A 144,179-nucleotide genomic window follows, 5' to 3' on the forward strand; every position below is an offset into this window, starting at 1 on the left:
GTCATGTTGGATACGGGATCTTGCAGGATAGAGAAGAAAGAACTTAATATGCTGTTTGAATAGTTCAGTGCACAAGGGTGCCATTGCCTGTCTTTTCTCCACAAGCTTTCCTGAAAAGTCCTGGAAAAGCAAGATGATATTCTCTGCATATTTCAGCAACCATTGTGCCCGATAGGTAGACTATATACTTTTGTTATCTGAAAAAGTCAAGACTCTGCCTATCACCGGTCTAAATTTGTGCTCCCCTTCCTTTTGCTGGTCCATCTTGAGGGGCCCGTTCGATGATGATGGGTGAATTCATGGGCATGAGGCCTAGTGCTTCTGGGAGCCAGATTGTTAACACATGTCACAGATTGGAGTCTTTACAGTTTCATGTAACCCGATCACCCTCAAATTATTTCTGCGACTTCGATTTTCTTGATCCTCTATGCAGTCCAGGAGTTCTTTATTCGCTGTTTCCAGAGTGCGGATGGGTTCCTTGAAATTGTCTGCTCTGTCCTTTTGTTGTGCTATCCTACTCTTTGCTCTTTCAATATGATTTGCTTGCAGCTCAAAGCCCTCTGACTTCCTCAATGGCGATATGAATTCTTGTAAGTTTGTCTTCCATGACCGCTGTAAGATTCTTAGTACGTTTCTGTACTGCTGCTTCATGCAGATTGAACAGAGGCCCGCGACCTCGTTGGCCATTTTGCATTCAGGGTGCTTACCCTTGTCCTTGATGTTTTAGATCTGTCTCTGAGCCATGTGGCATACTTTGGCACTTTGTACTGAAATAAAGAGAAGCAAGTAGGGTACAGTGTCGATTTAGTGAAACAGGCCTACAAATCAGTGGTTTGGGAGTCAGGAATTTATAAATAAGTTATGAGGAACCCCGGAGCTGGTAAATGAGGCATCCGTTCAGCTAAGCGGCATCATGTGACCTTCCATTAATGAGTTTTCATTTTGATATAGATGTTGAATACTTTTAGCATTATTTAATTTTAAAGTGCATTTATTGTGTATGTAGCTCTTATATGAAGGAGTTCCTATTTTAAAATTATTTGCATGTGTTTTGTTTTTTTTACAATAAAATCTGAATGTTTTTATGTTTGTCCTTCTAGTAATCTTATTAATCTTGCTCCTGACACAGCTGGTATCTCAGGCAAACATGGCCATGTGAGGCACAGCTATTTGAATTCCTGGGAGCTTATAGCTAACAAATAAATACTAGGTTTTTTTCTCACAAGGTCTGCCTCTTTGTTTTATCTTCCATGATGAATTTGGTGGACAGCTTGCCTTGTTGTTTTCCAAAGTTTACTTGGGAAAATAGCAGCCATCAAACATCCTTGTGGAGATTTAATTCAAGTTTATTGAAAGATAATAACTTTAGCCATGATTGAAAAAGTCATACATGATTACTATTATTTTATTGAAGAATGTTCAACTACAACGGCTACTAAATGGAACGCATTGAAAGCAACATTAAGAGGAGTAATTATTAATTATAGTGCAGGTCAAAGCAAAAACAGAAAATTAGAAATGGCAAATTTAGAAAATTAAATTACTTATCTGAAACCATTACATTCCCATAGGGCTGATTATTCCTTACTAAAGAAATTACAGAATATAAAATATAAATACAATTTGTTGTGTAGTCAAGGAGCTAGCAATGCTCTTTCATCAAACTGTAAATCTAGCAAACTCAAACAAAACAAAAAGAGGCAGCTGAGATTATTAATATGCGCTACCACTTTAGCATATACTAATGTTGTTAGTACACACTTGTTAGCCAAAAGAATTACTAGAAGTCTTCAAAATCGGAAAATAGATCCTTTATTTGTATAACTTAAACACCAATCTTCCATCAATGACCCAACAAGGGCCGTGTTTCGGCGCACAGTGCCTGTGTCAGGGGTCAGTTAGGTTACTTTTATACAATTGAAGAAAAAAAAGCTGAGAAGTTTAATGCACAACAACGAAACTCTGTCCCCGCACAGTATAAGCTGAACGTTCTTTCTTGCTCCACACAATTGGAGCAAAATGGTCTTTCACACTCTAGATGTAGATCTACTTATTAAGGGGCCCTTTTACAAAGCCATAGTAGAGATACAGTGGTGTTGTCATGTGCCAATCTGGCACTACTGCTGGCCTTCCACAGGAGCTGGTGGTAGTGCCACATCCAGTGCAACAAGATTTTATTTTTTACCACCAGGGACTTACCCGATGGTAATTGGACAGCACCGCGTTACTGCCTGATTAGTGTGGGGACCCTTACCGCCTTCTAAATAGGTGGCGGTACAGGCTTCCCCCGGAAATTGCCACACAGCAAGTGTACACTTACCGCACAACCATTTTCTTTTTTTTTGCCTTTTACCTGCTGCAGTAAAAGGGGCCTCGGCGCATGGCAAATCCATTCGTCGATGCTACCGCAGGGCTCCTTTTACCACAGCATGGTAAAAGGGGCTCTATTACATAAAATAGAACCAGTGACAAAATAATGTACATTAATGGCATTAGCTTGTGCTAACATGGTAGTACCCATTAGTAATTCTAGCAGAGTCAGTTATAGCATAACATACAGTTAGGAGATGATACTCAGGAAATATTAACAAGATTTATACACATTGTAAAAATGCAATGCAATGTGTTTTGAAACATGTTACAGGCAAAATATTATCACATATAGAAAAATGAGCTTTATGCTGATTTTGAAATTGAGTTTGGTATTAAAACCTTGATGGCTCCTTTTACTAAAACTTTGAATTAGCTCTTGCTTGTACTAACAGCTCAATAGCAGATTAATACTTGGGGGTAATTCTCTAACTGGGCACCTCCAATTAGGTGTCCAGATGGTACATGATAGAAGCCTACTCTATAAAGGATAGTAGGTACTTAACATGTAGGCACTTGCATTTACGCCAGTCTTAATAAAAAATTCAGTTAATTTATTATTATTTTTATGCATGTGATTTTTAATTTGTTTCTAATTATTGTATATGGCTATATTGACAGCTCTACCCCTGATGCAGCCCTTAAGGCAAAATGTGGCCACATCTTGTATTTGGATATAATACATTGCACACTTCTACACCTGCTGGTATGCTTTGTGTTGTTTGTGCTGAGGTTATAAGGAGTCATCTGTTGCAAAATATTTAGCCTTCCTCCTACAGGTGGGTCATCTGGAATGGATGCAAGGACTGAAGCTATATCCTCATGGAGGCAGACAAAACCCATTCCAAGTTTTGGTTATGACATAATTTTGGTCTTTTGGGCCCTCTGCTGTCTGGATGAAAGAAAGAACCTTTTCTAGGTGGAGGCTGGAAAATACCTAGGTCTATGCTCTGATAGCTTCTGAAAAGAAGGTTGGATTGTAAGTGGGCCTGAAGAGGGTCTTAATGGTGTTGCTATGCTGCTCGATGAGATTATAAGCCTCCTGTACCTTATCTCTGAAGAGATTCTCTCAATGGCAAGATACATTAGTGAGTTTTTCCTGCACATCCTCTCTTAGGTCTGATGCCCTCTGCCAGGTGAGTCAGTGAGTATCAATCTATGGCAGAAGATCTCAATGCCATGGTGATAATGTGATGTCACACAGACTATATATTTTTCACATTTCCCTTTTGCTACCAATGAGTGTTCCTTGCTTTTTTTCTTTAGTGAGAGTGTTCACAAAGTTCACAACATGCCACAAAATGTTCCACAAGTACAAGCCCATGAAGAACTGATAGAATACTATGTGGTAGAAGAACATAGTATTATAAAACAGTCTTTTCCCAAAAGACACCAATGTCTGAGCCTCCTTCCCAGGGGACACCCAGGAGTGAGTCATGTAACTCTTTTTTTTGAGAGCAGATTTGACCATCATAGAATGGTGAGAAACCTGTTGCTTCTCAAATTCTGGAGCATTAGGAAATATAGAGTCAACTTTCTTAATAGGAAGTACAGAGCTGGGGGTCACATACATTCTCATCTGTACATCTTTTAGGATTCTATGAGTGGGGACTGTCACAATTGCCTTAGGAGGATTGAGGAATATCCAGTTCTGCTTCCATGGGCTCATCCTCTTTCTATAACTGAAATGGGTTGGCTTGAGCCATCTCCCACACAAAATCATTGAAAGAGAGTTCCTCTGGTGAGGATTTGTGTCTTTTATGTGATAGGAATGGATCTAAAGGGCTAACAATGGACTTATCCTCTGAGAAGCTCCATGGCACCTTATCAGAATCCCAGGAACACTCTGACTCAGTTTCATAGAAAACAGTCAGTGAAGTCTGAGTTTCTGGCTGTTTCGCAGGGTCAGGCCTTCTACAGTGTCTTACTTCCCTGAAGCACTGGAAATGGACACCAGTGCAGCTGATCTCACCTCTAAGCCCCTTATGAGCCTTGGTATTAAGGTGTCCCTTTCAGGCAGAGCATAGATCTCAAGAATTGACTGGATAGCATCTGAGTAAAGCTGCATCATATCAAGTGAAGAAGCAGCACTCTATCCTCAAATTTCTGCATTAGCTACTCCTCAAAGTGTTGCCATTGTCAAAGTGTGTGGGCATCAGAGTAGGAGTGGCCAACCTAAGGATGAGGTTGAATCCTTCCTCTTCTTTGGATAGGAACTGGATGATAACTAATGGCAATGGGCCCTATCAATGCTCAGTATTGATGTTGACCAAGCGACTTTTCATGTTGATGCATCCCCGATGTCTGATGCAACTCCTGGACCTGTGAAGGGTGGATGTCCTGCTCATAATGTTCAACCTCCCTCCCATCTATTTCACAGCCATTTTCAAACAGGAACAATGTCCAGATTTTCTGTTACAAAATGGCTATGAGATAGAAAATTTTGTGCTGAGAACATCCAAAATGAATAGCTATTTTCCAAAATGAAACATACAACTTATGAATGGCAAAACACCAGGGATAGGGATATCTGTCTGACATCATTTTGGGGAAAAATGGCCACAAAGGCATTCAGGCAGAGCAGAAGGGTGGACTTTAAACTAAGGGACACCTGTTCAAATCCCATAAGTACATAAGTATTTCCATACTGGGAAAGACCAAAGGTCCTATCAAGCCCAGCATCCTGTTTCCAACAGTGGCCAATCCAGGCCACAAATACCTGGCAAGATCCCAAAAATGTACAAAATATTTTATACTGCTGATCCCAGAAATAGTGGATTTTCCCCAAGTCCATTTAATAATGGTCTATGAACTTTTCCTTTAGGAAGCCGTCCAAACCTTATTTAAACATCACTAAGCAAACCGCCTTTACCACATTCTCTGGCAACGAATTCTAGAGTTCAATTAAATGTCGAGTGCAGAAACATTTTCTCTGATTCGTTTTAAATTTACTACATTGTAGCTTCATCACATGCCCCCTAGTCCTAGAATTTTTTGAAAGAGTAAACAGACACTTCACATCTACCCATTCAACTCCACTCATTATTTTATAGACCTGTATCATATCTCCCCTCAGCCGCCTTTTCTCCAAGCTGAAGAGCCCTAGCCGCTTTAGCCTTTCCTCATAGGGAAGTCGTCCCATCTCCTTTATTGCTTTCATTGCCCTTCTCTGCACCTTTTCTAATTCCACTATATCTTTTTTGAGGTGCGGTGACCAGAATTGAACACAATATTCGAGGTGCGGTTGCACCATGGAGTGATACAAAGGCATTATAACATCCTCATTTTTGTTTTCCATTCCTTTCCTAATAATACCTAGCATTGCATTTGCTTTATTAGCCGCAGCAGCACACTGAGCAGAAGGTTTCAACGTATCATCAACAACGACACCTAGATCCCTTTCTTGGTCCGTGACTCCTAACGTGGAACCTTGCATGATGTAGCTATAATTCGGGTTCCTCTTTCCCTCATGCATCACTTTGCACTTGCTCACATTAAACGTCATCTGCCATTTAGACACCCAGTCTCCCAGTCTCTTAAGGTCCTCTTGTAAAATTTCACAATCTTCCCGCGATTTAATGACTTTGAATAACTTTGTGTCATCAGCAAATTTAATTACCTCACTAGTTACTCCCATCTCTAGGTCATTTATAAATATGTTAAAAAGCAGCAATCCGAGCACAGACCCCTGGGGAACCCCACTAACTACCCTTCTCCATTGAGAAAACTGACCATTTAATCCTACTCTCTGTTTTCTATCTTTTAACCAGTTTTTAATCCACAATAGAACACTACCTCCTATCCCATGACTCTCCAATTTCCTCTGGAGTCTTTCATGAAGTACTTTGTCAAACGCCTTCTGAAAATCCAGATACACAATATCAACCGGCTCACCTTTATCCACATGTTTGTTCACCCCTTTAAAGAAATGTAGTAGATTGGTGAGGCAAGATTTCCCTTCACTAAATCCATGTTGACTTTGTCTCATTAATCCATGCTTTTGAATATGCTCTGTAATTTTGTTCTTAATAATAGTCTCTACCATTTTGCCCGGCACCAACTTCAGACTCACCGGTCTATAATTTCCTGGGTCTCCTCTGGAGCCTTTTTTAAAAATCGGCGTTACATTGGCCACCCTTCAATCTTCTGGTACCACAATTGATTTTAAGAATAAATTACATATTACTAACAATAGCTCCGCAAGCTCATTTTTCAGTTCTATCAGTACTCTGGGATGAATACCATCCGGTCCAGGAGATTTGCTACTCTTCAGTTTATAGAACTGTCCCATTACATCCTCCAGGTTTACAGAAAATTCATTAATTCTCTGACTTGTCAGCTTCGAATACCATTTCTGGCACCGGTATCCCACCCAAATCTTCCTTGGTGAAGACCGAAGCAAAGAATTCATTTATTCTCTCCACTACGGCTTTGTCTTCCCTGATCGCCCCTTTCACTCCTCGGTCATCTAGCGGTCAAACCAATTCTTTTGTGGCCTTCCTGCTTTTAATTTACCAAAAAAAAGTTTTACTATGTGTTTTTGCCTCCAATGCAATCTTCTTTTCGAAGTCCCTCTTAACCTTCCTTATCAGCGCTTTGCATTTGACTTGACATTCCTTATGCTGTTTCTTATTATTTTCAGTCGGTTCCTTCTTCCATTTTCTTAAGGATATTTTTTTAGCTCTAATAGCTTCCTTCACCTCACGTTTTAACCATGCCGGCAGTCATTTGGTCTTCCATCCTCCTTTTTTAATACACAGAATATATTTGGCCTGGGCTTCCAAGATGGTGTTGTTGCACAGCATCCACGCCTGGTGTAAATCTTTGACCCTCGCAGCTACTCCTCTACGTTTTTTTTTCACTGTTCTTCTCATTTTATCATAGTCTCCTTTTTTAAAGTTAACCGCTACTTTAGATTGTAAGCTCTTTGAGCAGGGATTGTTTTTCTATGTTAAATTGTACAGCGCTACGTAACCCTTGCAGTGCTTTAGAAATGTTAAGTAGTAATAGTAATGTATTTGATTTCCTATGTATACTTACTTCAAAGCTAATATCAAATCTGATCATATTATGATCACTGTTATCAAGCAGCCCCAGCACCATTACCTCCCGCATTAGATCATGCGCTCCACTAAGGACTAGGTCTAGAATTTTTCCTTCTCTCGTCGGCTCCTGTACCAGCTGCTCCATAAAGCTGTCCTTGATTTCATCAAGGAATTTTACCTCCCTAGCGTGCCCCAATGTTACATTTACCCAGTCAATATCGTGGTAATTGAAATCACCCATTATTATTGTGTTGCCCAGTTTGTTTGCGTCCCTAATTTCCTTTAACATTTCTGCATCCATCTGTTCATCCTGGCCAGGCGGAAGGTAGTACACTCCTATCACTATCCTTTTCCCTTTTACACATGGAATTTCAATCCACAGTGATTCCAAGAAGAGTTTTGTTTCCTGCAAAATGTTTAATCTATTTCATTTAGGCTCTTGTTGATATGCAAGGCTACCCCCTCCACCAATTCGATCCACCCTATCACTACTATATAATTTGTACCCCGGTATGACAGTGTCCCACTGGTTATCCTCCTTCTACCAGATCTCAGAGATGCCTTATTATATCAAATTTTTAATTTAGTGTAATATATTCTAACTCTCCCATCTTATTTCTTAGGCTCCTGGCATTCATATATAGACATTTCAAACTATGTTTGTTATTCCTATTTACATCATTCTTAGTACTTGACAGTATTAATTTGCAATCTTTTGTCTGATTTTTATTTTTATTTAAGGACACCTGATCTACTATGGTCTCTTTTGCAACCTCACTATCAGGATACCATATCTTCCCTGTTTTGGTGACATCTTTGAAAGATACCTTATCCCGAACCATGCGCTTTTGATCGACTATTGGCCTTCCCCCCGTTTCTAGTTTTAAAGCTGCTCTATCTCCTTTTTAAATGCCAATGCCAGCAGCCTGGTCCCACTCTGGTTAAGGTGGAGCCCATCCTTTCGGAATAGGCTCCCCATTCCCCAGAACAAATCTAAAACCCTCCTCCCTGCACCATCGTCTCATCCATGCATTGAGACTTCGGAGCTCTGCCTGTCTCTTGGGCCCTGCGCATGGAACGGGTAGCATTTCAGAAAATGCTACCCTAGAGGATCTGGATTTGAGCTTTCTACCTAAGAGCCTAAATTTGTCTTCCAGAACCTCTCTCCCACATTTTCCTATGTCATTGGTACCCACATGTACCAAGACAGCCGATTCTTCCCCAGCACTATCTAAAATCCTATCTAGGTGACGAGTGAGGTCCTCCACCTTCGCTTCAGGCAGGCAAGTCACCTGGCGATCCTCACGTCCACCAGCCACCCAGCTATCTATATGCCTAATGATCGAATCACCAACTACGACAGCTGTCCTAACCTTTCCCTCCCGGGCAGCACTTGGAGACATATCCTCAGTGCGAGAGGATAGTACAGCCCCTGGTGGGCAGGTCCTGGCTACAGGAGTACTTCCTACTTCACCAGGGTGATGCTCTCCTTATAGGAGACCTCCCTCCTCCAAAGTAGCACAGGGGCTACCAGACTGAAGGTGAGACTTCTCTACAACATCCCTGTAGGTCTCCTCTATGTACCTCTCTGTCTCCCTCAGCTCCACCAAGTCTGCTACTCTAGCCTCAAGAGAAATGACAAGTTCTCTGAGAGCTAGAAGCTCTTTGCATCGGGCACACACATATGACTTCTCACCAACTGGAAGATAATCATACATATGACACTCAATGCAAAAGATGCTTTAACTGTTTTGTTTTGTAATTGTGAGCCCTCCAGTAACAGAGAAATACTTACTGTACCTGAATGTACACCACTTCAATAACCTTCAGGCTTATATCTTTAGGTGCAGTAGGTATATTTCTGTTTCTGGAGGGCTCATAATTTAATTTTTAAAAAAGAGTTAACGTGAGATTTGAACTAGGGTCCCTTGATTTAAAGTCCACTGAACTAACCACTAGCCAATTCCTCAGATTTCTTTTTCCACATTGATCATTATGCTTGTAATACCTGAGGCTGTCATGGAGCCTGTCATTCATTTCCTATTTCACTTTCAGGGGAGAGTGAGGGGGATAGAAACCACTGGGGAATTATAGAGGAGTCATTCCTTAATCCCTGCAGTGGTTGGCTGTTAATTAAAGCAACTTTCCTGGACCTGATTGAAACAGGACTAACTTAGGATATCCTAAACGTAAGACTTGAACATTTCTTCCTGTTCAAATATAGCTGTTGGATGTACTACATAGTCCCACCCAAAACACGCCTCCTACTTGCCCCCAACATGCTCCCTTGCTCTTTGGATGAAATACAGTGTTGGACATTTTTTTTTTGCCTTTCCAAAATTGCTATATGGACATTTTTGGCAGATTGACATTTTTGGGCATTTTGAGACGTCTATGTGCTTTGAAAATGACCACCTTAGAGACCAATGTTTCCAATGCCAATGTCGATGGACCAGTTGTATTAATGAAAAGCTTTTCTTTCTTCTTTTCTCTGCCAAAAATTCCTCTCTTTGATATTTCTAAACAGAAAATGCAATGAGAGAGATCATGGTCAGGACTCAGGCATTGCTGGCACCAATTGTGAGTATCCAGGATGGATATTGTCCTGGTGCATTCAAAACACCTATTGAAAGTCATTGATTAGGCATGGAAGAGACTATTTCAGAACAAAGTCCGATCAGTTTTGTGGAAAAGTATAGACTGAAGAGGACCCTCTTGACAAGAGCAAGTGGGAAAAGGCACTCACATGCAGTGAGCCTACCCAAAGGCTTATAGAAAGGTTTCTGGGGTACTGCTTCCTGTACCAAGATCTGTTGGTGATGTCACTCATAGATGAGGATTTTACAGTCCTGCTTGCCCTTGAAAAAAGAGAAAAATATTGTGTGTTATTTCCTTAGTACATCTTAATAACTAACCTATGCCCAAATGATCAGTTTTCCCAATGGAGAACGGTAAATTGAAGACCTTAGTTCCCAAACCTGTTAAGTATATATTTTTTTCAAAAATGAGTTTATTCCAGATAGTCATAAGCCCCCAGATTCTATATATGGCACCCAAAGTTGCGTGTTCAAATTTGGGCATGCACCCAAGTATCGTGCGCAACTTAATTGATCAATGCCCTTATCTAGCAATAATTGGGCACTAACAACCAACTATTGTAGTTAATTGGCATCAGTTAGAAGTTATACACACAACTGGTTGTGCGCTATTCTATAAGGCTTGATGCCTAACTCTCATAACACATATCTGAAAAGAAGGCATGACCAGGGGCACGTCAAGGGAGTTTCAAAAAGTTGCATGCAGAATTATAGAATTCGCCTGAAGCGTGCTTAAGTTGGGCACCAGCATTTACACCTGCTTTTTCAGAAGGCATAAGTATGGCACCCAGAAGTTAGGCACTGGTTCTGCACCGAATGCTATTCTATAAAGAGTACTCCCTTTATAGAATAGTGCTCAATATTTTCAGGGCACAACTTTGGGCAACATTTATTGAATTTTCTCCAAGATGTATGAAGTTTGCATTAAATGTCATTTATTTAAACGGTATATGATATTCTGTGAAAACAATTCTTATGTTGACTAGAATTATTGAAAAAAACCCTTGCATTTATCAAAAAAACAGCTTTTGCGCTAAGCTCTTCAATTGTGAACAATACAAGGAAGCTACGTTGGAAACAATTTTTTAAATAATATATCAATAGAAATCAAACAAAATAAAACATGGAAAAGAAAATAAGATGATACCTTTTTTATTGGACATAACTTAATACATTTCTTGATTAGCTTTCGAAGGTTGCCCTTCTTCCTCAGATCGGAAATAAGCAAATGTGCTAGCTGACATATCAATGATATGCTTTGATGTCCCCATGCATACTTCCTACCCACCCCCCTCCTCCCACCCTGTCAGACTGTCATAGTAATGCTTGAATGTTTTCACTTATATACAGGGGTGTGCTGGTAAATATTTAACAACAGGCTCTTTCTCCGGACGTAGCCAGCTCTGCAGTTGGAAGGGCCGGGGGGGGGGGGGGGGGGAGTAACACTTGACTCTCTCTCCTCCCTCAATGTCTTGCTCTGAGCAGCATACTGGAACTTCTCTCACATGCTCGAGAAGTCCCAGCCTGCTGCCCAGAGCTGGAAACAAGGAGCGGGGAGCAGCAGTAGTCTATTTACTAGGCTGGCAGGGCTCAGCATCCCCACCAGCAAAGTAAAAGAGAATTCAGCAGGGGGCCCAAGCGCACATTTTGGGAGTCAGTTGTTAAAGTAGCCATGGAGGGCCTTACTTTAACAACCGGCTCCCAAAATTCTTAAAAACTTAACAACCGGCTCTTGCGAGCCTGCTCCAGCACACTACTGCTTATATACACTGTCAGCTAGCACATTTGCTTATTTCCGATCTGAGGAAGAAGGGCAACCTTCGAAAGCTAATCAAGAAATGTATTAAGTTATGTCCAATAAAAAAGGTATCATCTTATTTTCTTTTCCATGTTTTATTTTGTTTGATTTCTATTGATAACCTTAAGAGTGGACTAACACGGCTACCACACTCCTCTACTTAAATAATATACACACTTGTACATGTTTCACATTGTTCTCTGTAAAACCACAATTCAATATGTATTAAAGTCAGTGATGTGCTGGAGCCGGCTCGCACCAGCTCACCAGAGAGGAGAGGAACAACATAAAATTCAAGAAACAGCATGATGAAAAACAAGACGTTGATGACTTTGGTGCTGAAAATTGGGTTGTTTCAGTTCTTCCTACCATCTTGAATGAGTTTGCATCTCGTGACATTTTCAATGCTGACGAAAACGGTCTCTACTGGTGAGTGATTCCTGATGGAACACTTGCATTCAAACAAGCCGAAACTACAGGAAGTAAAACGTCGAAGGACCGACTGACGATCCTTCTTTGCTGCAATATGGATGGGAGTGAGAAATTGGAACCACTTGTCATTGGAAAGAGCAAACAGCCCCGTTGCTTCAAGAATGTTAAGCGACTTCCTGTGTCATATGAGGCTAACTGGGGGGGGGGGGGGGTGATGTGCCTCAGAGAGGTGTGACGTCCCGGGGGGGGGGGGGGCACAGCGGTGAACCGCCCCATGTGGCATCCAAGCTAGGTACACCACTGTCAATGTCATATGCTGGGGGATTTAACTCTTCTCTCCCTGGGCCTCCTTAACCTCAGTCTGGCCCTGTCTTTTAATTTCCCAGTATTGCTCTGCCCCTCCTAGCGCACTCCCTCCAGGGGCAGGACCAGTGCTCTTAAGGTAGCCCATGCTATCGGAAGGACTTTTCTTAAGGGTGAGAGGCAGTGTTCTATAACCCCCATCACACCATAAACACAAAAACTGAAGTAGTTTCCCACCTTTTGCAAACACTGTTAACAATTCCCTATACAAACACCATTATTAAAGAGACAGTGCCTACTTTATCAGTGCAAATAATAACAACATAAGGTGTGCCATACTGGGCCAGATCAAAGGTCCATCAAGACCAGTCTCCTGTCTTCTACAGTGAGCAGGTTATGCGTATCCAGTAGGATCCCATAGAATATAACCATTCCTCATTACTCAGTCCCAGAGGTAAGTTGTGACTTTTTAAAATCTACATGGCTAATAAAATTAATAGACTTTTCTAACCCCTTTATGTATTTATTTAGAAGACTTAGATGCCACCTTCCCAACTCATAAAGGACATTCAAAGTGATTTACATCAGTTAAAATCCAATTATGAAATGATACATTTGTTCAATTCTCTCTGATTCATGATGACCCATAAAATATGGTTCTTTCTGCTTTTTCTTGTTCAGTGAGAACACAGACATTATAATTGGATGCTACTAGTGGGGTCACTAATGTCTTATTTTGCCTCCCACTTATAGCCCTGAGTGAAATATTTCTCACCTTCCTTTTTAATTTTGCATCTAGCACAAAGATTAGCAATTGAATAACCTCTTAATAACAAGATAATGGTGAATCTTCTTGGTGACCTTCTTGTGCAGTTCCTTCTAATAAGAGGATGTTCCACTCTACTTCCTAGAAATAAGCAGTGACATCTCTGAATGTGATGGATGCTGGCTCAGAAACAATGCAGAAACCCTTCTGTTTTCCTTCTGAATTGTGAAGTTGCAGGGAGCGATGCAAGCTGGAAACTTCACTTTCCCTGGGCAGATACTGAAAAAGATAAATAAAGCAGAAGGTCTGTGCTTATTTCTAAATGAAAAGGCAGATTTTAAACCCTGTCTTGATCATATTCTCTGACAACAAATTCTATAACGTAGCTAGTCATTGAATGAAAAAAAACCCAGTTTCTCTGATTTATTTTAAATGTGCTACTTACTAGTTTTATGTGCCCTAGTCTTAATATTCTTTGAAAAGATATAGCACTGTTCCTTATTTTCATGTTGCACCCCACTCACGATTTTTGTAGAACTTTATCATATCTCTTCTCAAGCTGTGTAAGGCTTATGGATAGTTATCCTCTTAGGAGGCATTTCTATAACTGGGCATTTCCTGTTAGGTGCCCCTGTGGTGCACAGTGAACCCCTATTCTATAATGGCTTCTGTGTGCCAAGGTGCCATAGAGAATACTAGCATAAGCCACCATAGGTGTGCCTAGCATTTACATACCAACAGTTAAATCAGCTATAGAGTTGGCATAACTTCTGGCCCATAAATGTGATATGGGAGGGGCATAATCGAACATCGCCGGCCAAATAGATCGCCGGCAATCTATGTTGGCGGCAGTGCTACAGCTGGCCGGAACCGTATTATCAAAAAAGATGGCTGGCCATCTTTTTTTCCGATAATACGGTTTAGCCCGGCCAAATGCCGTGGAGTTCGCCGGGTTTGAGATGGCCGGGTTTGTTTTTCAGCAATAATGGAAAGTTATGTCGGCCATCTCAAACCCCGGCCAAATTCAAGGCATTTGGCCATGGGAGGAGCCAGCATTTTAGTGCACTGGCCCCCCTGACATGCCAGGACACCAACCAGCCACCCTAGGGGTCACTGCGGTGGACTTCAGAAAAGCTCCCACGTGCATAGCTCCCTTACTTTGGGAGCTGAGCCCCCCAACACCCCCCCAACCCACTACCCATAAATGTACTGCACCCACTAAAATTGCTCCAGGGACCTGCATACAGCCTCTAGGACTTATTGCTGCTGTATAACTTTGGCACACCAGTTCACACCTGAAGACTAATCTCTCTGAAAAAGTCCTTTCTTGAAATAACCACATTTACTCACAGTTAACTGCAGATCAGAGGTTGTGCCCCACTGGCAAAGAGTCCCCTGGTACTAAGATTAGCAGTAGGTCAGAGCTGGCACAATGGTGTATAATGCCCTCTTTCAGCACCATTCAAGGTAAGAACTACGTTCTCTAACGTGGGTAACACAGGAAAGGGAACTAAAACTGGCTTACAAAAATGGCCACTACCGCATGGACTACAACAGGAAACAAAACAGGGCACACTCTGACCCAGTTAGCAGGGGGGAAAAGCACCATGGGAGTAGAGCCCAGTACCCTACACCCACCACAATACATTGCTAATGTGACTCTCTGCAGGGCACCTAACAGAAAAGGTGTCACACACACCACAGAGCCACATCGCAACCAGGGAAAGGCTGTAGGAGGATACAACACATTCTGCTGTCATGGAGGTGGGTACGACATTTGAGGCTGGCATACAGGCTGGAAAAAAGGTTTTTAGTTTTATTTTTTTAGTTTGGAAGGGGATTGGTGACCACTGGGGGAGTATGGGGAGGTCATCCCCCATTCCCTCCAGTGGTCATCTGGTCAGTTGGGGCACCTTTTTGAGGCTTGGTCATGAAAATAAAAAGACCAAGTATAGCCGGCGAAATACTGCTTAACGCTGCTTTTTTTTTTTTCATTATTGGCGAAAGCCGGCCATCTGGTAGCCACGCCCATGCCCGCCCATGTCCCGCCTTCGCTAATCTACCGACACGCCCCCTTGAACTTTCGCCGGCGAAGCAACGGGAAAGCGGCGATGCTGTCAAAAATGCCGCTTTTGATTATACCGATTTCACCACTTTTAAGAAATCACCGGCCATCTCCCGATTTGTGTCGGAAGATGGCCGGTGATCACTTTCGATTATAAGCTGGATGGGCTCACATACTAGAGGATGGCATGGGGACGGGGACCCTCAGTAACCGCAGGGATGGGGACAGAGCTTGCGGGGACGGGGTGGGGACAGATCCTATGGGGACACAGCCCACGGGGACGGGGCAGGGATGGGGACATAGCCCACAAGGACGGAGACAAACTTTGTCCCTATGTCATTTTTATACTTTGAAGCCTATTAATGAACTAGACTGTTATTTATGTTTCAGTGATGCAGACAACGATATTTTGATTTTTTGGAAAAACAAGCAAACATGCTGGCCACAACTAGCAAAATTTGCATAGGGGATGCTGTACATTCTGGTACCAGCACATCTTCTAAGAAGACATCTTCTATTGAAGGAAGGATTGTGGAAGACAGGAGAGCTAGACAGTGCTTCATATGGCATATTTCTCCTCTCTAGGGCATACAGAATGGGTTGTATTTTGTAACCCTGGATATTTTAACAGCGTAGATTAGCATTCCTTGGGGTAGTAGAAATCAGCTATTATTGGGGTTAGAAGAGTAGAGGGTGGTGGTGAGAAGGGTTATAGCTGCTTACTGTTATTGTTTTCTATTGGTAATTTATACACAATAGTTGCACAGCATATTGTTCCTTTTTATACTTTAATAAAAAGTTTTAAATATAAAATCATAATTTTTGAGGCTTTTGCAGATGAGGAAAGAGCCCATGGGGAAGGAGCAGGGACGGGATGGGGACAGTGACAGAACTTGCGTGGATGGGGCAGGGACGGAGACAGGGCCTGCGGGGCGGGGATAGAGACAGAACCTGCGGGGATGGGCGGGGATGGAGACAGAATCCACGGGGACGGGACGGGACGGGGACAAACTTTATCCCCATGTCATTCTCTATCACATATGAGTAGGTTATAGTAGATGACGGCAGAAAAAGACCTGCATGGTCCATCTAGTCTGCCCAAGATAAACTCATATCTTGAATTTGTACCTGTCTTTTTCAGGGCACAGACTGTATAAGTCTGCCCAGCAGTATTTCCCGCCTCCCAACCACCAGTCCCGTCTCCCATCACCGGCTCTGGTACAGACCGTATAAGTCTGCCCTCCCCTATCCTAGCTTCCCAACCACCAACCCCTCTTCCCCCCACCTGCTCCGCCACCCAATTTCAGCTAAGCTTCTGAGGATCCATTCCTGCTGCACAGGATTCCTTTATGCATATCCCATGCATGTTTGAATTCCGTTACCGTTTTCATCTCCACCACCTCCCGCGGGAGGTTATGCATATAACTAGGATCTCTGCCCGTGCTCCACCCTCATGTACTCCCACTTGTAGTCTCTAACTCATACCCTTATAGCAGGGGTTCTCAACCCAGTCCTTGTGACACACTAAACCGGTCTGGTTTTCAAGATATCCACAATGAATATGCATGTTCTAAACTAACTGACTATTATTGTACTTAGAGGCTCATTTTTGAAATAGAAAAACATCCAGAAAGTGTCATAAATCAGCATTTGGACAAATTTCTTCTCAAAACATCCAAATTGGTATTTTTGAAACCTATTTTGCAGACGTTATCTATGAAATTCATCTGCACTGCATCCAAATCACAAGGGGGAGTGTCAGGGTGGGCGTATGGCATTCCTAACACTTGGACGTTTTACAGCCTTAATAGAACAAAATGAAAATGTCTGGGGCTGAAACTTCAATGTTTTGGTCTAGACCTGTTTTTAGAATGAATAAAGGCATGAAAAGGTGCCCTAAATAACAAGATAACCACTGGAGGGAATTAGGGATGACCCCTCCTTACTTCCCCAGTGGTCACTGACCCCCTCTCCCACCCCCAAAGATGTAATTAAAAATATTACCAGCCTCTATGACAGCTTTAGATGTTATAGCCAGGTCTATTAGAACAGCAAGCAAGTCCCTGGAGTAGTGTAGTGGTCAGTGAAGTGCACTATAGAGAGGAGGACCCAGGCCCATATCCCACTCTACTTGTTACACTTGTGGTGGAAAGTGTGAGCCTTCATACACTCTCCAAAACCCTACTGTATCCACATATAGGTGACCCCTTCACCCATAAGGGCTATTGTTGTAGTGCACAGCTGGGTACAATAGGTTTTTGGTGGATGTTAGAGGGCTCAGCATGCGTTATAAGGGGATAATGATGAGATGTGTACCTGGGAGCTTTTATATGAAGTCCACTGCAGTGTCCCCTAGGGTGCCCCATTGTTCTCCTCGGATGTCTGTGTGACCAGTCTACTAAGAATACTGGTTCCTCCTATATCACAATGGATTGATTTTCTACGTTTTTCACTTGAACTTTTTTTTTTCAGAAATGACCCAAAAAGATAAACGCATAGAGCACGTAAATTTCTTGCATGTGGCCATTTTCAAACAAAAAGATAGAAATTCTGCTGTTTTGAAAATGGCCATATTTCCTATTCTGATTTGCGAGATGTAGTGCAAATCATCCAAAGTCCAACTTAGATAACATATTGAAAATGCCCCTCTAAGTATAATAATAGTCAATTGGTTTAGAGCATCATTGAAGATTTGACTAATGTAATTATTGGACCAGCCCAGAGTAATATATTCAATGAATATGCAGGAGATACATCTGTAAACAGTAATTCAAAAATAAAGTTGAGCTTGGTATAAACCGCATATGGAGTGAAATACAAAGACCTTAGTTGTGCCACTTGATGGAATGAAATTATACCATCAAGACTTGTGCACTGATATTGTCATCAATATTTTATATACCTTATTTTATGTATATCACTAATTTATAAATCTATTTATTCAGAAATTCTTGAAATAATTTTTTTTGTTTTCTGTCGGCTCAGGAGTATATTATCCAACATGGCTCATGTTTCGCAACTGCTTCCTCAAGGACAAACCCTTCATATCTTGTAAAGTGTTCATATCTTGTAAATATTTTTGCACTGCCTCCATTATATGCAAACCTATCTCATGCATATTCAATGTGGATATGTTGAAAACCTGACTGGCTGGGTGTGTCCAAAAGACTGGTTTGAGAACCCCTTCCTTATAGAATAGCACTCACATACATAAGTACAGTGCAATCCACTTAAGTGCAAGGGTCTGGGACCAAAGAAATACATGCAGTTAACCAGAGCGTGCACTTAACCGTTGTGACCCAAAGAAACTTGACATCTGATAAACATATGTACAGTACTGTTTATTATACGTACAGTATACAGTCTCCGTTAACAAACGTTATACAGTCTTCGTTAACTGACGTTAGGCTTACTTGAAGTAATCAGTCATAGTCCTCTGTATACTCTTGTGTCTGTGAGTTCCATAGACTAAATCTGCCAGACGGTAAAAACTGTCATAGCACTGACATCCAGTGGCCTCCAGATAGGCCCGCACGGTGTTGAGACTCTCCAGTGCTCTTGCAAAAGTGACAGGAGGTTGTTGAATTTCATCAGCATGTGCCTCGCTACTCATTTCATCATCTGTTTCATGATCAGCCATTGCCTGTGTGTAGGCGCATATCTCGACATCAGTGCTGTCATCAGCTGTTTGTAGATCGTAATCAACAGCTACATAGTGATGAAACTCCTCTTCAGTAACACAGGCTGGGATGTCAATAGCCTGTTCATCTGACACGTTTGCAACAGCTGTCCCTCTCCACATCCCTAACAAACCTTGCCCACTTGTAGCAGTTCACAATGGTTGCCTTTGTAACATGATTCCAGGCTTCTTTCTGCATATGTAGGGAATCCAAAAGTGATAGATTAGGAGCCAGTTCAACAGCATGTTTATCCTTGCCAGTTTGGTCATCCATAATGCTCATCAGACGACGTAGCACAAGAGCCTGATAATGTTGTTTGAAATTGGCTATTATGCCCTGATCCATAGGTTGGATCAGAGAGGTAATGTTTGGTGGCAGAAAGACCACCTTGACGTTAGATAGCCTGACATCATCACTGTGTGCAGCACAATTATCACAAAGCAACAAAATCTGACGCTTTTGTGCCCGCATTCTAGTGTCTAACTTCTTTAGCCACTGCTTCCAAATTTCCCCAGTCACCCCCCAAAACACATCACCCCCACCACCCTTCCTTCTAGCATGGGGGTGCATAAAGCAGTCATTTGGCTGTTGGCTCTGCCGGTCCCCAGCCCCGAAACAAGAAGCAACATCAGAGGACGCAGGGGCAGTGGTGTAGCTAGGTGGGGCGGTCGCTCCCCCAAATGGATCTCTCAATAAAAGTGCAGAGTCCGTGAGTGCCTGCTGCTGCTCTGCACCGGGAATGGGAAGGGAATAGATTGCTGAGGCTCAGCTGCTGCTGCTAAGCCGAGTTACCCGTGCGCTCTCATCAGCGCTCTCGACTCATCTCTCAACGACATTCCTGTGTGTCCTGACGCGACTCCACTGCAGCGCAGCACTGTGGGGCAGGCAAAGCCAGAGCCAGACCTGCCGCAGGGGTCCTCCTCTCCTGTCTCCTCAGGCACAGTGCTGCGGTCAGTGCAGTGTTAGGCATCATTGCAGCTGCTCCAGCCCACGCTGCAAGTCCACCCATGCCCAGCTGTTCGGCACTCAGACGACGTGGAGCCTCTCGGCCTCGGCTTCAACTGAGCTCTTCTCTGGGGTAAGGTAAGGCCAAGGGACCACGCACGCTGTGCTGGCAGTCTGCAGGCTGACTGATTGTGTGGGATGGAAATTGGAAGGGTTTCTCGGGCACTAGCTGTTACAGCTAAAAATAAAATATAATTCTCAGGGCCGGGGGGGGGGGGGGGGGGGGGGGGGGTTGGGTTGGATTACGTTACATTACAGAAGGCGATTGATGGACAGGAGGGGGGTTGGGTTACAGAAGGCAATCGATGGACAGGAGGGTACACACAGCCTTTTTTGTTTTTTTTAGCCCATAAAAGAAAGAGGAGGGATGGTGATAGTCAAAACAGGAGGGGTCCTCAAGGGAAGCAAGAGGGAGATTTCAGAGGGAGGGGAAGCAAGGGAGACCCAGAGAGGAGGGGGGCCAGGGAAGCAAGGGGTTATGTCCAAGGAGATTGAAGAAAACAGGAGATGGGGTGTTCCTATCTAGTCCATTCTAGGGGCTTTAGTTCACTCAAAACAACAGCAAATGCTAAAGCAATAGCAAAAGATTATTTAAAGCTGTTCCAGTTGGATAGGCAGTGCCTTAAAAGGTGGAGGACAAATTATTTTGTTTTCTTTTTTACATATTTGATAGCTTTTTAATTTATTTGAAAGCTTCCCATATCTAGATATAAATACCATGAAATAAAAATTGAATATCACTAAAATAGCTTAAAAATTATTATAGCTGGGAGAAACCGCAGTTATAATCTCTGTATTTTGTGCTCATTTTTCTACACTGTTCTATACTATACAAATGGCAACATTTCAGTGAGAATATCCTGTTTCTTGATCTTAACTGTTGCTGTAATCTGCCTTTGGGAAGCCTGGTGTTATAAAGATGGAATATGCTGAAATTAAATGGAAGTAAAATTAAACTCTTCTTTCATTGGGACACATGGAACCACATCTGCATCTGATGTCTGTTTTGGTGACCCTTTACTAGGTGAAAACATCTCTGCACAAATACAAGGGGTGAGGGGGAGCCCCTACAGCCAGAATATTTTGTAGAGTACAGGAGAAAATGCATTTCTGTTTCTCGTGTACTGATATTGCACTGCTTATAGAGCCTAGCTTTCTTGGATAGAGGGGAGGGGAGTCACCATTTCAGTTTTTATGAATGTTTTTTGTGGTCTCCCTATTTTGTACCAGGTGTGTTTCTGCATGTGCCTAGACCAATCGTTCTTAACCAAGGAAGTGTATTGTGGACCAGCAGCATGCTATGGCCCGCCTACCCTTCTGGCGCCTATTTTACAAAAGTCTGCTCCCCCTGACGTCAAAACCTAGCTACGCCTTTGCGCAGGGGACCGGCAGAGTTGACAACCACATGTCTGCTCCGTGTACCCCTTTGCTGCCTGCACCAGGAGCAGACCGCCTCCACCACTCCGCCTTTGGTACTCTACTGGACGCGGAAGTTACAGTACTCGTGACCTGTCTGATGTAAGACATTTGATTTGCCAAATTGAACCTTATAAGTTTTGCTTTGAGGTCTGGTTTGGGCCAGACCTGAACCTCAGTGGAGAGCCGATAACTTATCAGCTGTGACTGGGGCGTGGCAACCCCATTAGTCACAGACTGTGTTTGGCCTAGCGCCAGAGGCTGCTAAGACTATTTTGGTTTCACCACTTTGTCTGACTGTGTTATTGTACCGGTCCATTCCCTAACCCTCACGCGGGGTCTCACAATGTTATGTAATTAAAGTTTTCTCCAGCTACTTTTTCTTATTTTTAAAAAGCAGGGCTTTTTTTTTGGCATATCTGAAAATCACTCTGGAAAGACATAATGGGAGCTACGTGACAGTGGCAGCAGTGAATCTATTCAAATGTTGGGAGCTGCCAGAAGCAGAATATGCTAATAGAATTTGTGAACAGGCCCAGGAGCAGAGAGGAAGCCATTAATGGAGTATGCATGAGAGTTCCCATCATGTCTTCTCCACATTACTTTTTCTTGAACTGTGCTGAATATTTTTTTATCTGATGAATGTCTTCTAAATATTTGCTTCACGGAAGCTGCTATTTCAAAAAAATCAGAATAATTCATGCTATTCAAACTCATAATGTCAAAATGATTTGGTTGAATTACACTCACATTTCCTAAAAGATCTTTTGTATTTTACATATAGTACAAATATTATAAATTAATTTCAAAAATTCTAAATGCATCCTGAATGATGTTTTGTTCATTTCATTTTTGCAGATCAGGAAAGGACTCAATATATTTTTGGTTGAAGAAAAAATGTAGTGTACTCATGTGAAAAGCATTCCAGATATATTTTATTAAAAATGTGGTATATTTTTGAATTCATTGTGCTTTAAACCAATATTAAGACACTGCAAATGCAAAGGATGTGTGGTGATTGTTGGGTACAAGCCCAGCATATCCTTGGCAATTATAGCACTTACTTAACACACTGTAATAAAAAGGGCCCTAATTCAATTTCAGTGGGCTGATATTCAGACCACAGGAGTTTAATCGGTTAACTCCTGCGGTTGGCGCTCAGCACGGATATTCAATGCCGGGCCATTTCTGGTGACCGACATTGAATATCCAGTTTATTTTTGGCCTGTTTAAAGATAACCAGCTAAGTCAATATTCATACTTAGGGCCATGTTTACTAAGCAGCTTTATAGGCATGTTAACATTTTTAACATGCGTTAACCATGTACGTTCCTATAATATCCCTATAGGCGCCTACATGGTTAGCGCGCACGCTATGTGTATGCATGCTAGAAACACTAACACACCTTAGTAAACAGGGCCCTTAGTCGGTTATCTTTAAACCAGCCAAAGATATCCCATGTTTTCTTGCGGCTAAATATGGCCACTAAGCTGCCTTTAAAAATCACAGGATAGCTGGTTATATTGGGTGATAAAACCGGCTATCTGCTAGTCACTAACTGGGGATATTCAACAGTGGATAGCTGGTTATCCCCCACTGAATATCAGTGGATAGCCATTTACATACAATTTAAGAACATAAGAACATAAACATTGCCATACTGGGACAGACTGAAGGTCCATCAAGCCCAGCATCCTGTTTCAAACAGTGGCCACTCCAGATTACAAGTACCTGGCAAGATCCCAAAATAGTACAATATGTTTTATGCTGCTTATTTTAGAAATACACAACGTTTGAAAGGCAAAGCAATTTACTACAACAGTGATAAATTTATTATTGAAGGCATCTCATACTGTCACATAGACATTTTTATGTCATACTTCCTTCAAGCTTATATGGTTGTGACTTTATATATCAACCTAATGAGAGGAGTTTGACTATTATATATAGCGATAGTATGGAGGTGTCCCTTCAAATTGGTGAAAAAACAAATTAATTCACCCCTTGAAACACTTAAGTTTTTAACAAAAGGAACCTCAAATCTCCTAGCAAGGAACCATACAAAAGTATTCACAATCACTTGCATACATAGGAGTAGGATAATATCATAGGTTCTATTTGAGAGGGGAAAGAGAAAAAAACCCCAACGCAAAAACTCATGCTACATGAGAAAACCGTATGGGATAAAAAACTCACTACCTCTCTCAAACTATATGGTAATTATAAATTCAAACGGACACCACAAACCAAACTACCCCTAAAAAAACTGACCTAAGTCAGTAAAGGACTATCTAGATGAGCCCCCTAATGGGAAGGGCACCTGAAGTTCAATTGTCATACAACTTTAAATAGATTAAGTAGATTTTAAACAGTGTTGAGGAAAACCCTCTACAATATACTTAACTTAATCCAGATAAATCACCCTCAGGAAAACTCTCGATCGAAAAAGTACCCCCCACGTTGGGACTCCGGAGTCCTGTGAAAATGCTATAGTGGCGAAAAAAACCGCCAACCCTTCAACAAGAGCGCCTTGTTTCGCCAACTACGTGGCTGCTTCAGGAAGGGCGCTAAATAACCATCTTATAAGACCAGATTCACACTGAAAATTAAGCTGTCAGTCGCATGGATCACAGAGATGGCGCAGAAACCGGAACTCTGAGTGAAATAAAGCTTTTATTTTAAAAAATGCATCAGAACGTCATGACGTCATAGCATAAAAACGTCACGACGTTATAGCGTTTCCAATCATGATACTTCAACAGCAAAGGAAACCACACCTCCCCAATGATGTCTCATTAATAGTAAGCATTCCATTCGATATTTCTATTCAGCCCTTGAGGAGCAACTGTTTTAAGTATATAGATCCAATGCTGTTCCCTACGCCATAGAATTGTTTTTAAATCCCCCCCTCTCCTACCCATATATACTTGATCAATAATCATACATTGTAACTGATTAAACTGATGTTGAGCTTGTTCACAATGACGGGTCATAGGTGCTTCTATCTTAGAATTAGTAATACAGTGTCTATGTTCAATGATCATAGACCACCTCCAGCCAACCAGTAGTCCACACTATCTGCTAGTAGTGAAACATCGGTATCTATATACCCGTGTGCTTACTGTGATATATTAAAAAAAAAAAATTTTATGTGCACTACTGTTCAAAAATTAAAGCACTGTTGAAATAAATTTGATTATGATGTAAAAAAATCAACTTATCTTAATGTCTCTGGAGGTTCGAAGCCATATTATAATCTTCTTGGGCCTTATACATTTCCAGAGTTCAGCTTATCAGACATTAATTAAGTCTCCGGTATTGTTGTCAGCCCAAAATATATCACAGTAAGCACACGGGTATATAGATACCGATGTTTCACTACTAGCAGATAGTGTGGACTACTGGTTGGCTGGAGGTGGTCTATGATTATATAAAGTCACAACCATATAAGCTTGAAAGAAGTATGACATAAAAATGTCTATGTGACAGTATGAGACGCCTTCAATAATAAATTTATCACTGTTGTAGTAAATTGCTTTGCCTGTCAAACGTTGTGTATTTTTACAAAGATATATAAGGTAGAGCGTAGCCATTTCCTGCTCATTGTTTGTATCTTAGAAATAGGCAGTGGATTTTCCCCAAGTCCATCTTAATATTGGCTTATGGACTTTTCTTTTAGGAAGTTAACTAAATCTTTTTTAAACCCCACTAAGCTAACTGCTTTTACCACATTCTCTGGCAACAAATTCCAGAGTTTAAATACATGCTGAGTGAAGAAATATTCTCTATGATTTGTTTTTTTGTTGTTGTTGTTTTTTTTTTTTTTACTAAACTCTCACCTGAGAGAGAGTTTATTTTAGTCCACGAGTTTTTATTGAATTTGAAATAACAAACATTGTAATTCTGAATAGAACAACAAGTATTAGCACACAATGAAATGTACAAAAGTACAAACACAATAAAGAAAAGGAAAATGCCATCTAGGATACAATGTGCCTGAATAAAGACTGCAATATTGACTAGAACATTCTGACATTAACAATATTAAGAAATATGAGATTTTAAATAAGAATCTACTGGAGATCAAATGTTAGTTACTAAACATGCTTTCCCAAGTTTATCTGCTAAAGATAGTTCAAATTTATAAATTTGTAAGATTGAGTGCCACCAAAAATGAGGGTTCAGATTAGAATTATCTTTCTAGTTCAGATTAGAATGATCTTTGAGTGCAGCAATTATAAAGATATTGAGTTAGATATTGATCTAATTGATCTTGTAGAAGCAAGGAGCCAAATATAACAATGGAAGGTGTAATTGTTTCCTGTAAAGGAAGAATATTTATTATAAAGAACCACACTTGGCACCAAAAGTCATGAGTTAGTCCACAATCGAAGATCATGTGAATGAAGGTACCAGGGTGTAAGTTACAGGACCAACATTTGTTATTAGTTATAAGCCCTGCAGTAGCCATTTTTTGTGGGGTCCAAATCGCTCTATGACGAAGAAAATATAATGATTATATATATCCAGCTGATGGTATAACCCTATTATTCTTAGACCAAAGATTTCTTATGAGTTAAGCAATATTTAATCTGCAGCCACTTAAAATATTGATTAGCAGGAAGAGAGAATTTAGAACATATTTCTTCAAAAGAGATGATAGATTTTCCAATGAATATGTGAGCTATTGTCCAAATTCCACATTTAGACCACACTTCCCAAAATATGGACTGTTTGTTAATTTTGATTAACGGGTTACCCCAAAGAATAGAATGTAGGGATGTATTATTGGGAACATCCATGTGATTATCCAACTCATGGAGACAAGAGAATGATGAAAGGATTATATTATTGAATTTAAGGTGAGCTGGAATAAACATTGGTAGAAAATTGGGATTGAGAAATGTACCCCATAAAGATTGTTCTATTAATAACCATACTGGTGTATAATTTAAAGGTTCTGTTATCCAATAAGAGGCCTGTTGTAATATAAATGCTTTATGATATATAAGGAAATCAGGGAATAGAACACCAGCATTTCCTTAGTATTTGAAAGAGGTTTCAAAGCTATTTTGGGAGGTTTGGAAGCCCATAAAAACTCAGACAAAATTTTATCTATTTGAGAGTAGTAGGAATTAGGTAACAGAATAGTAACATACTAAGGATGAAGTTAATTTAGGGCATTGAAATCATTTTAATTGTATCTAATTGACCCCACCATGAAAGATGGAGAGGACTCCATGAATTAGACATGGTATTAAGCATCTCCAGAATGTTTTTTTTAAATTTAATTCCAGAGTATCTTCCAAAGTTGAGCATAGGTGAATACCTAATGATTGAATACATTTAGATGACCATCCAGCTCATTTTCAAAGAGATCCCCGGCCATCTTCTGACACAAATCGGGAGATGGCCGGCAATCTCCTGAACCTGGCCAAATCAGTATAATCGAAAGCCGATTTTGCTGGCGCCAACTGCTTTCCGTCGTGGAGCCAGCAAAACTTCAAAGGGGCGTGTCGGTAGGGTAGTGAAGGCAGGACGGGGGCGGGATAGGGCGGGACAGGGGCGTGCTCACGAGATGGCCATTTTCGCCCGATAATGGAAAAACAAAAGCCAGGCTTGACAAGCATTTCGCTGGCTTTACTTGGTCCCTTTTTTTTCATGACCATGCTTCACAAATGAGCCCCAACTGACCAAATGACCACCGGAGGGAATCAGGGATCACCTCTCCTTACTCCCCCAGTGGTCACCAACCCCCTCCCACCCAAAAAACAAAACCTTTTTTGCCAGCCTCTATGCCAGCCTCAAATGTCATACCCATCTACCTGACAGCAGTATGCAAGTCCCTGGAGCAGTTTTTTGTAGGTGCAGTGCACTTCAGACAGGTGGACCCAGGCCCATCCCCCCCTACCTGTTACACATGTGGTGGTAAATGGGAGCCCTCCAACCCCCCCAAAAACCCACTGTACCCACATATAGGTGCTTCTTCACCCATAAGGGTATGGTAATGGTGTAGAGTTGTGGGGAGTGGGTTTTGGGGGGGGGGGGGGTTTGGGGGGCTTAGCACACAAGGTAAGGGAGCTATGTAAATGGGAGCTATTGTTATTATTTTTTTTAATTTTTAGATGTGCCCCCCAGGGTGCCCGATAGGTGTCCTGGCATGTGAGGGGGCCAGTGCACTACAAATGCTGGCTCCTCCCATGACCAAATGCCTTGCATTTCACCGGGTTTGAGATGGCCGGGTCTGGTTTCTATTATGGCTGAAAAATGAAGCTGGCCATCTCCTGTACACCCGGTGATCGATTTAGCCGGCCCCAACCGTATTTCGAAAATATGGTTGGCTCCGCCCCCTTGTGGCGCTGGCCATGAAGATGGCCGGCCATCTATCTGGCTGGTGCCATTCAATTAGGCTCCTCAATATCAGACAATGTGGTGAGACCATATCAGGAGTTGCATGTATATTAAGAGGGAGTACTTCTGTCTTTTGTTTGTTGATTTTATAGCCAGAGAGTTTGGAGTAATCAGATATAATTGAAAAAAGTGCATTAAAGGAACAGTCAGGATTGGAGAGAAACACCATCACATCATCTGCATATGCAGCGATTTTAAGGTCTAGTTCTCCAGTACTAATGCCAGTAATATTTGTATTGCCCCTGATCGCTATGAGGAGAGGCTCAAGAGCTAAATTGAAAAGAAGAGGACAGAGTGGGCAACCTTGCCTACTGCCTCTTTCAAGTTTAATGGTGTTCAGTAAAGTATTATTAATTAATATGCGGGCCAATGGATTAGTATATAGTAATTTTACTTGAGATATAAAGAGGTTTGGAGCTCCAAACTATTCAACTACTCTAAATAGGAACGGTCATTCTACCCCATCAAAGGCCTTTTCTGTGTCAATAGATAGAGCAATAATAGGAGAAGGACATGTTTTGGCAAGGAGAGAAATTTGGTGAAAGAGTCTTGAATTATCTGTGGTGAGGCGGTGTGGCATGAAGCCAACTTGATTAGGGTGAATAACATTTCCAATTATTTGTGTAAGTCTATTAGATAATGTTTTTGCATAAATTTTATAATCGGCATTGAGCAAAGATATTGGTCTATAATTTGAGATTAGAGTAGAATCTTTGTCTGGCTTGGGGATGACTGTGATTGTGGCTTCTGCAAACCGGTTGTTAATGGAAGAGTTTGTTTCAAGTAGATGAAAGTAGGAGAGTAGATGGGGTAAGATATCTTTAAGAAAAAGTATATAAAACTCACTAGAAATGCCATCTGGTCCTGTTTTTTTTTTTAATTGAGAAACTGCCTTTTGGAGTTCTTTGGATGTAATAGGAGAGATCATATGTTTGATATCTTGAGCGTTCTATTTCTTCCCCCTGGACAAGGACTGCAAAAAAGAGTCTAAGTCTGTTGAGTCACTTGAGAGTTCAGATTTATATAGTTTAGAATAAAAAGAATGGAATGCTTCTAGAATATCTTTTGGAGAGGATAATATGTTACTATTATGTTTAGTAACTGGAATTTTGAGTTTTGAGTCTTTTGCATTTCAGGTAATTGGCAAGAGACATTCCCTTTTAATTCATTTCAGAATACATAGAGCGTTTTTGAATAAAGATTGCATCTCCAGCTCTTTGGCTCCAAATTTTATTATATTCATATTTATGATTAATAAGAGAATTAAAGACCTCTGGTTTCTGTTCTAATTGGTATTTGTGCTCTAAGTCTTTGATAGGAGATTCTAGTTCATTTAAACGTTTATTGTTTTCTTTATTTTGATGTGCTGATATAGAAATAAACTCTCCACATAAGGAGGCTTTATATGCTTCCCATGTAACTACTGCATTAGTTATATTGGCCTCTACAGAAAGGAGTTGAGTGTTAAGTCTCCACTGAGGAGATCTTATAGGATTAATTGAATTCAGTTGGAGAGAGAATGATGTTGCCGCATGGTCTGAGAGGGAAATTGGTTCAATATGAACTTTGTATACACTCTGGAGAAGATTGTTAGAGATGAGAAAATAGTCAATACATGAATAGCTTGGTGTGGGTTGGAGAAAAAAGTATAATCCCTAGTAGTAGGAGAGAGTTGTCTCCATGGGTCAGTGAGATGATAAGAGTCTATTAATGACTGTAAAGTGGTTCGGGCTTTAGGTACCTGGTAGTGAGCCCTAAATTGTCTATCTAACCAAGAGTTTAAAGGCATGTTAAAGTTGCCTGCAATTATGAGAGGTAGTGGATCATATTGTGCAATTTTATCTGCTATTGTAGAGAAAAAAAGAGGATTGTCTTGGTTAGGAGCATAAACATTTAGCAAAAGAAAGTCTTGATGTAATAAGGAAACCTTTGCTAAAATCCATCTTCCTTCAGTATCAAAAGATTCATGTTTAATTTGAAAATTTAGGTCTTTGTGGAAAAGTATTGCCACACCATTTTTTTCCTTGTGAGGAAGAGCTAGTTGTTAGGTTAATCCAATTAGTATTTTTAGCAAAACATTCTACTTCAGGAAGATGGGTTTCTTGTAAGAAAATCACATGGGCTTTCATTCTTTTTAAGGCAAGAATAGTCTTCTTTCTTTTTATGGGGTGTTGAAGACCATGTATATTCCAAGAAACAAATTTACATGAGAAAGGTTGCGCCATTGTTGGAGAGAAAAAGAAAAAGGGGAAGATTATTTATGTGGTACATGTTGAAAGTATGGCACATAATTTTAAACATTAGTGAGGAAATGCAATTATAGTGTTCGGGAAGACATGAGATGGTCAGTATGCAGTCATTTATACTTAAAAGGTGAAACATCCTGACAGCAAATAAACAAGTAGCATGAAAAAACATAACAGCAAATAGAGCTAAAAAGGCTCAAGCTATATAAGAATACAGAAGAGAGTAGAGGTGCTTATGAGAGAGGGGAATGGCATGGAGAGAAAGGAAAAAATGAAATTTCCCAAAAAAATAAGATATAGAGAAACTTGGTAAATAACAGCAGTAATTATACATCAACAGTAACATAATTATTTGTGAGATAACTAGTAAATGCTTATCTATTATTGGAAGATGTCCATTCCTGTGTTAGATTAGGAAATGATATAACTCCTCGAGAGAAGCATTTGCGGTGAAATCCTGTCAAAAATAAAGAGTCCAAGTCTATCAGCCATTCATTCCAGTAGAAGTTTTCTGGTCTAGAAATTCTTGCAATGCAGCAGGTGAGTCGAATGTTTTAGTTGAATTGTGAAGTGTGACAGTCATCTTCGCCGTGTATTGTAACCCGTGTCTCGCACCAAGATCTTTTAAGCGAGGTCCAAGCTGTAGAAATTGCTTCAGTTTAACAGCTGTCGATTTAGCTAGATCTAGAACAAGCAAAAATTTCCGTCCTTCATAGAGTAGTGGAGGAAGAGATCTGGCCGTTGACAAAATTGACAAAGCTTGTGGGAATCTCAGTATCTTCGCTACAATAGGCCTAGGAAATTTACTATTAGGCTTGGGCCTTCCTGGTGATCTATATGCTTGTTCAAATATTCAAGCGGAAAATCCAATTTTAAGTTGAGGGCTGCTGGAATCCATGTTGTAAGGAAAGTAATAATGTCCTTCCCTTCTGCTCCCTCGATAAGGCCCAGGATTCTAATATTATTACGGCGACTTCGATTTGCGAGGTCTTCCAAGTGTTGTTCCAGGTAAGCAAGTTTGTCTGTGGTTATGTTAGACAAGTGTTGCAGACTTTTAGTGTTTTCATCCAGTTTTTCTTCAGCTTGCGATATTCTGTCTTGAAAATCAGTTACCGCAGTTGATAAAGTAGCAAGATCTGCTTTCAAAGTACAAATGATGTCATAATGTTTCATGGCAAGATCTCTGAGAGCTCGAAGTTCTTCCATTATGATTTCTGATGGAGTGACCTGTGTAGTTTTGAGCGGCACCATTTTTTCTGGTGTGGGTGGATCACATTTAGAGGGGATGGAGGGAAAGTCTAGTTTTTGAGATTTGGAATGGGACATCTTCCAAATGTGATTTCTGAAGAACTTGAAATGAGAAGAGTCCAAAATCTGCTGTTATATCGATCTTCTTGTATGAATGGGAAGGAGCTCCACGCTCATGCGTCCATCTCTGTTGCTTGCCTCTAGTGCCTCCTCTATGATTTGATTTAAATTTATTACTTTAGCTTCATTGTGTGCCCCCTAGTCCTAGTATTGTTGGAAAGAGTAAACAAGCGATTCATGTCTACCCATTCCATTCCATCCCACTCCACTCCACTTATTATTATATAGACCTGTATCATATCTCCCCTCAGCCATCTTTTCTCCAAGCTGAAGAGCCCTAGCCTCTTCAGCCTTTCCTCACAGGGAAGTTGCCCTTCTCTGTACCTTTTTCTAATGCCTCTATATATTTTTGAGATGTGGTGACCAGAACTGCACACAGTATTCAAGGTGCAGTCGCATTATAATGTCTTCATTTTTGTTTTCAATTCCTTTCCTAATAATACCTAACATTCTATTTGCTTTCATAGCCGGCGCCGCACACTAAGCAGAAAGTTTCAACATATCATCGACGATGACGCCTAGATCCCTTTCCTGTTCGGTGACTCCTAATGTTGAACCTTGCATGACGTAGCTATAATTCAGGTTCCTCTTTCCCACATGCATCATTTTGCACTTGCTCACATTAAATGTCATCTGCAATTTGGATGCCCAGTTTCCCAGTCTCATAAGGTCCTCTTGTAATTTTTCAAATCCTCTTGTGATTTAACAACTTTGAATAACTTTGTGTCATCAACAAATTTAATTACCTTACTAGTTACTCCCATCTCCAAATCATTTATAAATATGTTAAAAAGCAGCGGTCCCAGCACAGACCTCAGGGACCATTTAATCCTACTCTCTGTTTTCTCTCTTTTAACCAGTTTTTAATCCACAATAAAGCATTACCTCCTATCCCATGACTCTCCAATTTCCTCTGTAGTCTTTCATGAGGTACTTTATCAAATGCCTTTTGAAAATCCAGATACACAACATCACCCAGTTCACCTTTATCCACATGTTAGTTCACCCCTTCAAAGAAATGTAGTAGATAGGTGAGGCAAGATTTCCCTTCACTAAATCCATTTTGGCTTTGTCTTATTAATCCATGCTTATGAATGTGCTCTGTAATTTTATTCTTTATAATAGTCTCTACTATTTTTCCTGGCACCAATGTCAGGTTCACCGGTCTATAATTTCCCGGATCATCTCTGGAACCTTTTTAAAAAATCGGCTTTACATTGGCCACCCTCCAATCTTCTGGTACTATGCTTGATTTTAAAGATAAATTACATATTACTAACAATAGTTAATTTAACTGGTCAGCAGCCAATCTGACTGGATAAGTAGCGCTGAATATCAGGGTGGGGGGAGGTGTGACTGATGTTTTTCATGGAAATCTGATATTAGTACTTTGCTCTATCTTTTCTGAGTATCTTTCAAACCAACTTTGTTCTCCTTTCAGATTGATAACATGCCCATTCCAATATTCTCAAAAGAATATCAAAAGGAGGAAATTTAAAATGATGCTGGCCACTCTGCAGTATGGATGTTAAGCTTCTGTTGTTTGAAACCTTTCTATTTCTGTCTTTGTTTGGTCTGTCTGCTGTCTCTGCAGGTATTTTCTCATAAACCATTACATCTACAACAACACAATTGTGAATAATAGGTGCATGAATCTAAAACCTTAGGGGCCCTTTTACCAGCAGCGTACCAAGGACGGGGCGGTGGGGGTGGTCCGCTCCGGGTGCATGCTGCTGGAGGGGTTCAGAGAGCAGCCGCGCAACTGTCGGCTCCACTGATTACCTGCTTCCTCTCCCCTTGAACAGAGGGAGCAGGGAGCCAGTGGAGCCAAAAGCCGCGCGGCTGCTCCCAGCAGCTAAGAATGCAACTGGGGGGGGGGGGGGTTGATGCGCCCGGGGGGGGGGGGGTGTCATTGCGCCGGTGGGGGGGGGGGGGGGGGTGCGCATCGGCGATCCGCCCCGGGTGGCAGCCGACCTAGGATCATCACTGCGTTTTACAAAATTCCAGAGCTAGAAAATATTTTTTCATTTTCTAGCACCAGCAGAGTGCCTGGCGGTAATCAGGCAGTGCTACCTAGTTACTGCCCAGCTACTGCCAGAGCCCCTTGCTCCCCCAGGAAATGGCCAAGCAGCATGACTATTTCCTTATTTAAAAAATAAAAAAGCCTTTTACCGTCCGCCTTGCCAGGATGAACGGGTAGACGCAGAAATGATAAAAGAAATCAGAAACGCAAACAAAATGGGCAATGCGATAATAATGGTGACTTCAATTATCCAAATATAGACTGGGTAAATGTAACATCGGGAAACGCTAGAGAGGTACAATTCCTTGATGAAATCAAGGACAGCTTTATGGAGCAGCTGGTGCAGGAGCCGACCAGAGAAGACTTGGTCCTTAGTGGAGCCATGATCTGGTGAGGGATGTTATGGCACTGGGGCCACTTGATAACAGTGATCATAATATGATCAGTTTTGATATCAACCTTGAAGTAACTATACACAGGAAGTCAAATACATTAGCGTTTAACTTTAAAAAAGGAGACTATGATAAAATGAGAAGAACGGTGCAAAAAAAACTGAGAGGGTAAAAACTGTAAAACAGGCATGGACGCTGTTGAAAAATACCATCCTGGAGGCCCAGGCCAAGCATATTCCACAAATTAGAAAAGAAAGACGGAACTCTAAAAGACAGCCGGCCTGGTTGAAAAGTGAGGTGAAGGAAGCTATTAGAGCTAAAAGAAATGCCTTCAGAAAATGGAAGAAGGAACCATCTGAAAATAACAAGAAGCAGCATAAGGAGTGCCAAAGCAAATGTAAAGTGCAGATAAAGAAGGCCAAGAGGGATTACGAAAAAAAGATAGCATTAGAGGCAAAAAAGCATAGTAAAAATTTCTTTCGGTATATTAAAAGCAGGAAGCCGGCAAAAGAATCGGTTGGGCCGCTGGATGACCAAGGGGTAAAAGGGGCGATCAAGGAAGACAAAGACGTAGCGGAGAGATTGAATGAATTCTTTGCTTCGGTCTTCACCGAGGAAGATTTGGGTGGGATACCGGTGTCGGAAATTATATTTCAAGCGGACGAGTCGGAGAAACTTACTGACTTCACGGTAAACCTGGAGGACATAATGGGCCAGTTCAGCAAACTGAAGAGTAGCAAATCTCCTGGCCCGGATGGTATTCATCCTAGAGTACTGATAAAACTGAAAAATGAGCTTGCGGAGCTACTGCTAGTGATATGCAATTTATCCTTAAAATCGAGCGTGGTACCGGAAGATTGGAGGGTGGCCAATGTAACGCCCATTTTTAAAAAAGGTTCCAGGGGAGATCCGGGAAATTATAGACCGGTGAGTCTAACGTCGGTGCCGGGGAAAATGGTAGAGGCTATTATTAAAAACAAAATTACAGAGCACATCCGAGGACATGGATTACTGAGACCGAGTCAGCACGGCTTTTGTGTGGGGAAGTCTTGCCTGACCAATTTAATTCAATTCTTTGAAGGAGTAAACAAACATGTGGACAAAGGGGAGCCGGTTGATATTGTGTATCTGGATTTTCAAAAGGCGTTTGACAAGGTACCTCATGAAAGGCTACAGAGGAAATTGGAGGGTCAAGGGATAGGAGGAAAAGTCCTATTGTGGATTAAAAACTGGTTGAAGGATAGGAAACAGAGAGTGGGGTTAAATGGGCAGTATTCAGAATGGAGAAGGGTAGTTAGTGGGGTTCCTCAGGGGTCTGTGCTAGGACCGCTGCTTTTTAATATATTTATAAATGGTTTAGAGATGGGAGTAACTAGCGAGGTAATTAAATTTGCTGATGACACAAAGTTATTCAAAGTCGTTAACTCGCGACAGGATTGTGAACAATTACAGAAGGACCTTATGAGACTGGGAGACTGGGAGACTGGGCGGCTAAATGGCAGATGACGTTTAATGTGAGCAAATGCAAGGTGATGAAAAAAGAACCCAAATTATAGCTACGTCATGCAAGGTTCCGCGTTAGGAGTTACGGACCAAGAAAGGGATCTGGGTGTCGTCGTCGATAATACGCTGAAACCTTCTGCTCAGTGTGCTGCTGCGGCTTGGAAAGCGAATAGAATGTTGGGTATTATTAGGAAAGGTATGGAAAACAGGTGTAAGGATGTTATAATGCCATTATATCGCTCCATGGTGCGACCGCACCTTGAGTATTGTGTTCAATTCTGGTCACTGCACTTCAAGAAAGATATAGTGGAATTGGAAAAGGTGCAGCGAAGGGCGACTAAAATGATAGCGGGGATGGGACGACTTCCCTATGAAGAAAGACTAAGGAGGCTAGGGCTTTTCAGCTTGGAGAAGAGACGGCTGAGGGGAGACATGATAGAGGTATATAAAATAATGAGTGGAGTGGAACAGGTGGATGTGAAGCGTCTGTTCACGCTTTCCAAAAATACTAGGACTAGGGGGCATGCGATGAAACTACAGTGTAGTAAATTTAAAACAAACCGGAGAAAATTTTTCTTCACCCAACATGTAATTAAACTCTGGAATTCATTGCCGGAGAACGTGGTGAAGGCGGTTAGCTTGGCAGAGTTTAAAAAGGGGTTAGACGGTTTCCTAAAGGACAAGTCCATAAGCTGCTACTAAATGGACTTGGGAAAAATCCACAATTCCGGGAATAACATGTATAGAATATTTGTACGTTTGGGAAGCTTGCCAGGTGCCCTTGGCCTGGATTGGCTGCTGTTGTGGACAGGATGCTGGGCTCGATGGACCCTTGGTCTTTTCCTAGTGAGGCATTACTTATGTACTTATGTACCAGTGATGGTGAAAAGACGTCTTAGTGCGCGGCAAACCCATGCACCAATGCCACTGAAGGGTCCCTTTAACCACTGTTTGGTGGTGTACAGTTGTGGGGAGTGGGTTTGGGGGGCTCAGCACTTAAGATAAGGGAGCTATGCAGCTGAGAGCAATTTGTGAAGTCCACTGCAGTGCCCCCTAGGGTGCCCGGTTGGTGTCCTGGCATGTCAGGGGGACCAGTGCACTATGAATAATGGCTCCTCCCATGACCAAATAGCTTGGATTTGGTCATTTTTGAGATAGGCGTCCTCGGTTTCCATTATCGTCGAAAACTGGCGATGACCATCTCAAAAATGACCTAAGGACAACCATCTCTAAGGTTGACCTAAATTTCATGATTTGGGTGTCCCCAACTGTATTATCGAAACGAAAGATGGATGTCCATCTTGTTTTGATAATACGGGTTGCCCTGCCCCTTTACAGGGCCGTCCTGTGAGGACACCCTCATGACAACTTGGGTGCCCTGTTCGATTATGCCCTTTCATGGCAACTACATAGTAACATAGTAGGTGACGGCAGAAAAAGACCTGTACAGTCCATCCAGTGTGCCCAACAAACTCATATGTGCTACTTTATATGTATACCCGACCTTGATTTGTATCTACCATTTTCAGGGCACAGACCGTAGAAGTCTGCCCAGCACTAGCCCCGCCTCCCAACCTCCTATCACGGTAGCAGCTAACAAAAATTGTATGCAAAGTCAATATAATGAGCTAATTACCATACAAATGTACATGCAAAGTGATGTACAGCCGTTTTCCGAGCGATGCACACAAGTAGCCCCTACCTTTACTGTGGAAAATTTAACGGGAGGTCTGAAGCTTTCGGTCCTGACAGTTCTTCACTGTCCCAAGTAGGAGAAGGGGAGAAACACGACACACTAGAGCTTTTCCACATGAGCTATGCAAATCCTCGATCTGTTTCTTTACCCCTGGAGGCAGGTGCCACTTTTTTCCCGGAAGCAGAGAAGACGCCAGACTCTCTCTATTTTTATTCCTCCATTAATACTAAACTAGATCCTGCTTGCTTTTCCCTCTCTCTCTCTCTTTTTATTTCCCCTTAATACTAAACTAGCTCCTGCAGTGCCTGCTAGATTCTATCTGTTAATGCTGTGTTACAAAGTTTTTAAAACTAAGTGGAAAGGACTATGGAGATTAGTTGATAAAATTTGCTTTTTCTCTTTTTATTTTGCATATCACTAACCTACAATTCCTCCTTTAAACCCCAATCTTTAAGTTTCCAAAGAGCACAAAGCAAAATATTGTTCACTTACCAGAGAAATGTCCTCTTCTCTCGGAACTTCTCAGAAAGAAAGTTCAATGGGACCTTTCCTCTTTATATAGTTTTGAATCTAAGGAGCCTTTTTTAAACAGGCTCTTTGAAGCTGACTCAGCAACCTGTGCAAGTATTCTACTTCCCTACACCATAATTAACACTTAATTGAGGTCCCTGGATGTGCTACCTCTCCAGCAGCCAAGGTACAGAAAATTACTGCCTTTTAGAACAAGAGTTTTTGGCTGTTTAATTTCTACCTCTAGAAAAGGTTTCAGTTTAAAAATATGGGAAAATTGCCCATTTCTAGAGAAAATTTTAGTTTAAAACTTTGGGAAAAGGGTTTGTACACTATCCTGCTTATAATCGAAAGAGAAAAACGCCTATATAGCGACCCAAATCGCGAGATAGATGTTTATCTCCCAAAAACGAATAAATCAGTATAATGGAAAGAACAATTTTAGAGCGTCCGTGGCACACGTACGTTCAGAGAAAAACGCCCAAATAAGGGCGTGTCGGGCGCGTGTTAGGGGCGGTGTTATGAGGTGGTCGTCTACAACGTATAACGGATAGTGAAATGATTTGGGGTGGGCGCGAACATGGGCGTCATTGCTTAGACCCGAAATAAAAGCGACCAGAGCAAGGGGGAAATCGTCTTTAGACCCATTAGCGATTGTGTGGAGTTGGAGAGTGGCGAGATCAGTTTTGGGAAAGAGCTGAATTGTTGGTTGCAGAGAGAAAGCTGAGTGTGTTGAGTGTGTTGAGTACTTGTTACGTTCGTCTGTGTGCTCTGCCTCTTTTGTGTCTTACCCTTTGACCTTTCCCTACTCCTACTCCTTGCTCTATCACCCCCTTCCCCTCCCCCTAGCCCTCTCCATTCACTGTTCCCACGTGTATACTGTAGTCCCTGACCTCCGTTTGTCTCTGTATTCTTGTACTGTTTGGCGAGTAAGAGGCCAGAGGACGTGGTGGCTGGAACTGAGAGATCTGTGTGCTGTTTGTGTTTTACTACTAGTACTAATACTTGCACTGGTGGGGACATGGATGCAGTTAATGCACTGGTGGCTGGCATGGTACAGGAAGAGGGCACACACCGCAGGAGGTATTCACGGCCTCGAGTGTTCAGGCCCCGCACCACCTTCCTACAACTCACTGACCAGCAGTATCTAACAAGGTTCAGGTTTGATAGGGACACCATTGTGCAGCTTTGTGAGCAGCTGAAACCCCTCCTTCAGCCCCAGACCCGTAGGAATAACCCCATCCCTGTCCACCTCAAAATCACTGCCTCTCTCTCTGTCCTGGCCACTGGGAGTTTTCAATCTGTATTTGCTGCTAACACAGGGCTCACCCAGGCTTCTATTTCACACTGTCTCACCCAGTTCCTGGATGCCTTTCTAACTCACACCTCTCACTACATCACTTTCCCCACCACCCCCCAGGCCCTGCACAACAACATGGCCGCCTTCTATGCTGTTGCTAGATTCCCCTCGGTCATAGGTGTGATTGACTGCACACATGTCCCACTCAGACCCCCCCGGCCACACGAAGCCACCTACAGAAACAGGAAGTCATTTCATTCGATGAACATGCAAGTAGTATGTGATGCCCAGGGGGAGATATTAGACATGTGTGCCAGGTACCCCGGGTCCACCCACGATGCTTACATCCTACAGCACTCGGGCATCTTCCGCAGGTTTGAGCGAGGGGAGTTCACTGGTGGATGGCTACTAGGTAAATGCAACATGGATGTACCCATACTATACCTCCTCCACTGGGCAACCCTCCACCCTGGCTTCCTCCACTTCACTCCACAACCCACTATTCTAATCCCCCTCCCCCTCCTGTACCTGTTCCAAACATTACACCCTCATCTATCTCATTCTGCTTTTCTCCAAAGGTGACCGAGGCTACCCGCAGAGGACATGGCTCATGACCCCCGTGGTCCACCCACAACCAGGGGCAGAAGAAACCTACAACATGAGACATCACAGCACCCGGGGGATCATTGAGCGGACCTTTGGCCTGTTGAAAAACCCGTTCCACTGTCTGGACCGGTCTGGAGGAGAGCTGCTCTACAGTCCAGAAAAGGTGGCCAAGATCTTTGTGGCTTGCTGCATCTTGCACAATTTGGCCCAGCGCAGAGGACAGCCTCTCCCAGAGGAGCCACAGCCACCAGAGGAGGCCCCGGATGAGCAGGAGGAGGAGCCCCCTCCACCCCCAGCCCACAGAGCAGAGTTCAATGCTTACCAGCTTGGCGTAAGAGCAAGACAAGACTCATTGAAACAAGTTTTGCGTGAAAGTAAGTGCACATTTATTTATATTAAGTGCATAAGTGTTCACCCCCACCACCACCACCCCTCCCACCAACCCTCACCCTCCAGCATGTGCCATCACTTTTCCCGTCCCCTCCTACCCCTCCCACGGACTTCCTTTGCAGCTGGTGCTGCAGGGGAAGTATCTTCACACTCTGCTGATGTGCTGCTCCCACTGTCCTCCTCCGTATCCACACAGCAGCCTGTGGCTTTGGCTGCGGTGTGGAAATCTGGCCACCTTGTTGGCTGTAGCCTGGCCACAGGACCCAGAATGGGAGCTGGTTTGGTGGTGGGTGCTGCAGTAGTGGCTGCGGAGGCGCCCAATCTCAAGGCCCACCTCTTAGCTGGTGGTGGTTGCTGCCCACTGGAGGAGGAAGTGGATGGCAGGTCTTGCTGCACCACCACCGCTGGAGTAGGTGGGGTCACCTGAGGGCGCAGGCCTTCAATGGTGTGCTGCAGCTGTTGCAGTTGCTGAAGCACCTCTTGGTGGGCTTGCTGGTGTGCCTGGAGCACCTCTTGGTGGGCTTGGCGCTGCGCCTGGAGCACCTCTTGGTGGGCTTGGTGCTGCGCCTGGAGGGCTTCCCGCTGCGCCTGCAGTGCTTCCCGTTGCAGCTGTAATTTTTCCTGACGGTACTCCTCCAGGCGCACATTGTACCTCAGCAAATCAGTGGCCAGCCGCAGGAGTTGCCTCCATTGGCTGGATGGCCTGTGGCGAGGAGTTGGCTCCCTATATGCATCCTCATCAGCAGAGTCAACCAGTGGTGGAGGTGCCACCTCTGCTGGTGGTGCAGGTGGAGGTTGAGCCTCTACTGCTGGTTCAGCTGCTGCAGGTGGTGGTGGTCCAGGCTGTACTGGTGCAGGTGGTGGTACAGGCTGTACTGGTGCAGGTGGTGGTGGTGGTCCAGGCTGTACTGGTGCAGGTGGTGGTGATACAGGCTGTACTGCTGCTGCAGGCGGTGGAGGTTGAGGCTGTCCTGCTGGTGTAGGCCTTTGTTGGGCTTGCAGGCCACTAGGGCCAGCCTCCTCAGAGTCATCACCTGTATAGCACAAGGGTGAGGAAGTGTGTTAGTGAAAATAACCCACTTTTGTCTTTCAGCATTCATATACATTGGCCCCCAAACTGCTGACCCAGCAAAGAGATGGTGAGGAGGAAAGGAATTGACACCGATGTGAAAGAGAGCACCACAGGCAGCTGGGTAGAGGTGGTGGATGGACAGCCAAGAGTAGGACACCGCTCACAACTTTGTGGACAAGCTGTTTGTTGTATATTAGTTAAAGTGAAGGACATTTCAGCATGTCTTGTGTTACTACTGACTTGCTAGACTGCCTAGAACTGCTTTATCACCCCCATTACAGGCTCCTTAAGTTGCATGCATGTGGCCCACACTCACTAGAGCACAGAGGTGACAGAAGGAAATAGGCACATTTTGGTGATGGGAAAATAGGAGGGAGTAGTAGGGAAGGAAGGCCCCCCAAAGTTGTGCCACAGTAGTAACCTACACACACCAGTAGGAGCCAACTGTAAAGTATTATTGGGGGTGCTAAGGCCAGTGCACAAAACTCCACCCTGGACACCTACTGTACATGATAGTTGTTCAATATTGGTGGTGTTCAAAAACCCACAGCACCCACAGAGTGAGCTCCTATGACACACATGAATACTACCACTACTCAAATAGAGCTTACAATGTAATTAAGATGCACACATAGGACAAGTAAGAGGGAAGTTAAATAAGTATGGTAGGGATATAGTGTAAGGGTACAGAGCAACTGAGTAGGGGTAAGGAAGTCAGGACAGCATCATAAAGATGGTTGTTTATTCTACATATGAGCACACCCGCCTGAAACTCGCTCATAAAGATGGTCGTTTATTCTACATATGAGCGCACCCGCCTGAAACTCGCTCCCCCTCCTCCCGCCCCCCACTCCCCACCTCCCACCTCCCGGCCCCAACTTGTATAACACAGTTTAGTGCAGCAGAACAGATAGCCCAGCTTCATAATCGTCAACCTACCTGAGCCCTCAGGCTCTGCCGAGGTGTCAAGGGACATTATTCTGTGGATGCCCTCCTGGGGTAGGAGGGAGTGGACCATGAGCTCCAGGGGGGTGAGGTTGTCTGTGTCATGTGGTGGGGGATGGGCACCAGCCTTGCGCCTCACATCCCTCCTCAGCTTCCGCCACTTGCAGTCCTCCACATCCCTTGCACAATGGAAGACTGCATTGACGCTGTCACGTACCGCCTCCCACTCCCGCTGTTTGGTGGTTGCAGCCAGCCTCTGCCCTGTGGGAGCAAAGAGATTTCGGTGCCGTTGCTGGATCTCCTGCATCAGTAGCTCTACCTCTCCATCTGAAAAATTTCCCTTCCGGGTTGGGGGCTGACGCGGTGGCATTGTACCAATGGGGTTTCGAAAATACGGAGTGAGAGGGCATTTAAATAGTCACCAGGGACGCCCATTTTGGACAGGGGATAGGCGTTCCACATATGGGCGGTTTCTTTTTCATTATACACACATTTCCTAAACGTCTCCAGCTGAGGTAGCAATTAGGCCCATGTGATTTCGATTATGGGTACATTAGTATGGGCGTCCCCACCTGCCTTCCCTTTCTTCATTGCCATTTAAACCACCATTTCCTGCGCTGGGACGCTGCCGGTTGTTCTTAACATTCGTTTACAGGGTTTTACCCTCACTTATAAGATTTGTGTTTGGCAATGTATGCTTGGGTACACCTGTGTATTTTTTTAGGGGGGGGGGGTTGTGATTAGTACTGCCCCTCAGCCACCACGCCTTCCGTTTCCACTCTTCCACATCCCGTGAGCCTCCCTTTCTTTCTCCCATTCTCTCTGCCTGGTTGTAGCAGGCAGTCTGTGGTGGCGAAGAAATTGCTACAATTGGCCCAAATCAAGCACCCCTCGGTAAGGGTCAGTTCACTGAGGCAGACGTCCAGCTAATATTCCAGAAGGCACACTACACATTCTTGAAACAGACGTTCATGGTAAGCTCTCATTTGTCTGCCACCTCTTCTCTTTCTGCTCATAATCAAGGAGTGTCCATTCACTGTATGTAGTCTGCATTCAACTCTCAGCTAGCTCTCTTTTCACCAGGTTCCTGTGCACTGGTTGGAGGCCATCAGCGCTGTACTGTGTGGGGTTGGCAGGTCCTCAGTGGTGTGGGCCAGCTGTTGGAGCTGCTGTATTGGTTCCCGGTAGGTTCCATCTTCCTTGTTTATGTGGTGAACCCCAGTCCCCATTTATGAAGTGGCCACCCATTGTCAAGGTCGATAGGAGGGGGAGGGGGAATAATATATGCAATGAATGTGTTTAGCACATTATTGAACACCTTCCTAAAATCCTCCATAGTTAGGGAACAAGAACATTTCTAACATTTGGTAGCCTGGAATGTAGGCTCAAGGTGGCTACAGGTACTGCCTACTGAGCCCTTAAGACGTGGTGGTGAGGGAGAGGGTTCTGTGTACAGGTCCCAACCCAAATTACCTGCAGGTGGCCACAGCCTGGTGGCTGCTGTGGCCTAGTGGTTAGAGCACCAGCCTTTTAATTACAGGGTTGCCAGTTCAATTCCCACTGCTGCTCTGAGTGATCAAGGGCAAGTCACTTCACTCTCGGTTGGCTCAGAGACAAACTGAGTCATCCTGTGACAGACCCAGAATACCTGCATGTAACTCACCTTGAGCTACTACTGGAGAAAGTGTGATCAAACCTCCAAATAATGAGCACCATATTTATTTGTGGCCTTCTGTAACTCTTGTATTATATTGCAACTGTGATGAAGTAACCATCCATCTAATGGGCTTCCCTTCCCATTGTTTTCCCTTTTCTCCTTAGCACTATATACCATTGTTGATGTATTGAATGTGAAAATATGAGCCAGCTGTATGTAGCTCCTTCGTGGGCCCCCACCAATGTGGCTTGTGGGTAAGGATGTCTGGCCATCAGAGAGCAAACATCGTCTATGTGCTACCTAGGGTTATGTGCAAGTTTCTACTTGGCAGATCACAAGTGCTAGACAACAAATCTCTTATTGGGTCAGTATGGTAAAGGGGGAGGGGAGGGAGAGAGGCTGGCTGGGCATTTGTGTTCGTGAACAGTAATATCCATCCAGCCTCCCCGCCCCCCCCCCCCCCGCACATATGGCCATGCAGGTTGGAATGAACAGGTGGCCTTCTGTATGGCCAACATTCTCAGACATGCATCAACTTTCTCATTCACACTGCACATTTCATGCTATGAATATTGCTGCCTCCTTCCTCTCAACTCAACAGCACCATTTGCTTATATGTAGTGCACAAGGGAGAGACACACACACACACCCTGTTATTTAAAATGTAACAAATAGATTTATTTCCCCCCCACCCCCACCCCTGCAAAACACCCCCAACCCAACAAAGCCCCACCAACATTGTGATTCCCCCCCACATCTCCCCACACCCCCTACCACCCCCCCAACACCTCCCCACAACCCCAACATTTCCCTCCCCCCCCACAACTCCCCACAACCCCAACAATTACTTCCCCCCAAACTCCCCACAACCCCAACAATTCCCTCCCCCCCCCCCACAACGTTAGTCAAGGGCGGGCACGCCCTCTGAGTAATGCCCTCTGTAGCAGGGCAATGAGCAGCCCCAGCAGTACCCTCAGTGGGCCCTGGAGCTGCTCATTGCCCTGCCATAGGGCTCTGACCTCCTGCAGCAGCTGGTGCTGGCCATCTACCAGCTGCTGCAGGAGGTGCATCATTGCACCAGCACCAAGGGCTGCCGGAGCTGGCCCAAGGGCTGGAGCTGGCCCAGGGGTTGGAGGTGGCCCAGGGGTTGGAAGTGGCCCAGGGGTTGGAGCAGGCCCAGGGGTTGGAGCAGGCCCAGGGGATGGAGCAGGCCCAGGGGAAGGTGTTGTGGCATGTGATGGAGGTGCCTCAGGGGATGGAGATGGCCGAGGGGAGGGAGATGGTACAGCTGATGATGGAGCTGCAGGTGGGGAGGGGTCCTCTATAATGTCCTCATCAATGATGAGGACCCCCTCCTCCGAGTCCGACTTCTCCTCATGATGGGCCTCCTCGACCGGCTCCTCCTCCTGTTCGTAGCCCTCCTGGGCTGACTCCTCCTCCTCCTTCTCCAGGTGCCCCTCCTGGCCTGGCTCCTCCTCCTGCAGGTGGCCCTCCTCATCAGCCTGCTCCTCCTGCTGGTGCTGGAGCCCTGTGTATGTAAACAGAGTATGGATGAGATGAGCACATGCAACATAGCTGGGTGGCCTGAGCCAGGGGATGGGGAAGGTGTGAGGAGGCGTGGCCTATACCCATGGGGAACTGAGATGCATCAGATGACATGACAGGGAACCCTGGAAGCTTCACTGACACAAAACACACAGGACATGTTGGCAGACCACACTCATTGGTGACCAGCATGTTTGCATTGTGAGATGCGACAAGGGTTTGGTGACCTGTTTTTGTTGTTTTTAATGGGCGGTGGGAAGGGTGTTTAGCACATTACTTTTATGTGAGGGGGGCCATGACATCCAGTAAAAGTAGGGCCTCAGGCAGGTCTACCAGGACACACTATTCACCCACCCCAGAAAGTGAGGCATGTCATCTCAATCATCTCGGAGGGGGGGGGGGGGGGGGGGGGGGGGGGGGGGGATGGTCGTTGGAAGTTGCAGCCACAGACATGAGATGGCACCTGCAACCTGCATCCTTGATCTGGGACCAATAAATATGTTATTACTTAGTAGTTGGCTATTAGCCACATGGAAATTGATATTGTACAGGACATTAGCATTATTCAATAAATATATTTACAAATCAGTACAGATGTCCTGTTGTTGAATACTTACGGCGAGCCCTGAGGTGCCGTCACACTGCCTGGATGAGCTCGGGCCTCTCCCGCCTCACACGGCGGAACCTCCTCCTCAGGGACTCGAGGTCCCGGTGAACCCCGAAGCGTCTGTAAGATATAAGTTTGTAGAGCAGGAGTCAGGGGATGGTCCTTCTTGCCCTCTGCACACACATTCATTTGTTATTCAAATAGCAGAGAGAGGGTCAACACTGTTGGGGGGGGGGGGGATCACCTCCACTGGTCCAGATTCATAGTAGCCATCTTTTTAAAATTTTTGGGGGTGCTACCCCCAGTGGAGATCACCCCTCCCTGGATACATACAAGGCATTTATTCTATATTGGGGGTGCTCAAGCACCCACAGCAGCCACCGAGTTGGCTCCTATGCAGATGATGCCATAGAGGTGGCCATGAGGCCAGAAAGTACCGTTTGTATGCATTATAATTTATACTTGTAAAACTACTTTATATGTGTTATCATTACCATGTTATCAAGTATGGTATACGTTTAATTGGTATAATGTTTCCACTATTCCGATGTGTTGTAAGCCACATAGAGCCTGCAAAGAGGGGTGGGAAAATGTGGGGTTCACAGGCAAGAAATAATTAAATAATGAAATACATTATTGTAGGGATGTGGGAATGGTCGTCCTTTCAAGAACATACATTTTATTAGTGATTGTGCATGTACCCATATTACTCATTATCCTTGCATGCACACTCCAGTTACTGGTTACATTGATGACGGAGCTGTTATATGTGTAGGTACAGGAGGGGGGGGGGGGGGGTGTGGGCCAGGCTTTCATGGCCTGGAGCCTGGGGGGCAGGTGGTGGTGTGTGATAAAGAGCCGATGGCGGTGCCTTAGGCACAGCCGCACCAGCAGCAGGCTCTCCTCGTGCCCGAAGTTTGGCTCACGTCGGTGCGCCATTTTTTTAGGCGTTGGAAAACAAGTGCCTTATATAGACGTCCTTGCGTGACGGATGTCGTTTCGTGCACAGCTCCATATATGGATGATCATCCCATATATGGCCCTATCAGCACGTGGACGCCGTCGTAACCATAGACGTCTTTGACGTGCATGCCTGGTTGTTATGCGTGCGGAACTTGCCTTATATAGATGAGTATGAAGCACCTGACCCTTTTCACATATACACAATATGCATATAGCTGCATGTTCAGTAGGTGTACAGTGCATGCAGTTCCAGACATCCAGATAGGGCACATATGAGGAATATATCAGTGGAGCAGCATGGTCTTTCTGTAATTGACGCGTATAAACGTTCCTCATATTTTCCCGTACCTGGATGTCCAGAACAGCATGTACTGTACTTGCGGTACACCTATGTATATTCTTTTACACACTTTCTGATTTGGTCGTTTGCACCTGCGATAATCGAACGTGTTAAGGCACCCTATTTAGTCACGCTTATGCGCTCCTCATTTGGTCATTTTGCAACAAGGATAATCGATTATCGAAAAACTCCCATACTATTTTTCGATTATACATGCCTGATTTTGGATGTTTTCGTAAGGCCGTCCTAATGCGTACTTGGACGATCTTTCGATTATGCCCCTCCACAGGCAACTAGTTAATGATGCTTGCTTTTCTCTCTCTCTCTCTCTCTCTTTCTCTTTATTCCCCTCTTAATACAAAACTAGGTCCTGCTTGCATTTCCCTCTCTCTCTCTTTTTATTCCCCCCTTAATACTAAACTAGATCCTGCAGTGCCTGCTAGATTCTATCTGTTAATGCTGTTGTACAAAGTTTTTAAAACTAAGTGGAAAAGACTATGGAAATTAGTTAATAAAATTTGCTTTTTAATAGAGAAGCTTCCTATCCAAGATGCAGATGCAAACATCCGGGAGTTCTTTGTACATACAACATGCTTTAATGAGTGGAAAGAACAGTGGTATGTGATTTTTACCCATCATTGAAAGAAAAAAAAATTGCATATCCCATTTCTAGATAGAGCTTTGTGTAGACTTAGTACTGCAGTTGCCTGTTCACCCACTGAGGAATCATATTACACAGAAGGAAGTTGAAACTTCTGTTTTCTTGTGTCTGAAGTTTACTCCAGATAAAGAATAATCATTTTCGTCACCTCCCTAAAACTCGCTGTGGGTGGAGTGGGGGAGTTCATAGCTATGGAATCTGAACGAAATATCTATCTATATCTAGCTAGCTAATTAGCTAGCTAGTTTTTTAGCACTGGGGGTGGAGAGGGGGCATATGCTGCGCTAATTGGTTAGCACTTGGGCATTGTTGCGCTTTAACTGATTAGCACAGGTTTAGCTCATGAGTCCCTACTGCGTACAAAATAGGTGGTGGTGGTTGCTCACGTGGTAATGACCATGTGCTAATGGGAATATTAGAACATGGCTATTAACACTAAAAATTGGAAAATCAGCTATTTTACACCAGCGGTAAAAATGGCCTTAGCACATGGGAATGACCTACCTAAGGGCATGATAAGGCCACGTTTTACTGCTGTTTGGTAAAAGGGCCCCTAGATTAGAGAAGAAAAGCAAGTATAGGAGGGATGCACAGAAAAAAATAGTGACACTCTAGGGTGACATCCAAAATAGGTTCAATATGAATAAGTATTTGATAAGTTACTTTTAAATATTAAATGTTGTGGTGTAGAGAAGCTAAGAGAAAATGATCAAAACAACTTAGATACCTGAAGAAATGTTTCTTTATTTTTTTAGCAGTGTTTCAAGATTCACAAAGTTAAGGATGTATGTTGTATTTTATCCAATCTTGAAGAAAAATTGCTTTAACACCATGAAATAAAATATACTTTGACTAGCCCTAAGGCTTGCATCCCAATAAGAAGCATTTAAGTGAGCTTTGTGTGGTTCATAGCAGTCAACCTTCCCAAGAGACTCTGCTGACCTAGTAAACAGAGCACATACAGATTCATATGCTGGGGTTTTCCTGCAGGGAGTTGGGATTAGATCAGCGTAGTGGGGTTATTGGATAGTTCATGTGAAAGAAAAAGGAATCCTAGAAGATTCTAGTTTTCCATTTAATTATAGGCTGGAATAAATCAGGCAAGTCATTTTCTCTGTTGCCTTTTTTTGCTGTGTTTTTTTAAATTTTATTTGGATAAAACACAGATTAGATGGCTGAGCTAACTGGATGGGGAGGAAAGGGTTAATTTAAGGACAAGATGAGTGGGTAAATGGTGCTGGGCTAGGAACCGTGCAGGGTCATTCTGATTGGTGCTTGTTTACATTCATGTTCCAATCGGTGACCTTGGAGCACAAAGTTTGGAAGCAGAATTTTTTGATGGGTTTCTAATTTTGTGAGAGGAGTCTGGGCAGAAGGAAGAATTTTATGGGCAGTCTGAAGTGTCACATTTTTATTGTGGTAAGCAGCAGGCCTTACTGGGGCTTCTAGTTGTTGGGGTTGGGTGTTCATAGGGTGTGCAGCTCCTGCATGGTATTCGGTGGGTTTTTAGTACTGTATCAGCAGGGTGAAAGTGGCCCATGGTACTTCAGCTTGCGCGGCTGAGAGCAGGCTTGTGTGACTGGCATCAGTGACTCTTACTGCAAGAGTTTCTTGTGCTGTTACTTTGGTTTGAGGCAGCTTGGATGGCCCTGCAGTCCTAGAATCTGCCAACTTGTATAAGGTTGGGTGACAGTGAGAGGGGGATTTGTGGAGGGGCATAATCGAACAAAAACGTCTATCTCCATGGGCGTTTATCTCCGAGAACGGGTCCGGGAAGGGGCGGACTGAACCGTATTTTCGCAAAAAATAGACGTCCATGTTTTATTCGACAGTTTGTGAGCTGGGCATTTTTGTTTTTCAGCGATAATGGAAAATGAAAGCGCCCAGCTCAAAAACGAATAAATCCAAGGCATTTGTTCGTGGGAGGGGCCAGGATTCGTAGTGCACTGGTCTCCCTCACATGCCAGGACACCAACCGGGCACCCTAGGGGGCACTTTTACAAAAACAAAAAAAAGGGTAAAAGAGCTCCCAGGTTCATAGCACCCTTCCCTTGTGTGTTGAGCCCCCCAAATACCCCTCAAAACCCACTGCCCACAAGTCTACACCATTACTATAGCCCTAAGGGGTGAAGGGGGGCACCTACATGTGGGTACAGTGGGTTTGGTGGGGGGGGTTGGACGACTAAACATTAAGCAGCACAATTGTAACAGGTAGGGGGGGATGGGCCTGGGTCCACCTGCCTGAAGTCCACTGCACCCCCTAACAACTGCTCCAGGGACCTGCATACTGCTGCCAGGGAGGTGGGAATGACATTTGAGGGTGAAAATAAAAAGTTGTGAAACATCATTTTTTGTGGTGGGAGGGGGTTAGCGACCACTGGGGGAGTCAGGGGAGGTCATCCCCGGTTCCCTCTGGTGGTAATCTGGTCATTTAGGGCACTTTTTGGGGCCTTATTCGTGAAAAAACAGGGTCTAGGAAAAGTGCCCTAAATTCTAGCTACAAATGCATACTTTTTTTCCATTATCAGCGAAAGGCGCCCATCTCTGTTCGGGTGCTAACCATGCCCCAGTCCCGCCTTCACCACGCCTCCGACATGCCCCCGTCAACTTTGTACGCTTCCGCGATGGAGTGCAGTTGAAAACGTCCAAGTTCGGCTTTCGATTATACCGTTTTTATGAGATAAACGTCCATCTCCCGATTTAGGTCGGAACTTGGGCGTTTTTCTCGTTTGATTATAAGGCGGATAGTGTGACAGTGGGTGGTTTTGAAGGGCATGTTAAGCGGGATTTTTCCTGAGGGATTTAACTTCTTGTTTTGAGATGGAACCAAAGGGGTCATGGTAGAGGGTTAGGGTCAAAGATGCTGGGAAAAGGGTGTTGTGTCATCCTGTACATATTGAGGAAACGGATGGGGAGAAACAGGGCAGAAATCTTTTAGGCCTGGTTGCTTGTAGGGAAGGAGGAATGATGGTATTAGGGGTCTGGATCTTCAAACAAGAGCTTTGGCTAGGTGAGATAAAGCGAAAAGGGGTTCTGGAAGAAGTTGTAGGACATGGAGGCCTGCAGGTCTTTGGAGCAGGCATCATTGCTGGAGGTGGCTGGGACAGCAGCAGTTCCAGAGGAGAGTCTGATTTACTGGTGAGTCTGATTTTGATGAGGGAGCTATTTTGGGAACTGGGAAGGGAACAGAGGGGTCAAGTATTGGATCTGGTGGATGGTCTGGGTGAGGATGTTTATGGTGAAGGAAGCTTAAAGATGAGAAGTTTCTCAAGAACTTGAGGAGGGTGGTTAAGTGTCTGGATTTAGAGAAATGCATGTGTAGGAACAGAGGTTTCGATTCATTGCAGGTTTGCGACTCTGAATCATCTGATGCTGATAGTTCTGTTTCAACTACAGAATCAGATAAGGTATGGGAAGATAGTTTTCAGGCCACAGGTTCCCAGGTACAGCCATCTGTACTAGGTGTTGATGTACAAGTGTTGAGAAGGGGTCATACCCTTTGCACTACTACTCCCTTGGATGGTCATTTAAAATATTTATAATAAATAATATACTTCCATTTTGGCATTGTTCCTATCATGGTTAGACAGCCAAACATGAACCTAAGGGCCACATGAGGTACTGATCATATTCCTTAGCAAACGAGTCCAGAATAATTGCTGAATAAGTAATTTTCTGCTAACCTAAGTACCTTACTGTACATAGTATACATTGGACAACACTGCCAGCTGCAGAAAGTGGTGTAAAAGCAAGATTATACATATGCAAAGCAAGGATCAACACAGCTATCTGGGCATGAGCTGTCGATTGATGCTCATGTAATGTAGAAGGCTACTAATGGCCTGGACAGTTGGGTCTTTTATATATGATAAGTTCAGTTGAGAAGTAAATTTGAGGGACCCCCAAACTTCCTACCTGACCAAGGACCTACTGCCTTGAGGTGATTGGTATAACTACTTGAACATGCCTTTCTCCAATGTATACCCCAAGCTGAACACCGACAGCTGTGTTATAATAAAGGCAAAACTGCCGTGCATGTGTAACTACTGCAAACAAATACTTTGTGTATTCCCTCACTGCCTATGTTGCTGACCACTGGTCTATGTAACTATGCTGGTGTGGTAGTGTATCCTGATATTAACCCACTGTCACAAACAATTAGATTCCTGAGGTCCACTGGTTTCATAGCCTAATAGTCTGAGGTAAGTGCCCCCCAAATGACGACCAGGTGTAAGCCTTTGTTAGTTAACCATTCATCTGATACCCGACTTCTATGCCCATATGAAAGCATGTATAGTTGTAGATGTAGTATAGGAATGTGAAGGGTATTTAACCTGGCCAGTACCCTGGTGTATATGCCTGAGCAGATATAAGTGGTAACTTCTGGCACTAATTAAAATTCTTAAACGCTAATCCAAAATGAATCTAGGTGGAACCAACTGTCCGGATGTAAATGTAAGTAACAGCAGACTTCAGGTATCGCGATACCCCAAGTATACCAGACTAAACTCATCCAGCCTTAACTCTAAGATGATCCGGGTTGGGGGGGGGGGGGGAACCTACAGCCCTGATGTTAATGCAACTCTCCTGTATAGCAAAAACCCCAAATATAACCAACTGAACTCCTCAAGCCCTAAGTCTAAACTGGATCCAGTTGGTCGCTTACTGTTCCAATGTGAATGGGAATAACAACTTCCCTGTATAGTGATACTGCGATTATACAAAACAGGAAGGGGTTTGTGGAAGTAACATATGGAAAAGTGTGACCTGATGTGACACCTCTTAGCCAGGTTTTAAATGTTTCCCTAACTGTTATAAAAGAAGGTACAGAGTCTTTGTTATTGTCAAAAATTCAGTAGACTTTTGAGAGATATGTTGCAAAAATTGTGCATCCGATAGTAGAGTGGTATTAAGTCTCCAAAGAGAAGATTTGATGTTTAGTAGAGGAGTAGCCTAGTGGTTAGTGCAGTGGACTTTGATCCTTGGGAACTGAGTTCAGTTCCCACTGCAACTCCTTGTGACTCTGGGCAAGTCACTTAACCCTCCATTGCCCCTGGTACAAAATAAGTACCTAAATATATGTAAACCACTTTGAATGTAGTTGCAAAAACCTCAGAAAGGCAGTATATCAAGTCCCATTCCCCATTTTATTAGGAGACCAGTTAAAGTCACATGATATTGCTGCATGGTCAGAGATCGATATTTCATGTGTCTTTGCAGTGGACAGTATAGGAATCAGATCTTTGGTGCCCAAAAAATAATCTATTCTTGAATAAGTAAGATGAGGGGCAGAGAATAGTGTCTAGATGTTGGATGAAGTAATCTCCATAAATCAGACCAACCGTTAGATTGCATAAGATTGTTAAATGTATTTCGGACTTTAAGTTTAGCAGGTCTGCAGTTTGAAGAGCTATCCAGATAAGGATCTATTGAGAAATTGAAATCAATTATAGTATGACAAGTGAGAGCATTCAGACCAGATGTGTTAATTTTATGAAAAAAATTGGGATCATCAATGTTTGGAGCATAGACATTAATTTATATTATGGGATTATACTCAAGGAAGCCTTCTAGTTGAGATCATCTGCCTTCATTGTCATTGACATGAGAGATTAACTGGTAGGGCAAAGACTTTCTAATAACAGTAATAACATCATTTTTGCAACCTTTCGCAGGGCTAACAAAGCAGTGATCAAACCATTTACCCAAACGTTTAGAGCCTTCTTGTGCATCCAGATGAGTTTCTTGTAGAAAACAAATATCCACATTTTTTTTCCTCAGATACAATATAAGTTTCTTCCTTTTAATGGGATTGGAGATTCCCTTTATGTTAAGGGAGAGTATTCGTAGATTCATCACAGATATTTTTGAAATATGTGATCAGCCATATCATGCCAAACCTAATAGCATATGCATGAGAAGGGAATTGGAGATGATTAGCACGTTTAAAATCCTCAAACAAGGAGAAAAGAAGGTGACAAATATAATAAGATGAAAATTTTTGATAAGTAAAAACGCTTGAGAAAAAAAAAACACATTCCAAAAAGGAGAAAAAAGAAAGGAAACAAGATAATCCATTATGGGGCACATGAGTCCAGTATAGAAACCTGGTGAGAGCTTAAGACAGCACGTAGTATTATGATAATAAAAGAATCGCATAGCAGCAATGCGAATTCATCTTCTCAAAAGAAAAAATGTGAGAGAAAAATTGTAAACCTTTACAAATATATTCAACTTCAAAATATCAGTTTGCAGCAGAAGAGTCATTTTCAAGAAATCTTTGCAAGTCAGTGGGGTCATTATAATGCTTAGTAGTATTCTGAAAAGTTACACACATGGTTACAGGATATAGAAGTCCAAACAGCAAAACAAAAAGTACCAGGCACCTTCAAAAAAAGGGGATAAGAATTTTAATCGAATGTATAGATGAAACAATCCTAGAATGGACCCGACACAGGTCCGTGTTTCGGCACACAGCGCCTGCATCAGGGGTCTACATTAAGCATAAAAATAATAGTTTAATAATAAAATACACACATATATATAACTTACGGCTGTGGGCTGGAAGCAATATGCTGCGTCACCGTGTTATCCCTTAAACAAACATATGTCAAAACATTATATGAAAAGGATATATATATATATATATAAATAAATATATGCTATATACCATGTGACGGTATTGCATCAATATATCCATATTCATTTAGCCATTCGCTAGTGGTGTATATAAATTGGTGGGGAAAGCCGTTGATGACGGCATTAAAACTAATTTGCATATGGTGACTGTATCGTGTCTAACAAAATTGTCATCACTACAAAAAAGACCTTAGGATTAATAGGGAGATATTGGCATCAACAAATGCACTCATTTATTTTTATTATTAAACTATTATTTGTATGTTTAATGTAGACCCCTGACGCAGACACTGTGCGCTGAAACATGGACCATGTCAGGTCCAGTCTAGGATTGTTTCATCTATACATTCGATTAAAATTCTTATCCCCTTTTTTTGTTGGCTCCTGGTACTTTTTGTTTTGCTGTTTGGACTTTTTGTTTGTACTTTGCTTCCTCTCTTTGCTATACTGCAGGATATAGAAGACCATACTGAGCTCCTATGGCTTTCAGTTTGGGGTGCATTGAAAGAAACATTTTCTCTTTTTTAACAGTGGTTTTAGAGAAGTCCGATACCAGAAGGAGTTTTGCCCCATCATAAAGCACAGGAGATTTAGATCGAATAATATTTAAAATTAACATCAGCTGATCATGACGCAGAAATTTAACAATTATAGGGCGTGGGTAGTTTTTCCCTGGAATAGGCCATGACGCAATACGGTGAGCACGTTCTATATCAATAATGGAGTCAGTTGGAAGCGCAGAGATTTTTATGAAGAACGCCTTTAAAAATTGAATCATGTCCTTACCCTCAGATTGTTCAGGAAGCCCTATTATTCGAATATTGCTTCTTCTTATATGATTAGAGAGATCTTCTATTTCCCGCTGCAGGAGATCAATTTTGTTTAACTTACGATTCATCTCCAGATGAAGTGTGTCATGAGCTGACATACAGTCTTTGAGGAATTCAATTCGCGCATTAAACTGATTAAGTTGAGTAGAAATAGTAACGAATTCTGACTTGATTTCAGAGGTAGTAGTGAGATTTTGCTGCATAAGAATATGTAGTGCCTTAATATCATCAGCGAGAGATTCCGCTTTATCGTGTGATAATGGCGCCTGAAGGGCCTTCTCAGAAGTGGAGACATCAGACTTATTTTGTTTGGAAGCTGGATGAAGAGGGTACAAGCCATCATTCCTGTTAGCCATCGTACTGAGGCACAAAAATCGCGAAGGTTATAACGAAAAAAAAATAAAGCTGGCGAGAGAGAAAGTTCTACGCGTCCATGCTGGATAAGGTCACGTGATGTCTCCCCAGAAACACCCAGCCATACTTTTTCAAAGGCGTTTGTAGAAGCAGAACTGACTTTGGGAGTATCCTGCTTTCTGTTTGGTCCTTTTTCCTAGATTTTCAAGTTACTCATACATTCTATTACTTGTATTTTATGAATTAATAGATTATTCATAATCACTAATTTAAAATAATATCTGTCTCTGTTTCCAGTATTCAGTTAGCCATGCCATTTTCATTACTAGAAGTTCAGAATTCAGGTTTTGGTAAGAATTATCACAGTAAAAGTCTGATTTCTGTGGATGTTTCTTGACAAGATGAAGAAGGAGAAGGAGCCTTAACATTATTGTTTGTTCAGTAGTGGAAAAATGTAAATGGGGATGTTGATTTAGACTAGTTGGCAATTAAAAAAATTATATTGGGGGAAATTATATAAAGGCTTGTGTTCGGAGTACAGCACAAGAGACATGGTAGTGTGTTGATGTCTTGGAGCGTGAGCAGATGAGCACAAGTTTTTGGAGTCTTTACAAACGTATCAAACCCCTGAAGCAGCGACAGCGAAACGGGGACTTCCCTGTTGGGTTACAATTCAGCTACAGATCGGGTGTTTGACACCAGTACCTTGGGAGTCAAGATAAGTAACCTGTGGCGTTTCGACAATAGCATATTGTAAAGCAGAAATACTTAACATACTTTTTGAGATAGATATATTCTGTGATCTCAACTTTTTGATACAGGGATATACTCATTGTCTACCCTTAGGATCTTTCAAGTCTATTTTTTGATAATATTGGATATTTGATAGTGTGGAGTTTTGGGGGGGGGGGGGTTTAGATAATGCTGCGCTGGGCCCCTGCCTTATAGTCCAATGATCTTGGGCTGGCTGGGTGGCGTTACTGAATCTCCTTTTTTTCTCCACTTTACATGCTGAAAGACTTGTATTGATCTGTGGGCGACAACGGACTCTTGTATCCTATAATAAACACAGTTAGTGTGATACTGTGAGTTTTGAGTTTCTTGGAAAATATATACAGTAAATGCCAACAAAACAATTGTTGCCAAGTGTTATTCTATAAAGGGCATGTTCCTTATAGAGAATAGCACTTAGGCACGGATCCTGCGCCTAACGTTTTGGTACTAGCCTTACACCTGCTGAAATTGAAACCACATGTAAATGCCAGCACCCAAGTTAGGTGCACTTAGGCCAAATTCTGTATTTCCATGTGCAACTTTTTGGAATGCCCCTGACACACCTCTGACCATGATCTTTTTACAGATACATGCTATTAGTTAGGCACCAACTCTTACAGAATCGTGAACAGCCAGTTGTGCATGCAAATTCTAAATGATGCCAATTGCCTACAGTAATTGGTTGTGAGCGCCCAATTCGGCTCAATCAATTAAGTTGCATGTGCAACTTGAGCAAATGTCCAAGTTTTGCCACCATATATAGAATTCCCCCAATGATGTCAAAAATAGTTTACTGGCACTTTTACTTTAGGTCAGAATGTATATTTATTATAAGGATTTGGATTCTCACAATAAATGTGTAAATATTTATTATTTATTTATTTATTCCATTTGTATCCCACATTTTCCCACCTATTTGCGGGTTCAGTGTGGCTTACAATACATTGTGAGTCATGGAATTACATTGGTTACAATATGGTTATGGGTTATATAGAGAAGAGTTATGGGAAGACAGTCGAAGTCAAACATATTTTGGGGAAACAAGTCAAAGTCAAACATAGTTTGGGAGTGGAACAGTAGAATGTAACAATGGGGAAGTGATCGGCGATAGAACAATGGCGAGAGAACATTAGGGTATAACAGTTCCATTTGTGAGTAGAGTTTTAAGTGTGGTGAGAATAAGGGGAAGAGAGATCAGAAGAGAGTGTATTTCCCTATCTCTGTTATTGCGTAAGGACTTCATATGTTTTGATTCTTGCCATAGCTTTTCTCGAAGAGGTGAGTTTTCAATAGTTTGCGGAAGTGGGTTAATTCATAATTCATGTTCAGGTTCCGTGGTAGTGTATTCCAGAATTTCGTGCTTGTGTAAGAGAAGGTTGAGGCATGCAGGGCTTTGTATTTTATGCCTTTGCATTTAGGGAAGTGGAGATTGAGGAAAGTTCGGGATGATCTTTTGGCATTTCTGGGTGGCAGGTCTATTAAGTCAGACATGTATGCAGGGGCCTCACCATGAATGATCTTGTGGACCAAGGTACATACTTTAAAGGTGATACGTTCCCTGAGTGGGAGCCAGTGCAGTTTCTCACGTAAGGGTTTTGCACTTTCGTATTTTGGTTTTCCGAAGATGAGTCTGGCTGCTGTATTCTGGGCTGTTTGAAGTTTCCTCAGTATTTGTTCTTTGCAGCCTGCGTATAGTGAGTTGCAGTAGTCCAGATGACTGAGTAAGAGTGATTGCACTAGGCTGCGGAAGACAGATCTTGGAAAGAATGGTTTTATTCTTTTCAGTTTCCACATGGAGTAGAACATCTTTTTGGTTGTGTTGTTCGCGTGAATTTCGAGTGTTAGGTGGCGGTCGATAGTGACTTCAAGGAGTTTTAGAGTTTCTGAGATTGGCAGATTTAGTTTAGGTGTGGTAATAGCGGTAAATTTCTTCGTGTTGTATTGGGAGGTAAGTATGAGGCATTGAGTTTTTTCTGCGTTCAGTTTCAATCGGAATGCATCTGCCCAGGTATTCATGATGTGTAGACTTTGGTTGATTTCATTGAAGATTTCATTGATGTCTTGTTTGAAAGGGATAAATATCGTTACATCATCTGCATATATGTAAGGGTTGAGGTTGTGGTTTGATAGAAGTTTTGCCAAGGGAATCATCATTAGGTTGAAAATAGTTGGCGATAGGGGAGATCCCTGCGGTACTCCGCATTCAGGTGTCCATGTAGCAGACGTAGTTGAATTTGATGTAACCTGATATGAGCGTAAGGTTAGGAATCCTTTGAACCAGTTTAGGATGTTGCCTCCTATGCCAAAATATTCGAGTATGTATAGTAGGATTTCGTGATCGACCATATCAAAGGCACTTGACATGTCAAATTGTAAGAGGAGTATATTGGTGCCGGTTGCAATCATTTGTTTAAATTTGGTCATCAGGGTAATTAGTACTGTTTCTGTACTGTGGTTTGACCGGAATCCTGATTGGGCATCATGTAGTATTGAGAACTTGTTGAGATAGTTTGTGAGCTGTTTGGTTACCATTCCTTCAGTTATTTTGGTTATTAGTGGTATAGATGCTACTGGTCTATAGTTAGTTATTTCGCTTGCGTTTTTTTTTGTGTCTTTGGGTATTGGGGTGAGTAAAATTTTCCTTTTTCCTTTGGGAACAGTCCATTTTGTAGCATGAAGTTCACATGGTTTGTTAGGTCTGTTATAAATGTATGTTATACATTTAAGATTGCTATTAATAGCCTATTCAGCCTCTGCATGGAACATTTGCCATTCTTCCGAGGCAGGAGAAGAAGGCATGAGAATAGTTTTTACATACTGGCTATTTTCTGGCTGATGGGAGGTGCTACAGACTGAATTGGAACCTCTGTCTGCTGCAGTTTTCTCATCTACACAGTATATGGTTAAATTTCGATTGTTTTGTCTAAAATTATATTCATGATGCTCTTATCTTTCGTTTACACTTCTTCTTCCAGAACAACAGATGAACCGCTAATAAAAGCCCAGCTGTATCTAGATTCAAGAAAAAGAAATTTCACACTCAGTTACATTGTTTAATTTAATATAATCAGGATTAGGATAGGATTAAAAAGCACAGGTTTAGAATATGCAACTAAATCAAGCACAGCAGAGATCTGATGCAGGAGCTTATTACAAATGAAGAGCTCTTAGATAAATGAATTGTGTATAGTATCAACAGATGGATTAAACAACTGAAAATAGATTTTAGGGACCTTTTGTAAATAAAGGATTGACTCCTGGAAGCTGAATGTGAATTATATTCTAGTAATAATAATGCGTAATTCTTATTTCATGCCTTTTGCTTTATATGTCAACCTAATTGTATTGTAATACATCAGCAGAAAACAAGTACATTTTACATATTGTGCTGCTAGTCATTATTATCTAATTATTTGGATTTTTTTTTTGTCCTAGCAGTTTTCTTTGGGCTTTTGTCTCAATAAAAAATGGACTCTGCTGGTGTGTGGCACCATAAACCTTCATTTGTAACTAACAGTTTTTTTCACGTTCTATGACCCATTCTTTCATCTAGCCTAGTCATCACAGTGATGAACTTTGTGTAACCTGCTTTTAAGATTTGGTGGGGCTCAAATTGCTACCTGAAGGGGTCTAAGTACCTCTGTTTCCCTAGTTAGCTGTTACTTTAAGAAAAATTTTGAAAAGAATTTAGCCAAATAGCTAGGTAGCTACCCAAAATGTACACTATCAGCCAGATTACAAAGAGGTATTTGGGGGGGGGGGGGGGGGCAGTTGGCAATGTGGCTTAGTGGTACTGCACACTGCCATACAGAAGGACCTGAGTGTGATTCTTGATTCAAATTATTCACTTTACAGATTGACCATCACTGAGGATATAACAGAGGCAGCATTCATAGCCTCTGGTTGGGGGTGGGGGGGGGGGGGGGGGTGGGAGGAGCCATTGTCATTACACAATGATAACCTAGGGAGCAATTCTACAACTGGTTACCTAGTGGAAGCCTATTCTATAGAGGAATATAGATGCCTACTTTAAGTGTCGATATACATGTTTATAGTAGGCTATAAATTAGACATATGATTCTCACCCATGCTCACCAAGACTCTACTCTTGTGCATGCCTGTACAAATAATTGCATTTTAAACTTCTTCCTAAATTCAGATATTGATGATAACATCTGAATAGTGCCAGGCAATGTGTTCCATAAAACTGCTGGAGAGAGAGAGAATGGGGGGCAATGAGGGAGCACATCACACATAGCAAGGAGCTCCTGGAGGGTAGAGAATGGAGAGTTGGTCAGATGTAGAAAATGCAGAGTATATGCTAAGCTACTAGCTAACACCCAGTCTGAAACAAAGCCCACACACCAGTTATCTTTCAAGAATTGGCTAAAAAGTCCCCCCCCCCCAAAAAAAAAAAAAACAAAAAAAAAACAAATTAAACCCCAAAACCAAACAGGTATACAAAATCATACAGTGGCAAAAACAAGGTTTACTATAACTGAAGCTAAAATGCTTTGAAATACCACCCCATAATCTAAAGAAAAACCTCTAAAGTGCAAGCACAGAGAAAGCCATTTTAAAGAGGTGCCAATAAAGGGAAAGCAAACTCCAAATGGGAAGAGCAGCTGGGGACGTTTATCATTATCACCCATAATTGAAATGAGGACGCCCAAAACACAAAGCAGCTGGTGACGTCCATAGTTCCCTACCTATAATCGAAATAAGGACACCCAAATCACCAGAGCAGCTGGGGACATTTAGGGATTTTGTCTATAATTGAAACTAGGACGCCCATCTCAGGGATGTCCATCACGTTCTTACATGGGTGTCCCTGGGAGAGTATTTAAGTGCCCTTCTCTGTATTTTCGAGTCTTTGCATCGCATTGCTACAATGGCACCAAAGCAACCACCCACCCACAAGGGTAATTTCAGCGACCCAGAAATTGAACTACTGGTTCAGGAAATACAGAAGGGGCACACGCATGTCTTTGCTCCCACAGGCAAGAGGATTGCTGCTACAATGAAGCAGAGAGAATGGGAGGCAGTAAGGGACCGGCTCAATGCGGTCTTCTACTGTGGCAGGGATGTGGAAGACTGCAAACGGAAGTGGCGCTGGCTGAGGCGTGATATAAGGAGGAAGGCTGGTGCCAACCCCCCAGCAGATGACACCGCTAACTTGACCCCCCATCGAGCGCATCATTCATGGGCTCTTGCCCCAGGAGGGGATCCACGGCATTGGGTCCCTTGACACATCAGCACAGCCTGAGGGCTCAGGAAGGTTCACCATTCGGAAGCTGGAGTATCTGTTGTGCTGCAGTACACTCTGTTTTACACAAGTGGGGGACAGTGTGGTGCTCCTAAATAGGGGAAGGGGTGAGAACACCACATGCAATACAAATCACTATTCATTACAGACCATGACACAGGGAGTAGCAGGGGGGAGGATTTCCAGCAATGTGTGTGTAGGTTACCACTGTTTCACAGTTTTGGGGGGCTTCCCCACTCCCTCCTCTTTTCCCATCACCAAACTCAGCATATCTCCTTCCCACACCTCTGTGCTGTAGCCACTGTGTCCTCTGCACTCCTTCCACAGTTCTATGTCTACCCACCTGCCTGTGTGGCTCTCTTCCACATCAGTCTCTATAGTACACTGTTCTCCTTGTCTCCAGCTCTGTACCTTGTACAATGACATCTGTGGCTTGCCTGCCAATCCCATTCCTCACCATCTCTTTGCTGGGTCTTTGCATGTGGGGCTATGTATATGAATGCTGAAAAACAAAAGGGGGTTATTTTGACCAACACACTTCCTCCCATTTTGCTATGCAGGTGATGACAGCCAGTCAGAGGAAGAAGCTGGCCCTAGTGGCCACCAGCCCCAGCACACAAATCAGCAAACCAGTGGGCCTGCACAAGAAACCACACAGGACCATGGGGTGGAACCATAGGACCCAGCAGCAGCAACAGCAGCACCAGCTCTCCCTCCACCACCCGCAGCAGAGGCTCTCCCTCCACCACCCACAGCCTTTGTCGATGGTGGCACTGAAGAAGAAGATGCAGAAGGGGGGGGGGGGGGTACCTTCTCAGCAGAGGCCACCCAGCCAGAGGAGGCAGCTACTGCGCCTCGCCACACAATTGCTGGTCCAGAATGTGCACATGGAAGACTACCAGTTCCAGAAATTGGAGTTGCAACAGGAAGCGGTACAGGTTCAATGTGAAGTGGTACAGCAGCTCCAATGGCTGGAGCACAGTATCGAGGGCCTACGCTGTGACCTGAAAGCAACTAGTACAGCCCTGATGCAGCAACAACTGGCGTCTACTTCCACCACTGCACAGCAACCACCCTCTAAGAAGAGGAGCTTTAGATCCTCAGCCTCCCCAGCCACTGGTCCAGCAGCCACCACACCAGCTCCCCTTCTGGGTCCTGTGCCCAGGTTGCAGGGCAAGCCACAGAGCACAAGGTGGCCGGACTTCGACAGGGCAGCTGAGGCAGCAGGCTATCTTGTGGACACAGAGGAGGAGAGTGGGAGCTCATTAGAGGACTCTCAACAGAGTTCCCCTGCAGCACCAGCTGCAAAGGAATAGGGTGGGAGGGGTAGGAGGGGACGGGGTCAGGGGAGGGGGCGAAGAAAGTGATGGGACATGCTGGGGGGGTGGGGGTGAGGGTTGGAGGGAGAAGAATATGCACAGAGCGAGTGATCTTGGTGGGAAGGGTGGTGGTGGTGGTGGTGGTGGTGGTGGTGTGTAAATACTATGTCATAGAAATAAATGTCAACTTACTTTCACACAAAACTTGTCTCGATCAGTCTTTGCCTGTCTCTGACCCCAAGCTGGTGTGCACTTTGCTCTGCTCTGTGGGCGGGAGATGGAGGAGACTCCTCATCCTGTTCATCTGGGGCCTGCTGCTGTGGTGGCTGTTCTGGAAGGTCCTGTCCTCTGCACATTGCCAAATTATGTAGCATGCAGCAGGCCAGGAATATCTTTGCCACCTTTTGAGGGCTATACAGGAGCTCCCCTCCAGAATGGTCCAGACATTGGAACCTGTTCTTAAGTTGTCCGAAGGTGTGCTCGATGATGCCACGGGTGGTCTGATGTCTACTATTGTAGTTCTTCTCTGACCCTGTTTGTGGATGCACTATGGGGGTCATGAGCCAACTCCGCTATGGGTAGCCTCTGTCACCTTTGGGGAGAAGCAGGATGAGAAAGATGAGTGTGTATTGTTTGGAGCGGGTACCCTGTGGAGGTAGGTGGGGAGGACTAGTGGGTTGTGGAGGGTTGCCCGGTAGAGGAGGTATAGTTTGGGCAGATCCATGCTGCACTTACCTAGGAGCCATCTGCCGGTGATCTCCCCTTGCTCAAACCTGTGGAAGATTCCTGAGTGCTGCAATATATAAGCGTCATGGGTGGAACCTGGGTATTGGGCACACACGTCTAGAATCTCCCCATGGGCGTCACACACAACTTGCATATTGAGTGAGTGGAATGCTTTCCTGTTCCTATAAGTGGCCTCTAGTGCCTGGGGGGGGGGGGGGGGGGGGGTCTGAGTGCGATATGTGTGCAGTCAATGGTGCCTATGACCGAGGGGAAGGTAGCTATGGCGTAGAAGTCAGCCATGTTGTTCTTCAGGGCCTGGGGGGTGGTGGGGAAAGTGATGTACTCAGAGGTGTGGGTAAGGAAGGCATCAAGGAACTGGGTGAGGCAGTTAGAAATGGAAGCCTGGGTGAGACCCGTGTTCACAGCTAGGACAGACTGGAAACTCCCAGTGGCCAGAAAAGATAGAGAAGCAGTGATCTTTAGGTGCACAGGGATGGGGTTGTTCCTATGGTTCCTGGGCTGCAGGAGGGGTTTGAGCTGGTCACAAAGGTGCTGAATGGCAGCCCTATCAAAGCGGTACCTAGTGAGACACTGCAGGTCAGTGAGGTCTAGGAAACTACTACGGAGCCTGAAAACTCTGGGGCATGAGTACCACCTGCGGTGCCTCCCCTCTTCCTCCAACATGTAAGCCACCTGTGCATTTAGTGCCTCCATTTCCCCACACTACAGGTGCAATGCAGTGCCACCAGTGCTCAGCCCCTCCCTATCAACTTGGTGAAACACAGCAGCAACAAACAGAAGCTGACACTCACTCTCCCACCACCGACAAACAATGCGGTCACACACTGCAAGCACTCTCTGACCCAGTACAAACTCTCCTGCCACACACTCTAGCCACTCACTCTCCAAGCAGTCTTCACAAACATGCTGCAGCAGTACACAGAACAAACAGAGACTACAAACAGGTAAGGGAATGAAATATGAACTTGGGGACAGTGAATGGAGAGGGATGGGGGAGGGGATGGAGGAGATAGAGGAAGGAGTAGTGGTGTCTGGGTTTGGGGGCTAGAAGGGGCAGGGAAAGCTGAAAAGGTAAAACACAAACAAGGCAGGTGAGGGGGAAAATGTTCTGACTACGGCACCCAGACAAAGGTAACAGGTACTCAACAAACTCTCAGCTTTCTCTCCCAACAATGCTATCGCCACTCTCCAACTGCACAAAATCGCTAATGGGTTTAAAGACGACTTCCCCCTTAACCTAGTCGCTTTTATTTCAGGTCTAACTAGGACGTCCTTGACCCATGCGAAACCATTTCGCTAGCCGTTATACGCTGGGGGCGCCCATCTTATAACGCCGCCCATAACACTCCCCTAACACGCTCCCTGTGGGGACGACCATAGATGGGCGTCCTCGCATTGAGGATGCCTTAACGGCCCTGTTTCGATTATTGGATTTGGGCAACCTTCTTTCATGGGGACGCCCATGTGCCTTTTGTGTCGCTTTTTGGACGCCCTTTTCTTTTGAAAATGAGCCTTTTAGGCACATATGTACTTCTTTTTGGCACATATGCATGTGCAAAGGTGTGCCTAACCTCAAGTGCCTTGTTATAGAATTGCCCTGCCCATGCATCTTCTCCAGTTCTTGATGGGCACACTGTAAAAACAGCAAAAAAACACTCAAGATGACCCTTTTCAACATAATGCTCTAGGAGAGATTTCTCTCTTAGGGTCTCCTTTACCAAATTTTATTAAACACTTAACACACAGTTCACATGGAAACGGGCTTCCATTCATCCGTGTTAAGGAATTTTGCGGTAGTTTGCCTGTTAAATGGCATGTTACTTCATTTATCTGAATGTTTCTGTCAGTAGGTGTGATATGGGCACAGATTAAGCATGGAAGCATTTGACAGCAAGTGCATTACACTTACCCCATCCAATATTTAAAGTCATTTAACTAGCCAGGAATGGCTCCTGGCCAGTTAAATGGCACTAAACTGCTATCCAGCAATATTCAATGGGAGATCGCCAGTTATCTCCTGCTGAATATTGCCAGTAAGCACCCCCCCCCCCCAATTCTAAATAGTGCACCTAGAGATCCGCACTGAAATCCAGGTGGATTCTATAACAACATGCATAACTTAATTAGCTTAACAAGCTAAATAGCATTGATAACAGCACTTAACAAGCAATAATGAGCTCTAATTGGCAATAACTAGAATTTACACACACAACTTCTAATGTGCACAGACAAAAAGATGCGTGGTTATGGACAGGAAATGGGCGTTTTATGGGCATTCCAAAATTTACTCACGTAGTTATAAAATATGGCCCTTTGTGCCTAAATCTAAATTGACATGGGTAGTTTTAGGTGCTGGGATATCAACTAAGCATATTCTGTATACCGCGCCTAAATCTAGGCACCGCATATAGAATACACAGGCAGAAATGTATTCCACGCAGATTTTTTAGGTGCCATATATAGGATCCCCTCATAGTAGATAACCAGTTATATCATGTGATATAACCAGCTATCCGTTAATAATTAGTGCATCACCGACTAAGTTTGGTGGCCAAATTAGGCCACTAAAATAGCAGGTATATCTTTGCCTGGTTTAAACTTAACTGGTCAGCGCTGCACATCAGTTTAAACCGGACAAAAATAAATTGGATATTCAATGCCGGTCAATGGAAATGGCCCAGCGTTTAATATCCAGGCTCAGCGCCAACTGTGAGAGGCAACCTGACTAACTTCCATGACCTGAATATCGGGTCCACCATGTTCTAACTGGCTAATGCACAGTTACTACCAGATTCCATAAATGGCGACTAAATTTCTGTGTGCAAATCAGCATGCGTAACTGATTTGTGTGCAGAAATTAATTGTTTAACAACGCATCAGCGCTGATAATTGGATGTTAAGAAGCAATCATCAGTACTAATTGCCACTAATTAGGATTTACGTGCATAGCTCACTGAAGGGCCCTTTTATAAATTAGCAGAAGGGCTAATATACAGGTAGCGCACACTCAATTTGCACTACCATCAGGGTAGAATGTGCTCTTGGCAGTAATTATGAGTTTGGCATGTGCCATATCCCATGGTAGAAAATAATTTTCTATTTTCTACCATGGGGGCATTCCCGGTGGTAACCTACAGTGTGCTCATGTTGGCGTGCACTGCATAGTTACCATATGGGTAGTGCATGAGCCCTTACCACTAGGTCAATGAGTGGTGGTAATGGCTCGGGCCATAAATAGGCACGCACTAGTTTTAATATTAGCATTGGCCATTTACTGGCCCCTTAAAAAATAGCCTTTTTCCCAGCCGCAGCAAAAAAATGGTCCAGTGTGTGCCTAAAAGACGTGCCCACACTACCACGGGCCACTTTTTACCGCAGCTTTGTAAAAGGACCCCTAAGCATATTCTATAAAGTGATGCACATAAATTGGACAACATGGATCTGAAAAATGGACACGGCCATGAGAGGGGCATGGACAGGTTGTGGGCATTCCTAAAATTTATGTGAATGTTATAGAATACTAGTAAAAGAGGCCCGTTTCGAACAGAAAGGAAATGGGCAAATTATTATATTAGATGCTCGATCCACACCTAAATTAGTTGTGTGCTTTTACATCAGGTTTTAGTTGGTGTAAATGGTCGTGACTAAATTTAGTCATAGGATTGGGTGCTACCTATATTCTAGAAACTGTGCCTAACTTTAGGTGAGGTTTATAGAATAGTGCTAAGCGCGTTTTGTTTTTCAGCGCCAATTTTTTAGGCCATATATAGAATCTAGTTCTTAATGCAGGAGCATTTAGCACATCCTACTTAGGAGGCAGTAAATGATCCTACATTAACCCTAGAACGCATATTGGGGGCCTTTTAGGCCCCCATGCTTACATTTTTGCTATTATCTGCAAAATTACTTTAGTTAGAATTTTGAAACTCAAGGTATTACTCAAGTATGTCATTGTTGATAATATCCAGTTGTTCATATAATTTTTTTTCATAGGCATTATGGTGTAACAATGCTTGTTTGGTGAAAACTACATCTGTACGAATTGGGGGCCTTTTAGGCCCCCGCTGTTTTTATCATGTTCTCAGAAGTGTTTGTGTCTCAAGTTACTTTATTTGTACTCAGTAATGCTGGTGGAGGGGCCAGGGTGTGGATAATAACATGTGAGGATGTCATGTGATTTTTGGAGGGAGTGATAAGGCCATGACATCACCTCAGGTCCTCTGAACACTGAGGACAGTATACACTGTGAGCTAATTGCTGAAGGACCTGTGATAAGATAAGCTGTTGAGAGGAAATCTGTTTCATTTTCTAACATCTAGTCAGCAATGGCACAGTCTTCCTCCAAGTGTCTGACTGACCAAGAGATTGAAGTGATTATGTTTCAAAGCGATGATGAAAGTGAACTATCTTTGTCTGATGAAGAATATCTGCCACCAGCTAATCAAACATCCTCATCCAGTGATTCTTCTGATGATGAAGAAGTGAATCTAGTGGATCCTCAAGAAGTGATAAGTAGAACATCCAAAACGAATGTTTTTTGGGACAGTAATCCTACATTAGTCGGACGTACTCCAATACACAATATTGTGAGACAGGCTCAAGGAGCTGTGGGAAGTCCCAGTTACTTTACCCCTAAAGATGTATTCTGTACTTATTTTTCTGACAATATTGCAGAAGAGGTCCTATTATGTTCAAACCTAGAAGGAAGACGTATCGCTTCAGCAAAAAATAAGTCCTGGAAAAATATCTCAAAAGAGGAACTTTATGCATATATTGGACTTTTCCTGCTGGCAGGGAGTCAAAAATCGTATGATGTCCCAATACGAGAATTATTTCTGGACCCACTTTCTGATCCACACTATAAGGCGACAATGTCAGTGGGCAGATATGAGGAAATTAGAAGGATCATTCGCTTTGATGATAAGCGAACTCGTGCAGCGAGGTTTGAAACAGACAAATTAGCCCCTATCAGTTATATCTGGAACATATTTATCAAAAATTGCACAAAACTTTACAATCCTAGTACTAATGTTACTGTAGATGAGCAACTTGTACCGTTCAGAGGACGCTGCAAATTCATACAATACATGCCCAGCAAGCCAGCCAAGTACGGTATAAAAATCTTCTGGATGTGTGATTCTGCAAATTATTATGGCATAAATGGCGTAATCTACTGTGGCAAAGAGGTTGGTGCACCAGTACAGAAGGATCTGGGGTCTGAAATAGTCAAAACTCTTGCTGTTCCAATATTCAATTCAGGTAGAAACATCACCATGGACAATTATTTCACCAATGTTGAACTAGGCAATTTTCTGCTTGCAAAAGCTATTACACTTGTTGGTACTATAAAGCAAAACAGACGAGAAATTCCAGCAGCACTCAAACACAATCGTCAGCGAGCACTTTATGAGAGTGTCTTTGGATTCAATAACAAAGCGACTTTGGTATCTTACAAGGCAAAGAAGGAGAAATATGTAATTTTACTCAGTACCATGCATCACGATTGCAGTGTTGACAGCAATAACCAAAAATTGAAACCAGAAATCATCCTGCATTACAATGCAACAAATGGAGGTGTAGATAAAATGAATGAGATGGTGGGAGAATATTCGTGTAAGAGGCAAACAAAACGATGGCCTGTAGTACTATTTTCAAATATGCTTGATGTAGCAGCCCTAAATTCATTCATTATTTATACAGAAACTCATCCTGAATTGCATGCACAGAGGAAGGACAGGAGACGCTTATTCTTGAAGGACCTTTGTCATGAACTTGTAATACCTCACATGATAGAGCGAAGCGACTTGAAATGCTTGCCAAAGAAAACTAAAGAAGCAATGAAACGGTGTGGCGTACAGTTTCAGATTACTCCAGAGCCAGGAGAAAGAAAACGAAAGCGTTGTTTCATGTGTCCAAGAAACATAGAGAGGAAAACTGAGCGATATTGTTCCACTTGTAAGGAAACTGTTTGCAAAGAACACTCTTCTGAAAAAATAACATGTCAGAATTGTTTGGAAGACTAATATAATAGAAAAGAAAGTTAGAATAAAAATGTAGCTGCAGCTAGTTTGCTATAGATTTCTATGCATTTTTGTGTGTTTTCATGTCTTTGCGTGAAATTTGGGAAAAAAAAGATTTTTTGGTGTTTTCTGTGAAAAATTATAATTAAAATGTTGTCCACTATTCATATTTTATTGAGCAATTTTGAAATAAACTTGTGAAAGTTATTTAAGTGTGTTTTTCTACATTATGTGCATGGGGGCCTAAAAGGCCCCCATGACGTTAATATGTATATTTTTAACGTCATGCATTCTAGGGTTAACTGCTGGCAGGCCCTGACCACTAATTGCCATTTTAATGTGGGACAGCATTTGAGAATGCTGGTTCCATCCCCACTGAGTGCTATGTGAAATTTGCAGCTACCCTGTGGTATGTTTCCACGTTAAACCACAGTAACTACAAATGTGTTTATTAAAAAGACCTCTTAATTTCTGGAGTGGAGGAGTAGCCTAGTGGTTAGTGCAGTGGACTTTGATTCTGGGGAACTGAGTTCAATTTCCACTGCAGCTCCTTGTGACTCTGGGCAAGTCACTTAACCCTCCATTGTCCCTGGTACAAAAATAAGTACCTGAATAAATGTAAACCACTTTGAATGCAAAAACCTCAGAAAGGCAGTATATCAAGTCCCATTTCCCTTTCCCCCCTTTACTACTACTACTTAACATTTCTAGAGTGCTACTAGGGTTACGCAGCGCTGTACAATTTAACAAAGAGAGACAGTCCCTGCTCAAAGAGCTTACAATCTAATAGACAAGTGAACGGTCGGTCCGATAGGGGCAGTCAAATTGGGGCAGTCTGGATTCACTGAACGGTAAGGGTTAGGTGCCGAACGCAGCATTGAAGAGGTGGGCTTTAAGCAAAGACTTGAAGACGGGCAGGGAGGGGGCTTGGCGTAAGGGCTCAGGAAGGTTGTTCCAAGCATAGGGTGAGGCGAGGCAGAATGAGCGGAGCCTGGAGTTGGCGGTGGTGGAGAAGGGTACTGAGAGGAGGGATTTATCCTGTGAACGTAGGTTACGAGTGCAATTTCTGTTCTGCATGCCTTGTTCTGAATTTCCTCTTAGTTTTTCCCACACATATGGGTCCTTTTACCAGGTGGTGGTAAAAAGGGCTCTGTGGTAGCAGCGGGGGCAGGGCCGGTCTTAGCAAGTGCGGGGCCCTCTGCAGACCAATTTGATGGGGCCCCACCCTAGCCCTGCCCCCACCTAACTCCACCCCCACCCTAGCTCCAGGGCCGGCTACCCCTCCCTCTGAGTTCCCGGGCTGCTCCCTCTGAGCTCCAAGGCCCCCAGCTCCAGGGCTTCCCCCCCTAGGGCTCCCAGCTCCAAGGCCCCCCTCCCTCCCAGTCATTTTTTAACACCCCCTCCAAAATCCAGTACTAGGTATGCTGAGAATACAAAACACTCAGGACCTATTGAGCAATTCTACCATACCATAAGCAGTCATTTCTACGAATCACACAAAGAAAAGGAAAACATCTTAAAACACTACAGTGAGCACTAGAACATCAATTCACCTATTGTAAAATGAAACCAGACAGAATAGTACAGATCGTCGATCCTGCACAGTTATTGCCAACTGAAAGCCATGTCTTTTTCACAAACACAGATACACCCTAATCCACTATAGAATAAGTAGTAATATTTAAACTTTCTATTTAGACAAAAATTAAACTGAACCCCCAAGATGCCAGACTCTGCATATAATGCAACACCACAGAAACAGAAAATGTCCCCTAGTACTGTGCAAAATATAAAGACAGCAGATGTAAATTTGAAAAAACTAACAAATACCAATCACCACTTTACAAATTAACAAATACTACTACTACTACTATTTAGCATTTCTATAGCGCTACAAGGCAAATCTAGAAAATAAAATAATACCATTTTATTGGACTAATACATTTGGCTTCCAGAGGCCAAAATCTCCTTCCTCAAGTCAATACAGTATAGTACTGTTACAGTATCCTATCCTGACCTGAGGAAGGGGGTTTTCTTCTCTGAAAGTTAAGTCGAAATGTATTAAAAGTAGTCCAATAAAAAGATTACCTTATTTACATGTTCTATTTATAAACATTTATTAACACAGCTACAATACTATATCCTAAAGCAAAAAAATAAAAATATATATTTTATTTACAGTTTGTTGTCTCGGGTTTCTGCTTTCCTCATCTTCTTTTCACTGTCTTCCTTCCATCCAGCATCTGTCATCCAGTGTCTGCCCTCTCTGCTGTCTCCTCCATCCAATGTCTGCCCTCTCTCCCTGCCCCTTCCATCCACATCTGCCCTCTATCTCTGCCCCTTCCATGATCCATCCACCATCTGCCCCTGTCTGCCCTCTCTCTCTCCCCCATCCATTCACTGTCTGCCCTTTCTATCCCTGCCATCCACTGTCTGCCCTTTCTCTCTGCCCCTTCAATCCACAATTTGACCTCTCTCTCCCATCCATCCAGGGTTTGCCCTCCCTCTCGCTACCCCATCCAGGATCTGCCCCTCTCTCCGCCCCTTTTTCAGTCCCCAGTTCCAGCCCCACTATCCCACCAGTCCCCCATTGCAGCCCCAGCCCTTTTCTGCCACCAGTCCCGAGCTTCAGCCCCCCAGCCACTTCTCCCTATCCCGTTTTCAGCCTCCAGTCCCAGTACTAGCCCCCTTATCCCACCTACCCTCCTTTTCAGCCCCCAGTTCCAGCCCCCTTCATCCACATGCCTTGTATTAGGGCCCCCTTTTCAGAACCATTCTCCCACCTGACCCACGCATGCCCCATTTTCCCACCAGCCCCAGGCATGGCCCCCATTTTCCCATATGGCCCCTTCTCAGACCCCAGTGCCTGCCCCCTTCAACCATCCAAGAGCCCCCCCCCCCAGTCCCCTTCTTCCATCCAAGAACACCAGTCCCCTCCCCACCCGTCCCCTTTAACCATCCAAGAACCCCCTCCCCACCCCCTTCTCCCATCCGTGAACCCCCTCCCCACCTCGGTCCCCTTCTCCCATCCAAGAACCCCAGTCCCCTCCCCACCCGTCCCCTTCTCACATCCGAGAACTCCCTGCTCAGCCCCCTTCTCCCATCCAAGAACTCCAGTCCCCTCCCCACCTGTCCCCTTCAACCATCCAAGAACCCCCTCCCCACCCCCTTCTCCCATCCGTGAACCCTCTCCCCACCTCAGCTTTAGAAATGTTAAGTAGTAGTCTCCTTCCCATTTGAGAACCCCCTCCCCACCCTTCCCCCACCTGAGAACCCCCACCCCACACACCCTTCTCCCATCTGAGTCCCCCCACCCCACCTACTAGCTTTGTTCTCCTGCCGCCCACCACCAGTAGTAATTTGGAAGCGCCAGAGGGACAGGTAGCACCTCGTGCCTGCCCTCCCTGCTACTAAAAATGTCTTCGACGTCGTCATTGGGACTTCTCACATTGAGTCCCGCCCACCCTCGCGGTAATTGGAAGTTACCTCAGAGAAGGGCGGGACTCAATGTGAGAAGGCCCAACGACGACGTCGAAGACATTTTTAGTAGCAGGGCAGACGGGAGGCGCTGTCTGTCACTTCGGCGCTACCAAATTCTTTTTTTAAAGGTAGGACAGGGTGGGAGCAGCGGGTGCAGGGCACCCCCCACCCGCTGACATCCGGGGCGGACCGCCGCCACCACTCCGCCGTTGCGCGCCATCCAAGGGAGGGAGGGAGGACTGGAACTCGGGCAGTCGGGGCGGGGCGACCTTAGGCGCGCCGCGCGGGGCCCCCCTGAGCGCGGGGCCCTATGCGGCCGCCTCGGTCGCCTCGCCTTAAGACTGGCCCTGAGCGGGGGCCTTTTTTGCCACACTCCATGGCCCTTTTAAATGCAGCAGGTAAAAAGCTCCTAAAAAAGACATGGCCAAGCACTAAGATTATTCTTACCACATGGCCATATGTGTGTTTGTGGTGGGGGGGGGGGGGGGGTGGGAGCACTTACTGGCAGTAGGGGTTCCTGCAGTAATGCAGCTGTAACTGGGCAGTGCATGTCATTGCCCGATTACCACCAGGTTAATGCCACACTAGAAATTATGGAATTATTTTCTGTAGCGCTGGAAATGGTGCACGCTTGAGGCAGAACTACTGCCGGCGGCCGCATTGGGCCCACAGTAGTTCCAGGTTGCCATGCAGCAACCCTTTATTAAAAGGGCTTCATAGTAATTTCCAGGGGCTTATAGCAGGGGAGGTGGTGAGGATAAGAACAATGACCAAATTGAAAAACATATAGGATAAAATCAGAATATCCCTATTTAGAAAATACATAGAATCAAAGCAAAATTACTTAATCTTCACACTTTAAACTGGGCATATAAGGGTGTAAGCTGCAAGGAGCAGCAGATGCCACTTTGGCCACCTTATTGGGCAGACTGGATGGACCATACAGGACTTCATCTGCTGTCATTTACTATGGTGCTTATTTTAGAAGAGCACTTCCCTTTTTGGAGGTCCATTAATCACATTTAAATATCTATCATGCATAGATGTCTAAGTTCTGATTTTAAAGGATGTCTAAAACTGAAGAACATCCAAATGGCAAAAGGGCATGGTCTGAGTGTGTTTTAGGTGGATATGGTGGGCCCAAAAGGTGGATGTTTATTTTCCATTTCAGAAAGGGAATGAATGTCTATATTCAAAAAGATGGACTTTGGGAGTTAGACTTTCAACCTGGGAAGTCCAGGTTTCAGAAAAGTGCTCCTAATCAGCAGCACTCTACTGGATGAATTAGGGGAAATAATCTCCTTTCATATCCCAGTGGTTGGTGTCTCCCTCAGCCCCACCCCTCCCAGGGAAACTGGTAAGGTAAACTGGGCTCTGTGACAACTTTGGAGCAGTGGCGTAGCCACAGGCGGGTCTGGGTGGGCCGGGGCCCACTCACTTTGGACTCAGGCCCACCCAAAATTGTGACACTCTTTTTGAGGCTGGTGGGGATCCCCAAATCTTGCCAGCATAGGCGTCCCGTATAAGAGGCTTGGGGAGGCTAAGCCTCCCCAGCCGAATCGTCGACTTCCGCTTCTGGTGCAGCCCACCCTCCCGCCCCGCGCATTTTCATCTTTTATTTCCGTGGCAGCGACGTCAAAGAAGAAAAAGACTACAGGCTCGCCGCCAGCTTCTCCCTTCTCTCTGCTCTCGCGGAAACAGGAAATGCATCACGGGACACTGTGTGCAGAGAGAAGGGAGAAGCTGGCGGCGAGCCTGTAGTCTTTTTCTTCATTGACGTCGCTGCCATGGAGCATATGGAGGTAAGCTCCGCCCCCTTTAGCCTCCCCAAACAGTTGGGCTACCGACCGTCTATGCTTGCCAGTTAAAGATTTTCTGTCCTTGGGTAGTCCCCACTCTTCCAAATGTCAGCTAGCAGCACTTGCCTTGAACTGAGGCTGAGACTGACCCTTCTGCACATGCTCAGTTTTCGCACATGCAAAAGCACTGAGCATGCACGGCCTGAGCAAGTGCTGCTGGCTGCTGTTTGGAAGAGTGCTGGCTGCATGAGGAGGAAATCTTCAGCTGGCAGGGTTTGGGGATCTCCGCCAGCTCAAGTATTTAATATTTGGGGTTTGTGGGCAGGGAAGGGTGGAGAGAGGAGCAAACGGGGGGGGGGGGGGGGGAATGAATTCCATGCGCACCCACCTTAGGCTCAGGCTCACCCAAAACTGGCCATCTGGCTACGCCCCTGCGTTTGGAGGAAATAGACATCTGTGTTTCTAAAATAGCTGACATAACTGTTTATGCTCCAGCCATAGATATCTACGTTGCCATTTCATAATATAGACATTCATATGCTGCCACAGGGACAATAATGTTTCTGTGTTGCCCTGTTGATGTTTTGGACATTTGCTTTTCTAAAATAGATGTTCCTACTGCATATAACCAGCACATACAGTGGTGGAAATAAGTATTTGATCCCTTGCTGATTTTGTAAGTTTGCCCACTGACAAAGACATGAGCAGCCCATAATTGAAGGGTAGGTTATTGGTAACAGTGAGAGATAGCACATCACAAATTAAATCCGGAAAATCACATTGTGGAAAGTATATGAATTTATTTGCATTCTGCAGAGGGAAATAAGTATTTGATCCCCCACCAACCAGTAAGAGATCTGGCCCCTACAGACCAGGTAGATGCTCCAAATCAACTCGTTACCTGCATGACAGACAGCTGTCGGCAATGGTCACCTGTATGAAAGACACCTGTCCACAGACTCAGTGAATCAGTCAGACTCTAACCTCTACAAAATGGCCAAGAGCAAGGAGCTGTCTAAGGATGTCAGGGACAAGATCATACACCTGCACAAGGCTGGAATGGGCTACAAAACCATCAGTAAGACGCTGGGCGAGAAGGAGACAACTGTTGGTGCCATAGTAAGAAAATGGAAGAAGTACAAAATGACTGTCAATCGACAAAGATCTGGGGCTCCACGCAAAATCTCACCTCGTGGGGTATCCTTGATCATGAGGAAGGTTAGAAATCAGCCTACAACTACAAGGGGGGAACTTGTCAATGATCTCAAGGCAGCTGGGACCACTGTCACCACAAAAACCATTGGTAACACATTACGACATAACGGATTGCAATCCTGCAGTGCCCGCAAGGTCCCCCTGCTCCGGAAGGCACATGTGACGGCCCGTCTGAAGTTTGCCAGTGAACACCTGGATGATGCCGAGAGTGATTGGGAGAAGGTGCTGTGGTCAGATGAGACAAAAATTGAGCTCTTTGGCATGAACTCAACTCGCCGTGTTTGGAGGAAGAGAAATGCTGCCTATGACCCAAAGAACACCGTCCCCACTGTCAAGCATGGAGGTGGAAATGTTATGTTTTGGGGGTGTTTCTCTGCTAAGGGCACAGGACTACTTCACCGCATCAATGGGAGAATGGATGGGGCCATGTACCGTACAATTCTGAGTGACAACCTCCTTCCCTCCGCCAGGGCCTTAAAAATGGGTCGTGGCTGGGTCTTCCAGCACGACAATGACCCAAAACATACAGCCAAGGCAACAAAGGAGTGGCTCAGGAAGAAGCACATTAGGGTCATGGAGTGGCCTAGCCAGTCACCAGACCTTAATCCCATTGAAAACTTATGGAGGGAGCTGAAGCTGCGAGTTGCCAAGCGACAGCCCAGAACTCTTAATGATTTAGAGATGATCTGCAAAGAGGAGTGGACCAAAATTCCTCCTGACATGTGTGCAAACCTCATCATCAACTACAGAAGACGTCTGACCGCTGTGCTTGCCAACAAGGGTTTTGCCACCAAGTATTAGGTCTTGTTTGCCAGAGGGATTAAATACTTATTTCCCTCTGCAGAATGCAAATAAATTCATATACTTTCCACAATGTGATTTTCCGGATTTAATTTGTGATGTGCTATCTCTCACTGTTACCAATAACCTACCCTTCAATTATGGGCTGCTCATGTCTTTGTCAGTGGGCAAACTTACAAAATCTACCAATTTCAAGCTTGTTCTAAAATACATGGTGAAATGGACATTTACTGTATCTGCAACAGCTGTGAAGCTTGCATAGATCCAGAGTGAGCTGAATACTACTGAGGCAACAAGGTAAAAGTATCTGATGTCTAATGAGATTGTTTAAACAAATAATCTTGATAAGAGCAAAAGTACAAATTCTGGAGAAAAGGGCTCTAGAACCCCAGAATTGTCACAGCTGAAGTAGAAGGCTAGGAAATGCTGTAAGCCTGAGCCGGCACTAATAACGCTGCAATCCCAGGAATCAAATCATGCTCACTCAAAATAGCTGCAGGAACTGTGCAGGAAAGCAATAATTCGGCTAAATCTCGGCAGCCATTTTAAAGAAACTGCATCAGCGAGCGGATCAGCAACAACAGGCAAGAAAGAGTGGGAATCTTTCCTGCCCTTAAGAGGCTACTAGACCACCAGGATGTACTGAGGTACACTTGGGGAGGGCACTCAGGGCTGGAGGGGTGGTAAGGCTTGACTCGCCTACAATTCTGCGGGAACCCTGCAGGACCAGGACCAGGACCCATCCCCGAGGGATCCCTGCGGACCTGGGTCCATCCCCGCAGGATCCCCACAGGATTCCTGTTAACCTGGTTCCCATGCAGATCTCCAGACTAGGGTTCCCTTCCTCAGTGAATTGTGAATGCTGATTCTGAAACATCCACATTACTGAGCTGTGCCCAGAAACAGCGAGACACATCTTATATGACTACTAAACATGTTCTTGTCCTCCTTGCGCACATGACCTTATCCCCAACAGCAACGAAGAGCTGTTACAGACAGTGGCGTTTCTAGGGGGGGCGGTGGGGGCGGTCCGCCCCGGGTGCACGCCGCTGAGGGGTGCCGCGCGCTCCTGTCCTCCGTTGGTCCATGCTTCTTCTCTGCCCTGGAACAGGTGTTCCGGGGTAGAGAAGAAGCATGGACCAACGGAGGGCAGGTGCACGTGGCATCCCCCCCCCAGCGGCGTGCACCCGGCGGGGGGGGGGGGGGGGGTCCTTCGCGGGGGGGGTCCTTTCGCCGGGGGGGTCCGCGCTGCATCAGGGGGGCGCTGCACCCGGGGGGCGGGGCGCATTGGCGATCCGCCCCGGGTGCCAGCCCCCCCCCCCAGGAACGCCACTGGTTACAGATTAACAAGAAGAGGAAAGGAAAGGAAAGCACTATTACTCACCTGTAACAGATGTTTTCCGTAGATGGCAGGATTAATCAAGTGGATAGTGTCATCATATGTGATGGGGAAAACCAGTTACAATCAAAGGAGACCAGTAGTTTCCTCAGCAACTCTGTTTTGCTTTTCACTCTAATGAAAGGACACCATATAAAGTTCTCCAGAAAACTGATAAATTTGCTTTCCTTAATTTTTTGTCCTCCTTTTCTTTCTTCATTTCTTTTTCATATTTTTATATATGAAAAATAATATATATAATATATATAAATTCAGGCCAGATGATAGTCCCAGCTCCCTGGAAAAATGGGGCACACCAAGGACAGGAACTTGGTGTTCCCCATTTTTCCAAAACACCGAGACCCTTATCTGGCTCGAATTTCATGCTTGGGTGCACAGTATGACCCAGACCATTGTCTCTTCTTGTCAGCTCAGTGTCTTACTGTTCAGAGGACCCACCTTGTTCAGTTTTGAAGATGAAGAAAAAAACACAGGGATTTGACTGCCAATGAAGGAAAATGGACAGTCTGCGTAGAGGTTGCCTCACTCTGTTCTTTGCTCTTATTTCCTTTTCTTGAGCAACCTACCACCTTTCTGCTCAGTGACCTGTGAGGTTAAGACCAGCCAGAGGTCTACTCTACAATGAGCACAGCCCCCCCCCCAAGAAACACCCCCATACCTTTTGGGCCTACTTGCACGTTTTGTATTGCATTACTATTTATCCCGTGATAGGGCAAGATGTGAATGTGTATTAGTGCCCTTTAAGTCACTTTAAGGGGAAAAATGTGGGTTATTTCCCTAATGCAGCTTCATAACTTCCCAATAGCGGGGAAATTATATATATGGTACCGAATGTTAGGACTATTTGTACACTGAATTTTTGATGTGGAAAAGCTTTCTAACAGATGAAAGCCACCAAAACAAGGCAGAAACAGCAGATCTGAGCAAAAAAACACTTATGTGTGCATTTATAGAATAGTGCCTACATGTTGTCACGTGGATCTGCAAAGTGGGTGTGGCCATGGGTTGGGCATATGCTAGTCTGGGACATTCCCTTAAAATGTGCATAGTGTTTTAGAATAGTGCAGATCTGCGTCCAACTTGTGCACTGAGATTTACACTTGGTTTCGGTTTGTGTAACTTCTCATGTCCAAAGTTGGGTGTGGATCCAGGCACTATGCGCTATTCTATAAAGGGTGCCAATCCCAGAACGCATGTTATAGAAAACTGCTTAGCGCACCATTTACTGAAACCAGCCCTAGGTGTGTAAATCAATCTATCCTCATTTATCTTCTTGTTTCCATGCAGCAGATTCTCTCTCTTAGTAGACATGGCTTTCCTATAGGCGCTAGTTATACATGTATTAAGATAGCCTTTAGCTTTGAAACTTGTCCTCATCATTTTGGTTCTCAAAATCACCCATAACCTTAGCAATGGAAGAAATTGGCTAATAGGTACATTTGTTTTTAGAACACAGCCATGACAGCTATTAAAATGTAGAATTGTATTTATATTTGTTGGCTATTAGTGGTTTTTATCTATTTACTTATTGTTTTAATTTTGTGGCTGATGAAATCGGCACATGGTGGACCATTTTTTACCATGGCAGGTATAAAGGTATAATATTAAAAGTAGCACGTGGCCATTTACTACCTGAGCCCTTACCGTCACCTATTTACTTGGCAGTAAGGGCTCATGTGCTACTCATGAGGTAATCAGACAGCATGTGGTAATATGGTTGCGTTGCCAATTACCGCCCCCAAGCTGGAATGCCCCCAAGCTGGAAAATAGAAAATTATTTTCTACCATGGGAAACTGCATGCCAACTTTGGAATTACCGCCAGGAGCCCGCGCTACCCCAGCGGTAGTGTCGATTTGTCTCACGCTACCCGCAGCTTAGTAAAAGGGCCTCTATATTTTTACAAAGTAAAAATGAACCAAAAGCATACTAACAAATATACACCCCTAATCTCCTTTAGCTCCTCTCTGAAGAAGGCATCCAACATCCTCCCTCTCTTTCCACATCAGTCACCCCTTCATTTGCCTGACATTCTTTCTCTTCAGCTTCTATTGACAACAAAGAGCTAGGAGTATTGGGAATAGAACAGCTGTGACTCTTTTAACCCCTCCTCCTTCTGTCCCCATGGAAACAGGCTACATGTGAGGTAAGAGGAACAAAGGGAACTGTAGAGATCAGGGTGCTTTTTATCCTTCTGCCTCTCATCAGTATAGAGTACCGCTGCAATCCTTCTGCCTGCCAGATGTGTGTTTCTTAACAATGTCAGCCAGTAGTGAGAAGCGCATTTCACATTGATGGTTTTATATTTGTGCTGGCAGCTGGCCTGCCCAGATAACTGATCAAGGTGACTGAATACCATCCAGTTGGAAACCCTAATTCCATGGAACTAATCAACCTTTCCTAGCTCAACATTCAGCTTCATAAGAGCTCCAGCTGCAAGCTGCTAGGGCCAAAATACAGTGCCTGGAAGCAGTGAGGCAAAATAGCTGGATGGATGGTTGGTTGGTTCACTGCTGCTTAACTAAAGGTTAAGTAACAGCAGGGTTTCAATATTCACAGATTTAACTCGCATAGAGATCCAGCAGTTTTGCCACAGCTCCACTTTCTAGCTGTTGCAGTTCTTATTTGGGAGTGTCTCTCCAAATCTACTTGTCTAATTACAACATATAACAAATTTTTTAAAAATAACATGTCATGTATCCAACCTCTTTCAATGCAAAATGTATATTTTTGAAATATAGGGGTCCTTTTACTAAGCTGCAGTAAGCACTAGCACACACTTATTGCAGCTTAAAATGGCTTACTGCGGAACACGCTCAGGCATCCTGTGGTAATTTTCAAATCTGCACGCACAAACTGCATGCTAACAAATATTTTAATTTTTATTGCAGAGAGCACATGTCTGGGCATTTCTACACATCAGTTAGTGCTGATGAGCGCAGGATGAGCACTTGAGCCCTTATCACCTACAAAACTGATCCCCCTGTTTACTAAGCCACACCAGCAGCTGCCCTGCGCTAATGCTGACACTGCCCATTCACTTTGTTGCGCGGCTTAGTGAACAGGGGGTTGGGTGTCAGTAAAAGCTCACACACTAACATTATTAATGGTCATATGCAAATGAAAAAATTAATGTCTGGCCATTCATTTTTTTAAACATAGTTAAATCAGCCATTTTCAGGCTGTGTAAAAGTGGGAAAGACATGCGTAAGGGTGTGCTGAGACTGCATTTTACCACAGCTTAGTAAAAGGACCCCATAAATAATATAAATAATCAGATTGTTTTTCATACAATTTTTGTGTATTGCATACATCGTGATCTAACAGTAGACCTTCCTGTAAAGTATCCAGAATTAGCATTTTTTGTCTTTTGTAAAGTTTTATTTTATGTTTATAGAATCCTCATAGTCAAACCCTCTTTATTTCAAATGTTTCATGTAATGCTCTTCCTTGTATTCTGATCTTGACAAAAAATATGCATGTTATCCACACTTTATTATTAGACCTCGTTTTGTACATGCCTACGCTTATTTACTAAGGAAAGGTGCAATATCATTATAGATTTCATCTCAATGATGGGACTTTCCATGTCTTATTATATTTTTTTTCTATATGGAAACAAATATAGACTGTAGTATTCCTATTTCTAATAATATTTGCCCAATAATTACTGTCTTCTCCATATTTCAGAGATTCTCAACATGCCAGTAATTGCAAATAGAGCTAATTGGATGGCAAATAACATGAAATACCCCAGTAGAATAGTATTTCAGGAACCCTATTACTAAGATGTGTTAAGCAGCTATCAGGGGGTTTACCATACAGTAGATAGTAGTGCAGACCTGTGTTACTGTCTCTTCCATTAAAAAGATAGCCACAGAAGTAAATGCAGGGAAGATGGTGTCCACACGGTCTGCATTTACCACACAACCTTTGCACTTACCACATAGTAATTTTTGGGTTAACCCTTTGGCAAGTTCAAAATTTAATACAGTTTAGTAGAAGGACCCCTTAATGTCTATAAAATACTGATTGCAGAGGAACTGTCTTGCCTGCTACCTGTCTGGCCTTCACGCTCATCACCCCGCTTCCTGCTCCATCTCGTAAGACCTGCAGGCCGCCCGCTCCTAGGGGCTCAACCTCTGGGGAACGGCGATCAGCGCAGGTGAAACCCGGGGTTGTCTGGCAACCAAGCAGAACCTGGTCCGAGTACCGGGCTTGGCAGCGCTCTACTTGGTACAAGAACTCACAGGTTTGAAAATAAGCCGAAGCCATGAGTTCACTGGACAAACCCAACTTGGTGAATTTGGCCCAGGTTCTTCAGCAGCAACAGGCCCAGCTGAATCGTCTGTCCGGAGTTTTGCAGGACGTTTGTTCCCAGTTGTCTACTTTTGAATCCCAACAGCAAGTTCATGCTGCACCATCCGGACCAGTTTTACCCACTCCTGGGTTAAGGCTCTCTGAGCCTCCCCGGTTTGACGGTACCCCTTCCGCTTGTCGAGGGTTCCTCAACCAATGTCTTATGTTTTTTGAAATGCAACCTGGAGGATTTTCCTCCGATAAGCTCAAGATCACTCAAGATCTCCCTGCTCTCTGGACCAGCCCTGGCTTGGGCCTCTCCTCTCTGGGAGCAGCGGGATCCTCTACTCACTGATCTTGGGGAATTTCTTTGCCACTTTAGGTTAATTTTCGACGTGCCTGGACGTCTCTCTTTGGCAGCCGGAGAACTTCTACGGATTCAACAAGGCAATTGCTCTGTAGGGACATATGCCGTACGCTTTCGAACCCTAGCTTCCGATGTGAGATGGAACCAGGAGGCCCTCACGGCCATCTTCTGGCAGGGGTTAACGGGCCAAATCAAAGATGAGTTGGCAGGCCTGGAATTTCCGACCACATTGGATGCCCTGATTACTCTCTGCGTCCGTATCAACATTCGGTTCCAAGAGAGGACACAAGAACGTGCTGCTCAGTGTCAACCACAGAGACCTCATCCTAAGGGAGCTGTTGGCTTCACTCCTGGAATCTTGGAAGAGCTGATGGTTATCAGGCGGCATCGCCTCTCTGAGAAGTAGAGGGCTCACCGTAGGGGCAATCAACTCTGCTTCTATTGTGGGCAGGCCGGTCATTTCCTGAGATATTGTCCAAATAAACCGGGAAATGCATTGACCCAGGGCCTCAGAAGGGGGTGGCCCTGGGTCGAGTCTCATCTCTTCCAGATAATCTTGTCTCCATCCCTATTTTCCTGCGCTGGAAGGAGTTGTGTATTAGCACCATGGCCCTAATCGATTCAGGAGCCGGAGGGAACTTTATTGACGCCAGCCTCGCCTCAACTCCAACAGACCCTCACTGATATCCGGGACATTTGGAACAAGGTCCAGCAACATCTTCAGAGAGCCGCTGCTAAATACAAGCTTTTCGCGGATTGCAAGAGGCGGTCTGCTCCGACCTTCCAACCTGGACAAAAGGTTTGGCTTAGCACCAAGTACTTAAGACTCCGGTTACCATCCTTCAAGTTTGCTCCCCAATATATTGGACCCTTTTCGGTACAATCTCGGGTGGGAGCTGTCACTTATCGTTTGCAGTTACCAAGTAACCTCAAGGTTCACAACGCCTTCCATGTGTCCCTGCTAAAGCCATTCTTGACCTTGAAATGGCGAGCCACTCGGCATACTCTATATACCGTGTGGAAATTTAAGTCTATTCTATAAAATTTAGGCATACGTTAGAGAATACACCTAGGCATAATTTTTTTCTGTGCAAATTTTTCAGGTGCCATAGAATCTAGTGCATTATGCCTGCTCAAGAGCAGGTGTAAATATTAGTGCATATTTTACACACAAATGCTTATTTTATAAACTACTCATGTAAATCACAACTTCTTAATTCCACCCATGTGCAGGTCTGCTGTACAAGTATGAACTGGCTTGCACCATCCATAATTTTAGGCATAGCTTAATTTTATAAGAGCCCCTTTACACACATAAAACACTGTTTTATGTATAAAAGTGGTTTATAAAATTATCTTCTATGTAGAATATATCAGAAGGTATTTCATTTTTTTCATATTTTTATAATTTGTTTCATTTAGTTTATTTAAAGCAAGAAAAGCAAACAAAAAATATAAATGAAAAACAAAAGGTGAAGAAAAACTATCTGGTCAGGCCTCATTGCCAAAGTTTAAAAATAACAGATTCCCTTGGGCTCAGTGCCAACTTCTCATGCTCTCCCGTGCCATACAACTTCCACATATATACATTAGTTAATATATAGAACATAATTCAAACTATTCAGTATTTATTTATTTTATTTATTTATTGTTTTATTTATTAGGATTTATTTACCGCCTTTTTGAAGGAATTCACTCAAGGCGGTGTGCAGTAAGAATAGATCAAGCAAGAGCATTAGACAATTACAGCAGTAAAAATATTAAAAAACAATACAAAGTATGGCATGGTATACTATTTACAATGTCAACACATGTGCAGGTCTGCTGTACTTAAAACATCATCAGCATTGACTGATATAAGCAGGCTCATGTTCAAAGTACATAGACATATATATGTTGCTGTTTATGCTCTTTCAAAATGAGCAATATAATCTAAAAGCCTAATCATAGCATTTACAAAAATTCCAGGTCATCCATGGGGGGGAGGGGGCATTTTTTTAAAATGCTGGCCACTGCAAGTTGATTGTGTTGCACATATTCACCATAGGATAGGAGGCAAGATTCTGGTGTGAATTAGGAATTGGGTACTCAACAGAAAACAGAGGGTAGGATTAAATGGTCATTTCTCTCAATGTAGGAGGGTGAACAGTGGAGTGCCACAGGGATCTATACTGGGACCGGTACTATTTAACATATTTAGAAATGATATGGAAATTGGAATGACGAGTGAGGTGATTAAATTTGCAGATGATACAAAACTATTCAAGGTTGTTAAAACATGTGCGGACTGTGAAATATTGCAGGAAGACCTTAGGAAATTGGAAGACTGGGCGTCCAAATGGCAGATGAAATTTAATGTGGACAAATGCAGGGTGATGTACATTGGAAAGAATAATCCGAATCATACTTACCTGATACTAGGGTCCACCTTGGGGTCAGCGCTCAAGAAAAAGATCTGGGTGTCATTGTAGATAATATACTGAAATCTGCTCAGTGTGTGGAGGCAGCCACAAATGCAAATAGGATGCTAGAAATTATTAGGAAAGAGATGGTGAATAAGACTGAAAACACTGTAATGCCTTTGTATCGCTCCATGGTGCATCCGCACCTTGAGTATTGCGTTCAGTTCTAGTCACCGTATCTCAAAAAAGATATAGCACGATTAGAAAAGGTTCAAAGAAGAGTAACCAAAATGATAAAGGGGATGGAACTCCTCTCATATGAGTAAAACTAAAGAGGTTAGGGCTCTTCAGCTTGGAAAAGAGACAGCTGAGTGGTATAGAACGAGTAGAAGTAAATTGATTTTTTACTCCTTCCAAAAGTACAAAGACTAGGGGACACTCGAGGAAGTTACATGGAAATACTCTGAAAACAAACAGGAAAAATATTTTCTCACTCAACAAATAGTTAAGCTCTGGAACTCTTTGCCAGAGGATGTAGTAACAGTAGTTAGTGCATCTGGGTTAAAAAAAGGTTTGGACAAATTTATGGAGGAAAAGTCCTTAGTCTGCTATTGAGGCAGACATGGGAAGCAACTCCTTGCCCTGGGATTTGTAGTTCCTGGGTTTCTGCCAGGTTCTTGTGACCTGGCTTGGCGACTGTTTGGAAAATAGGATACTAAGCTAGATGGACCATTGGTCTGACACAGTATGGCTACTCTTTTGTTCTTATGCACTGGGTCATATCCAGCTACCAATGCTGAATATCAAGTTTTTCAGCAGCCACTGAAAACTATACAGGTTCTGCCAAAATTCATTGCTGTTCCCAGACAGCCAGCTGGGCAAATTAGGATTATTTATGTAATCCTGCTTGCCCAGATAGTTATTCGGGCACCAGAGATGAATATCGGTGGTGCACGGACATTAAGTGCCAATGAATATCTGGCCAAGGCTTGATCAGCAGGAGTTAACTGGGTAGGAGTTAATTCTCACTGAATATTGACCTGACAATTATTAATTCTCTTTCTAAGTAGCAAAGAAATAACTCTATTTAATGAGAGATCTGAGAATTATATATCCATGTAAAACTTCATAGATCTGTCATATTTTTAAGTAAAAATAAATGCAATTAAACTTTGTCTTACTTCACTTCCTTGCTGACCTACATGCTACTAAGAGTAAAATAAACCAAAATACTTTGGCTTTGACAAATGAAAGAGAAACAAACTATGTCTTCTACCAAACTGTTAGACTGTCCATATGGCACTATGCTGAGAAACTTGCAAACTCAATTAAATGCACATATGGCCAATAGCAGAAAGAGTCAATCTATGAAGACATAACTCTCCTTTGAGATTTACAAACTGTACCTATCATATATTTGCTTCAGAACAAGGGTTATTTGCTAACCCTTGCACAGTGTCACGGCAGCATATATTATTGTCTCCTCAGTCCTTAAAGGATGACAGAGGTAATGTCAAGGTGAAATGTCACAGCGAACTCCATGGGGTTATTTTTCTGTCATGGAGTCTTTGTTGAAGATGAGAGGAAGGAAGGTACCTACACTTAATGAGCAGTACTTGTAGAATTAATAAATCTTCTTGATATTCCCTGAAGCAGCTGGTATCTTTTGAAATAATGAGCATATGGTTTCATCATATTTCATTGAATTTTCCCCCCTTAGCTCCAGAAATATTTCAATGGAATGCAAATAACTTACATATTTTTTTGCATATATTTCAACCTCTTTTACTTCTGTTAATGGAACAAGGAGAGAATGAGGATGCAAATTCAATGGATAGAAGACAAGCTTCTGTGATTGTCAGGAGATGTAGAGAGGTGTGGTAGCTGTGTTAGTCCACTCTTAAAGGTTATCAATAGAAATCAAACAAAATAAAACATGGAAAAGAAAATAAGATGATACCTTTTTTATTGGACATAACTTAATACATTTCTTGATTAGCTTTTGAAGGTTGCCCTTCTTCCTCAGATCAGAAATAAGCAAATGAGGTAGCAGATAGTATATATGAGAGAAACATCAAAGCATTACTTTGACTGTCTGACAGAGTGGGAGGGTGGGGGTATGCATGGGGACATCTTCTTGCAGATTGTCAGAAAGTAAAGATGGCTGTTCACTTTTGTTTCTTTTTCTTGTAGCGCTATAGAAAAAATAGTAGTAGTAGTTTTCCAAAAGTTTGTTCATTTGCTTTTTCATGTTTGATTTCTATTGATAACCTTTAAGAGTGGACTAACACGGCTACCACACCTCTCTACTTAAGATGGAAGATACCGCATACAGCCGCATGAAAAAGCAAATGAACAAACTTTTGGAAAAAGAAACAAAAGTGAACAGCCATCTTTACTTTCTGACAATTTGCAAGAAGATGTCCCCATGCATACCCCCACCCTCCCACTCTGTCAGACAGTCAAAGTAATGCTTTGATGTTTCTCTCATATATACTATCTGCTACCTCATTTGCTTATTTCTGATCTGAGGAAGAAGGGCAACCTTCGAAAGCTAATCAAGAAATGTATTAAGTTATGTCCAATAAAAAAGGTATCATCTTATTTTCTTTTCCATGTTTTATTTTGTTTGATATCAGGAGATGTAGAAAGGAGGCTGATCCATTATTTAGAAGTACGAAACACAGATTAAACTAGTATATCATTTCAAGTGATCTAGATTTTTATAGTCTTCTCCAAAGATGTGGGGGGAATAATCTCTCTTTCATGTTTATAAATTTAGGCAGCCATTTTGGAAGCCATGTTTGTGATTTGAATGTACATAAATGGATGTTTAGATATATATAATGCACAAACATCTAAATCTCAATTGTAGAAAACTGGGATATACACTTTGAAAGTCACAATGGACTAGATTCTATATATCATGCCTAAAAGATTGGTGCCAAAGCAAAATATGCCTAGGTGTATTCTATAAAGTACACCTAAATTTAGGTGTAATTTATAGAACTATAAAGTACGTCTAAATTTGAGCATAATTTATAGAATAATCCTAAATTTCCATGCAGTTTTTAGAATCCATCAAGTGCCCGTCCGTGCAACTAAATGTAGTCATGGACATTTATGCCAAGTAAAACTTGGTATAAATGCCAACACCTAAATCACGCATGGACCAGGTGTATTCCATATTGTTATGCATAGATTTTAGAAATGTCCATGACCCGCCCGTTCCACATCCATGGCCATGCTACCTTTTCAACTATGCAACTTGGAATTTATGTGCATCACGTTGTAGAATACACTTAGATAGTTGTGCGTGTAAATTCTAATTAATGTCAATTAGTGTCAATAAATGCTTGTTAAGTGGCAATTGTTGATGCTAACTGGCTTGTTAACTAATTAAGTTGTGTGCACAAATCCAGAATACAACTGGAGTTGTGTGCGCAACTTAAGTCGTACTATATAGAATCCAGGGGGATATGTGCATTTGGCAAGGGGGTGTGGTTTGGCCAGGATTAGAGTGAAACTAAGGCAACAGCCAAACCTATACATGTATTCCCCATTTCAGAATGGGAATGCATATCTATGTTGAAAAAGATCAACACTGAGATTTGCAGCCGCTCCCAGGATGTGTGGAGGGACAGTTTCAAAATTTTCAAATTGGGAAATCCTGCTCATAACATCCAAAAATAACAGCCATTTTCAAACAGGAAATACATTGGGATTTCTTGTTAGAAAATGTATAAGAACATCCCTAATGAACAACCATTTTACAAACTGAAAAGTCCAAATTATGGATGTCAAAAATTATTGGACAAATATATCTGTTGTAAGGGGTTTGAGAGAAGACTGCTTCAAGGAGGGCAAAGGCAGAGACAGGAGGGAAGTGTGCTCTGGAGGAAGAGCAAATGTCATTCACAGGTTCCTTATAGACATGGAATTCGCCACCTAGTGGCCAAAAGGCCCACCAGAATAATAACTAAGGATAGGGACTACCATTCCCACAATCCACCAGACCCTATGCAGGACTCACAGGAAATAGAAGGGGAGGGACAGGATTGGGAGATGGTTTCTAATCAGGGAGATGGGGAGCAGCTGGGAGAACCCTGTGGGGAGGAGGAGGATATGGAATGGGATAAAATGGAGGCAGGGGAGGAGGAGGGCATGGAGCTGTCAGCATTAGCACAGGCTCCAGATGGCAAGATGAGAGGTTTCCAAGCTGCAGTATTACCTCAACTGTTTAAAATTGGGGAAACAAAACTGGTACAGTTGGGGAGGAACCTGTGGAGGAGAGTAACTCAGCAGATTTACTGTGCACCTAAGGGAGTGCCTTGAAAGGTTGGACTGTGACTAAAATCTCCGTAGGGGAGGAGGTTGAAGCTATGTTGATGAAATGAACTGTTTGTGAAAAGTGAAAGTAGCCAGTAAACTACCTGAGAACAGAAGGTAGTGCCAAGAGAAACTGGACTGTGGTTAAAACGTCTTGAGACAGGAACTTGAATTATATTGTTGAGGTGGAATAAATGTAAGAAACTCGAGGTGAAGAACTGTCCTGTAATGGTGAAGCTGAAACTGGAATAAGTCTGTGTGACTAAACCTGTGTAAATAAAAACCCTTTACCTATAGAAGTGTTGGAGTTGCTGCATGTTTGTTGAACTACTACCTTAAGGACAGCTTGAGGAACAGTTACCTGAAGGAGCTGCAGAAGCTGGGGGTATGGAGTAAGGACAAGCTTGTAGTCCAAAGGTCTGGGCCTATATTGGAGCCTACAGGCTAAGCAGGGTTGACCCTGGCTGGAGAGTGGAAGAGGGACCAGCTGACACTGTCTGGTAGCAATTTTATAGAAATGGCTACACTGACATTCGAGCAGAGGGGCAACCTAGTGGTCAGTGCAGTGGTCTGTAATCCAGGGAACTCAGGTTCACATTAACCCACCTACAACTAGATGAAGTACACAAAAACATACATAATAAAACCAACAGCAGACAAAAAACTGTTTGTGTTCAGTCCGTTTCAGGAGTGTCAACCCCAAGCTTTAACAAACAAGTGTATTTTCAGATCTTTTTTAAATTGTTCCATACTCCTGCATGGCCTTAAGTGTCCAGGCAGTCCATTCCAAATCTTTGGTTGAGCATACTTCACAGCATTCTGTTTATCATTTGTAACCAACATAGAAGAGTCAGAACACAAAGCCCTAGGTGGGCAATACACAGTGACCACTTGTTTGAAATACCATGGAACCAAAGATGAATATAAAATATGATGAATAAAGCATACAGTCCTTTATTGTACATGAGATGCAATTGGTAACCAATGCAAAGATTTAAAGGTGACACATGCTCAAACCTTGGTGCCCCTACCAGTAATATGGCTGCTACATTCTGGATAGTCTGCAATGCCTGCATTTTTGACTTAGCAATTCCCAAATGAAGTACATTGCAGAAATCTATTCTGGAAAGAACCAGGCTCTAGACCACCAACCTAAAGTCACAAATTGATAATATAGGTTTCAACCTGGCCAACATGTATAGTTGAAAAAATGTAGAATTCAAAAGTGGTATATCAAGCCTTTGAGAAAACTTGGAATATGGCCATGGGCATATGACCTGGGCATATGCCTAAAGGGGCACAAAAGGCCCCTTGGGAACTCCTTAGGAGCACCTATGAGCAGGAGCAGGGGAGTATTGTCTCTTTATACAGATAGGGAAGAGAAAAGCTAGGAAAACATTGATGGTTCAGCCCACCCCGATAACTGTAAGAGGACCTATGGATCATAACATAACAATATAACTTATATTCCACCTATACCTCATGGTTCAAGGCTGATCACAATAAAAGAAGCTGGTCACACAAAATGAAAATAAAGTATCAAGCAATTTAAATATTTTTGTATTTTTAAGAAAAAGTAAATAAGGTTAATGATCTCATAGTTCTGATTTTCCTAATAAAAATTAAAATGATCTAATAAATAAAATGGTGCTAGCCCATGCAGACCTCAATGGGTGGCAGTAAAGGCTCACCTCCAAGTGGCTGCGAGACAAGTGCTTCACTTGCTGCACAGTCATTTCTTGAAAAAAAAAGAAAGATCTACCTTTTACACGCTGCAGTAAATGGGGGCCTCGATGCACATCAAAAACACTCGCTGATGCCAGCGCAGGCCCTTGTTTTGCTGCAGCTTGATAAAAGGGCCCGAAGTGCTTGGCCATTAATTCAGAAAATAGAAAATTGTCCATTTTACTGTTGTGGTAAAACTGGAATTAGCCCACTGGAAAGATCCATATAAGAGTACGCTAAATCCTTGCTCTACCACATCTTAGTGTACCTGTCTCTCAAACAGATTAGACTGCAATCTATTAGGAAAAGAGGCTTTTTTTTCTTTATAGGCCCTAAGAAATTGAATGATAGAGATGAGGGCACTGGATCTTTTTTTTTTTTTTTTCTGTAAAGCAGTATAAACTCTATTTCAGTTAAATTCCAGTGATAATCTTAGCTTTTTCTCAGGATCCTTGTCTTCAGGCTGGTCAAAAAGTGTTATAGGATGAATACTTCAGTGTTTTATTTTATGTTGTTGTGCGATGTATTGTCCAAATTTGCATTAATTCTTATTTGTTTTTATGTTGTAATATGTCTTGAGCTTGGCAGAAATTGAATACATTTTTTATTTACTGAACATTATTGCTAATAACATGTATTGATTTCAGCAATGTATTGCTGTAAGGTAATTAAGAAATTCAAAAGAATAATTAAACATATAAAAATATGCCTTATATGGCCCAATATTCAAAGAATGTATGCTTCTAATTTTAAAAGTTATGTACTAAATTGGCCTCTTTGAAAATGTTACTTAGGGCTAAGTGCCTAAGAGGGGCATAATCGAACGTGGCGCCCTGGTTTTCCTTGGGCTGTCCTCGCAGGACGGCTCCGTGAAGGGGCGGGAAAACCCCTATTTTCGAAACAAAATGGACGTCCATCTTTCGTTTCGATAATACGGTCGGGGACGCCCAAATCTCAACATTTAGGTCGACCTTAGAGATGGTCGTCCTTAGGTCATCCTTAGAGTTGGTTGCCCTCGGTTTTCAGCGATAATGGAAACCGAGGACGCCCATCTCATAAATGACCAAATCCAAGCCATTTGGCCGTGGGAGGAGCCAGCATTCATAGTGCACTGGTCCCCCTCACATGCCAGGACACCAACCGGGCTCCCAAGGGGGCACTGCAGTGGACTTCACAAATTGCTCCCAGGTGCATAGCTTCCTTACCTTGTGTGCTGAGCCCCCCAACCCCCCCCCCAAAACCCACTCCCCACAACTGTACACCACTATCATAGCCCTAAGGGGTGAAGGGGGGCACCTACATGTGGGTACAGTGGGTTTGTGGTGGGTTTTGAAAGGCTCACATTTACCACCACAAGAGTAACAGGTGGGGGGGATGGGCCTGGGTCCGCTTGCCTGAAGTGCACTGCACCCACTAAAACTGCTCCAGGGACCTGCTTACTGCTGTGATGGAGCTGGGTATGACATTTGAGGCTGGCATAGAGGCTGGCAAAAAAAAAAATTAAAAAGTTTTTTTAGGGTGGAAGGGGGTTGGTGACCACTGGGGGAGTAAGGGGAGGTCATCCCCAATTCCTTTCGGTGGTCATTTGGTCAGTTCGGGCACCTTTTTGAGGCTTGGTCGTGAAAAAAAATGGACCAAGTAAAGTCAGCCAAGTGCTCATCAGGGATGCGCTTCTTTTTTCCATTATTGTCCGAGGACGCCCATCTCTTAAGCACACCCCAGTCCCGCCTTCTTTACGCTGCCGATACGCCCTCGTGAACTTTGGTCGTCCCCACGATGAAAAGCAGTTGAGGACGCATAAATTCACCTACTTAGCCTATGTGTGCCTTGGCTGAATATTGCCTGTACCCACATAATCCCTGGTTCCTCCCCAACACCGACCCCTGGCCCGCTCCTGACCGGCCCACTTTTCTTCGTTTGCTCAGAAGTGATATTCAGCAGCACTCCCCGCTTTAGTGCCGCTGAATATTGGCAGTTGAGCGATAACAGGCGATTTAAGAGCGCAGGAGTTTCTCCTGCCCACTTAAATCACTTTGAATGTTGGGCTCATAGTGTCTAGAGTATGTCCGTAATTCTATGCCTAACTTTAGGAGCAGAAAGCCAAATGGTAGTTTAAATGCTCATGGTTAACTGTAGGTAGTTAGGCACGTAAATGCTAGAATTCTATAACCCAAGTGTGTAACTCCTAGGCATACCCCTGTCCTGCTCGTACCCCTCCCAGGTCAATGCCCCCTTGTATTTGTGCACTGTTGAAATTGTGCACCCAGTTAGAATACCAAATAAGGTCAATTATGTACCTAACTGCCAATTAGAGCTAATTAGCACCAATTAACATCAATAATTGGCCATTATTGGCATGTAATTAAATGTTAGGCACGTAACTGACCTTATTTTATAAATTGTGTGTGTAACTTTGCATATCAGCTTTATAGAATTAGGTGGCTATTATTTAACCTCTTAAGCAAGGACAAAACACTGCATACCATTTTACTCATGGAGGGCTAGAGAAAGTATTGATGCAATATTCAGAGGATTCATGCTCCTTTGAATGTTATGCTCCTAAATTGGCCTCTTTCAAAATTTACTAGGGCTGAGGGCCTAAATTTATAGTCAAAATGCCACTAAGTGATAGATATTCAAATGATTTAACTGAGCAAGAGATGTTCCCCTCCAGTTAAATTACCTTGGCTGGCTCTACAGCTGATATTCACTGGCCCTTAACTGAACAGTGCAGCTAAATATCAGTTGTGACCACCACAGGACTATCTAGTTAGTACCAGGGTGGTTCAAGGGAGGAGTCAAGACAGAGCAAGGACTTATTTAGTTAGTAGTGACTGTCAGTTTGCTAATCAGGTAACCCAGAAAGCTTGTGGTTCTATTTCTAAAGAAAAAGTATTTGGGTCCAAATCTTGCCCAGCTACAAGTCAGATGTGATCAGCTATGTTTCTATATAGAGTCTCCACATGAGAATCTTCAAATAGTACAGTAACATTTAAACTATCAGCAGATGCAACTTTCAAACCCTGCTCAACTCTATTCCTACTTAAGTGCGCATAAGATCTAACTTTTCAATCAGCGTGCACTAATCATATGCTAAAAATATTTGAAAATGTTTTTAGGAAGAGTGCCAGGGCAGAGAGTGGGTGTTCCTGCGCTAACCAATTAGCACATCTACATTACTACATGTTGACTGGTTAGTGTATGGATAACACAGAAACCCTTACTGCCTATAAAATAGGTGGCAATAAGTGCCACCGTGGAAATTTGAAAAAAATGGCCATGGACTAATGGAGCTGCAGTAAAAATGGCCTTGGTGACGGGAAAGACCTGTGTAAGGGTATGTTAAAGCCTATTTTTACTACACCTTGGTAAAAGGACACCTTAGATAGGAAAGGTCTTATAAGAAATGTTTATATGGCTTAAAGATTTGACTTTCTCAGTAGTCATTTGATTGAGACAAGATGACAGAATGTTTTTTTCCCCACCTTCCCTGTATGTTCCAAGAAACTGTCCCTTGAGGTAAAATTGTTGTAATATTCACCTCTCTTCTTTTATGTTGCCTGGAGAGTGATGTATTATGTTTCTGGATTGAATCAGGTTTGTAAACTGCCTTGAAGTTGTTTTAAAAAACAGTATAACAACTATCTTAGGGGGTCTTTTACTAAGGTGTGCTAGTGTTTTTAGATTGAGCTACAAATCAGGCGCTAAATGCTGAGACACCCATAGGAATATAATGGGCGTTTCAGTGTTTAGCGCCAGCTCAATGTGCAGCGGCGGCCAAAAAAGCAATTAATTATTAGGAAAAGGATGGTGAATAAGACCGAAAATATTATAATGCTTCTGTATTGCTCCGTGGTGCAACCTCACCTAGAGTACTGCATTCAGTTCTGGTCGCCGTATCTCAAAAAAGATATAGCAGAATTAGAAATGGTTCAAAAAGGAGCAACCAAAATGATAAAGTAGATGGAACTCTTCTCATATAAGAAAAGGCTAAAGAGGTTAGGGCTCTTCAGCTTGGAAAAGAGATGGCTGAGGGGAGATATGATTGAGGTTTACAACAAAATCCTGAGTGGTGTAGATCGAGTAGAATTAAATCAATTTTTTACTTGTTCCAAAAGTACAAAGGCTAGGGATCACTCAAGGAAGTTACATGAAAATACTTTTAAAACAAATAGGAGGAAATAGTTTTTGACTCAACAAATAGTTAAGCTCTGGAATTCTTTGCCAGAGGATGTAGTAACAATGGTTACCGTATCTGGGTTTTAAAAAGGTTTGGACAAATTCCTGGAGGAAAAGTCCATAGCCTGCTATTGAGACAGACATGGGGAAGCAAATGCTTGGCCTAGGATTGGTAGCATGGAGTGTTGCCACCATTTGGGTTTCTGCCAGGTACTGTTGGAAACAGGATACTGGGCTAGATGGACCATTGGTCTGACCCAGTATGGCTACTCTTATGTTCTATGATTTTTAGCACAAACTAAAAATGTTAGCACACCTTATTAAAAGACCCCTTAAATAAACATACAATGTAGGCATTTATATTATGTGACAAGGAATGGGTGGAGGGTGCTCCTTGCATTTAATACATATGTTGCCAATGCATATTAAATCCTATTGTGGTAGATAAAATTGAACTCTTAATTATGCATCCAGTGGTATATTAACTGCATCCCATACTTAAAGTAACACCATGAAGGCAGTTTAACGTCTATTGCACTGTATTAGCAGCATGGCTGCATTCCTCTATCAGCACGGAGGTTCTGCAGCTGCTGCTGATTAACCTTTGTAGTTAATAAATGTTAGCTAGACAATTTTAATATGGTGTGAGTAAATAGGCCTTTTATGTATCTATTTATTATTTATTTATTTCAATTTGCTTATGCACCTTAATCAAAACTCCACAAGGCATAGTGCAAAAAAATTTAAACAATATAAACATCAATATTTACATATACAATAAAAAAGACAACCATCCCTATCTGCAAAATCAAACAAAGAACTATTCTGACTCAACAGAAGTACAATTGTGAGTTTTAACCTGATTGACTAAGCATAACCAAAGAATTTATCAACCAAGAATTCTGAATTATTTTTATGGCTCCTAAATTTTGAGGCATGCTAAAATCATTTCAAATCTGTAGCAGCTCAAACACATACTCAGGTTGCAGCTGAATTATTTAAGATTGATGTGCTTTTTGTTTAAAATGTTTCTGAAATCTTAAATTTGATAATGTGCTAACCATTAATATTTATTTCAGTCATTTTTCCAAGGTTCCCTAGAGGTTGCAGTATCGTGTGATGTTTTCTCTGTTTTTGACATTCAAATGCCAGAGAAACAGATGAATGTATCAACTCTGCCTTTGTGACACCATTCATCCATTATTAATTTTTTTTTTCTGTTTTGAGACAGATGTCATTCTAAACTCAAGATAGCTAATTCTAACATAGAGCACTGCAGTCCCTGAACCACTGATTTGACTAATTAATGCTGCATAATTTAATAAAGAATATTAACTGCTAAGCTTTCCTCTCATGCTAGCGATAACATAATCAAACTCAGTGAAGGTGTAAGGTATACATAGATCACATGCACTGAATGAGAATTAGTAAGCAGAGGCAGCACACGTTAAGAAAAAAAAAATTCATGAAGAAAGAAGCAGCTTTTCTTCTTACTGTTCAGTGTCAAGCACTGCCATACTCTTCCAAAGCCTTGTCTTCAATTATTCAGTGCTGAATCCATAATACAGAGGTGCAGTTCAAATAATATTGACACTAAATTTAATAATACAGTGAGAAAACAAAGATCTAAAATAGAAGTGTTTGCTTTCAAGTGAGTGTGTAATCAAACATTGTTTAACCTTTGTATTACTAAGGCCTTAATATGAAGACTAAAGTGAGCATACAGCTTGTATTAGTGCATGTTAGGTTAAAAGTGTAGCAGAACAGTAATTCTCTGCATACCTCCAAAGTACCTGTTTCTTGAATGATAGCAGAAATGTATTGCAAAATAGCCCAGCAACAGTAGCATAAAAATGAGAAAAGATGAAACATACTGGAGATACTGAGATATATAATAATGCACCTAACCACATGCTGCTTAGGAAAGTACAACAATGCAACATTGAGAACGATCTTGAGTTGACCATAGAGGGAAAGTATTCCCATGCTGTGCACTTTGCACTGGCTTCCAATTGTGGTCAAGGTGAAGTTTAAGATCTTGATATTGAATTTTTGGGTATTGCAGGAAGGGTGGCCTGGGTAATTAGGGGATCTTTTACTACAGCTTAACTCGAGTTATCTGCAGCAGGACCCGTTTTATTCCTATGGGCCCTGCTGCAGATAACTCGAGCTAAGCTTTAGTAAAAGACCCCCTTAGTGAAGAGATTCTAGAACTCCTCATTAGAATCTACAGTCTGCAAAAGGCTATTTATATAAGGTTATTACTGCAAAAGAGGTTCAGGGAGAGCATTGGAAGGCTCGGATGTTTTTGATGATGCCATCTATCTGCTGGAATGATATGAACTGGAACTGAATTACAAAACATTTTGGAAAATATGGCTTTCTCGACTACTTGAGGTTGTGTAATGGGTAGGAGAAAATGATTTATAATTAGGCTGTGGCTGAAGGGGGGTTATTGGTAAGGGATATGTTTGCTTTTTGCGATTTTGACTCATTTTAGAAACACTATGTTTTGGATGTGCATTTAGATGTATATATTGCATATTCAACTACATCACAATTTTAGGGGCTATATACATTTAAACCTCAAAAATGTGCATCTGACAAAAGAAGTATGGGTTGGGCATGTTTTGGATGGGACTACTGTGGGACTAAAAAATAAACATGTATTCCCCATTTCAGAAGGTGAATGCACGACTGTGTCCAAACAGATCAATGCTGAGATTTACACCTACTACTTGGGACATCTAGCTTTCAGAAAAGAGTTCGTACTGAGTAGCACTCTGCTGGAGAGATTAGTGGAGGTTATCCCTTAACCCCCCCGTGGTTTTTGTCTCCCTCCCATAAAATGAAGCTAGCAAGGCATACCGGGCTCTGGACAGCATTGTGAAAAGTACAGATGTATATCTCTAAAATAGCTGATATAAACATGCATGTTCTGGAATATATACATATATGTTGCTATTTAAGAACATACATGTGTATGTGCTGGCAAATATATGTTTATGTAGCCAAGCTGCCTTGGTCGATATTCTGATATTTTGTTTAATCAACTGCAGGCCTGGGCTATTTCTCTGAAGTTGAAGTTAAATGTGAATAAAACACAGGTTCTCTGGTTTACTAATCAAGTGGATTGTCTATCAGATGTTATTCAAATAGGACAAAATGAAATACTGAGGGTTGAATGGTCATAGAGTACTAGGTATGATACTGGATTCATCTCTGTCCTTTGAAGCATAGATTTATAGTCTATTTAGAATGATTTTTTTGTAAACTAATGCAATTACTTTCAGTTAGATCTTATGTTCATGAGTACCATTTTAGACTGTTGGTTCAGAGTTTCCTTTTTAGCTCAACGAGATTACTGTAATGTTTTGTACTTGGGTATATCAGTGAAGATGAGGAATCATCTGCAATTTTTGCAGAATATAGCAGCTCATATGATATTTAGGAAGAGCAAGTTTTATCATGTCTCCCCTGCTGAATGAATTACCCTGGCTGCCGCTATAGGCGTGAATATTTAAAAAAAAGTTAATGCTTAATTTTTAAGATTTGGTATGGTTTAATTCCTATTCATGTTTCTCAACTGACTTTGTAGCCATCCAAGTTAAGTTGTAGTCAGTCGTTACATCACATGGATCTTATAGGGCTAATTTTCAAAAGAGAAAAACATACAAAAAGTGTCATGAAGCACCATTTGGATATATTTCTTGTCAAAATGTCCAAATAGGTATTTTCAAAACCTATTTTGCAGACGTTTATGCATTTCATCTGCAAGGGGACATGGGGGCATTGTGGAGGTGGGATTAGGGTGAGCTTAGGACATGCCTAACACTTGGACGTTTTATAGCCATAATGGAACAAAACCGACACGTCTAGGGTGAAAACTTCAATGTTTTGGTCTGACCTGTTTTTTTTTTTTTTTTATAATGAATTAGGCACAAAAAGGTGCCCTAAATGTCCAGATGACTACTGGAGGGAATCAAGGATGACCTCCCCCCCTTACTACCTCAGTGGTTACTGACACCCTTCCACCCCAAAAAATGTGAGTAAAAATAGAACTTACCAGCCTCTATGTTAGTCTCAGATGTTATAGCCAGGTCCATTAGAGCAACATGCAGGTCCCTGGAGTAGTAAAGTGGTGGGTGCAGTGCACTGTAGACAGGTGTACTCAGGCCCATACCTCCCCCTATCTTGTTACACTTGTGGAAGAAACTGTGAACCCTCCAAAACTCACCAGAAACCCACTATACCCACATAGGTACCCCTTCACCCATAAGGGCTATTGAAGTGGTATAGAGTTGGGGGTAGTGGGTTTTGGTTGGGTTTTGGAGTGCTCAGCAGATGAGATAAGGGAGCAACGGTGAGATGTGTACGTGGAAGCATTTATATGAATTCCACAGCTTTGCCCCCTAGGGTGTCCCATTGCTCTTCTGGGATGTCTAGGGGACCAGACTGCTAAAAATGTTGGCCCCACTTACATCCCAGTGGCTTGATTTTCTACATTTTTCACTTGTACATTTTTTTTCAAAATGACCTGAAAAAAATAAACACACAAAACCTTGTTACAAATGGTATTTTTGAAAATAAAAGATAGACGTTTTGCGGCTTTGAAAATGGTCATGTTTTTAATTCAGATTTTGAACGTTCAGCACAAAACGTCCAAAGTGTGACTTAGACATCATATTGAAAATGCCCCATCACAAGTCCATCGTTTAAAGGTATTACGTTTAAAAAAGCTCTGGAGACTTCTTTTTTACACCAGGCTCCTCATGTATTGAATGATCTACCATTAGGTCTTAAACATGCACCTTCCTATTACCTGTTTCAGAAGGATTTGAAAACTTTCTTATTTAAGAAATTAATGAATTAAGATATTTTAACTGCTCCATTTGTGTATGTATCGTATTTTGTTTGTAACTGTATAGATATAACATTATTAGCCATATTGAACCTATAAATGGAATAAACAGGTTAGGAATATCAATTTAGATTAGATTAGATTAGATAGTTATAATTTAGATTGTGAGGCCTCCAGTGACAAGGAAATACCTAGTACCTGTATGTAACTCACCTTGAGCTGCTACTGAAATTTTGTGTGAGCTAAATCCCAACAAAATAAAATAAAATGGATGCTTATGGATATTTATAGTTATAAAACATTCATTCCTAAATGTATTTTAGAAGAGATTCTGGGGTTCATTTACTAAGCCACGACAAAAAGTGACCTGCAGTAGTGTGGGCGTGTGTTTATGGTGCACTCTGGGCCAGTTTTTACCACATCTTGGATAAAAGGCTTTTTTTCAATGGCCAGTAGAAAGGGCCTGTGGTAAAATTGAAACCAGCTCATGCCTATTTACAGCCTGAGCCCTTAACGCCACCCATTGATCTAGCAGTAAGGGCTAACGCGCTACATGCATGGTGACCGGTTGGCACACACCAACTGCTGATTAATGTTGGAAATGCCACACAAAGCAGAAAATAAAAAAAATAATTTGTTCCAGTGGTATGGGCGCAAACAAAATCTGAAATTACCGCCGGAGTGGGGGTACACTAGCCTAGTGGTAGTCTTGTTTTGGCACACGCTGCATTTACGTAGGCCCTTCCTGACCTTTTAAAAGGACATCTCTATTTGGAAAATCCTATTCTAAAATACTAGCGGAAATTACATTTTGTACGACCAGTCTAAAATGCCAATTTTTATATGTAGTTTTTGTTTTATTGTGTGGATGATAGTGTTTATGGAAGTCAAATTTAGACTCTTAGGTAGAAAGCTCAAATCCAGAACCTCTAGGGTAGCATTTTCTGAAATTCTACCCATTCCACGTGCAGGGCCCAAGAGACAGGCAGAGCTCCGGAGTCTCAATGCATGGATGAGACGATGGTGCAGGGAGGAGGGTTTTAGATTTGTTAGGAACTGGGCAACATTCTGGGGAAGGGAGAGCCTATTCCGAAAAGATGGGCTCCACCTTAACCAGGGTGGGACCAGGCTGTGGGCATCAGCATTTAAAAAAGAGATAGAGCAGCTTTTAAACTAGAAACGGGTGGAAGGCCAACAGTTGCTCAAAAGCGCATGGTTCAGGATAAGGTATCTTTCAAAGATATCACCAAAACAGGGAAGATAGGGTATCCTGATAGTGAGGTTGCAAAAGAGACCATAGTAGATCAGGTGTCCTTAAATAAAAATAAAAAACAGACAAAAGATTGCAAATTAATACTGTCAAGTACTGAGCATGATGTAAATAGGAACAACAAACATAGTTTGAAATGTCTATATGCGAATGCCAGGAGCCTAAGAAATAAGATGGGAGAGTTAGAATATATTGCACTAAATGAAAAATTAGATATAATAGGCATCTCTGAGACCTGGTGGAAGGAGAATAACCAGTGGGACACTGTCATACCGGGGTACAAATTATATCATAGTGATAGGATGGATCGAATTGGTGGAGGGGTAGCATTGTATGTTAACGAGAGCCTTGAATCAAATAGATTGAAAATTCTGCAGGAAACAATACACTTCTTGGAATCACTATGGATTGAAATTCCATGTGTAAAGGCGAAAAGGATAGTGATAGGAGTGTTCTACCGTCAGGATGAACAGACAGATGCAGAAATGTTAAAGGAAATTAGGGATGCAAACAAACTGGGCAACACAATAATAATGAGTGATTTCAATTACCCCGATATTGATTGGGTAAATGTAACATCGGGGCACGCTAAGGAGGTAAAATTCCTTGATGAAATCAAGGACTGCTTTATGGAGCAGCTGGTACAGGAGCCAATGAGAGAAGGAAAAATTCTAGACCTAGTCCTTAGTGGAGCGCATGATCTGGTGCAGGAGGTAATGGTGCTGGGACCGCTCAATAACAGTGATCATAATATGATCAGATTTGATATTAGCTTTGAAGTAATTATACATAGGAAATCAAATATGTTAGCATTTAACTTTAAAAAAGGAGACTATGATAAAAAGAGAAGAACGATGAAAAAAAACTTAGAGGAGCAGCTTACTATATCCTTCCATTTTACAAGCAATAGCAAAACAACCTTTTCACAGAGAAACTTCTCACCAACTAAGGTGAAGGAACAGATTTCAAAGAAAAAGTGAACATGTGTATGGCATCAGTGCTGCCATCAGTTGATGAATTATGGAGGTGGAGGCATTACTTTTCATTTAATCCTCATTTCCTGTGAGGGAGACGTGTGTGACTAACAAGGAAAAGTATTGTTAAAGTCTGAGAAATGCTGAAAAAAATAAATATTTTAAACGAAGAATCAGTCCTTTCCCAGGAAATCAAACAAAGCGGGGAGGGTTTGGAGTTTGCCTGAAGGGAACAAATCAGTGGCAAACCTTTGATTTATAGAAGTGAATTAAGGGATCTTTTTACTAAGGTGCACTGAAAAATGTCCTGCACTGGTGTAGACACGTGTACTGGATGCGCACAGGTCCATTTTTCAGTGCACCTGCAAAAAAAAGCCTCTTTCTTCCGCCGAAATGGACGTGCAGCAAAATACAAATTGGTGCGTGTCCATTTTGGGCCTGGGACCTTACCACCACCATTGACTTAGCAGTAAAGTCTCACACATTAACTGGCCAGTAGTTATCAGCGCATGTACACTGCTGATTACTGCCTGATTAGTGCCGCGTTCCAGAAAATTTCTGATGCGCATAGTGGACGCGCGTTAAAAATGAAATTACTGCCTGGCCACGTGGTATGTAGGTGCCTACGTGGCTTTGTAAAAGGGCCCCTAAGTGACTTCCTATTTTAACAAATGTAGCTGTTTTTGAGGTACTAGCAGCAATGTATAACCACTGAGGCTCCATTAAGACAGAAGTCCTGAAATAAAAATATTGCCAGTGTATTTGGGCTAGTTTTATAAATAGAACAGTACATTTTTGAGAAACATACTTCTTGAAGATTTTAGCTTGGAGCAGTGTAACTGAAGAATTCAGGAGAGACTTGGCTAATTTTTAAATTAAGATAAAATATTTTAGTTTTTAATGCCTACTCTCTGAACTGATTGAAAAACTTCAAAGCCAAGCTGAAATACCAAGTGGAAGTGGGAGTTTAAGGATACTTATTTTTTATGGTAATTTTCAAATACAATCCAAGGAATAATCACTTGTTTGGAAACATGGAAATAGTAAGCTTTATTGCAATCTAATAAGAAAAATACAAACTTAGCAATGCAATATGATATTTAACTCCAATCCATGACATGGGGAGAATAACAAGAAGAAAACTCTCTTGAATTTATCTTGCTTTATACTAAGTAAAGACTAAGGAAGCAGCATAGGTCACTCCAGTTAAGTCAAATATGCGGTGCTGAAGTCATAGCCCTAACTGGGGAACTAGAAGCCACTCTGGACTAAATTCAATAAAAAAAATTGTCTAAAAACAAAACAAAACACAACGCTGTTCTCTAAATGAGGCTCAAAATTAGGCACCATTTATAGAATAGTACACAGCATCAAGAACTGTGACTACTTTTAGGTGCAACCATTCATACCAAAGAAACTCTGGTGTAAATCCCCATACCTAAATTAGGTGCTGATTGCCTCTGGAAGGGGCTATATTTATCTGAAATATGTTCCCATATACCCATAGCCTGACAAGGGACCTGAGCTGAGCTTGGCAAGTAAGCAAAGGTCTTTCCTTTTCTTTTTCCCACAAACTAGGCAGGCAGCACCTTGGCACCCTCCTTTCATTCCAAATCATACACTACATATATCCACACTTTACAAGCCATTCAAAAAGAAGAATGGAATTTATTATGGCCACAGCATTCTACAGCTTACATATGCAAAGACATTTACACTGGCGAGCAATCACATACATGCAATTAACAAGCAATTAACTACCTGACTTGATCTTCTATCTAGAGCATTTTGGGCAAGGGGTCTAGCCTTTTGAGTTACACAGCTCTAGCTCCCTCTACTTCAGCCTTACGTATGAAGTAGATTCTCTGCTCCGCCTGGGGCACTAACATCACAGGTTTGGTCAGGGGATTTTCATAAAAGCATCTTCCCCTGCTCAACCTTTAACTCTCTTTGTTGAAGCCTTCAGCCTCCCCATTCCGTCCAAGCCTCAGGTAGGCTCCGCCAATCATCTGTTACTCTGGCACTAGCCCCCTCCGTACACTTAACATTTGACATTGATTTGGTACTCTATCAGGCTAGGACCCACCGACACACACCAGGACAGCGATACCTCTCTTGTTGTGTTCTCCCACCAACCTAGCTACAGCTAACCATTAATTCCAGGTACTCCTTCGGAAACCTGGGTAGTCATAATGCCGAAGATAGGCGACTTTAACCTATATCTATCTATCTATCTATCTATCTATCTATCTATCTATCTATCTATCTATCTATAGCAGAAAGCCGTGTCCCAGATGTCTCCCATGGTAGTTTATTAGTGCGAGCCCAGAGGTTCGGGCCCAATCAGCTGCAAGCTGCGCCTGACATAATTTGGAAATTCTGTACAGGGGGAGACGCAGAGAGATTGAAAGTACTTAAAAAAAAACTACTTTCCAAATTTGTACTTTGTTACTAAGTACAAAGGTACAGCTTAAATGTAACTCGTTACAAGTAAAAACTATTGCAAAAAAGAAAAAAAAAGTAACTTGTTACCAGTAAAAGTACTGCCAATTGTACAGATGATACCAGCTGTAATGTGCAAATGAATGAAGTCTAAATAAGTTAATTGCCAGTAGGACACTCATACATCATGTATAGACATAGATATTCAGCAGCAGGCAAAATAATAAGACACTGAACTCTGGCCTTGGTAGAAGACAGAAAGGGGGATAGGCTTCCTGCCTGCAAAAAAAGCAATTAACTAACATTTGTAGTTTTGTTACTAACAGTGCCCTGTGACTGATAACAGGGAAGCAATGTCAAGATGAAATTGAAGAGTATTTATATTTCCTTGCAACACCTACGGGATGCTAATCATCCTCAATTGTGGCTTATGATATAAAAGACAGCTAATAAACAGTGATAAGGCGTAATGGTAGCCAAAATTATCCACAGCAATTCCTAATCAATTTATTATAGTCTGAAAAGAGCTGAACTAGCTGCAGGAAATATAGTACTGTGCAACTTGGAACTAACCAGCTATGTCATACTGTTAGAAACGGGGTAATGTGAAAAGGCGCACAAAACTTAATCAAGGATTTCTGCATCTGCAGTTAACTCTATATGCAACACACTAGAATGCATTTGAATGCTATCCATTTAAATTAAGTGCAATGGGATTCTGCTCTTTGAAATGCAGTGATAGAATAAGGTGGGGTCATAATACTACTTGTTTTGTGCGCCATAGGTATATCTGCCCAATATTATTCAGTGGTTATGTGACAAGATGGCTGCACATACTGTACTAATATGTCTGTAAACTGTGCTACCCTTATATGGCTACAAACTGTGCAACCCAGTTACTAGAGGCACATATTCTATCCATTCATTGCTGTCTGTACAGTGGCTACCTATGACTTTCTCCCCTAGGTCACCTCTTAGCCTGCACATGCACTATGGTACTTACCCATAATAATATTCAAACCATTGCTTACAGTATTATGGCTGCCTATCAATTCTCCCCTTTTGCCACTAACATGTGAATTTTCGAAACAGAAGGACGCCCATCTTCCGACACAAATCGGGAGATGGGCGTCCTTCTCTCAGGGTTGTCCAAATCGGCATAATGGAAAGCCAATTTTGGGTGTCCTCAACTGCTTTCCGTCGCGGGGACGACCAAAATTCACGGGGGTGTGTCGGCATCATACTGAAGGCGGGACTGGGGCGTGATTTATAGATGGGCGTCATTGACCGATAATGGAAAAAAGAATGGCGTCCCTGTCGAGCATTTGGCCGACTTTACTTGGTCCATTTTTTTCACGACCAAGCCTCGAAAAGGTGCCCAAACTGACCAGATGACCACCGGAGGGAATTGGGAATGATCTCCCCTTCCTCCCCAGTGGTCACCAACCCCCTTCCCACCCTAAAAACAACATTTTAAAACATTTTTTGCCACTATGTCAGCCTGAAATGTCATACCCAGCTCCATCACAGCAGTATGCAGGACCCTGGAGCAGTTTTTAGTGGGTGCAGTGCACTTCAGGCAGGCGGACCCGGGCCCATCCCCCCTACCTGTTACACTTGTGCTGGTAAATGTTGAGCCCTCCAAACCCCCCAAAAACCCACTGTACCCACATATAGGTGCCCCCTTCACCCCTTAGGGCTATGGTAGTGGTGTACAGTTGTGGGGAGTGGGTTTTGGGGGGGATTGGAGGGCTCAGCACCGAAGGTAAGGGAATGTTAAGTAGTAGTAGTAGTAGCTATGCACCTGGGAGCAATTTATGAAGTCCACTGCAGTGTCCCCTAGGGTGCCCGGCTGGTGTCCTGGCATGTCAGGGGGACTAGTGCACTACGAATGCTGGCTCCTCCCACGACCAAATAGCTTGGATTTGGTCGTTTTTGAGATGGGCGTCCTCGGTTTCCATTATCGCCGAAAACCGGGGACGACCATCTCAAAAACAACCTAAGGACGACCATCTCTATGGTTGACCTAAATTTCATGATTTGGGCATCCCCGACCGTATTATCAAAACGAAAGATGGACGCCCATCTTGTTTCGATAATAAGGGTTGCCCCGCCCTTTTACAGGGCCATCCTGCGAGGACGACCTCATGACAACTTGGACGCTCCGTTCGATTATGCCCTTCCACGTCACCCTAGGCAAGATGGCTAGAACATGGATCCACAAAAATGGCAGCAAAGTAGAATACATTTGCAACCATGCCACAGTTCTTGTCTGTTTGGGTATAGCCGCTTAGCCAACTAACTCATAGCCATTCCCAGGGTGACTGCATTAATAAACTGTCTAAACCAGATGCCCGCCCATTCTACCATAACAATAAGCACACAAATAAGTTAACATAAAGTGGCTGAACAATGACCGCCTCATATAGCACCGTAAATGGCCACTGCAACTACTCCTCCGGCCCAACAAAATATGACCACTGCAAGATTACTCATGTGCAACCTGGAAGAAAACAACAAGCATATCCAACTAAGGCCTGTTGGCAGCGAGAGAGGAAGCCAATCCGTGTGCAAGGAATCCCAAGCGAGTAATAGAGATGGGGGGTTGTGGCCTTCACGTGAACACTAAGCCACAGGCTTGCACTGTCTAGATGTACACAAACGCAGCACAGCCACAGCACCCTGTGTATTGGAACAATACATTAATCTAATAGGCCATTTTATACCAAGCTGAACTTGCCCCACCATGACACAATACAGCTCCAAAAAACAAACCGGCGTCTGGCTCACGAAACCAGCCGATGGATCCCGGGAGAAGGCCGGCACAGTGCAGATGCAAGCATGTACCTACTGATCTGCAACTCTGTGCCTCAGCACCACCACAGAGCCATACAACCCAGCCGGGCAAGGGAGCGTGGGAAACCAAATGCTCATGGCCACATTGCTCCGTGGTTGAAGCCTGCAGATGCCACTCCATGGGTGCACCCACTTAAACTGCATTGGAGTAGGTCATGAGTCATTCACGCTCCCCTAAGCTCTGCACAGCACTCAAAACCCGATGCACTAACGTGCAGCTGACACTCCTTGACCCAACCTAGGGTCCACTGGGGCTCCAATGACCACCCGGGGGGGGGGCCTAAATGGCAACCCGGCAGCAGTTAATCCAATCACCTGACTACAGTTCTGTGGCACAGACAAGTTGATTGGCTGGGGCACCCCACAGGAAAAACACTCTGACAAGTGGATGCCGCTACTGCAAATTCACAAAATGGCTGTGTGCGCCTGGGCTGTGGATGCAGGCAGACCCAGTACTGCCAGTGCAAAGGCAATGCGAACCCACATCAGCCCATATCTCATGATTGCTGTGTCCCAAAGGCCTGTTTCCCACCATGCTGCTCCAATGTGTACCCTGACTGCAACAGACTACTTGCCGTTTCACCCCTGACATACCTTGAGGATACAGCAGCAGTGCAGCGGTGAATACCGTATGGATGTGTATCTGCATTCAAAGCTGAACTCTGTAGAAGCACAATCACAGTGAACAGCTGTCTGACCATCAGGGAAGCCTGAGCGATGAGCCAAAAAGGTAAACGTCTAAACATGCATCGATAGCAGAGAGCAGCTGAGCTGTTGGAGCAGCATGCAAAATGATGATTGCAACTTAGCAATCACCGCTTCTACTGCCTCTAACAACATCCTTTTTTCCATGCCTCCAGGATTTCCCCTCACATCACCTCTACCCCACCCCCTACTCCTTACTACTTCCTATCCCTGCTCTACCTTGCTCCCAATTGCCCAGAGTCCTCTCTCCAACCACCCCACCCCTCCTTTCCCTCCCAGGACCTCGCTTCCTGGTTGTGCCGAGCCGCTGCCTGTTTATGCATTTGATCACCTAGACGTCTGAGTTATCACTCTTTCCCACAACATTAATGGGCTCTGGAATGCTTCCCACATAGTGTGGAGCACACTCACAACGCATATGCTCCTTACACTATGATGGCTATTCTGTGCATTGCAATTATGAAGGCTGCAATGTGGAGTGGGCAATTTGTGAGAACTATAAGAAACTCCTTGAGAGTGCCTTTGTTGACTGGAAAAAGTCAGCACTAAGCACTATCCTATAAGGGGTGCTCTGGACTGAACTGAAACCTGGTGTAAATCATGGCGTATAATTTAGGTACAGATCCCCAGTATTCAGTAATACCTTGGGGCTCATTTTGATAGTGCCCTAATTTTCCCCTCTCTCATCTCTGCTACTGTTAGGAAGTGTTTCTGTTCTCTTCATTTGATACACTTCCTTTGACCATTCCTTACTGATGAAAACTGTGCCACATTACCTTATGCACTGGTTGCTATGAAACTGGACTATTTTAATATCATTTATACTGGCCTTCCTGATATTTCTCTTTGTAAACTTCAGACAGTATAAAATACTACTATTCATATTCTTTCTCACGCCCACCACTCTGATCATGTCACTCCATTTATGAAAGACTATCACTGGCTCCCCATAAAATTTCAGATCATCCATAGAAATCAATCAAAATAAAACATGGAAAAGAAAATAAGATGATACCTTTTTTATTGGACATAACTTAATACATTTCTTGATTAGCTTTCGAAGGTTGCCCTTCTTCGTCAGATCGGAAATAAGCAAATGTGCTAGCTGACAGTGTATATAAGTGAAAACATTCAAGCATTACTATGACAGTCTGAAAAGGTGGGAGGATGGGGGTGGGTAGGAGGTATGCATGGGGACATCAAAGCATATTATTGATATTCTAACCAGATGGGTGTGGATAGGTGAGGGGTGGGGTGATCAACAGAGACATACAGCTTTATGGTTTATAATGAGCTAGGAACCCCAGATCCTTGTTAAGTCCTTTCTGTTGAGTGTTAAAATATTCAATCATTCTGACTTCAAAGGTCTTACGTTCTTGTATGGTTTTAAAGTTACCTTTCAGGATTCTCACTGTGAAATCACTGGTACAGTGTCCTGGTCCTATAAAATGTTGACCAACAGGTGTGGGAACCCTACTGGCACCAGCATTGTTCATGTGATGTCTATGTAAATTGAATCTTGTCTTAAGCATCTGGCCTGTTTCTCCAATATAGCATCCTTCGTTACATTTTTTACACTGAATGATATATACCACATTGGAAGATGAGCAAGTGAAAGATCCCTTTATGTTGAATATCTTTCCTTTGTGGATTACTTTGGGGTCCTGTGAAATATTTTGGCATAGTTTGCAACTGGATAAATTACAGGGAAGTGTGCCCTTCTGTTCCTTTTCAGTCTGTGAAGGAAGTTTACTTCTGATTAGCTTGTGTTTTAAATTGGGTGGCTGTCGGAAGGCCAGTACTGGTGGGGATGGGAATATCTCTTTCAGTAATTCATCCTCCTGGAGTATAGGTTGTAGATCTCTTATGATTTTCCTCAGTTTTTCCAGCTCTGGATTGTATGTCACTACAAGGGGGATTCTGTCTGTGGATTTTTTCTCCTTGTACTGTAGCAGATTCTCCCTGGGTGTTTTGAGGGAGGAGGCAATATTCTTGGAAATTATTTTGGGGTTGTAGCCTTTCTGTTTGAAGGATGCAGTCAGGCTTTTAAGGTGTCTGTCTCTGTCCCCTGGGTCAGAGCAGATATGGTGGTATCTTGTGGCTTGGCTGTAAATGATGGATCTTTTTGTATGTGAAGGATGGAAGCTGGAGTTGTGGAGGTAGCTGCATCTGTCTGTGGGTTTCTTGTATATAGATGTTTGTATACAGCCATCACTGATTGAGACCGTGGTGTCAACAAAAATTGACTTTTTCTGGGGAGTAGACAATTTTGAATCTGATTGTAGGATGGTATGTATTGAAGGCAGAATAAAATTGTTTCAGAGTTTCTTCACCCTCCGTCCAAATCATAAAAATGTCATTGATGTACCGGTAGTATTTTAGAGGTTTGGTCTGGTGTGTATTCAGAAATGTCTCTTCCAGCTCAGCCATAAAAAGGTTGGCATATTGGGGTGCTGTCCTGGTGCCCATCGCAGTGCCCATTATTTGTAGATAGATATCATTGTTAAAGCGGAAGTAGTTGTGAGTTAAAATGAATTTGATTAATTTTGTAATAGTTTCTGGTGAGAATTGATGGTCCAGTGTGGATTTTTTTAGGAGTCTTCCACATGCAACTATGCCATCCGCATGTGGAATGTTGCTGTATAGTGATTCTACATCCATCGTGACCAGAAGGGTGTTAGGTGGTAGTTGCTTGATATTTTTCAATTTATTCAGAAAGTCTGTGGTGTCTTGTATGAAGCTGTTAGTTTTGTGTACAAGAGGTTTCAGAATTCCCTCTATGAATCCAGATATTTCTTCCGTGAGTGTGCCAATACCTGATATGATTGGTCTGCCAGGGTTTCCCGGTTTGTGGATCTTGGGTAGCATGTAGAATGTGCCGACAGGAGGCTGGTTTGGTATGAGTTTCTTCAGGTGAGGTTGCACTTGTGTAGGAAATGTTTTGATAAGGTCTTTCAGCTGTTTTGTGTAATCCTGTGTGAGGTCCTCATTTAGTTTCCTGTAGTATTTATTGTCTGAGAGCTGTCTGTGCCCCTCTTCAATGTATTTTTGTATGTCCATAATTACCACTGCGCCTCCTTTGTCTGCGGGTTTGATGATAATGCGTTCGTTAGTTATAGGGTTCTTAAGGCTGCTCTTTCTGGTGGGGTAAGATTGTACAAGATTCTCTTTTGTTTGTTGGAAAGTTGGGATTTCACCCTATGTCTGAAACTTTCTATGTAATTATCCAGCTTGTAGTTTTGTCCCTCCTGTGGGGTGAAATAAGTGTTCTTTTGTTTAAGACTGTATTCTGGTCTGTTTGGTGTCCCTTTATTATAGAAATGTGTTTTAAGGCACATTTTTCTAAAGAATTCTTCTAGGTCTGAGTATAGTTGGAGTTCATCTAGTTTCCTGGATGGGCAGAATGAGAGCCCTTTGGATAGCACAGATACCTCATGCTGTGATAATTGACCATCACCTTCAAGGCCCTCCATTTAGGTACTTCTCCATATCTGGCTAGCCTCATTACTCTCTACTGTCCTATATGTGAACTCCGCACTGCTTTTGACTCCCATCTTTTCTGTTCACTGTGTCCGTCTGAACTCTACACGCTATTCTGGATTTTTTTTATTTGGCTCCTTTTCTCTGGAATTCCTTACGCCTTGCTTTGAAAACTGAGCTCTCATTACCTCACTTAAAGCTCATTTATTTTCCCAGGCATTTCCATAAGTTCCTAATCTCAGAAATGGTTTTGGGTGACAAGTAGTAGTGGGCAATCGGCTGTCTCTTTGCCCCCTGCCCATTCTCAACCTATTCACTTTTTCTGCCTTATTTACTTCATCTCATCCTATTGAAATTGGCATGCCTTTCATTGTTCTTTTTTATTTAGTATTCTATACCACTTTGATTTGTTGTGCAAGGCGGTATTTCAAATACCTGAATAAACATAAATATACTGCACATATTTTTAGTAAACATCCCTGACCTGCCCATGCCCTTCTCATGGCCATGCCATTTTTTGAGTTGAGTGTTCATAACATTTGAGCACAGATTTTTTATAGAATACCGCTTAGCAAGATGTACATACAAATCCAAATTGTTGTCAATTAACACCAATAATTGATTGTTAATTCCCAATTATTGGTACTGATTGGCTTGTTAGCCAATTTATATATGAGTACATCTCAGGATAGTGCACAATTTCGTGTATGGAGAAATTTGCGTATCATTTATAGAATTATCCTTTTAGTGGATGAATATTGAAATTAGGCATATAAATTAGAAGGTTAATTGTCAATCCTGTTCCCTTGTAAGACGAATTATTTTAGCCATAAGTTGATTTATGCATCCAAAATTATTTGTTCAAGTCACCAGTATTTTTTAAAAACAAAATTCTTATATGGCTGGCCTTGCTGCCGACCACATGAACACAGTAACATAGTAAATGACAGCAGATAATAACCTGTACGATCCATCCAGTCTGCCCAACAAGATACTCATTTGACATGGTATGTGATACTTTATATGTATACCCGAGTTTGATTTGTCCTTGCCTTTCTCAGGGCACAGACCGTAGAAGTCTGCCCAGCAGTGGCGTTCCTGGCCTGGATGGCACCTGGGGCGGAGCGCCGATGCGCCCCCCCCCTGGGTGCAGCACACCCCCCCCCCGCTAGATGACACCTCCCCCCCTCCGGCAAAATGACACCCCCGGGTGCACACCACTGGGGGGTGCCGCGGCGCGCGCCTGCTCCTCTGAGTTCGCTAAACTTCGTTCGTTCGCTGCAGCTCCCTCTGCCTCGGAACAGGAAGTAACCTGTTCCAGGGCAGAGGGAGCTGCAGCGAACGAACGAAGTTTAGCGAACTCGGAGGAGCAGGTGCATGCCACGGCACCCTCCAGCAGTGTGCACCCAGGGCGGACCACCCCCACCGCCCCCCCTTGGTACGCCACTGCTGCCCAGTACTGTTCTTGTACTAAGTTCACTTTGGATTATTAATTTTCTGAAACTGAAAACTTTGTACTTGATTTATAAAGAAGTTTTTCCAATTCTGTGACAATAGGGAAGAGTAAGTTTGGTGGATCAGGCCCATGACACATTTTGAACCTGTGATGCTTTCTTTTATAGTATTCTGGTTTTTCATCCTATGTTGGATGTACTGTATATTATAGTTGCAACTAAACTGATACTGATGCTTGTGTTGATTCTAGATTGGCTGTTATAGGTTAACAATTTCTTATCATGTTATACTTTCACGGTAAGAAACATAATTTGTTGAAAATGAAGAAAGATTTAAATGACTCGTATGAAGAAATTAAATTGACTGGTTAATTAGAAACACAAATATTGTTGTTCACTGTACCTAAGCAATCATGTCTTTTTATTGAAATCTTTAATTAACTGACATCTGTTCCTTGTTCTACTCTGAAATGATTCATTGGATCTGTTTTGGATACATATATATTTCATAAAATGTTACTCATCCTCTCATTTCTTTTTCGTGAAACTATTTCAATTTGCGGTCAACTGACTGATTAACTAATTAGCAGAAGTTGAACATATGCCCTACAGAGAATGAGAAAGAATTCTCACATGTAGTTTTCAGCTCTATACTACCTACTAATTTAGAAAGGCAGTTATATACTGCAGAATTAAATGTGTTTGTATTCTGTGATCAGAACATTGCATGACAATACTTTGCATGAAAGAGATGCACTTTGCTGTTATGGCAATCATTTCATAAAAGAGCACTGCATTATTCTTTCTCATTTTGGGTCTGAAGATAGACATAAGCCAAGAATATAGAGAATTTTGGAGCACTGTTAGAAGCACTTGAAATAGTAAACTGACTTATTTGATGAAAGGAGAGTGCTGAGTGGTTTACTGTGCCAACCAGTCTCTCAGTTTTACTGGCCCTGGCCTTGACCTCCCTACAAACTCTTATATGTAATAAAAGTAACCCACAATGATGCTCCTCAGCAGTGTTTCCTCTAAGCTAAGCAGGAGTTCTCCATCTACAGTCCTGCCAGTGGGTGGTGCTGTTTCACTATCACATTTTCAATAGCCCTGCAGAACTCAAGGGAACCTGCCTGTCTCTAGCCATTGAAAGCACAATATTGAAGCATCATTTCCCACTGACAGCAATGCAGTTGGAAGATTCCCGCTCAGCTTAGAGGGAACAGTGTTCCTTAGGCAAGAAAGGGTTACGTATTTGTTTGTTTACTTGCCTTTTGAGATCAAGCTCAGAAAATGATTTGAACTTATTTTCATACTATTGTTTGTTTTCAGCCTTTGGGTTATTGTTTGCAGATTGGGAATCGCCAAAGCCATGACAAACTCAACAGCATAAATATATACACAACATGAACACAAGCACTTCAAGTTATTACTCCTAAAGGTGAAATGGCAGCCCCGTTGACCTGAACTGATAAGTACTATTTACTATGATACAAATGCTATATATGGTGCCTAAAAAGAAAAAAGCGCTAAGTGCTGTTCTATAAAAGCGGTCTGAGTTGGGTGCTATTTATAGAATAGCACTTAGTGTCAGGATCTAGTCCTAATATTTAGGCATGAGGATATACATCATCTGAAACCTGGAGGGACTGGAGGCTTTTTATCAATGAGCCAATCATTGTGATAAGCTTGGGATTTCTGAGATCTTTTCCTTTTTTTAAATAAAAATTGACAAGAAGGTTGATCCAGGATGGTGTCGCAGTAAGACATGCTGTTGCGTTTCTGTTCTCCATTCTTATTTCCTCGGTGAAATTTTACATACCTTATGCTGAAAAGAAGTGGGAAAACCCAGACTGCTGCCCACTGAGATATGGAACCTAATCAAGGTCTGACGAAAATAACCAGCTTTTTCCAGAGTCAGCATGGGCATTATCAGACTTGAGTAGGAACCCAGTCATCAGAAGTGACATCTTACTCAGCTAATCGGGCCCCGAGCTCCCTCCAAGCCAGTGTGGGACATAGGATACAATACAAAGTGCTATGGAAGAAGCATTGTTGGGTGCAGCTGGAGGCAGCTTTTCCTTGACTGTTTTTCATCACAAGCCTAAGTTGTTTCAACCTTGGCTACTGGAGGGATGCAAATGATTGGAGAGGTGAAACTGGAAATAACTGTTAAACCTCTTGTTATACAATCTGAAATCACCATAGAAGCGATTTGATCTGCACTGGAAAATTTATGTAATGTCTAAGATTACAGAAACTAGAGGAAGAACATACAGTCTCTAATATCAAGACACAAGATCTAGGTTCTTAAGTTCAGCAAATTTAAGCAACAACATTTGTCCCCATGCACTACCATAAGATGGAACATTTTGATAATTTACAAAGCACCTGCACCTGTACTTGAGACTTAAATTTTTCCCAGATGATGACTGTCCTGCTTATTTTCGAAGGAGAAGGACGCCCATCTTCCGACACAAATCGGGAGATGGGCGTTCTTCTCCTAAGGTCACCCAAATCGGCATAATCGAAAGCCGATTTTGGGCGTCCTCAACTGCTTTCTGTCGCGGGGACAACCAAAGTTCAAGGGGGCGTGCCAGCAGTGTACAGAAGGTGGGATGGGGGAGTGGTTAACAGATGGGCATCCTCAGCCGATAACGGAAAAAAGAAGGGCGTCCCTGAAGAGCATTTGGCCATCTTTACTTGGTCCATTTTTTTTCACGACCAAGCCTCAAAAAGGTGCCTGAACTGACCAGATGACCACCAGAGGGAATTGGGGATGACCTCCCCTGACTTCCCCAGTGGTCACTAACCACCTCCCAGCCTGAAAAAACAACTTCAAAAACTTTGCTATGCTTCTGTCGCGGATGTCCAAAATGTGGATGTTTCTGTGAGAAGGACATCCATGCCTTTGCTATGCCTCTGACAGTAGCAGTGGGATTTGAACTGGCCACCACTGGATTGCAGGACCAGTGCTCTAACCACTAGGCAAATCCTAGTGGAGGGGGGGGGGCAGTATGCAGGTCCCTGGTGGGGTATGTGTGTGTCACCGGAGGCATAACAAAGGCATGGACGTCCTTCTTTCAAACATTTTGGACGTCCTCAACTGCCCCCCACAGGGATGGCCAAATTTCAAGGCAGTAGCAGAGTGGTAGAGTGGCCTAGTGGTTAGCACACTAGTCTTGCACTCTAGAGGTGGCCAGTTCAAAACCCACTGCTGCTACTTGTGAACCAAAATCCAAATAAATAAAGAGGGTGCCAGCGACATAGCAGGCATGGATGTCCTTCTCACAAACATCTACATTTTGGTCAAGCGAGCAGCTCATTTGCATGCAATTTCCTTCATGCCCGTTCCTTTCCAGATCGGTAAGGGAAGGGCTTTTTCCGTTCAGTTAGTAGGACCAGTGCACTACAAATACTGGCTCCTCCCATGACCAAATATCTTGGATTTGGTCATTTCTGAGATGGGCATCCTCGCTTTCCATTGTCGCCGAAAACCAGGGACGACCATCTCTAAGGTCGACCTAAATTTCATGATTTGGGCGTCCACGACCGTATTATCGAAACAAATATTTAGGGCATGCTAAACATTAGTGATGTGCATATATTCCTGACCATGGTTGCAGCTTGGCTACAAACGTACCATCTTGTTATTAACCCCAACAAGACAGTAGCCTTTTGTTTCTCAGGTTTTTGGACACCACCATCTCTGGTACCTACTCTTTTTGGTAGGCCAGTGTTCTGCCCTGGTTTTACTGCCTGCCTCACTGACACAGACTATTCAATAATTACAGTGGATTCTTTTGGATTTGTATTAGGAAAATAGGACTTTTATTACAGGTTCATTATTGTCTAAGATACACAGTGACTAAGATATATACACAATGATTAAGCTATATAACTGAAAATAAATAATACCTATCTATATTTAAAACGAAACAATCATTACATCACTGGTCACTACATCCAAGCAAAGCTAGGAGTTTCTAGACCAGGAAAAGAAGCAATAATACACTGGAGGAGGAGGAGTGGCCTAGTGGTTAGGGTGGTGGACTTTGGTCCTGAGGAACTGAGTTCAATTCCCAGCACAGGCAGATCCTTGTGACTCTGGGCAAGTCACTTAACCCTCCATTGCCCCATGTAAGCCACATTGAGCCTGCCATGAGTGGGAAAGCACAGGGTACAAATGTAGCAAACATAACAAACAACATATTATGCATAGGTCCATCACTGATCATTACATCATCCAGGCTTTTTACATAAGCTGAGAGAAGCCCCTTTTTCAGAGAAGCTGGAGTCTCATGTGCAGGAGTCTGTTTCTATGTGATGCGTCCATCCATAGATGAGCTTCTGGTTTCACTGTAAGAGGCCCCCCTTTTTTTATTAGGCTTAGAACTCATGTTCAGAGCTTAGGAAAATTACAGAATGCTTGAGAATTTATCTGTTTAGGTAAACAAGCCATAATGTGGGAATGTGGTTACATGTTTCTCAGTTCAGGTGGCCAGTCTGAACTTGAAACAGGCTCTACCTCTCCCTTCACATACCAAATTAATTTGAGCTGTGTCTTATCTTTCACACAAACAAAATAATCATTTTAATGAGCGAGTGCACTGTCGGTCACTCAGATAGAGTTGAAAAGCAATCTCTAAAATCCTTTTTATTACAGCCAGTCACCCAGTTTTATTGTTCAAATACCTGTGGGTGTATTTAGATTCAGCACTTCCCTTCACTCAGCAAATTTCATCTGTAACAAAAGCAGGCTTCTATTTTTTTGCATAAACTTAGGGCTGTTAGAAGCTACATTGAACCATCTACTTTACAAATTCTCTGCTATGCTTTAATCAATTCATGTTATGACGACTGCAAATCCATCTACTCTGGTCTTCCTATGTCATACATAAAACGTCTTCAAACATTGCAAAATACAGCTGTTAGAATTCTCTGTCATGTCACACATATAGACCATGTGACCCCTTTGCTAAAATCTTTGCACTGGCTCCCAATCCCATACCGGATTCAGCTTATAATACTCCTCACATTCAAAGCTCTCCATGATGGTAAGCCTGATTGCATTCCCCCTCTTACCATCCTCTATACTCCAGGCCATTGTCTTTATTCACTTAGGGGCCCTTTTATAAAGTGGCAGTAGAGCTACCGCGCATATAGCATGCACCAAATTGACACTACTGCTCCGTTAGCATGCCCACCTGGTGATAATTTCAAAGTTGGTGTGCGCTGTTTCCTAACGTAGAAAATATTTTTGTATTTTTTACTATGGGGGGCATTACCGGTGGTAATTGGCCACATTGGCGCACACTGCATGAGTACCACACTTATAGCATGTAAGCCCTTACCACTAGGTCAATGGGTGACGGTAAAGGCTCAGGCAGTAAATAGCCACATGCTACTTTTAATTTTAGCACATGGCCATTTACTGCTCCCATTAAAAAAAGCCTTTATTCCTAGCCATGGTGAAAAATGGTCCAGCGCACACCAAAAACACACACCCACACTACCACAAGCCACTTTTTACCATGGCTTAGTAAAAGGACCTTTAATGACCACTGACTTGTTCTTCCACCTCCAGCTCAAGCCAGATGGGAAAAAACCCAAAGTACTACATTTTTCTTCCTTACACATAAGTACATAAGTATTGCCATACTGGAACAGACTAAAAGTCCATCAAACCCAGCATTCTATTTCCAACAGTGGCTAATCCAGGTCACAAATACCTGGCAAGATCCCAAAGAAGTACAAAACATTTTATACTGCTTATCCCAGAAATAGTGGATTCTCCCCAAGTCCACCTTCACTCTGGAATTACCTGCCCCAATTCCTCAGAGCAGAGACCCCTCTCTCATTGTTTCATACATCCCTTAAGACTCATATTTTTAACTTGGCCTTTCCTTCAATTTAGCAATAAGGAACCTAGTGGAAGAGTTAATTGCACAGCAAGTCCCCTCTTCTTTTAACTTTAATTTCCTCTTTACACCATCTCTACTTGCCCTTGTACTTTAACTCTTACCCTTCCCATCTATCCTACCACTCCTCTACTAGACTTCACTGAATGAATGTTTGCATAGATGCAAAATCCTATTTCTTCCCAAGCAAATTGGAGTTTCTTTCCTACTCTGAATTTTATTTGTGTAAACCGCTCTGATTTGTGTTCAATAAGAGCAGTATAGAAAATGTTAAAAAATGATTAAAAAATGTTAATAAATGATAAACAATAAATCATGTTAAAGCTAGGGTTAGAATGGATGTTAGCAAGCAAAGGTAATATCTGCTATAACAACAACAACAACAACAACAACATAAGCACATAAGTAATGCCATACTGGGAAAAGACCAAAGGTCCATCGAGCCCAGCATCCTATCCCTGACAGCGGCCAATCCAGGTTAAGGGCACCTGGCAAGCTACCCAAACGTACAAACATTTTACACAAGTTATTCCCGAAATTGTGGATTTTTCCCAAGTCCATTTAGTAGCGGTCTATGGACTTGTCCTTTAGGAAACCGTCCAACCCCTTTTTAAACAACAACAACAATAATAATAATAATAATAATAATAATAATAATAATAACAATAAAACTTTATTTATAACCCGCTATATCTTTAAAAGTCAAAGTGGGGAACAAATCACACACAAAATATAAAAAACAAAGCAATAAAAATTATTTCTTTACACAACAAACTATACAAAAAACTCTACAATACAAATATACATAGTTAATGTTTGCTAATAGACACCATTAAAAACAACATTACTTTGTTTGATAAGGAGCTCCTTTGCATTTTCCATGGGTAGCTTTGTTTAGGTTATATTAACACTAAAATTGTGTTTATTAAACCATATTTGTGCTTTAAACATGTATTAATCCTTTTAACGTGTTGATGCCTGAGGTAGTACCAGTGCAGTTAGTAAATAGACCTCCTAATTAACTAAAAGTGATACCACAGCTCAGTAGGGATTTCATACTCATGTATGCACTCTGTTTTGACTCCATCTGGAAAGTTTTGTATATGGAAGGTAGACCAGAGGATGTGAGAAGTCTGTGGCAGAGGCTGCTTGGGCTGATTTCCAAGACTGAAATAATCAAGGATGAAGTCAGCAGGGATCAGCTGAGAGGAAATATTCAGAAACAGTAGGATTAAGTAAGAAAGGCTATGATTATTATAAGGTTTATTTTCGAAAGTGATCGCCGGCTATCTTCTGACATAAATTGGGAGATGGCCGGCGATCTCTCAAAAGCGGCCAAATCGGTATAATCGAAAGCTGCTTTTTTGACACCATCACCGCTTTCCCGTCGCCAAGCCGGCGAAAGTTCAAGGGGGTGTGTCGGCAGCATAGTGAAGGCGGGACATGGGCGGGCATAGGCGTGGCTACCAGATGGCCAGCTTCAGCGCATAATGGAAAAAACAAAAGCGGCGTTAATGAGTATTTCACCGGTTTTACTTGGCCCTTTTATTTTCATGACCAAGTCTCAAAAAGGTGCCCCAACTCACCAGATGACCACTGGAGGGAATGGGGGATGACCTCCCCATACTCCCCCAGTGGTCACCAACCCCCTCCCACACTAAAAAATTACAAATAAAAAACTTTCTTGCCAGCCTGTATGCTAGTCTCAGATGTTATACCCAGCTCCCTGACAGCAGTATGCAGGTCCCTAGAACAGTTTTTGTTGGTTGCAGTGGACTTCAGGCAGGTGGACCCAGGCCCATCCCCCCTGCCTGTTACACTTGTGGTGGTAAGTGTTGAGCCCTCCAAACCCCACCAAACCCCACTTTACCCACATGTAGGTGCCCCCCTTCACCCATAAGGGCTATGGTCGTGGTGTAGAGTTGTGGGTAGTGGGTTTTAGGGGGGATTTGGGGGTCTCAGCACCCAAGGTAAGGGAGCTATGCACCTGGGAGCTATTTGTATATATATTTTTTTAATTTTTAGAAGTGCCCCCTAGGGTGCCCGGTTGGTGTCCTGGCATGTCAGGGGGACCAGTGCACTACAAATGCGGGCTCCTCCCATGACCAAATGCCTTGGATTTCGCCGGGGTTGAGATCGCCAGCATTTTTTTCCATTATGGCCGAAAACCGAGGCCGGCCATCTCAACCCCGGCAAACTCTGACATTTGGCCGGGCCCAACCGTATTATTGAAGAAAAAGATAGTCAACCATCTTTTTTGAAAATACGGTTGGCTCCGCCTGCCTGCAGAATAGATCAAGAGCTTCCAGCATAAAAAAGAAATGTACTTACCAGGATCTCCAGGGGGGGGGGGGGGGGGGTGAGAGTTCACTATTCTGACAGCAATGGTAGTCAGAGAATGAAGTAGCTCTTTTAAGACAATGCTTGGTCATATCATCCACACATAGTTCAGTGGCACTCAATTTCATAAACCTCTTAACCCACTTTCTTAAGACAATATGCACAAATAAAAAAATGTAAAATGATAATTAAAACAAAAAAATCCACCAGACTATTGAAAAATCAAATAAAAATGCCATGTGATCCACTATCAGGCTCATTTTCGAAAGAGAAGGATGCCCATCTTTCGACACAAATTGGAAGATGGGCGTCCTTCTCACTGGGTCATCCAAATCGGTATAATTGAAAGCCGATTTTGGACGTCCCCAACTTCTTTCCGTCGCAGGGACGACCAAAGTTCAAGGGGGCGTATCAGAGGCATAGCGAAGGTGGGACTTGGGCGTGCCTAACACATGAACGTCATCGACCCATAAAGGAAAAAAAAAGGGCGTCCCTGACGAGCACTTGAATGACTTTACCTGATCCTGTTTTTTCTTATTACCAAGCACAAAAAGGTGGCCGAAATGACCAGATGACCACCAGAGAGAATCAGAAATGATGTCCCCTTACTCCCCCAGTGGTAACTAACCCCCTCTCACCCTCAAAAACATCTTTAAAAATATTTTTTGCCAGCCTCTGTGCCAGCCTCAGTTGTCATATTCAGGTCCATCACAGCAGTATGCAGGTCCCTGGAGCAGTTTTAGTGGGTGCAATGTACTTCAGGCAGGGGGACTCAGGCTCATCCCCCTCCCTACCTGTTATGTTTGTGGAGGAAACAGCGAGCCCTCCAAACCCACCAGAAACCCACTGTACCCACATCTAGGTGCCCCCTTCACCTGTAAGGGCTATGGTAGTGTTGTACAGTTGTGGGTAGTTGGTTTTAGGGGGGTTTGGGGTGCTTAGCACACAAGGTAAGGGAGCTATGCTCCTGGGAGCATTTTATGAAGTCCACTGCAGTGCCCCCTAGGGTGCCCAGTTGGTGTCCTGGCATGTCAGGGGGACCAGTGCACTAGAAATGCTGGCTCCTCCCATGACCAAAGGGCTTGCATTTCATCGTTTCTGAGATGGATGTCCTTGGTTTCCATTATCACCAAAAACCAGAAACGACCAAGTCTAGGGATGACCATCTCTAAGGATGACCTAAATTTCAAGATTTGGGTATCCCCGACCGTATTATCGAAACAAAAGATGGACGTCCATCTTGTTTTGATAATACGGGTTTCCCCGCCCATCCATTGGGATGTTTTGCGAGGATGTCCTCAACAAAACTTGGGCGTCCCTTTCGATTATGCCCCTCTATGTGTTCCAGTGACATCATAGGGAGCAACATAGCAACTGAAACTAAAAAGTACTTCAAAATGAAAACAAATATATATATATTTCAACAAAAATAATAAAAAAATAGGGGGGCAGAGGTTGTCTGACTGACTACTATTATTGCAATAAAACTGGCATAATCAAGATGGTTGCTGATATTTAAAAATTAAGGGGTCCTTTTACGAAGCTGCAGCAAAAGGGGACCTGCGTTGGTATTGGTGCATGTTTTTGATGCATGCCAAGACCCCCTTTTACTGCAGCAGGTAAAAGGCAGGTCTTTCTTTTTTTTCAAGAAATGGCCATGCAGCAAGTGAAGTATTTGCTGCATGGCCATTTTGGGGGGATCACTTACCGCCACCCATTGAGGTGGTGGTAAGGGTTCCCGCGCTCACCTAGCGGTAACCGGGTAGTGTGTGGCACTGCTCTATTACTACTGGGTACACACCAGCGCTATAGAAATTGAAATATTTTTGGAATGCTGGAAATGGCGCATGTCGGGGGAGGGAACTACCGCCGGGCTGCTACATAGAGGGACATTTTTGATATGACGTTTAAATCCGACTTTGGACGTTTTGCTGAAAGTGTCCAAAAATCAAGTAGTGAAAATGATCATTTTCAAACAAAAAAAATGTCTATTTTTTTCTTTGAAAATGACCATTTCCTAGATGTTGTATTGCTTAGTATGTCTGTCTTTTTGAACCATTTTCAAAAAAAAACAAAAAACCAAGAATGTCCAAGTAAAAAACAGAAAAAATCAAGCCATTGGGATGTAGGATGAGTCAGCTCTCTTAATAGACTGGCCCCACAGGCATCCCAGTAGAGCAGTCCTAGGTACACATCTCACCATTACCCACTTCCATTGTATGGTGAGCCCTTGAAAACACACACAAAATCTACTATACCAACTACAATAGCCCTTATGGCTGCAGATGTCACCTATATGTGGGTACAGTACATTTTGGGGGACTGACACTTTCCACCACAAGTGTAATAATTAGTGTAGATTATGGACCTGGGACACCTTCTCTACAGTGCACTGCACCAACTACTAGGCTATTCCAAGAACCTGCTTGCTGATCTAATAGGACTGGCCATAACATCTGAAGCAGTCACAGAGGCTGGTATGTACTGTTTCATTTACATCTTTGCAGGGTGAAAGGGGATCAGTGACCACTGAAGGAGTAAGGGAATATCATTTCTTTATTCCTGCAGTGGACATCTGGTCATTTAGGACACTTTTTTGTGACTTACTCATTAATAAAACTGTTCTAAACCAAAATGTCCAACTTATAGCCCTGGATGTTTGTGCTTTATTCCATTACAGTAGAAAAATGTCCAAGTGTTAGGAATGCCCAGATCCTGCCCTTAATATGCCCCTGACACACCCCCTTGTGATTTGTATGTACTTCTGATATACTTCATAGAAAAACATCTAAAAATTGGTTTTGAATGTACCAATTTGGATGTTTTCTGAGAAAAATGTCCATATGCAGATTTTTGGATGTTTTTCTCTTTTGAAAATGAGCCCCATATTATGCCTGACTTGCACATGGTATATCAAGTTCTTTTAAACTATTAGGGCCCTGTTTACTAAGGTGTTCTATTGTTTTTAGTGCACTCTAAAAATTAGAATATGTTAATACTAGAGACACCCATATATTCCTATGGGTGTTTCTAGTATTAGTGCATGCTAAAAATGCTAGCACGTTTATAGCACAGCTTAGTAAACAGGGTCCTTAAACTTTTATTAAACTATCCATTAAAAAAATCACAATAAAAATAGGAAGAAACAAAATGGCTGCTGTGGCTAAAAATAGAAATAACTTCCTTAAAAATGCTTGTTTCAAAAGACAAACTACATGTACATAGTCCTCTTTATAAAAATCCCCAAAATATAGGTTATAATTAGACAATTTGCCAACTTGTTTCCTGGTATCTTCCTTATTGGCAAAAATATAAAACATGGACAGTGTATCAGGGCTGGCAAGCGACATGTACATTGACATTAATTTACAATTTAAAAGTGAAACCAAATAAAATATAGCATAGTCAATAAAACACATGAGTTAAAGCATATCAAGCATAAAAAGGGTTGTGCAGTGAGTCATGCATTATGATACATTGCAAAAGCACATTTGGTAATATCTTGAAATGAAAATTCTCTACTCATTGATCTAATGTAGCTCTCAAAGGTGTTAAATTGTAGAACTCAAAGTGATGTGCATGAAACATACTATATGCTGAAAAAATGTGCTACAAAATGTATTAAGGTTATACATCAATTACAAGGGGTCAAAGAGTTCTTAAAAAAGCAGCAAATCCCTTCTATAATGTAGTGACATCACTGTTATGTAAAAGGTACAAAAACTAGTAATAATAAAAATTAATATTAAAAAGTGGTATAAATAACAGGAGTTATAAAACACAAACCCTCCTGTTTACAAAGCCGCACTAGCAGCTGCTGTGCGGCAATGCTGACACAACCCATTCAAAGTGAATGGGCTGTGTCAGCATTACCGCTCCGGCAGCCACTAGCGTGGCTTTGTAAACAGGGGGAAAACTGAAAGAGAAAGCTTCCTTAACAGACAAACATGAGCTAGTGTGCACAGCAATCAGAGTAATCTGTATAAAGCAAGAGGGGTTTCTGTGAAGGCTGATTTATATGTCACTTTCTGGTTGCGATAATGATTAAACTACTGTCCAGCTCATTTGCACTAGCTAAATCACAATTGTCAAACAATCAATTTCTGCTGAAAAATGCTCAGAAAACAAGGGGATGTTTCAAATAAAAAAAATCATTTAATAAACTTAACATAGGCATTCACACACTCTCTTTGAACAACTCAAACCAATAATAAATAACTTATATTACATTAATAATGGCCTAAATCGGCTGCATCTTTATTAACCAACTTCAGATTGCATAAATCATTGAACACTGAACTGAACTCATACAGAAAATACAATAAACCCATCTTAGCCAGATGGTATCGTACTGACATATAAAATTAACACTGACCCCAAAGGGTATGGTCCATGGTTCAGCTGAACCATCCCAACCCTCCCAAGTCCATGGTGGTACTGCACATGAACCCCTCCCAATTCACTCAGAATAAACTTCAAAACTGTTTCACTTCACAATTTGCACTGATAATGAAAATAAACTTTCAACACAACCCCCCCCCCCCCCACCCACCCCGGCCACTAGCAGTGAGAGCTCAGCTTGTCACTGTTGCCCCACTCCTATAGCTGCTGGCCGATTAAAATCCACAAAAGACACCAATAAATCCTGAATGCTAGACAGAAAAATGTCTAATCCAAAATCAGAAAGATGGACTCTATCTCCCCGAAATAAACCTGGACAATCAACAGTAATATAATTGTGCGACAAAATTAAACCTCTCAATTGACTAATAAAACAAGTCACTTCAGCATAGACTCACTTCCTGAGGTGTTCCGTAGCTTGGACCTTTACTGCCTCCTGCCAAATAAGTCTGGGAATGATTTGTGACCATATCAGTCTGGCAGCTGGAAAATATCAATGAATAATCAGCCAAGCATGCATCATCTGGTGGATCAACTCCACTCCCTTCCCCACACAGAAGTCATTATCACCTAGATGAATAAGAATAATAGCTGGTGATGAAACATGTCAAGCTTGTAACAGCAAAGGAAGACATTGGTCCCAAGACATGCCTTGCAGTCCCAGCCAGAGAATACGGATTCCAAAAGAAGCAAGGCATAAATGAGGACCCCATCAAGGCCGAGTCACTTGCTTCTCTGCCCAAAATATATAGGAATGGCCGCACAGACAAACACGTATTTCTGGAACAATAGGACCTGCAAAAGGAACTAAAGAGAAAACATGAGCAAACATGCAAAATTAGTGCTTGCTTCTCATGTAACGCCACCCACTCACCATTTTAATTAAATCCACTGATCCTCCCCATTCTGATAACAGAGCTAATGGCTCCAATATGGAATGAGTGTATCCCATACAACCTAGGATCCAGTCCACAAGAGACCAGACACTGTTTCAACACAGTTGTGAACTAGAACCTAGTCAAAGGCACTCCATCTGCATGTGAAAGCCAAAATAAAATGGTGGAAGGCCTGTGCAACTGAAAAGAATGTGCACACTGCCAAGGATAAGAGGCCAATCCCTTGCACTCTGTGTAAAAGCAATTGAGAGCCTTTACCACACTGATCAGTTCTGGATCACTTAATCCATAATACAACCTAATTTGCAGCAAAATAAACATTCTTACTCAAAAGACCCGAAGAACCAGGATCTGACTTGTTTGCTGCCACATGGAGTGCCCCAAAGAAAGCAAATGAAAAGGTTACTTGAAATAATAAGACCTCATAAAATGATGAACAAACAGAGCCCAAAACAGCAGATAAACGTAACAGCTGGTCATGCATGATAGGAAATCTAACACAAGAAAGGAGGACTAAAGAGTACATTCGCATAAAGCGTTTAAGCAATTTCTTGACCACGAAAGATGCAGTGGGATCCTTATTAATCTGTAATTTACATAACTAAGGGCAAGATGCACTAAAGACTCATTAAAGCCCTTTCCTTACCGATTCCCTTAGAGAATTGGTAAGGAATAGCCAAGCATCAAGGAATAGGAATGCAAATGAGCTGCTCATTGTAGCTCACTTGCATTCTCTATTCCATTGTTAAACAGTCGGCCAGTCGGCCAGTCGAGCATGCGCAGAGCAGCCTAGCGTTATGCTGGCTGCTCTGCACATGCCAAGGACATCCGAGATCACCGCCCCCCCCCCCCCCAAGATTGCCACTGCTTCCCCCTCCCTCCTGTATTGAAATGACAGCTTCCCCGCAACCCCGGCCTCCCCGCCGCCCCCCAATCAAAAAAACCATCCATTTTGGCCATCATTCACCCCGGCAATAATAAAAACATCTTTTTGGGCAGTGCTTCACTCAGCTGAGAGACCTGGAAGTCCCTGACACAATCACAATGCGTTTAGCCGAGCTAAACGCGCTGTGATTGGCTCAGAGACTTCCAGGTCTCTCAGCTGAGTGAAGCACTGCCAAAAATGACGTTTTTATTATTGCACTGATGAGCACTTTTTTCCCCTGTTTTTTTGTTTTTTTACTTTTGTAGCAGTTTTTCAATCCCACGCAGCCTCAACGAGAGGTACAGATCTCTCATAAGATTTTCTAGCGTTAAGGCAATTGGAAAAGGTTAGTGCATCTCATTACAATAGGGTTTCTACACAATTTGCTCATCTGCATTCCGTTTTCGTTAGCTGCTACCGTCGTCGGAAAAAAGTCTTTAGTGCATGCAAGGGTTTACTACTTGCTCGTTAATGGCTCGTTAAGTTTAGTGCATCTGGCCCAAAGTCCCAACAGAGCTGCTGTCACAACTGTCCCAGATCAACCTGCTTGAAAAGCAAAACCAAGGGGCTCTACACACACCACCAACATAAACTTCCACTCCCACCTGCCTGGGCTCAGAAAAGAACAGCAAGCCTGCTCAAAATTGCCTCAAACTTCCCATCTTCTTCACTCCTTATTGGCTCCCGCACTATGAAATCCTATCAATCCCAGCCTTTCCCTCACCATCCCTGAACCTAACTACTGCAAAGAAACAAACTTCCCAGGCAGCTCAGCCATGTTAAACCACCCCAGAGTAAAATCTGGGGTGGGTCCCTATCATAAAGGGGCCCTTGTTTGAAAGGCACAGCAGGGATACCGTGTAGGTAGTGTGTGGCAAAATGGCACTACCGCTGGATGTGCCCAGGCGCCCTGTGGTAATTTTCTTTTGCTGCATACCATTTCCCATGCTAGAAACACATTTTTATTTTCTAATGTGGGGTGTGGGGAGTAGGCGTGCCTGGCGCAATCAGGCAGTGAGGGCACATTGACACGTACTACCCGATTACCGCATGAGTAGCACTTGAGCCCTTACTACCTACATGCAAAGAACAAACCTTAAAGAAACTTCAGACCGCTCAAAACACGGCAGCTAGGCTTATCTTCGGAAAAACATGATTTGAAAGTGCAAAACCCCTTCGCGAAAAACTATACTGGCTCCCAATCAAAGAACGCATTGCTTTCAAAATCTGCACTCTGGTTCACAAAATTATCTACGGTGAAGCTCCGGGATACCTGACAGACTTGATTGACCTACCAACAAGAAATACATCCGAATCAACATGAACATACCTAAATCTGCACTACCCAAGCTGCAAAGGACTCAAATACAAATCAACTTATGCATCCAGTTTTTCCTACATAAGCACACCATTGTGGAATGCATTACCGAAAGCCTTGAAAACTACGAACGACCACCTAAATTTCCGGAAAACACTAAAAAGTAACCTGTTTAAAAAGGCATACCCTACCGATCCAACATAAATGCCTGATCTTTGCAACACAACAAAACTAAAGAACGTAATGGACATAACACAACTCTTCGGTTGTACGATTCCCTAATGTGGCCGTGCCATATGAACTTTATCTTACCACAACGTCACTTTGTATTTGTTTACACCGGAGTCTGTAATGCCTCTCTGGTACTATGTAAGCCACGTTGAGCCTACAAATTGGTGGGAAAATGTGGGATATAAATGTAACAAATAAATAAATAAATACTAAATGGGTGTCAGTAAGGGCTCAGGTGGTAATGGTTGCATGCTAATTTGGAAATTAGTGCGTGACCATTAATGGCAGAAATAGAAATTCATCCATTTTAGAGCCAAGCTAAAAAGTGGACAGAGTACGCAGGAAATCCACATGCTAAAATTACTGCCATTCACTTTTTATTACAGATTAGTAAAACAACCCCAAAGTGTCTTAATTAATTTATTTTATAATTATTTATATCACAGTTTATGTAACTCTCTATCGTACATTCTAGGCGGTTGGTTCACAACATATCACATCCATAATTTCAAACATCTGACATCATACAAACTTGACATATAAGCCTTAAAATAATATACCAGAAATACATTCCAATACACAAAATCTTCTCCTCCTCCTCGAAATCCAGAGATCACAGACCCTGTCATTGCTGAGCCCCTCACTCCTATTCCAAATCAAAGGCACTACTAAACAGAAAAGCCTTTAAGTGCTTCTGGAATTGTAAAAAAAAAAAATCAGATTATGAATTTTCTTAGGAAGCCAGTTCCACATTCTAGTACTCTCCATCTGAAAGATTCTTAATCGATTATCATTTAACTAATGGAACATCCAGCAACAGAGCAGAGGGGCCGCTGTTTACATGAATTCTCAACATAGCTGATAAAATTGGAGGTGTCTCTCATTTATATATTTATAAATGAGAGTCAGAATCTTAAATCTCAAACACCACTTTAGCGGTAACCAATGAAACCTCCTTAAAAACAGGGGTAGTATGTTCAAATCTATTTACACCGGACAACACTCTTGCCACTGCATTCCAAAAGTGTAAGATCAAAAGTGAAAATAAAAATAAGAAATAGTAATAATAAAAGATTACTAGATAAAATGGTCAAATGAATCACACAAATGCGTGAACTATATCAAGTGACTGAGATAATACTTCAAATTAGTCAGACAAATACATAGATGAAGAATAGTGTTTATTATGGGCTAGATTCTATATATAGCACCTACAAATGGTGCTGAAAAAAGCACGATTCTATTAGCTGCACTCAAAGTTAGGTGTGGTTTATAGAATAGTCTTTATATCCGGAAGTCATGCCAAATTTTGGGCACAGGTGATGAACAAAAAAAATCACAAACCAGGAGGTGTGGCATAAATTCTTTATCAGCTGGTAAAACAAGACTCAACACAAATCCGGTTTTGACCTCTAGGTGTTCATCAGGAGTCTGTATGAACAAACTTGATTTATCTATAAGTAGTGCCACTGGTATGAACAGCCTGAACACACACTAGCCTCAGCTAGATGGGAATCGCAGGCACGGCACTCCGTAATGGTTAATGAACACACACCATGTGACAGTATTGCACATGTAACACTAGCAGCATTCTGGATATAATATGTGTTAATTTTAGAAATGCGCCTGTTATGCCCATGACCCTCCCATTTCCATGCCCTCTTTTTCAGCTTGCGTTTAAATTTTAGGTGTGGATCCTGCACCTAAATGTATGCACATAGATGCCAATTAAATCTAATTAGTGCCAGTAATTACTTATTAAAAAGCTAATTATTACACAAATTGGCTTTTCAATTATATTGCAGGCACAAATTAGGTGCATGGTCATATCTGCGCACAGAATTTTTGGCGAATTTTATAGAATTAGGGGGCATATGCAATATATATCATAAAAAGACAGCAAGCTCCAGTTCCTTATTCAGACCTCTAGGACTAAGAGTACCAAAATCAAAAGATAAATCTTTGCTCTATCTTAATCAGTAAACTGCTTACATCTCCCCCTCTCCAAAGGATGGCTGTTTATTTCAAGTAAAAAAAAAAATCTGTATTCTTCAAATGTATGATTCCTCTAGATAGAATGTTCCATCAGAGTTTTATCCATTATTTTCCTTTTAATGGCAGTGCGGTGGTCAATGAGCCTCTTATTTAATGCACATTTAATTTTGCCAATATATATGAGTCCGCAGGGGCAACACCCCCACATTGATATCCTTTTCAGTTTTACAGTTTAATTGTCTGAGTGTAAATTGCTTGTCTGCCACTGGATGAATGATAGAATTGGTTGCAACATTACCACAACAAACTGAACCACTCCCGCATGGGTACTGACCATAGGTAGTTTGTTCACTTATTTACCATGATATTGAGAAAGCTGAAGAGGATAGAAGGTCCTTTAAATTCTTACTCCTTAAGTAAATCCTTATCAGAAAATGCATCAATGCTAGTGACAATATGCCAGTGCTTTCTTAAAATTTGTATGATGTCTTTTGACTAATGGTTAAATTAAAGGCTGCATACAATTTTATTTTCAGATTGTTTCTCTTTTTTTAACAGTTCATTAGCCAGAACACAGTAACTCAAAATTTTGTGAAAACTAAGCTAACTTACCAGATGTCCTGTACTTACTGTATATTTCTTATTATGGAAGCCATTTAACATTTGGATGTATTTTCAAGCCTGTAGCAAAAGTCCAAAACACAGAATCTCTTGATAAATGGGAGATATGTTAAGCCAGAACACATTACTGCATTAGTTTTGGCCAGGAATTACATCATGAGGATTTATCCAAAGAAATCAGTTTTGTTTTGGACTTTTCTCATATTTACAGTCTCAATAGTTATTGTGTTTTGGCTTTTCAGGGCAATATATCCCTCTCTGGTATAACTGTCAGGCAAGGGAGGACTGACCATTTTGGCAACCGGGCAGTGCTCGAGGGTCCAGAGGCTCTAGGGGGCCCAGAGGCTCTCCTCCCCCCACCGCCACAGCTGCTGCCATTACCCTTCCCAAGCCTCAATGGGCACTCCCTGGTCCCACCTTAAAGAACCATGGTGGTCTAGTTGCCTCTGTGTAGGCAGCAAAGAGCAACACTCTTTCCTGCCTGCTGCCACTATCTGCCTGGTGTCTCCGTGTTTTAGAAATGGCAGCCTAGACTTCCTGTGGCAGTCTCATAAGACTATTGTGGGAAGACTGGGCACCCATTTTGAAAACATGATGGCGCAGCTGGCACCAGGAAGAATAGCAGTAGTGGGCAGGAAAGAGAGGAGTTCTTTTCTGGCGTTGAAGAAGGCACTTTATCACCATGGCTCTTCAAGGTAAGACCAGGAAGGATCCAGAGAGGCTTGGGGGACTATAGTATACAGGAGGGCGGTGGTAGCTGCAGCGATAGGGGACTTTTTTTTTTTACATTTGTACCCTGCACTTTCCCACTCATGGCAGGCTCAATGCAGCTTACATGGGGCAATGGAGGGTTAAGTGACTTGCCCACAGTCACTAGGAGCTGCCTGTGCCTGAAGTGGGAATTGAACTCAGTTCCTCAGGACCAAAGTCCACCACCCTAACCACTAGGCCACTCCTCTACTCCCTACTCCACTTTAGTGTGTGGAAGGGGGTGTCAGTAGCAGTGAGGTGGTGGTGGTGGGGGCATTGGAGGCCCAATGACCTTTACTGCCAGGGGGCCCAGGTCACTGTCAGTCCACCCCTGCTGTTAGGGTGTGCTTTTTCCAGCAACCTATTCCCCAGTTCTTTAGCCTTTGTTTTGTATACTCTCTGTTCTGAACCAGGATGGCACCTGGCCGGTTAAATGGTGCTTAGCCAGTTATCTGGCAATATTCATTAAGAGATAGCTGGCTGTCCATGAATATTGCCAGTTAGCACCTAGCAGATAGCCGGTTATATCATGCGATATAACTGGATATCCTCCAATTTTCGGCACATCGCCTGCTAAGCTTGGCAGCCAAATTTGAATACGTCAATAGAAGACCTAACTTTGGGTGGTTCCAACTCAACCAGCCAGCGCTGGACATCAGCTTGGCTGGTTATGTTGCAACTGGCCCAAACTGGATATTCAATGCCGGTCAACGGAAACAGCCCAGCATTGAATATCCAGGCTCAGCGCTGACCGCAGGAGGCAGCCGTGGCTACCTCCCATGGTCTGAATATCAGCCCCATTAAAAACAAAGCCAAAAGCAAGTATGGAATCTTATTTCAATGTTTCTTATGTAAAATTTTTTTAAGTTGCAAAAAATTACCACAATCATTTAATATAATAATATAATTTAATATTATTAATATAAGTATAATAATAACAACTTCCCTTTCTTCAACCATTGTTCTATGCTATAAAACAAGCTACCTTTGACAACATTTTAATAAGTTTCCATATGTGATACATTTGTACCATGTGGCTCTGAAATTTTCTTTGCAACTGAAAAAAGGCAATTAAGTTGTTTCATATTTATCTAAATTGGTTTTAAATTCTTAAAACAGATTGCTTTGATTTTTTTTTTTTTGCCATCTTGTCATTCCATCATGCTGAGAAAAGGTAGCTTTCCATACTTCCGAGAGAGGAAACAAGACTGTAGATGAAATGATCATCAGCTGTTTCTTGTTGCTTCTGCATCATATTTTCTTAAGAGTCCCACAATCACAAAAAAAGAAATAATAATAATCATAATAAAAATTGTTATGGGCAATCCATACAAATGAGAAATGTATTCACTGAAATTTACAGTACCATTTTCAAAGCATCAATATTAATATAAGCAGGAAAATATGGTATTACTTTTAATAAATGCTCAAACATGGTTATCAAAAAAAAAAAAGAAAAGAAAAGCTCAATACCATAAGAATATAAGAGTAGCCATACTGGGTCAGACCAATGGTCCATCTAGCCCAGTACTTTGTTTCAAAACAGTGGCCAAGCCAGGTCACAATTACCTGGCAGAAACCCAATTAGTAGCAACATTCCATGCTACCAATCCTGGGGCAAACAGTTGCTTCCCCATGTCTGTCTCAACAGCAAACTATGGACTTTTCCTCCAGGAGCTTTTCCAAACCTTTTTTAAACCCAGATACGCTAACCGCTGTTACCACATCCTCCGGCAAAGAGTTCTAGAGCATAACTATTTGTTGAGTGAAAAAATATTTTCTCCTGTTTGTTTTAATAGTATTTCCATGTAACTTCCTTGAGTGTCCTCTAGTCTTTGTACTTTTGGAAGAAGTAAAAAATCAAAATCAATTTATTTCTACTCATTCTACGCCACTCAGGATTTTGTAGACCTCAATCATATCTCCCTTCATGTCTCTTTTCCAAGCTGAAGAGCCCTAACCTCTTTAGCCCTTCCTCATACGAGAAGAGTTCCATCCCATGTATCATTTTGATCACTCTTCTTTGAACCTTTTTTTAATTCTGCTATATCTTTTTTGAGATACAGCGACCAGAAATGAACGCAATACTAAAGTGCGGTCACACCATGTAACAGTACAGAGGCATTATAGTATTTTCAGTCTTATTCACCATCTCTTTGCTAACAATTCTTAGCATTCTGTTTGCTTTTTTTGCTGCCACTGCACACTGAGCAGAAGATGATGGTTGATTTAGAGAGTATTTTATTAAAATACAGTAAAATCTGTGCTTAATGAATTTTAATGTGGTACTTTCTTGCATGCTAAGTCCACATATAAGGTAAGTAGCCTTCCAATGATGGGTATATTTTACTCTCAAAAGAAAAGGGGTGAAAAGCATACAATGATTTTTAAAAAATCTTTATGAGTTTTCAAAAAGATACAAAAAGTAATATACAGTGCACTCCATTTAAGTGCATGTCGGATAAGCGCATGCTCTATTTAACTGCATGCCGTACTTCGGTCCCGTTTTTGGCACCATCAATTTCTATAGGGACAAACTTCGGTTTAGCACACCACTGATAAGTGCAAGATTCGCTTATATGCATGGTTTAAGACTGCTCCTCTGCAAGAAAGACTCCGCATAAGCGCGCACACAGAATATAGAAGCCGATTGGCACGTGACAACCAACGAGATTTCAAATTTACTGCCCCTTTAACTGCCACAGCAGAATAAGTGAAAGAATGTTGTTAGAGTGTACACTGGGGTCGTCGTCGCGCAACTGTATGACTTTAACACTGGTTGAATGAATAGAAGTTCTTAAAAAATTAGAAAACAAAGTCAAGCATCTATTGTTAAAGAATATGGTGTCAATCCCACTCAAATTTCACGTATCTTGAAGCAGAAAGATCAGCTTCTGGAAGACTGGCAAATCAATACAAATCCACACAGGAAACGTAAATGGGCCGGAAAAGCTGAGGATGTAGAAGATGCTCTTCTTCGGTGGTTTTCTCAAGTCAGGAGCAGACAGTTTCCTGTCAGTGGTCCACTGCTTATGGAGAAAGCTAATCAGCTAGCTGAAAGTCTTGAACTAACTGAATTCAAAGCCACTGTTGGATGGTTGGAAAGATGGAAGGAAAGGAGCAACATAAAATTCAAGAAACAGCATGGTGAAAAACAAGATGCCGATGACTTTGGTGCTGAAAATTGGGTTGCTTCAGTTTTTCCAACCATCTTTAATGAGTTTGCACCTCTTGACATTTTCAATGCTGATGAAAACGGTCTCTACTGGCGAGTGATTCCTGATGGAACACTTGCATTCAAACAAGGTGAAACTACAGGAGGTAAAACATCGAAGGACCGACTGACGATCCTCCTTTGCTGCAATATGGGTGGGAGTGAGAAGTTCCACCCATATTACAGCAAAGGAGGATCGTCAGAAGTTGGAACCACTCATCATTGGAAACAGCAAACAGCCCCTTTGCTTCAAGAATGTTAAGCGACTTCCTGTGTCATACGAGGGTAATGCAAATTCATGGATGACTGGGCAAATTTGGAAGCAGTTAGACACTAGAATGCAGGCACAAAAGTGTCAGATTTTGTTATTTTGTGATAATTGTATTTAAAAAAAGTCACACCTTTTTCAGTAGTAGCTTAAGGTGAGTTACATTCAGGTACACTGGATATTTCTCTGTCCCAGGAGGGCTCATAATCTAATTTTGTACCTGAGGCAATGGAGGGTTAAGTGACTTGCCCAAGATCACAAGGAGCAGCAGCAAGATTTGAACCTGCCACCTTTGGATTGTAAGACTGGTGCTCTAACTACTAGGTCATTCACTGTACACAGTGATGATGTTAGGCTGTCTAATGTCAAGGTGGTCTTCTTGCCACCAAACACTACCTCTCTGATCCAACCTATGGATCAGGGCATAATAGCCAGTTTCAAAAAACATTATCGGGCTCTTGTGCTACGTCATCTGATGAGCATTATGGGTGACCAGACTGGCAAGGATAAAAGTGCTGTTGAATTGGCTCGTAATGTATCACTATTGGATTCCCTACATATGCAGAAAGAAGCCTGGAATCATGTTACAAAGGCAACCATTGTGAACTGCTACAAGCGGGCAAGCTTTGTTAGGGATGTGGAGAGGGACGAAACAGATGCAGCTCTTGCAAACGCATCAAATGAACAGGCTATTGACATCCCAGCCTGTGTTACTGAAGAGGAGTTTCATCAATACGTAGCTATTGATTATGATCTACAAACAGCTGATGACAGCACTGATGTCCAGATATGCGCCTACACGCAGGCAATGGCTGATGTTGAAACAGATGATGAAATGAGCAGCGAGGCACCTGCTGACGAAATTCAACAACCTCCTGTCACTTTTGCAAGAGCGCTGGAGAGTCTCAACACCATGCGGGCCTATCTGGAGGCCACTGGATGTGAGTGCTATGACAGTTTTTACCTTCTGGCAGACGTAATCTATGGAACTCACAGACACAAGAGTGTACAGAGGAGTATCACTGATTACTTCAAGTAAGCCTAAGTTAACGGAGACTGTATAATGTCAGTTAACGGAGACTGTATACTGTATGTATAATAAACAGTACTGTATATATGTTTATCAGATGTCAAGCTTCTTTGGGTCACAACAGTTAAGTGCATGCTCTGGTTAACTGCATGCATTTCTTTGGTCCCAGACCCTTGCACTTAAGCGGATTGCACTGTATATATTGTATATATATAATACAGTACAATCAATAAATTGCCAAACATTTTTAAAGACTAAAATAAAAACAGTGAACCAAAAACAGTAGAGCAAACCTAACATATCAGTAGATTAACAAAAAATGACGTAAAACAACAAATGTGCATATTTAAAAAAAAGGATAAAGTGACCATATAGAATTAAATACAAGTATCAACTAACAAATGGGTCCTTTTACTAAGGCACGCTGAAAAATGGCTTGTGGTAGTGTAGGCACGGGTTTTGGGTGTGTGCTGATCTATTTTTTAGCATGCCTGTAAAAAAGACCTTTTTTTTGCCGAGAATGGATGTGCAGCAAAATGAAAATTGCTGCGCATCCATTTTGAGTCTGAAACCTTACTACCAGCCATTGACCTAGCGGTAAAGACTCACATAGTAACCAGGTGGTAATGACCTAAGCGTGCCAAATGCCACTTGGTGCAAGTCTGCTATGCGCACCTGAAAATAAAAAATATTTTTTGGACGCGTGTATCAGACGTGTGCCAAAAATGAAATTACCGCAAGAGCCACACGGTTGTTGGGCGGGAACTCCATTTTGACGCGCGTTGGGCACGCATAGACGCTTACATGGCATAGTAAAAGGGCCCTAAAGTTGTTTAACAATAACCATGTTTTATGACCAGACTTTATGGCAGCTATTTCCTCATAGCACCTATATGAACAAAGTAAATTCCACCATTCATGCAAGGAAACATGATGTTTTGAATAGCAGTTCCTGCAGGATTCCCGTGGGGGTGGAAACAATTCCTGCGGGGTTACCATGGAAATGTAAGCTACACCTGTGCCAGCCTCTCATCTACCAAGTACCAAGTTCTTTGAGTACTGTTTCCTCCTCCTCCTCATCTTCCTTCTCCTTGCTTTAGCAGCACAAATGCGGAAAGTCTTCCATTAAGGAGGTGGTAGAGACACAAATGATAAAGGATTTCAAAAAGGAATGGGATGAACCCAGAGGATCTCTAATTAGAAAATGGAAGTTATAAAAAACCTAAACTTAAATGGCTGCATGTGTGTGGAGGTGTCGAGTGACGCTTAGATGGCGACTCCAGCTGTGATTAACTAGGGCTGATACCGGGCAGATGTGCGTGGTCTGTGTCTAATATATGGCAATCTGGTTTAGGATGGGCTGGGAAGGGCTTAGACAGCAACTTCAGTGGCTGAAACATGAGGACAGTGCTGGACAAATATGGGCTTCTGCAACTCCAGCAGTTGGAACATAAGGATAGGGCCAGATAGACTTCTATGGTCTATGTCCCAGAAACACCAAAGAAAGAACATAATCAAGTATATAATATCACACTCATGAACAGATAATGAGTGTGACTATTGGGCAGAATGAATGGACCGCTCAGGTCTTTATTTGCCATCACTTACTATGTTACTATTAATCCTCTTTGCTCCCGAGCTGATGCGCAGACCTCAGCTCTGACACAGGAACGAGCATCAGATGTCACTTGACCTACTGGCGTGTGCATGTGGTGACCTCTCAGCACACAGTGCCAGTGAATCAGAGACAAATCTTACATGTGTGCACCAGAGTGTTCCAAGTTCCAAATTCCGTTCCTTCCTTGCCTGCAATGCTGTGGTTCAAATCCAAAGAGAGACTGAGAGAGCTGACCGGAATTTTTATGCACCATTAAATTCTTGCGGGGATAGGTGGGGATGGGTTAAATTCTTGCGGGGATGGATGGGGATGGATTGTGACGGGTTAAATTCTTGCAGGGATGGGTAAGATTCCATTGGGGACGGGTAGGGACAGGTAAGATTCCAGCAGGGACTGGTGGGTATGGGTAAGGTTTCTGTCCCCGTGCAACTCTCTACTCTGAAGCCACCTGCAGAAGTCTGAAAATGTTTCTTCAGGGGATGTGCACTTGTTTGCATTTAGATCATTAGCACACTTTAAAAAAGATTAGAAGCCCTTTTACTAAAGTGCTTTAGGCAGTTAACATGTGAATTACTATGCAACTGCTACCACACACAAGCATGCTAATTTACTGGTTGTGTGCTTTGTTTCAGTGGTCATGATGGTTCTAGGTCAGTTCCCAACTGGACAGTTCCCACCTACCAACTCCCATCAGGACAATTCCCACCTAGAACAATTCCCACCACACCAGAGAGGACAATTCCCACCCATAACCCAAAAAAATACAAAACACACAAGGCAAGTAATTTCCCTCCCTTTTCTCTTCTAGATTGTTTGGGCGGCCAGTACCCCCTCACCCCCCCCCCCAACATTATCTTTTACACATTCCTTTCCCCTTCCAGACATGCAGTTCATGTGTGTGTGTGGGGGGGGGGGGGGGGGCAATGCTCCCCCACATCATCCAAACTAGGATTCAACCTAATTCATGTTTAATCTGGGATATAAATGTCATAAATAAGTACATCAAACATATAAATGGCAAGTGACCGACTCACCTGCAAATGCGCAGTACAGACTTCCCTCTCTGTCCCGCCCTCATGTCAAGATGTGATGATGTCAGAGGGCAGAACAGAGAGGGAAACGGAGTCGAACTGTCAGACGCTGCCGTGGCCCGCTGCCACTGGAGCCTGGAAATGAACATCGCGCGCATCAACCTCCACCCTCCCCCGCCATCCCCGCCATCGCTCCCGCCCCCCTCCGTATCGGGCCCCCTGCACTGACCTGACAGCGCCTCTCACCTCCATGTGGAAGCACTGCAGGCAGCAGCAGAGCGATCTGCTGCTGCCTGCAGCGCTTCCACATGGAGGTGAGAGGCGCTGTCAGGTCAGTGCAGGGGGCCCGGCACGGAGGAGGGAGGGAGCGGCGGCGAGGAGGGTAGCTGGACATGGGGGGAGGGCAGGGGGGAGAGGGCATGGTTGCTGGACATGGGGTGAGAGCAGGGCAGAGAGGAGGGTTGCTGGACATGGGGGGAGGGCAGGGTTGGTGGACGGGGGAGGGGGGGAGGCCAAGGGAAAGAGGAGGGTTGCTGGATATAGGGGGAGGGCAGGGGAGAAAGGATGGTTGCTGGATGTGGGGGAGGCCAGGGGATACAGGACGGCTGCTGGACATGGGGGGGAGGGCAGGGGAGAGAGCAGGGTTGCTGGACATGGATCGGGGGAGGGCAGGGAAGAGAGGAGGTTTGCTGCACATGGATGGATGGAGGTGAGAATTATTACATTTTGCAAAACACAAATCTTGCCTGTTTTAACGGGCTTAACGGCTAGTAAATAAATAAATAGATAAATACAAACTGCAGTTCATTTGGGAGGACAATGCCCCCACACACTCCTAAACTAGGTTTGAACCTAATTCAGCCCCTCAAAATGACACACCGATTACAATTTATAACAAATTACTACTCAACCTATGAAAAGTTATTCTCTTATTATACGTCCTCTATGTACATCTGTATGATGCTCCAACCTCCTTATTCCAGACACCATTAAAAAACAAAGCACCGCCAGGACCCGATACAAGAAAGACGCTATGGTCGGTAAAAAAAAAAGGCTAGGGAGGGTGGGAAATGACTGGGGGGGGGGGGGAGTCCTTGTCCTCCTTAAGTGGGAATTGTCCTGGGGAAATTGTTCTAGGTGGGAATTGTCTTGGGGGGGGGGGGGGAATTGGTGGGTGGGAATTGTCTGGGTGGGAACTCGCCTGATACCATCATGAACAAGGTGGGGCATGGCCAGAGAATGGCTATGGATAGCATGCTGCAATTAGGATAGGGAAGGGGTTCTCAACCCAGACACACCTAGCCAGTCAGGTTTTCATGATATCCGCAGTGAATATGTATGAGATCAATTTGTATACAATGTAGGCAGTGCGTAGAAATTTATCTCATGCATATTCATTGTGGATATCATGAAAACCAGACTGGTCTGGTGTATCTCGAGGATTGGGTTGAGAACACATGGGAAAGGGTATCTACTGTGCATTTATTGCAGGTTCACATAGCACTAATAGGAGGTGCTAAGTACATCCATGCTAATTGCGAACAGAGTTAATACGTGCTAATGAGCATTTCTGTACAGGAACTGAAGAGGGCATGCTGCTTTTGCTATTACCCTTCATTAAGTTTTCGCTGTTAAGGAACAGTAAGTGCAAAACTTACCACACTTTAGTAAAAGAGTCCCTTAGTATGAAATGAAAATTGTCCAAAAATAGTGGAAAAAGCTCCAATATGACCTGAAAACGTTTCCAATGCACATTTCTAGTTCCGCTAAATATATTGAAACCTGAGCATTGCCAGAAATAAATAAAAGGTGATTATGTATTTGGACTGTCAAAGGGGCCCTTTTAGAAAGGTGCAACAAGCCTACTGCGGGCTTGCCATGTACCAATTCGACACTATCACTGAGCTACTGCAGTAGTCCAGCAGTAGTTCCTGCCCTTACCTTGCATCATTTCCAGTGCTTGAAAAATATTTGTAGTGTCAGGGGCTTACCCAGCTGTAATCACTGCCTGGTTACTGCTGGTTTAGCATGGCAGCCCTTACCGCCTCCTCCAGTAAGGGTTCCACCAGGAAATAGCCGCGCAGCAAGTGTTTAACTTACTACATGACCATTTCCTTTTTTTTATTAAAAAAATCTTTTACCTTCTGCATTAAATGTGGGCCTTGGTGTGTGACAAATCCACACACCAATACCACCGCGAGACCCCTTTTGCAGCAGCTTGGTAAAAGGGGTCCAAAATGAAGAAAGTAACAGAAAAAAAAAAGTGTATAGTGATGCCTCCTCTTAGCAGCTCCAAATATCTTTTTTGGATTGTGAAAGATATTTTCTATCTAGACATCTGGCTCAAAAGTAATTTTTTTCAATACAGCTGCATTTTCCCCTACCATTTGCCCTCTAGAGGACAAAAATAATTTAAGTGTGTGGTGCCCTCCATAGCTTATATAAATTGGATGCTAATAGTCTGATAGGTAATCTTCAGAATGAATTTACCTTTAGTGATAGATTATAAAACCATTCCAATGAAACATTTCAGAAAAGGGAGTCAGCCACTTAAAATCCTAAAGTTACAAAAGAAATGGCACATAACAGCTATTTCTATTATACATGACTTGTAATACCATTTGCCCTAAATTACAGTAATGTTTCAACACCAAAATTCAAATGGTAGTGTTCATAGTACAAGTGCTTGCTAAGCAAAGGAAACAATATAAATTGTATCAATGCTGAGCAAATGGATTTTAAATCAGACTTTTATTTGGCTTCTAGCATTCTTTGCACAGCAAGTTCTGCTGACTCTGCTAAATAGGAAGAACTAAGTTTGCATTATATAATCTGATTAATAATCAGTAGATCTGCAGAAAATGTACCAATATTGTTTTGCTTATTGTGCATGGAAAAATCCATTAATCATTCCTATTACAGTCAAGGGGCACAATTTAAATCCTTGCAATAGTGGCAAATATGATTGAATAAGAAAGCAGCACTCATCTTCAAAGTTCACAGTAACCACAAAAATGTAGGAATTTTAATCAGAATATTCACTTTCAGTGATGCACGATACTTCATTTAGCATGATCACACTAGGGAGAGTGAACACATTTGAAAATGCAAATCATCTTCCTTTCCCTTATTCCAATAGGATTTTGATTTTAGTATCTAAATGTCCCTTTTACAAAAGCTTAGTGCACAGTAATGGTCATTAGCATGCACTAAGTGCCACCTGACTCATGGGTATGACAGACAAGTACTTTTACTAAGGCGTGTATGCACCTGCATGCGTCCAATGCGCGTCAGTTTGGAACTACGGCCCAGCTACCGCGTGCCCCAGGTGGTAATTCCATTTTTATGCACATCTGATATGCATGGCAGAAAATATTTTTTATTTTCTACCGTGTGGTGCAAACCGGGTGGTAATCAGCAGTGTATGCACACTAACAATTACCGCCCGGTTAACGCATGAAACCTTACTGCAAAGTCACTGAGTGGCGGTAAGGTCTCAAGCCCAAAATGGATGTGCACCAATTTTTATTTTGCCGCATGTCCATTTTGGCCAAAGAAAGAGACCTTTTTTTGCAGGCGCGCTAAAAAATGGACCTGCATGCGTCCAATACATGCACCTACAACAACGCAGGTCATTTTTCACCGCACCTTTGTAAAAGGACCCCTGAATTTAAACTTTTTTTCACTGAGCATGAAAACATCTTGCATATGGCCATTTTCAAAACAAAAAGTTGGATGATTTTCTGGTTTGAAAATGGCCATGTTCGCTACTGGATTTTTGGACATTTTCAAACAGGGCCTGTGTTAGGGTCATTGGTGTCCCCTGCAAACTATCAATTGGCACCCCACCCCCCGGTCCAACATCTCCTTTCTCTTTTCTCCCTCCACCTTCTCCCACCCAGTTCCCTTTTCAGCCCAGTGCCTTA

This window comes from Microcaecilia unicolor, chromosome 10 (genome assembly GCF_901765095.1).
Source record: "Microcaecilia unicolor chromosome 10, aMicUni1.1, whole genome shotgun sequence".
NCBI classification, from domain to species: Eukaryota; Metazoa; Chordata; class Amphibia; order Gymnophiona; family Siphonopidae; genus Microcaecilia; species Microcaecilia unicolor.